This window comes from Xiphias gladius, chromosome 18 (assembly GCF_016859285.1).
Source record: "Xiphias gladius isolate SHS-SW01 ecotype Sanya breed wild chromosome 18, ASM1685928v1, whole genome shotgun sequence".
Classification (NCBI taxonomy): domain Eukaryota; kingdom Metazoa; phylum Chordata; class Actinopteri; order Istiophoriformes; family Xiphiidae; genus Xiphias; species Xiphias gladius.
Window position 1 is genome coordinate 3,707,016 of NC_053417.1, and position 117,832 is coordinate 3,824,847.

Here is a 117,832-nt window from a genome sequence, read left to right on the forward strand (position 1 = left end):
TTTTTATTTACTTGTATGTAATGCAGGGATACAACATTTTGCAGCCTATAATAAAACAAATCAAAACAAAAAAAATCCAGAGCTGAATGGTGAGCAGGAAAGTTAGTAAGGTAGAAGCTATACTGCATCTGCCTCCTTCATGTTTTCCTTCTCTAAGAGAGGGGCCAGTGGAGGGGCTCTGGCTCAGCTAATGACAAAACAAGTTGGGGAATGATCTAATGTTTTGGCAACAACTTGCTTTAATTAACTAATTCAGGATGACCTCAGCTCTAAGGAGAGTTGAGTGTTCCTCCCCCTCTTTCTCCACGTATGTGCAGAGGAGGTTGCAACACTTACTACACTTTTCCCATGAGGACAATCTTTGTTTTCTGCTTCTCAGAAACCCAAGTGTTATTCCCTTACATCTCCTTGTTTGAGTTAAAGAGGAGAGGGTAAATGTCTGGGTAAGTGTTGATAAGAGTAAAATTGATGCAATGAGTATACTTGCCACACATCAAAGAGCTTGGAACTGCGTGTGAGGCAATCATAGCACAATCATATTATAACTATTATCAAATTATAACTGCGGGTGTTTGGTGGTGGCTGTTTAGTTTCTATGGCTTTTACAGTAATGTGTTTATGTGAAAACAGGATTTTGTTCAGTTTCACTGTGAAATGAAAAAGAAAACTTGCAACCTGTGACCCGTAATCCTTTCCACATCTAACCATTTATCATCAGAAATCAAGAACATATAGGGCTGGAAAGAAATGTGGGAGGAGAGAGAGAAATACAATAACACTTGATAGGCAGTATCAGCAGTATATTATTGCTTTCCTTTCCCGGAGCCCAGTATACTTGTTAGGATGGAAAGAACAACAACAACAAGATCTGTTCAAAAATCTGGCGTACAAAAGGTGCTCTAGCCTATCAGCAAAGGATAAACACCTCTTAAATGATCCTTTTCTGAATCTCTCTTAGGAGGATAAGGCGGCTGAAAAGACATGGTTTAAAGTTCGAAGCACATGCCCTCCCACCACCTTCACTTTCCTGAATACCCAAACACACAGCGCATTGCCCAAACAGCTTGTTCCCCTCCAGCCCTTCAGTGTCAGGCCATGTTCAGACAGACAACAGATATACATGAAAAAACTTGGCCCCCTCATTTGTTTCAATGAGACCACTGAGCTGGCACAGCAAGGGTTCCAATGCAGCAGGCTCCACATAACACTGTCTGCCAAAAAAACGTTGAACCGGGCTCAATGCAATGCAGTGTCACTAAAAACCACTGTGCAGTATTTTGGTGGCCAAAAGGCCTTCATACTCTTGAATCTGTAACCAAAACCAGCTTTCCAGGTTTACTTTTAATTCAACTTTGACTTTAACGAATGTGCATGGTTGGCCAATACAAACACTTCTGCGTTCTGCGTTTGGAAATTAAGAAGTTATTATTTAGTGTGTGTCATCACCCTGCTTAGTACAATATTACTGTAACACACTACGAACCACATTGCTCTGTTCAATATTTATTTCTGACCCATGTTTGAACAGTGACATCATGTCCTTTTCCAAGCTTGAATGTGGGGTTGCTTGAAAGGCTGTGACTGTACTTATAGTCCAGGTGTCAGCCCCCCCACCCAAACTTTACCTCCCAGCCCCCTTATGCAGGTCTGAGGTAGTTGACCTTTTCCTTGCTGTCACCTAGCGCAGATGAAAATTTTAAATCAACCTGACACATGCAGGTTTTGAGGTTATGACACACAGACAATACTCTTCATATTACTCACAAATTACTTTTATAAGTACTGATGACATAAAAACAATACTTTTTTTTCTGCATAAAGCCGGCTGAGTTATTGGTAAAAGAAACTCTCAACACTAAAGTCTAGAGTTATTGGCAGATGTCTGGAAAAACTAAATCTGTATTTAATCCAAATTCCAGCCATAAAGAGAAGTGAAATAAAACATAAGCCGCTTTGGTGTTTTATAAGTATGAACATTATCTGTGGTGAAAAAAACTGAAGCCTCTGTAACAAAATCTTTCATCTTTCTGAAACAGCAACGGAAGAAGGAGTGTTGAGAGAAAGCTTGAAATCAGACATGGCAAAGGATTTTTTGACACTTAACTTGTCACAAAACAAAAGCTGTGGTGTTTGTGTGATTGTGCCTTTATTTAGTAAGTCAGGAGCAGGGGTGTGCACTTCCTTCTAACTTGGGCACTGTGATGGTTCGCAGGTCCTCATTTTTCTGGTTACATAACTGTCTTATCTCTTTTATCTGCTACCTGAGCCCTTGGGCATTAAAACACAGTCCAAACACTTCAAACTACCACACCTTAAAAACTGTTCAAGTTAAAGTTCAAGTATTCATAAACTGAACCAGCTCCAAGCACTTTGCTTATCAATCAATTTCAGTTTCTTGAGAATGTGCCATAAAGTTCGTAATTTCCAGCTCCACCTGCGGTGTTTGATTGTCTAGTCAGTGACTTCAATTTAAGGAGGAGGAAGCTCATAAGGGCTCAGAGTCTGACCCTTGGTTGAACCGCCGGACTTCAGAGAGGAGGAAATCATTCAGGGGCCCCTGGAAGACACAACATCATCAATTACTGTTATTGTTTTTGGTCACACAGGGTGTAACATACAGTAAAACAGGTGGTAGACCATATGAGAAAGTTCTTGCGGTATATGATACATCATTTAAACAGGTGAGTTGTCAGTTATACTTTACAGTGGCCTTAGCGTTTCCTTCAAGGAGGACTCTAGAGGTTCCTCAGTAATGATGTTTTTCTTCCAGTGGGATTCTATATCAATATAAAATCTGCATTAACTGAGTGATGGGCGACCTGGGGGCTGTAAACACAACACAAACGTATTGTCACTTTATTATGGTGAATTTGTTAGCTAATAGTTGCCAAACTACACATTTAGGAGATGCGGAGCAGCATTAGCATTCATTTGGAGTCTTGTTTCTTGCCACCTGATGAATGTAAGGTCAATAATCACTCTCCCTTTAGCTCTGCTTTTGGTCTCCACACTCTCCTGAGAAAAAAACCTGGTTCTTTAGCTGCTAGATGCTCCATTATGTTCACCAACTAGTCACCAACTGTGTCTCTCTGCTGTTTGGTGCTGGGTAAGAAGTGCACAGAGGGTTTTTAGAGCTTTTTCACTGAGGTATTTGAAATAGCTGATGTGAGATGTGAGACTGAACTAAAACAGTAAAGTTGTGGTCGGTAAAAACAACAAAGCAATAAATATATATAAATATGGGATAAACTAAGGAACTAAGAGTCTACAGCCATGCTAGCTGCTCTGTAGGTTGTACTGAGGCACTGATGTGCTTTGAGCTAAATGCAAACTTATACTAACATGCTGATTTTTACTGTACTCACCATCTTAGCTTAGACTAATAATTGATAATTAGCATGAAACACAAAGTACAGTGGAGGCTGATGGGAATGTCATTAGTTTTGCAAGTATTAGTCATAAATAACAGAATTGGACAAAGTGAAATTTAGACCTGATGTGCTTGATAAAAGGCAGGGGATCAAAGTTCATCCTGAGGGGGGCATGAATATCTAATCCAAATTTCAGCCATCTGTCCGATAGTTGTTCAAATATCAACTGACCCAGGCTATAGCCGTGGCACAAGCATAGCTAAAAACACTGAAAGTCTCCGGAGGGCTAAGAGGAACTCCAAAGTCAGGTGATAATTTTCTGTGGGTTCATTCCTACAAGTGACACCTTTTACATTATACATAGCCATTTTATCCATTGTTATTATGAAAATATAGATTAGAGCTACTTTAAAACTGCATTCTAAAAACACAGAAAAAAATATAAGAAGAGACAGAGAGAGGATTAAGTTATACACTAATCAACCATAACAATAAAACCAGTTAGCAGTTTTAATGTTTTGGCTAAATGGTGTATATGTACACATATAATAAATATTAAGGCTTCGAGTCTTCTTAGGTATGACGCAACAAGCTTTGCACAACCAGATTTTGGGATTTTTTGCCATTCTTCGCTGCAGATCCTCTCAAGATCTGTCAGGTTGGATAGGGACCATCAGTGGACAGTCATTTTCTCGTCCCACCAGAGATGCCCAATTACGTCAAAATCAGGACTCTGGCTTGGCAACTCAAGGAGATTCACCGAGTTGTCTGTCACACTTGGCTCTGTGCTTAGGGTCATTGTCCTGTTGTAACCTGAACCATCGGCCCAGTCTGAGGTTCTGAGTTCTCTGGAACAGGTTTTCATTAAGGATATCTCTGTAGTTTGCTCCATTCAGCTTTCCCTTGACCCTGACCAGTCTCCCTTTCCCTGCCGCTGAAAAACATCCCCACAGAATGATGCTGCTACCACCAGGCTTCACTGTTGGGATGGTATCTTATTTTTTCAGGTTTCTGAAAAATACACAGTTCAGGCCAGAAATCAATTTTTTATTTGCCAGTTATTGATATCCATTCTTGGATGTCATTCCATATTATGTTGACTTTTGTACAAAGCCAAAAGAAGTGCATAATGAAGTCATGAGAGTGACACTTCACACACAGATTAGATGAACCTGGATAAAATTTATTAATTTTATCTCTAGTGTAATATAATCTTTTTTTTTTTTAATTTGTACTATAATAACCGTAGATTTTAGTACTAAAGCTGTTTGTGAGTTACAAGAATTTCTTCCATTTTTCTTCCACTTTATTCCATTTATCATAGAACATGTGCAGAGAATAATGTTTGGAATGTTTGGATTTCTATGTAGAAAGAACGGTGAATAAAATAAGCATGGAGTACAACATCAAGTCAGCTTCTTCTCTGGCTACATATCATTTCCCTCTTGCCTTAACCATATATGTTGATATCTGTTGTTTTTATCAGCTCTCTCCATCAGGCATTAGACTATAGAGCTATTTATACAGCTGGTTTCCTGCTATTCAGGGTCCATGAGGGTTCTGTTGGAGTAAGCCCAGGCCTGGATACAGGTAGTCCATCACAGCTGACAGCCCCACCCTCTCAGGTCTTCCGCTTGATTCCTGCAACCAGTTGTCTCCCTCATCAACACTTTGCAGTTTCCTTCACAAAACTATTTATGGAACTTCTTAGGAAGTAGAAGTTCAGAAATAACACATCATTGCTTTTGTTGACTTCTTATTGGAATTCATGTAATCATTCTGTCAGCTTTTGTGTGAATGATTTTTCCTGGATACTGTGCTGTTGTTGAGCACAGACAAGAGTGATTGTCAAGATTTATTCCTATTGTGTCGGGAAGGCGGCTTTACTTCAAGCTAAATATTGATATAAGGCTTGATAAAATAGTGAGGTACTAATATGAACTTAATATTTACACTCAAAACTGAGAGATGAAGCAGCACTAACATGGTAAGGCAAAACCAAATCAAGCCAGAGAACCCAACTTGTGGACAAAATGATGAAACCATGTTGCACAACTGACAGCAAAAGGGGACAAACAGTTATAGAAACACTATCGGGTGAAGTCTCAAACAGCAGGCTAAGTCTGGTTTGCCTTGGCGCTCTGGTTAAAACGTGAGCTGTGGACAGAGCAGTTGCCCGGGCAGCAGAAGAGACTTCCAGTGAAAAGACCACAGCGTTTTTCTGGGTTTTATAATGGTAGTGTACAGCTCTGTTACCTCCACTCACTGGAATGTGAGAAAAATGGAAAAACTGACACATGCATATAAAAAGGCAGTTGCTATATAACTGCATTCAGCTCTTCCATAAGCTCATAATAAAGTCAAGAAATCTCTACTCACTTGTGGCAACAACTACTAAGACTTGGACATGCTCACGTGGTTCCTATTATTTACTAGGTATAAAAAACGTTTTATTTGAAGCTATCATTACAACTCAATATACTATAGGCAAATAGGCAAACTACAGACAGACACCCCACACATTTCTGTCCCTTTTGACTAACTTTTTTCCCCCAGACAAGCTCTTGTAAGGGTCAATTCACCCAAATCACTACAGAAACGGATCTCTCTTACTCCTTGTCCCATGTAGCCGTCCAGATAGTTCTTAAAAGCCTGCCTCCACGCCAGAACCATGGCGGCAAAGGGAATGTTGATTTTGCTGCTGAACACACTTAAAAATTACATTTGAAAAAACAAAATATGCCTTTCTAAAGGTTGTAATTTTAACTGGAGATGCCGGAACATTACAATCTCTCTAAACCGTGTCCTCTGATCGTGCATCTGCCAAAATCTAGATCATCTGAGCTACCTTCAATTATCATTGTACACTCTCCGCAATAAGCTTTTCTAGCAGCAGAAGTTTGTTTTTCACTTTTTGTTTTGCTGAACTTTGTCTATGAGGCAATACAAGCAGCCTTATCCTCTCAGCAGAAGTTGTCGGGACCATATGCAACCTGAGAGGAAGACCTGTAGGCAATATTCAGGGCTAAAATAACATCAATTTCCTCTGCGTGTATTCTGTATTTTCAGTTAATATTCTCTCCACAAGACAGTATTATTATAATCGAACGTCAATTGGTTATAATGCAGAAAAAGGACAGTGCTTTTTGTAGATGAAAACACAATAATATTTAGAAGTGTCAGGTCTCAATTACGGAAACCAAACATGATTATAGGGTTGGTGTATTAATAATGCATCATTTTACATAACATTTCTAATTCTTCTGTTATGCCAACATTATTATGGAAAGTACAATAACCAATGTTATTATTATTTGTTATCTTCTAGATTAAAATGAATATAAAAATGCAGGAAATAAAGTTTACTTGATATCATTTTCATTTATCTTCCTACCAGCACCTCTAAAGCCCAGATCTAAGCTACTTATTTTGTAACTATTCAATTCACATCCATGGCATCAGGATTGTGAAAAGAAATCACAGCGTTGGATATTTCGAAACTTCCGTAATATTGGATAGTTGTAAGACAGACATTTTTTTCTAGTTTCGCTGAACCAAACCTTTAAACTTACTGGAAAAGGGTAAAGTGTATGTGTGTCTTTGTCTATCTTGGTTTGTGAAAGCCAGTGAAATGTATATGGTACCGGGTACCAAACTGTTAAAAAGAAGCTCTGAAATTAAAAAACAGACCAAACCCATGTCCCAAAGAGAAAAGTGCTCAGTACAATTGGACGTTCAACTGATTATGCATACTATTAGGCTTCATGTATGGAATTATAGCATATGTTTATAATGTTATGTGTGTGTGTGTACTTGTATGGCTATACATTGTGAGGACCAGTTTGAGTTTTAAACCACTGAAGTGAGGACATTTCGGCTGGTCCTAACTTTCTGACACATCTTTAAAGTGCTGCTTGAGGGTTAAAGCTTGGTTTTAGGGTTAGCCTCATGTTTAGGCTAGGGTTAAGGTAAAGGTTTGGGGTTAGGTTAGGTAATTGGTTGTGATGGTTAAGGTTACGGTATGGGGCTAGGGAATGCAATATGTCAATGAGTGTCCTCACAAATACAGAAGTACAAACATTGTCTGCGTGTGTGTGTGTGTGTTTCTGTGCGTGTGTGTGTGTGTGTTTGTGTGTGTGTGTGTGTGTGTGTGCTTGTGTGTGTGTGTGTGTGTGTGTGTGTGTGGGCGGGCAGGGTAACAGGCCAGTGGGGCATGTGTGGGGGTTGAGGGGTAAAGGTCAAGGTTTTACAATTACAGGTCAGGTGATCACAGAGTTGAGACAGATGGTGATTTACCACCGTTTGGCAGCAGGTTCCCTTGGGGACATCTCAGACACCCTTGGGGTGCCAGTTGCAAGTCAATAGACCTAAAGACAAGAGGGGAAAAGAGCAAAATGGTGAAGATGAGGAAGCGATAGGAGCTGAAAAACTTAGTGGCAGATAAGAAAAATAGGAAGGTTTTTATTTTTTTTATTTTCCTCTTCCTTAAATGATTCATTTGAGTTGACAAGAATATTTGTAGGCCCAATCTTTATTATTGGATGCTTGTAATGACTCACCATTAAAGAAGTCACCATTAAAGAACTAGTTTGACATTTTGGGGAATAAGGCTATTTGCTTTCTTGCTGAGAGTTGATGAGAAGATCGGTACCACTCCCATATCTATAGTTTAAACAGGAAGCCAGAGCCAGGAGATGGTTAGCTTAGCATAGCATACACTGGAAGCAGGGGGAAACATCTCAGCCCTATCCAAAGGTACAAAAAATTTACCCACCAGCAAGATTTTCTAATCTATAGTTGGGTTGCTGTCAGCCAAATCAGTGGATGGTATTGGTAAAGTTCTTTCACACAGAAAAAAATTAAACTAAAACCACAATGCATCACTAAAAGCGAGATGAGAACGTTCACTCACTGGTTAGATGTGTCTGGGGCAAGACGAAGAAAGTACACACAGGAAGAAGATCCTCAAAAAGAACCTATCTGCCCTAATATCAGGAAAGCAATGTACTTCGCTGCTGGTCCAGGTCAGACCTCAAATCATTCCTCGGCTAGCTGCTAGCCACTGATGACTGCGCTCATCCGCACCTCAGTATGTAAAGCGCACCTGACTACTGGAGTAACGAAGCTTCAAACTCGTTTGTGACCAGGAAGAGATCACTTCCTCCAGCAGTCATTGCGTAGTTGTTTTGGTCCGCACCTGAGTATGACTGTTGTTTTCAGATTTTCCCAATCGAATTGTACAAAGGAGGTAAACAAACCATAGTCTGAGTTATGTACTGGAATGCTTTTTTTACCGGGCCAGTTATTTCCTGGAGTCTTGTAAAGAAATAGTTTGGCACATAACCCCCCATAAAACCAGATATTGGTGTTTCTACACTTTGGTGTTTGTACGGATTAAACAAACATGACACAACGTCTTAACTAGTAAAATTTAGAGGTGCTGGCGGGTGCCTTTTTTTTTTTCAACATTTGGATATGGCTAGCTAGCTGTTTCCCGTAACTTCCAGTCTGTGCACTAAACTAGCTGGTCGCTGGCTGTTATGTTAAACTATGTTAAACTATTCCTTTCAGTGAAAGAAAATAAAGACAAATCTAATGTTTCTTTCAAAGAACGCCAATTTTTACTTCGATATCAAAACACACACAAGCACTTCAGATGGGAGGTGCACAGCATGGTAATAAATCTATAACCAATTTGCCAAATCAACTGCTGAAGTCAAAGACAACAATGCAAATCTGTGCCAAAGGTTGAAGAAAACTCATAAATAAGATCAATCTTCCTATTTTCTATGCTTCCCTCCCTCTTCCACTCATCCATCCCTCTGCCACCTCCACTTCCCTTCTTTGCAGACAACCAGCTGCTGCTCCACACCTCCATCTGAGCGAGGGATGATCCCCAGAGAGGAAAAAAGCTGATGGAGATAGACAAGAGGAGGAGGAAGAGGGGCTGGCAGGATGGAGGTAGGGAGAGGATGGGTGCGACTAGACGTTCCAGGTCACAGGTCAGGGCTGCATGTGCCAGATCTTTTGTGTTGAATCCACCTCTGTCACCACTACCACTGTTGTTATAACACACACTCATCGCTTGGTGTGAACTCTGGGGTCCCACACACGCACATCTAGTGGTCTCTGGAGGTCTCTGTCTCACACACACACACACTCCTCTAACTGCCTTTGGGGGTCCCAGTCCAACGTACCCCCACCCACACACTCATTATGGGGTTTAACCATGGACGTGTGATACAAGGTTTGGGTTTAACAGCAGGATCAGGGTCAGAGCTCAGGGGAGAGAAAACCTCCTGACCCCAACCTCCACCCTCAACACACACATACACACACAGGCCCATGGGAAGATATAAGTCATAATCCAGCCATTCTTTCATCCTGTCTTCCTCCAACTGATCTCCAAGTGAAATATTTCCCCTCTCTCCCTTCTCCTTTATCATTTAAAAGTTTTTTTTTTATTTTAGAAAGCCTTTTCTAACTTTTTTGCCAACACATTTTAGGCAATTAAAGAAAAGCAGGTCACACAGCTACACTTTGTTTCTACTTAGCAGCCAGACAGGCAACTTCCATTAGCAAGCAGCAATAATGTCAAACGCTTGAAACACTTAACAGAAACTTCCACAACACTGCACATTCAACAATTCGAGGAAATGTCCTCAAAAACTTGTACTTTTAGTGGAAGGGTAACAGAGAAAAAATAGCTCTCTGTTTGGACTGAAAGATGATTTAGCAGTTTGATAAAAGTGGAGTACTGTGAATGCAACGTTGAGAAGAGAGCAGGGCAGGTGTTTCATGTCATATTCAGAGGAGCTTTGACAGGAGGATAAATAGCTGTTGATGGACAGATCTCAGGGATGACTTGGGACAGTAAAGGGCATCCATTAACTTGCCATTCATGCTACTTCTGTCACTCAGCCAATCCAATTGTAGTAAACATTTTATGAAATAAGTTCATTTGCTTTCTTGTGAGGCATTAGGTCAGGAGAATTATACTACTCGTGTCTGCATGCTAGAGCTGATGCTAAAGCCAGCAGACAGTTAGCTTAACTAAGCATGTAGTGTGGACTAGAGGTACGGGGGAACAGTTAGCCTGGCTCTGTCCGAAGTTAACAAAATCTCCCCACCAGCACCTCTAAAACTCACAAAATCACTATATTTTGGCTCTGTGTTCAAGCCCTAACCAGTCACGTCAGCCTCTGTCTTGTAATTCCAAACTGCAGATTCAGGAATTTCTGAAAGTTGACATCTGCCACTTGGCAAAAAGAACTACGGAAATGTCAGCAAAGCAGTGGCAACATGGCTGCAAAGCCTCAATCACTGGCAATTACATTTCAATAAAATCCAATATAAATAGTAATAGACACTAAAAAGTTCAGCTAATTTAAAGGCAGCTGCACATTGTTTTTTGTATTTTGTTTCACTTGATAACCAAACCATTACAAATATGTAACGGAACAATAAAAGCTAATTTAGCACATTTATCTGGTGCGACTACAAGGTTAGAAGTGGAGGGACCATCTTGGGATAATGAGTGAGCAAGACGGAATGACAAGAGGGTCTTTGCTGGGTAACTGGTAATGTCAAAGTGACGACAAATCACTGTTCCTAACCACAAAGTAGTCCCACACATAACCGCCAATAAAATCACAAGCTGCCATTTTCACACCCCAGTTTTGTAAAGATTAAACAAACAAGATAAAATGTGTTAATTCATGAGTTTTACAGGCGCTTTTGTTACCTTTTGATAGAGTTAAGCTAGATGTTTCCCTCTGTTTCTAGTCTTTATGCTAAGCTAACCGTCTCTTGGCAACAGCCTCAACAGCGGACAGGCTGGAAAGTGGCATTGTTCATGTCTCTCGCGAGGAAGTGATTAAGGATATTTCCCAAATATGTTGAATGTTTATTCCTGTTTCGTTTTTTTTTTTCATTTTTTAAGGATATCCTGTCTCCTTATGTATCACAGCTGATCCTTTCCCACCACTAAATCAGCACACTCATCGACCATTCCACACCCTGACCCCATCATTTCTCCGTTTCCTCCATGTTACCCCCCTTCACCCCACCCTGTCACCACCCCCACCCCCAGCTCCTCATCCCTGATAATCCGGGAAACGTGATGCAGAGTTTTGTGGCACCAGCCACACTGCGGCAGCATGGAACCCCCTGCGGACTCTCAGCTGTACGTACATAGAGGCACTTTACCAAAACATGAATTATGGATGCTATGAAAATGAATAATGAAAGGGAGATAATATATATAGCTGGTGCTGGAAGCTGTGCAGCTATGAATGAGAAACAAGAGTGGAATCATCCCAGAGAGGTAGTCATTAGATTTGACACAATGTTCGTGATGTCAACGTGTTTGCCAACAGACGCACTTATCACATTCAGTAAAGACATTATAATAATTTTAATCTCTGTTGCATGATCATCTTTACTATGTCTCACGTGTTTGAGAATCTGTCTTCTAAATCATACACTGATATTGAATCAAATGAAAAATGACCTCTTTAATCCTCAATATCAATTTAAAAAGTCACACAAGCTGATGCTATGCACAGAGCCAAAACTTCCTCTGCCTCTTGCCTTGTCATTACGAATACAATATAAACAGAGCAAACAATTCATCATTAGAACCACTGGGCGTGTGTAGTCAGAAAAAATTAAGTTGGAAACAGGAGAAAGTGGCATGGATAAAAAGTGAACAAAATACTCGCAAAACAGCCGAGAAGCACTCGAAAAAGTGAAGAGACATACAGGAAAACATATCCAGTTAAGAGTGAGACAACTGAACAGAACACTTCAATAACAAGGGACCCCAAAGTGTCAATATTAATATCAAATATCAAATACATAATGAATACATATGTATATGTGATATGAAATAATCACATGAACAAATTGTCTGAAACATATAAATGAACCAATTGTGAAATATTTTAAGACAATATTAAAACTCATATCATTATTATGAAATGATATCTCATCATTCTTATTTTCATAATAGGAGAGATTTTATTCATTTTTGTTGTATTATGGCGATATGTATTCTAATATGCCTTTTTTCAAAAGTCTGTTTTTATTTCATGATGGCATTTTCCCCAGTGATGCAATTATTTCATTTCACACTTTATTTCATGTCAGTTGTCATAATGTCACTTTTTATTTCACAATGTCACTTTGAATGACTGTGATGGTGTCACCAGTCACTGCCCTATTCAGCTTTCAGGCCAATCACATGCCCCCAGCCTCTTTTAAAGTGCCCTGTTGAGTTTTCTTGTAAACATACAAAAATTAAGTTTACATTCAATGGAAATTTGTGTGTATCCTCGAAGCATAACAAACCTGCTGGATCAATTTCCTTCCGCATAAAACCTTTGCAAAGTCGATTTTTAAAAATATTCTAAATCATGCATTGTTTTCATCCACTTTCGCTAGTTTGGAGTCCTCGTCGCTGCATTTGCAGGAACATTGCTACATTTTGTGGTGTATTACTGCCACCACGTATTGATTGGTGGAATACAGTGGAACTGGCAGCAGGAATGTATACCATGAAATGCATATGAGTACATGTGCATCACAGGGCGCATAGAAAATAAGTTCCTACGTGTGAAAAACAATCCTCCACAGCGATATTAGAGGTCAGAAACTCCACAGGGCATATTTAAGCAAGCATACTCAACAGCTGCTACCAAATGTAGTTAATTCCTGTTAATAAAACAACAATTTCAATGTAATTCTGAATCAACCAACTAGAGGCTTTACTTATCAAATAGTGGGGCTCCATACTTTCAAACACCGAAATCACGCAAACAATCAATTAAAGCGGAATAATTTTCACATTTTAATTTTCCCATTCAACAATGCCACTTTACTTAGTTTTTATTCATCTTTTGTTTGCTGAACAAGTTGTAAGTTGATTATTAACAAATAAAACAGTAATACACACAGATATGTGGTAGCTGCACCCCATAGGTAACACATGTATGTAGATTAGTATCTTGTGTCACTGATGGCATCCATGCTCCTCCAGTAAAATTTACTTCCACCAGGGAGGTTATGTGATCACCTCTGTTTGTTCGTTTGTTTGCTTGTTTGTTTATTTAACAGCAGGATTACACTAACAGTACTGAAACGATTTGCACCGAACTTGGTGGAGGGATGGGACATGGGCCAGGGAGAAACCATTCAATTCTGGGGCATTTCTGGATCATTTACTATAAATATTGTTGTTGTTTTTTTCCCTCCAAAGTCTGGTGTATGTTGTTTGACACTGGCCTTGGCGCAGGTCTGCATTATATTGGGCACGTTTTCTAGTTTAGTATGAAGTGTTTCATCATTTGGAGACTTGATATGAAGCGAGAAGACTGCAACATGTTGGAGGAGGTGGACTCCAGGAGGTGGACTCCAACTGCTCTCACAGAGCTCAAACAACCTCAGGCCCTCTATCCCTCACTTTTGGCTCTCTCCAGGTCACCTGGTTGGAAACCAGGATATGAAAGCATTCCTTTAGAGAATTTTTGGTTCTTTTCCCAGGGTGGGATTTGAATTTGTATGCCTGTGCGTTTGTGTGTATAGATGCTGAGTGCCAACACGTGTCTGGCCGTGTTGATAACTGTGGATTAGGATTTTTATTTAACTCAGTGATGCTGCATGCACTGCCATCTAAACGTGACTTTACACTGAAATGTAAACATGTATAACATCAAAGTTTTTGCGTGCAGAGTTGTTGCAATGTGCAACTGTATTGGTTAACTCAACGTGTACATATTCATGGAATGTTCTAAGATATGTCAACGAAAAGCCGGTTTAGTGGGATTTAATCGCAGGTTGACATGCCCTGGGGTCCTGCCCTTTCTTTCAACAGATAAAACTGTACAATAACCGTAAATATCCTTCTCTGTCTCCACAGGGCTGTGTTAGTGAATTAGTCAACGTTATTGTCCCAGCTGTTACCTGTTGCCTGATTCCTATCATCGAGCACCTGTGTTTACCTTTACCTTTAATTTCAGGTAAACATGTTGTAATGGAGACATATCGGTTTTAACTGACTGAAAGCACTTTTAACTGATTTTGAAAAACGGAGAATACACAAATAAGATGCTGATTAGGCACAACATCCCCTTCAAATACTATATAGCTTCAATAAATTCAGTCTTTGGCTGTTCACATTGTGTTGCCATGGCGCACCTCCTCTACCTCTTCAACTCTGGATTGTTCAAAGACACACAGAAACATCCGTAGCCTGGGTCCAGCCATGAGCTAGACTGAAACAGCTAATGACAAACCAACATTCCTCTGTTTGCCTGTTATCTGTACAAGAAAAATCATTAGCACCAATTATGTAGACTATGAGCTGATTCATTCCTGTCTCATTTGTCCAAGGCCCTGGGCGACTTTGCCCCTTTTACAAAAGAGACCAAGGTGGCAGAGCAAAGCAGTCTTGTAGATTAATTGATATTAAGTTAATTAGGGTAAAGCTGGGAACCCCATTGGGTTGGGACCCTGGTATTGTGTCCACAGGTGATCCATCATGAGAACTGGACCCTTGCTGACACACAGAGGAAGGCTCACAGCTTTAAGGGCATAGACAGAGCCGACCATTCGCTGCCATGGTAGCCAACCAAGACAACGGAGCGAGAAACAACCCCACAAGAATACTAACAGAACAAGGACAAACGGTGAAAATCAACTAGTTTGGAGGTGACAGTTATTTCACAGTTATTACCCTTTTCACTAATGTTCAAGCTTTCTTATATTGCCTCAAAACTGCTTCCTTTCAATATCATTTTCTTGCCATGCAATGTATTTGACTATGGCTGAAGTTAAGGATGGTACTTACATAAGAAAGAAATTATACAGTATACTTGGCACTCTAACCTCGTTTCCCTTGGTGTGGTTATACTAACCGTATCACAATCAGAGTTCTTCATTAAATTAATGATTGGCATTTAGCGACAAGATTTTCCTGATTTTCCTCATCGTGGGAATAAGACACCTGGTTTCCTTAATTGGGTTCAGGGTTTAAGAGCGACTCGGTTTATAAGGTTAGATTTCTGCAAGACAAACCTTCAGACAAGTGGTGAATTAAAAGAAAACTCATAAATCAGTGGAGAAACTAATGAATACAGATGCTTCTGTACATTGCGTGCAAGGTTTATCGAATGGTCTGATGTGTATGAAAACACCAAATGAGGTGTTTTTCAGACACTTCAAAAAGAACAAACCATTCTTCTTTTTGAAGAATGGTGTTCATCCCTGCAAAATAGTTCAGAAAATCAATGCCAAGGAGCATTAAAGCTGTTCTGCAACTGAGAAACTTTATATATATTAAGTTTCTAAGTTCATTCATGACTTTGGAAACAGCTATTGACAAAACAATCTCACCTTAATGTCCATTTAGTAGCTGTCCTGGAGCTTTCAGTCTGGTGGATATACGATCAACAATAAATGTTAGCCTGGTTCCAGACCCACATCTTCTTCGTCTGTTCAGCAATTTAAATACGTTTGGTGTCGTGTTCATTGACATATAAAGAAACAGTCAGCCTTCCAGAGATTTGTAGTTGGGTTTAAGACCGTAGACATCATCTGTCAGCATAGTTAGCAGGCTACCTTGCTACATCCATGAAAAATAACAAAAGACAAATAACCAAAAAAGGAATGGACAACATTGATGCAGCTGTTCAGGTTATTGTAACTCTACTGACAGAAATAAAAAATCTTAAACTCTAAAATTTCTTTGATCATCATGAAAAACATTAGGTTAACTGCGACTAATAAACACAACCACTGTTTCAGTGTTGACTAAAACTGACGTTGGCAGGATGGATATGTCACATGCATTACTAGCTGGTTTAGGGCAAAAGAAAAGAAAACAAAACACATTCCCGACACATTAACACTGTAAGGAAAACTGTGTGCTTTTTCATGGTCTTCTTATTTCCCTCTCTTCAAGTTGCGGCATCATATATCACTAATACACTTATAATACTGGTGAAAGAATATAGCAGACGGTAGAGGAGAAATCTGATTATGGAACAGCGCCATTTAAACACATTTTACAGTAACTGGTTATTCAGTGCATGTCAGTGCAGTCTCAGATTTCCTCCCTTAACCTGATTTCTCCCAATAATCTGATTGTCCTGTGTGCATATAAACACAGTGATTGAAGAACAGTGATTTTTTTTGTGTTCTTCTTCATACCAAGGACACAACAATTAACCCTGCTTTCCTGGATAAGAGGAAATTCTAAAACTGCAAACTGAGGGTGAGACATCTTGCCCGGTGGAAACGTGACAGTGCCAAGCCTACAATAACAGACAATGTTATCACACCTCACCAGACGTCTACTTTGAAAACGCACTATCAGAAGTGGAACTGGAGGAGTGAGAGGGAAAGAGAAAGTATGAAGGAGACAAAAAGAGGAAAAAAAAGAAGAGAAGCTTCGGTGCTGATTAGGCCCCGAAAAACAAAGAGTGGAAGTCTTTCGTCGAGTGACCAGACATATGGAAGATGACTTGATCATGATGTGTGCCACAGCATGTTATTGAACAAGCTACTGATAAACCTGATCTAGAATCTGGAATTCCAATGTGGAAAGTTATACAGTATGGCAAAGTTTTTTCAGAAGAAAATTCCAGAGAATCCTTTTCAATCCAAAATACCAAATGTTCACTGAACGACTACAATGCAAAAGAACACAGAAATAATTCACGTCATGCTATGTTACTCTCCCCTGAGAAAGCTTACACCAGGGTGCTGGAAAGGAGACTGCAGCCTATTGACGCAACTCAGTTTCAGGAGGAGCAATGTGGATTCTGTCCTGTTCATGGAACAGTGTACCAGTCAGTCTGTATGTGTTATACGGTAGGGACTGGTGGGGGTGTTACTATGAGCCGTTTGGTCATCGTGTAACTGGGGTGAGAGCTGTGTCCGCATTCTCAGGAGGAATTTAACAGCTGTCATGGTGAAGAGGGAGCTGAGGCTGAAGGCAAAACTTTGGAGTGACCGGTCAATGTATCTTCTAACCCTCGCCTATAGACAAGGGCTCTGGGTAACCAAAAGAGTGAGATCACACATACAAGCAGCCAGAATGAGTTTCCTTGCAGGATGGCCGGGCTCATCCTTAATGTATGTTTCGACAGAACACAAAGCAAATCTTCAAAGTTAATGGAAAGTGACGATTAGACTCAAATGCGCCCGGGGTGGTGCACATTGATGCAAAGACCCATCTGCAAACTTTGATAATGTTTCAATTTGGGCAAAAAAAATTGTGCGTATCTAGGGGCTTCATGGATCTACTTCATAAATGTAGAGAGGAAAGGAGAGAGAGAGAGTGGAGGGAAATAACAGAAATTACTGGAGTTCCCGATGAGTTCCCACAGATAAAGCCAGTGTGTCCATTGCTAGCTCAAAGCTAATGTCTGCACAGTTGGTACAGTGGCTGTTTGGGGCGATTAAGCACAAATGGACCCCTGGTCCAATTTGCACGAATGACGCAAGGCAAAAACCTTTCTTTCCACACAGAGATAGGGTGAGACACTCAGAAGGGAGCTCGGAGTAGAACTGCTGCTCCCTTGTATAGAAGGGGATCAGTTAAGGTGATTTGGACATCTCGCTTGGATTGCTCCTGGATGCCTTCCTGTGATGGTATTTTGGGCATGCCCAACATCCAGAACACACTGGATGGATTACATATCCTATACGGCCCAGGAGCATGTGGCTGGGGAGAAGGACGCATGGGCTACTTTGCTTAGCCTACCATCACTGCAAACCCAACCCAATTAAACAGCAGAAAGTAGAGGGTTGGATGATTGATATATAGAATCAAGCATGCTGACGTGACGAGTACTCTGCATGCGCGGCAGTAAATGATCAAATAATGAAATGTAGGCTGTATGATTGGCTGATGTCATGGATTATGCATTCAGAGCGAGCACTTGATCATGGCCACTTCCCAGTCCCTTTCATCCTTAGTCATGCATCGCTGTTCTCTTTGAAGGGATGCCAATAAGGGGAGGAGGGCAGAGGGCTAACCAATACAACACAAAGCAGCTGAGCAGAATATGGCAGAAGCGATTGGGAAGAGGAATAATGAGGAAGAGAGTAGAAGAGGAGGAGGAGCAACATCATTAGCATGGGTGTGATGGCAGTATGACCCAGTTACGCACAATGCCTCCAGGGTGGAGGTGGAGGGGGACAGACAATCATGTAAACTCAGGTTCCGATACACACACACACACACACACACACACACACACACACACACACACACACACACACACACACACACACATGATCATATTCTGCCGAGGTCGAGACAAGTTCTGCAGGAAGGACAAGGCCAAATACAACAAGCCTGGACACGCTGAGGTTAGGCAGGGACAGACAGAGCTAGGCACGGGGCTAAGGATTTCACACACAGAGAGCGTGAGACCAAGCAGTGACAGTAAGATGTGAGGACACACACCATCACACTGGGTTTTTGCTTTCTGTGACCTACATTCACCATGTTAGAGGAATTAAGGGGTTTCTTTCAGACACATTCTTGTGACTGACAAGCAGACACTCAGTCTTCGCTCCTTCTGTCTATCTGCCCTGCGGTTTCCCCCTCAGCTGACTAAGCTGTAGCACTGTTGTGTATGCTGTATATGGTGAGATGAAAGAGAAAACTGAGAGAAAAAACTTGCAAAGCGCAGCGGAATCACAAGAAGCAAGTCGCCCTAAGAATCACTTTCCTGCGGGGTAAACTGAATTGAATTTGTTAAAATGATGTGACGAAGCGTTCATCTCGACAAATGGAGATGATAAAGGATGACAAAGCCCTCTTGGTGACACCTCTCTCTCAGCTGCCATCAAAACCAAGAACCATCAGCGTCACTGTCAGCGAGCGGTGGGCCGAATCTGTCCTTTGTCAGGCTGTCAGATGGGAAACATGTGCGATGGGCTACTGAGAGATCTTCTGCTGGGACCATTTTAAGGAAGCGTATCACTGTGTGTGTGTGTGTGTGTGTGTGTGTGTGTGTGTGTGTGTGTGTGTGTGTGTGTGTGTGTGTGTGTGTGTGTGTTGTTTGGTTAATGCGCCAGATTGACTCCAAACTGATGGCCCCCCTTCAATACTCAATTTCTGCTGCTTTATTGTGTTGAAAACGGACGATGGGTGAACGCTAAACAAAGGGGAGAGGAGAGATGACGGATGGCAAACGTTTCCTCAAGAGAGATGGAGAAACATCTCCAATTCTAATGGGACAGCAGAGGGTGGCTGGGGGTCAAAGTGGGGTGAAACCCTGCTGTGGATAAAGGACAAAGTGTGTTTGTGGAGGAGAAGGGGAGAGGGGGTTGATTTGGGGTTATTTGCACCGTCACGGTCCTCACCTAATTTCCATAAATGAAAATGGAAGAATCACTAAAATCACGGACGCGTGTCCTACTGTGTTTGTGCTGTACTGGCAGCTGCTGTCTTGTCTTCACAGAGGCAATGTCTTCGCTAAATGTCAGCGAGGGAGTGGCTTCATCACATTTATTTCTGTCTGGAGATAAATGCGCTTCATCAAGCTTGACTTTTGATAGCTTAATCATCTGTGAGGTTTCTTTGAATGTTTTTCAGGAAAACCTGCTGTACACCAATAATTTTTACGTTTCTTTGCTTCAGATGCTATTCCAGAAATGAAAACTGAAACCCAGCTGGCCGGGTAGCATGTGGATAGTTGATGATATAGACAGATGACGGCTCTCACAAGAAGTTGGAGTGCTCAGTGACCCATCTGAGTTAACCATTAAATCCATGAAAAAAAACCAAAAAAAAAACGGATAGGCAAGATGCTTTGAGGAAATATTTCACAATATTTCTGAGTATCATTAGTTCATGAATTTTCAAACAGTAACAATTGAAGTCTCAACTATCCAATAAAAAGTGATTTACTTTAAGGATAATTGAAGCAATTTTGCTCTTAATCGTTGTGCAAACAGTACCAGATATACAGTAGGACTATAAGACCCAGATTGTTTTTAATAAATAATTATTATTCAAAATGAAGACACTTTCCTGTTTCTAATTCTGCTGTAGTTTAGCCCTGTTGAAACAAACAACCTCAATCCTGGTAATTTCTCTCCTGGCTTTGGGGCAAGTGTTAGAGTGAAATATGACCTGAACCAGTTCCAGCAAGATAAACACTTTCCTTTTGTCAGTTTTAACTGACAAATATCAGACTTGTTTTTTTGAAATGCTTTCATTTTGAGTTGTGTTGCGTCCAAGGAGATTTTCGGTCTGCTGCTGCCTCAAAAATGTGTGAAATGCTGCTATCTAGTGGACATTTATGGGATTTCGAACTAAAACAACGCACTCATCATAAAGGGTCAGTCCACCCAAATATCACAGTTCTCTCACTTGCCCATAGTAGTACCTAGCCATGCAGATAGCCATGCAGGAAATGTCTGCCTTCAGCCGTCTTCAGTAGAAGTGAATGGAAATGGTGTCACTGAAACAGTACATTTGAAAATGAAAAATGTCGCTCCGGCCATAGTGTCATTGTAACTCTTGATAATTCACAGAAAAAACTGTCAACTTTAAGTAGCAAAACCACTCTGTAAAAACAGTCTAGTCTCAAAGTTTGTCTTAAAGCGCCTCCAGTTAATATTTTTACAATACCAATGCATCAAATGACTGTGTGTAATATCAAAAGTGTCGCCTGTAGTGACAAACCCACAGAGACTAACCACGTGAACCTGCAGTTCCCCTCAGCTTTACTGAGCGTTTTAGCATATTTCAGTTTCATTGATTTGATTTTGTGCTCCACAACTTTTGTTTTGGTTCACTCTTTCAGCCCCCATCGGTGTCGCTTCCAGACAAAGACAGCTGTTTGTGGTGAAAAAAACGCTCTGATAAACTTGCCCAGCATCAAACAGCAGACAAGGTTAGCAACTAGCTGCTGAACGTAGTGGAGCACTTAGCAGCTAAAGTGCCAGATACTTCCGCCAGGCGTTAATTGAACTCCAAAACAGAGCTAAAAGGGGAGTGATTCTAGGACTTACTTGGACTCCAAATGAATGATAATGTTGCTTCATGTCTGCTGGATGTGTAAATAGGCAACTGTTTGCTAATGCATTTGGCATATCAACTTTATAAGCTGATAAAATGTCAAACTTGTGGCAACAAAAATCAATAAATGCAAAATCTGTTTATTTATCGGTATAAATACTCATTACGGAGGCAGAATGGTCCCTAGCATTTTTCTATTACATTTTCTATTATGCTATAGGATGGTTAATATTGGCTACTGATGCATTCATGAGTAAGCAGCATTTTAAGGTTGTAGGTGGTCGAAGTGGATATAATTGTAACTGCTTTATACACAGTTAGGTAGGTTGTTCGGTGGGTTCACTGATAAAAATGCATATTTTCTGAGCTGGACATACACTCAGTTGCCAGATTATTAGTTACAAGTAGCTATAACTTATTCAGTAATGCTGCACTTCAATAAATCCTACCTTGATTTTTTTTGGTTGAAACTGTTTTGCACAACAATGTAGTTTGTTGTGCTTTTGAATTGTATTGCATTGTACTGACAGCTGTTTCTAATATTTCTATATTTTCTACCCAGTGTATATTATTTATTATATCAGTGAGGATGGAGTTACGTTTACCTCCAACAGAAATTGAACATAACCTTCATGAATGCAGAGTTTATTGCAGGACTGTTGTGTTTGCTTTAAGCCAGGTGTACCTAATGGTAGTAGCGTCCGACTAATTGTATGTTTCTGTAGGTAAAATTTGGATTCTGCAGAGTAACCAATAACTAGTTGTCTGTTAAATAGAGAGGACTAAAAAGTAGAATACCTGCCTATGCACTGTAGTGGAGTTCAAGTGTAAAGTAGCGTGAAATGGAAATGAGCTCTTCAAACTGTACTTAAATAGTACAGTACTTGAGTAAATGCTCTTAGTTATTCTGCCCCTCTGTAGCTTAAAAAACACTACAGCACAACTGTAATACAAGCACCTTCTGCTTAGATAAAGCCTAAAGAATTACAAACGGGATAATAATTTATGAGCACTGGCTCGTCCCTGCCAAATGTCTTTTTTCATTCCAAATGTACTTTGGCCTGTATTTGTGGAAAAGCAGGTGAATATGCAGACTGTGAAACCCAGGGAGGGTTACTGGGCTGTAGCATGTATTATTAGGGTTTTATGATGCAGCATTAGTGATGAACAATGATACAAGGGGTTGGGAGCACCTGACCGACTGCCTCCCACCACACCAAAGCCGTGGTCTGCTACATTCCCCTCTCCCTATCAAATAAAACAAACTGAATACTGAAAAAACAAAAAAAACAAAACTAATTTCAAGCGGAAAATCTCATCGCAAATATACCATGTGCCCGTAACCAGTAAACCAGTTACCAAAACCGGTAACTGGTTTTACTGTTGTGGCTGGTTGGTGTATGTTGACTGTATGACAGAAGAAAGTTCTATTAATAACTATTAAACTCAAAAAACAGCGTAATAAAGAGAGATTTGTTTGAGTTTGAGTCATGCTAGAGTTACTGAATTAAGTTTAAACATGTCATCAAGATTTCGAGCCAAAAAAGTACTATTAATAGGGGGTTTTCCTTTCTATATAATTAATGTAACAGGAATAGTTGCACATTTCAATACTACCTAAGTTGTATTTTGAGTTAGAGTGCTTTGGGTGGCTCACACGGCCAAGCAGTGTGGGGTTACCATAAACACGTCCTTATCTGACCCCTGGGACTCTCCTCCCCTTCTTCCCCAGACTCTGCTGTGCCGCTGGTGACTGATGGCTGACCGCCAAACAACAGCCTGCCCCTGTTTAGACGTTAGTTAGAGTAAAGTGCGGAGCGTTATCAATGTTTGTCTTTCTTTACTCTTTTAGGTCCGCAAACCATTTCCTGCCTACTGTAAAATACAGTCTTGTCTGTGTCCTAATGTAACCTCATTTAAAGCAGCCCCATCGTTGTGTCTGAATAAGAGCTATGAGGAAAGCAGAGTGTCTTTGTTATCTTTATGCTAAACTCAACCCACTCCCTCTTTCTGCCCCTGCTAGTCCTATCATATGCTTTAGTAGATTGTTTACTTGCACTGGTTTGGTCTCCCTCCTTTCGAAGCTCCCTCCCTCTCATGCTCTCTCTCTCTTCTTCCCATCCAGCCCCTCTCACCCGCCCACCAGTTGGTTCCTGCTTAGTGTTATGTGGCGATAAGAGCAGAGACGAAACAGGCAAGAAGGCCTAAACAGCCCTTTTCTCTCAAGACTTTGTCTTTTGCTGTTGCATCTTCTGGTCGCGCAGTATTACTCCCTAACAACTACCGTGAGTATATGTCTTTGCCGAATGAAATAAACAGACTACAATAGAGTTTGGCAAGGAGTACTTGAGGGGTTGACAGAGGGACAGATCCCCCCCTCTTCCCTAACCCCGCACAGCTAGGGAGAGCGGCGGACGTGCAGAAAAGAAAGTAAACCATGACACCGATCGAGCTGATAGATTTCTAGAAGTGCATAATTGTGCAGCAGCTGTGATATGGGATGCTAAAAAAGGCTCTACAGAAAGAATGAAGTGTGTCAAACCTGATGGTGGTTTATTTATAATAGAACAAATGCATGACATAGCGGTTAAAAAGACTTCTCCATAAAATTCTGTGCAATTTTTGTGTCTCTGTTGGAATAAAACACTTGTATGAAAAAGTAAACACAAAGGCTGAAGGATATTCATTATTTGACGCAAACAGTGCTCCCTCCAGCACCTTTTCTTATGAGATGAAAAAGGGTTCAGAGCAAAGGCTGTATGGAACAAAATAAGACACTTGTTTTTCTCCAAATTTGTCTTAGTAAAGAGTTAAAATCTTTCTCCCTACTTCTGCCCTGATCCGAAGGTCAGCTTGGACTTACATTGACCAACTGCCAATTTCCGCCATTTTCACTCGCTGTTGGCTGGCCTTTATGTGCGTGTGTGGGTGTGTGTGTAATAAGCCACAGAACGACGGCGAAAGGACAAAAGCAATGTGAGAGAAACTAAATCTTCAAATTGGATTGAAACATTATTCCTGTATAATTAGAAACTTAAATCTCAGAGTGTGACAAGGAACAATTCTCCAAATTCAGTGAAAGGTCAATGCACTTTTGTACACCATGACATAAACTGCTGCATATTACTGAAGCTCAAATTCATCTGGCACTGAAATCAAGGACACAATTTTGCTTTTGCAGTATTGTTTTTAATTTGAATGCAATGTTAATATCATCCGACAGAGAATCTGCCTGCATCCCTGCAGAAATCACCTGGAGCTGCATCAGCTTATTCTTCTTCAGTGTTTTGGAAGAAACTGGTTTATTTTCACAGCTCATCTCTCAAATATAAAAGATCACAAATTTCTTATTTTAGTGGCTGCGATTTCTTTTTATGTTACACCGTCATGTGTTCAACAGGAAAAGATAAGGAGGTGGGTCAGACTGGCAAAGAAGGGATTTAGCATTCATCCAGGCCACCTTTATAAAGAACAAACACATAGAGTTGTGGATATTTAGAGAATGTGTGCATATTTGTGTCTGTACAATGGTTCAAAAACAGCCTGGTAGTCATCTTCTTTGCCTAAATGAACTGTAAACTGTAGTTACAGCTGCCTTTCAACTATCTTCCATGGGTCAGAAAATACAACTTGCTGTGCATTCAGGTCCTTTTTTCCTGCTTGATGATACAATTTACTTTGTGACAAAATCATTTTGCATGTGGGCATTTACTCTCCAAAGTTAGTTGCTGTACATGCGCACAAAATTATTATATTAAAAAAAAAATAAAACTATAAAAAACTTTATGTCAAAGGGAAATTGAAAAAAAAGTGACAGTACAGACTATATATGATCAAATTCAGCACTTATTTTTTATTTTACTTCTTTCATTGGCACTTTGGGGAAATTTGCCTTTAACACAGGGCCCCTAATTTGCACAAATTACTAAACAATTTCCAAAGCGAGTTTCCAGGGCCACCTACTGTTCAATATATATTGGACTTTAACTTCATTTTTGTTTCAGTGCCTAAAGTGCCATGGGAGCGTGTATGAGCCACAATATTTCGTTTCCGGCAGCACGAGTGTCAGGACGTGGTTATTCGGGGGGCACGTTTGACGTGACCTGCCCTAACTCATAAAAGAGATGATTGAAAACGTCAAAGCCCCAGCCGCTCACCCACTTGTCTGACTCCCAAGTAGGCTCTCCAAGCCTCTGACCGTATGCAGCCCCAGTTCCTTCCTCGCATCCACCCCAGGTGATTCAAAGGCGTCAATTTCAGGCGTTTGCTTATCAAAGTAATATGATAACTGGTGACAGTTAGCCATAGCGGTTTGTGGGAAGCTGAGGGGGCAGCGTATTGAGCAGCGGGACGCCCGCGTTGAACCTGTGCCTCTGTGTCGCTGTCTGCCTGTTTTCAGATGCTCCACCTGACTGCAGGGCGCGCGGGAAGACTCCTGGCCCGGCGCGCGGCAGCCTCCCTCACCGCCGGCAGCGCGAGGATGGCGAGCCACGGTACGAGCTGCGGTTTTGTAACTTGCCCCCCTGTGACGCCGGCCGGTATTCGGGGACGTGCGGTTTCTGGATGAGCCGTGACAGAATGAGAACCTGGTCAAGTTGGACTGCAGACTGGCTGCTGTCCAGGTCTAGGCCCGCACGGGTTTCAGCTATTATGCCATTGCTAAAGCGTTTTTATCCAACTTTTTATCCAACTCCCATGTCGTATATCACGACCTTGCACCTCTTGAGTGGAGAAGAACGATTCACAGCATGTCGATGCTCCTTTGGAGTTTTCTTTATTTGTAAAAATCAGGTGCACATAGTTTGCAGGGAGAGAATCATTGAGGTCAAATTAAAAAGCCTGCACGGGTCCAGTCCACTCCGATTCTCTAATTCTGATTCTCCAATTCTGATTCTCCCAACAATATCAGGGTGTTGTCCCAAATATATAGGTTTATGCAAATGAATCCTTTAATATTCAGGATATCCCACTCCCAACTTTGGTTCGTTACCAATTAGGGTCAGTTTCAGTGTTCTCACTCCCCAATTGCTCATCCCACATATATCACTTTATCTCTGTTCTGACATTAGGGCTGACACCTAGCCTGAAGTCCTGTCCGGTCACAGGGGGTTTTTACCCTGGTAAAACCAGCAGTACCACTGTTCTGCGTTCAGACCCTCACTCAAGCAAAAACCCTCCAAATGGTGGCATCAAAACGTACCTGCAACACTAGATGTAAAGGCACTCTTTATGCAGAACGGACCATTTCAGAAAAATCATATCCTTGGATGATTGTTATTGATCCATTAATACACATATCACTTGAATGTTGCAGATGGTAAAGGTGGAGCTAATCAGAATACTTAATGCTGTGGGGGCTGACCCCCCCCCCCCCCGCAGATCAATAAAGTCTTATTTTATTTAACCTCTAATAATGCACCATAATTTATTTGTTGATCATTTTGCATTAATAATCTGAATCTGCAAAGTACAAAGGTCACCGATTTGGGTAACACGGAGATCACAGCTATCAAAATGCGGGACCCCAGCTAAACAGTATGGAAGCACCATTATTGGTAACAGCTGCTATCAAGTGTGTGAAAAGTATTTTCAAAAAAAGTATAATAAAACTGTGATTAGGTCACAGGATCGGACGGGTCAAAGATTTTGGTGTAACAGCTGTAGATGTTTTTCAAAAAGATTGGTACAGGCCTGGAGAGCACATCAAAGCTTGAGGGCTAAATCAACCAGTCTAATTTAAAGAAAAGTTCTTGGTGTGTCAGTTCAGCGTAGGAAGACCCACGATGTGCAAGAACAGGAGGCCTCTGTCTGTCAAACCAGCAGATGGCGCTGCTGTACCATCCTACTTGACAACCTATATACGGTATACAGATGGTCCTTGGGGCTATTGTGTGTCGTCAGGTAAAATTTTTGACGCCAGGGTTTAAACTGTTTCTCTTGACTGTACCTCGTCGCTGCATTTGATCCAAAAGTGACTCTTCTTCCCTCTGCCCCCCCCCCCAGATGTGGCAGAGACCGTGGACATGTCTCAGCCGCTGTACTGGGACCGTGTGGACATTCCTCTGCCTGACAGACCCTACAAGGATGTCCTGACCGCTGCTGACGAGAGCCTGAAACAGAAGGAGAAAGGACCCTGGAGCCAGCTGTCCAAAGAAGAGCAGATTGCCTGTGGGCCCTTTTATACAATACATCCAAACAGATCAAATACACACCTGAAATCAGTGTAGTGTTGTACACAAAGTACAGTTACTCAAGTACTGTATTGAAGTACAGTTTTGAGGCACCTGTACTTTGTTGTAGTTATACGCGCCTACATTTCAGAGGGAAATACCGTAATACTTTTTAATCCACGGTATTTACCCGACAGCTATAGTTACTGGTTACTCTCCGAGTAAAATTTTAGCCCCAAAAACACGTGATAAGCTTCTAAAATACAACACATTGTTAAAGAGTTAAGATTAAACCAGTGGTTTCCGACCTTTTTGGCTTGTGATCCCTTAAAAAAAAAAGGTCCGCGTCTAGCTGTGGCCCTTTTGTCACGTTTCCTCTCTGACAGAAAGATTTCCCCTCTAAACTTCTCATATGGTCTCATTTAAATAATGGTTGCCCATAATATAGCAAAGATTTAAAAAGTACAAAATATGAATAAATACTTGTGTGGCAGAACTTTTGTTTTTCTTTTTTTCCAGCCCCCGTTTATCATCTCACGACCCCCCAAATCAAAGTTATTTTGTGACTCTTTACTCTTTATTAATAGGTGTTGTTATCATTGCTGCCACTATTATTAATAACATTATTACACCAGTCTGACAGTGTTTGAATACAATCAGAATACCTCTTCCTCTACTGAGTAATATTATGGTTGACATTTTGTAAGTTCTGCAAAATGTGAGAAAAACTGGCACAGAGGAAGCAGTAGCTCCCCTTTTTTTTTTTCTTCATTTTGCTTTCATTTGGTTGCAACAGTAAAGATTCAGACAGGAAACATGTGGCAAGACAGAGGCCTGTTACATACCCCTGGTTTCACTCGCTGTGTTCAGTGACAAAGAGGTCAAGGAATCATACAACACAGTCACAACACAGACCAAGAGAGAGGGGAGGGATTTGCCGATTGTATATATGACACTCTACATTTCCCCAATGTCTCCCCCTGACCTCTGTCTCAGCCTTCACCTCCTCTCTCACCCCCCCCTGCAGTGTACCGGCTGATGTTCTGCCAGACCTTCCCAGAGATGAAGCAGCCGACAGCCGAGTGGAAGACTGTCCTGGGGGGCATCTTCATCTTTCTGGGCCTCACCGGCCTGGTGGTCTGGTGGCAGAAAGTCTACGGTAAGTCTGCCTTCACGCTCCGAAAGGACAAAAGCCATCGGTTTTAAATCTGACAAGGACAATGCAGGTGGCTATCACAGGACACCTTTTTTTTTTTTTTAACCTCAACGTCACACACCTGTTGCCGCTGTGTTTTACGTGGAACAGGCCTTTTTCCACATTTTGACTTGTCATTGTAGAAAAAGCACAGCTGTAACTAATAACATTAATGAAGGCTCTGTTCCTTTTAAGTATCCCAGTAAGCCATGACAGTTAGTCAGCGTGCAGAGTACCAGGGCCCTGGAACTGGCTCAGCTAAAGGGACAGCAGGACTATTTAGCGTCATGAGTAGCAGCTTTAAGTGGAGCATCGTGTTCACGTACAGACATGCTGTTATGTTCATTACAGAGCTACTTGATGTGCTATGTATCTCTCTACTCCTTGGTTTCTCCAGTCTACCCTCCGCGCCCCAGGACCTTTGATGACGAGTGGCAGGCCAAGCAGGTAAAGAGGATGTTGGACATGAGGGTCAACCCCGTCGAGGGCTTCGCTGCCAAGTGGGACTATGAGAAGGGCCAGTGGAAGTAAAAAGAGACGGTTGGACTGTGGCTGAGGTGGCAGAGGGTTTGGACCTGTCACTCCAGAGCACGGCTTTGTTCCACTCAGTGAATTTGAATGTTGCGTTACAGATGTTAAAACCACTAGAAAAATTGAGCGTATCCACTGTTGGCATCTCTGGGGTCATTTTACTCCGCGCCACGTCCGGCTCTCAGTCCGTTACCTCTTCTCCAACCACTGCGGATTTTCTGTCACGGTGACGTCTGTGTGTGCCCAGGTGTAGCCATATAATAATAAAGTTTTGCTCATGGCTCTGTCCCAGTCTTTTATTATGTGGTGTAAGCTCGGCTCAGCTGCCAATCTGCCTGCTTCTTGTGTGGCAGGGTCATCTCCGTTTAAATGCAAAGAATGGCACAGAAAAAGCCATTAAGACAAGGAATCTGACCAGTCAAGAGGGTCCCGACAAATCCTAACATTTCAGCGGTGGTCTGATGTAACTAAGTACATTTACTCAGGTACTCTACTTGACTAGGATTCTGAGTTACTGACAGTTACAGAACATTTGCATTTTATGCTGTTCTACATTTCCTGTGAAAATTTTGTACTTTTTACTCTATTACATTTACTTGGAAGCTTAAGTTACTAGTTACTTTGAAGGTTATTTTTCATACAAAAGAAACGACAAGCTTCTAAAATGAGATGTTCAGTGAAAACCTCTCCTTTAAGTGAGTTTATTCTCAGCTAGGAATATTTCAACCAGTAATATATGTAAGTATTTTATAAAGTGATGGTTCAGTTTTCTTTACACCATTGCAGTGATCTCCCTTATTGTTTCACGTGCTACATACAAATCAATGCATCAGTACTAAGGATCCTATAAGACATATAACAGTAAAAGGATACATTGTGTATAATGAGTAAAACTGCTGCTTTTATTTCAGTAACAATACACGACAAATGGTCACAAAACACATACAAAACAACTAAATCATGACATTAATTCATAATTATAAAAGTAAATTTTGGTTTACTGTTACTACCATTACTCTTAGGTTTTCACTTTAACTGGTTTTAAAGTAAGAAAGAAGGGTGGTTACTGGTTGAATGTGTGAGAGAACATTATCCCAATCAAAATGGCTGCTTCGCCTGTTTATGTAGAAACTGAGTGAACAGAGAGGCCGAGCAGATCAGTGTCTTAACAGACACATCCGTGCAAACTGTTTCAAATAAACAGCGTCTTTAAAATGAATGCATTAAAAATGAATATGAACCAATGAAATTGTCTCCTGGCATCTAAAGACTGTAGAGTCCATTTACAGCCTGATACACATCACAGTGGTGGGTACGAAAATGAATATGGTTTAACTACTGTAAATAACATTTAAAGGGAACATAAGTGATTTAGTAAAATTATGATCAGTCAGTCCACCACCTTGGTCCAGACTAAACAATCTCAGCAACCATTTGATGGATTGACGGTCAGAGTCCTAATGCCTCCAGCATTCTCCTGACTTTTAGTCTAGATCCACCATGAGGCTCTCATTTGTGGTTTTGAGTTAAATGGTCTCAACGGCTGTTGTTTGAATTGTCATGAAAATTGGTACAGAAATTAATTTCTCCTCAGGAGGAATCGTAATAACCTTACTGATCCTCCGACCCACTATTCAAGACTTTGGACAAGAAGAGACAGACTCGGTACATCTTTCAACATGGGCTTTATTAGGTTCGATGTAATTTAAAATTTTACAATGCCATTCTAAGACATACAAACAGACTATTGGACATGGTTGCTATCTTTGATTCTGTACTCTTATGACCAACAGAAATGCACCAGAGACCAAACTTTTTGAAAATATCCTCTTGCTTTGTTTGCATTTTCTTGTCTAGTAGCAGTCCAATAATCCTAAAGAATAAAAAACACAAGGAATGACAATGCACATCAATGCAAAATGGAGGTTAAGGCCATTTGAAGGGGCAATTATGCTTTTTACACCAAATATAAATAATGTTTAAAAGCCATCAGTTCTTTTTTTCTTAAATATGTTACTAAGCTAACATACTATTCTAATCAGTTTAAATAACTAGCATATATATATATATAGGGTCATGCCAGTGCTGTCACACTTTCTTCATTTGTGCCTCCTTCAGGAACATTTTGCCAAACAGAAATTCACACGCATATGCATGCACGCACACGCACACACACACGCACACACGCACACCCGCACGCACACACACAAACACACACTCACATAATGTGTAGGAAGGGAACTTGTTTAAGTGAGGGCCTGGACAGCAGAGAAAAGCCTACGAGCAGCTTCTTGGTGGGGCACACACTAGAAAAATAGATATATATATACTGTACTGGAATGTATGAGAGCAAACCTTGGCTAACAGGATGCTCCGAACACAAGCATTTAGAGGGGAATACTCATCAATAGTCAATGCAGGTTTTTGTTTTCTTATTTTGGTTGACATATTTCTTCGTAAATGTACATGATTCTGTAAACTGGGGAGATGGAGAAGAGCAAAAGTCAACATTGATGGAGAGAGGTGAGTCCTGCTTTGAAGATAGAGGCACAGCTGCACTGACAATGTAGTGATGGATGTTTCCCCTGTAAATCCAAATTCTTTTATACTCCCTTGCTTTAATGTTTACACTCTGCGGCTCCACATGGTTGAATCTAGTGCTGAACCCTTGCTTGATGAGCTGCGGATGGCACCTGTCAGTCCTGCACCCAAGCCATCTTGTGCTTTACTGTTCTGCTGTGGCACACCAGAACATATTGTTGTTAGCTGGAGACAGTATTTGGAGTACGATCAAATTTGAAGCAGTTGGAGGATACTGGGAATGGGGAGGAGTACCCCCCCCACCCTTCCCTCCCTTCCCAGTAAATTAATCGAGCTGCCAGTTGTCAGTGCGTGAAACGCCAGGCGACAAACGCTCCTCCGACTTCAGCTTTAAATTAAAGATGGAAAAATGTTAAGGAACAAAGACAAGGTCTCCTTCTCCCAGTCTCTTGTGGACAACGTTTGACTGGCAGGTTTGTATGTAACAAGCGTGTGTGTGTGTGTGTGTGTGTGTGCCGAGGTGTGTTTGTGTGAAGCAGCAGGTGGGCCAGCTGTGACTGACACACGTGACTAGGTGCACTGACAGCTGGGGGACCGCAGAGGAAGAGGTGGAGCTGGATGCGGAGGGAAAGAGGAGGAGAGACGGATGGAGATTTGACAGATTTGAGGTGTCTGGGGAGGACAAGGCGGAGCAGTGGAGGGTTTGGACTGTGAAAGTAATGCGTGGATAACTTGGAGTGAGTGTGCATGAGATGAGATATGAAGGTTTGGGGGCCTTGTTTTACGCTCCTCCGGCCACCGACAGTTGCTGATTTGCGTAGGATGGTGAACGGACACAATATGACACATTTCCTATCAAATTTAACTCAAAGAACGTCTGATGCTTCATCAGGTTGCTACATAAATCTTCAAAAGACTGCCATATTCACTCTGGTGCTAAGATGAAGCAGAGCTATGATTGTAAGATCTGATTAATGGTTAAAAAATAAGAAGTGACCATTGGATTAGCACATAGTGGTAAAAACAGCAAAAATAGTTTTCTGTTTTAACATTGCAGCACATAATTAGGAATTTATTGCAAAATTATCAGTGGAAAAGACTCTTACTTTTTTTTATTTTAACCCCCCCCCTCGTGTATGGAGTGCATGTAAACGACTGTGGCTGCAACTAATAGTTATTTCCTTGAGTACTCAATTAATTGTTTAGTCTATAAAATGTCAGAAAATATTGAAAAATGTCTGTCACAACAGTCCAAAACCCAAAGATACTTCAAGAAGCTTCAACCGGTGGATTTGTGTCATTTTTGCTTGATAATTAAGTTATTCTACTCTATAGTGTAGTTCCAATCAGACGAAGACATTTGAAGTGTTTTTTTTCAACAATTAGAACTCCTGTGAAGCTTCTGGCGTATGAACAGATAATGAACGATTGATGATATAATATTCAGTGTAACAGTTGCTATTAGAACTAGACCAATATGTTGGCCGATATGAGCTTACTGCAGATGTATCGTAAAGGAGATTTAAATTTAGTTACTGAAATCTTATTAAAAACTGTTACAGCTGGGTATATGTAAGCTTATTGCAGGTCTATCTGTATCTGTGTGTGTGTCAGCCAATAAGTAACAAGAAGGAGCAGAAATGTCAAACTAGGTTTGAGCTAATTTAGAGACAGTGTCACCAGATAAGATAAGACAGATAAGATCATTTTTACACTGTCAGATTTCCAACTCAGTACATATCTTAGTCACATTCAGGTTTTAAAAAAAATAAATAAATAAATTATATATATGATTACTACCAGCCAATATATCATTATCTGATTTTCTAAACCCCCAAGTATCGATACCACTAAGGGCCTAAAGAAATCCAGAAACGCACGGATTATAGTTATAGTTCGTATAAACATGAAGAATTTATCAATTATTACACTTACAGTATTATTGAAGATTTTTATTTATTTATAAATACTCCCTCTTGACTCTCAATGACAACTGAACAAATTTGGCCTGCTGATTAAGGCCACGGGATGCAGCTGAGAGCTAGTAAGTGGACCTTGAATGAAGAATTTACTATTTTCTCAGGTCAACTATGAACCTTTAAGCTCAGTATGACTTCTCCTGTGAATGATATGTAAAATTTCTAATAACAGACAGTAAGAAATTGTTCACGTGTGTGATCATTTATTATTAAAGACGACTGAAGCTGCGTTATATTGTCAGTCACTCATTAACTGTTTATACACCAGTTACGGTTGCTCCAAAGAAGCCATAGTTCTCGACAAATACACTACTAAAGACTTTTACAATATCCTTGTATCTGCTTACAATTACATTACAGTGTGTTATAAACCATGTATTAAATGTTTTTATATTGTTGATAAAAACTGAATGGAGGGGTGGGGGTTAAAGTAAAGCGTAACCAAAATGACAGCTTTACATCCAAATATCCAACGCTTAAGACTGTCGAGATTAAGGAGTCTTTCATGCTGTTGAAAGATCTTTCAGACTAGTCCAAGTGCCACTCTATCTATTGTGTGTGTTGCTACAGTATTTGCTGCATTATTTAGCTACTGTGTAGTAAACGTGGAGGGTCTGAGCCTTGGTGCCCTGCTTGTATGAACTGCAGTTGCACCGATCCGGAGAACTTGCCACACACACAGTGGTCTGGCAGCCAGCAGGCTGACTAAACACATACAGGATCAAATCAAGCCCAAGTATAACCATAAAGCACAGATCAGCGGGAGCAGTGGGGTTTTAATGGTTCACAAATCCAAAACCAAATGCACCAAAACACACAAACAAGCAGAGGATTTAGTTTCCCATTAGGTTTTTAGTTTAAGATTCCCATGTTCTGTTTACTAAAATCTGTTTGACACCTTTCATTTACCGTTCAAAACCTATACGCATGAAGGACAGGGCAAGACAAAACAATCAGTGTATGGAGTCATGGATTATGATGTTATACTGTATGTGTTGGTGATCAGGATGGCTGGCAGGAAATGGGAACTACAGACGCTGTTCAGGGGCACGTGCTACATCCTTCCCTGCTTTCATCCTTATGGCACATACAAAGCTATTGTAGAGCTGTCTGTGGGGGACATGCAACAAAACAAGCTTCAAGACGAGATATGCAGAGCAGCCCAGGTGGCACAACACACTGACTCTTTATATCAGACAGGCTTGGGTTAACTGTGAAGACTGGAATCAGTTTAAGCCTCTATTGAGGGTGAAAATGGGAAACAAAAATTTGTTAAAACTAATACATATATACAAAGAGAAAAATGATACAGGAACCAGCGGAGAAAAAGGAACAGAAGGAACAATCGGTTCAGTGAATGAAAGAATAATATGCCTGTCTCTGCAGAACCACGCATTTTTCATCAGGGTCAGAACATGAATACTAGTAACTCTTCCTCTTCTCTGTTTTTTCCTCATGAGTCCAACAACATGTGAGGATTATCAGTCCACTGTGGGATGTGTGAGGGGGAGCAAAAAAAAAAAGTAAACATCAGCAGTTCTGACGAGGACCTTCATTTGAACTTCTATGGTGTGTACACATTGAGGGTAGTGAAGGAGGCAGGTGGTGAGGGTCACGAGAGAAGAGTGTTAGGAGGGTTGTCGTCTAGCTCCTCTCACAGGCGCTTTTGGGCAATCAGTGAGCCCACCACGACCCCGGTCACCAGGGTCATCCCCGCCAGCAGCCACTTCTTGAAACTCTCCTGAGACCTCCTGCTCTCTGCCGCTGCGTCCTGCCCGAAGATTTCAGCAAAGTGCTCCTGGAAGATATGGAAGAAAAGAGAGGGAGTGAAAAGAAAGGGTTAACACAAGGGTATTTGCTGCTTACTGTGTGAGATGTATTGAAATATGAAAAAACCCACACACATAAACACTTCCCAAAACTCCTCATTCAAAAATAAGAACAGAAAAGCCACAGGTAGGTTTAGAAAGTCAGGTAGATTCCCTTTTGTAAAGGTCTCTAGGCCTCAAACAAGCAGACGGCCGCTGAGACACCCACAGCTGAGTATCTGTATGACTGTCAAAATCCACATGTTCATGTGTGGAAATTTCCATCCACCACAGAAGTCATACAGGTAAAGCACCATCAGCAGCAAAAAAGCCCAGAAAGCCACCTGCATTGAGGCTGTTCACACTAACAACAAGATCTCATTGATTAAAAGAGAAAATCCAGATCATTATACCCAGAATTAGGACCCGGTCACGGCAGCTCTCGCTTTAAAAATTTTCCACCAGACCTCCCCTCCCTTTCCAGGCATCCCATCAGTTCCGCAGCAGATCCCTGCAGAACCGTTGTTGTTGCTGACATTCTTTCCCACCGTTGTCCTCACACTGCCAAGCCTACATTGCCGCCCACTGAAATCATTTCCTGGAAATGAGCCGCAGAGCATGCAGTTCTGATCTCTGGCCACAAGGAGGCGCCAGTCAGGCTCAAATCTCATACAAACACAACAGCAGGTCAGCTGAGGTGGACACGCTCTACTGAGTCACTACTGATGATGTTGATGTTGTCCATACTATTCAGGTGTCAGTGCTTCACTTCAGTAAATAGAATTTGTGAGATTACAACTCCTTTTTAAGAGCAACTCATGAGAATCTAATCTGGATAAATGTCAGATGACCAATTCAGATGTCTGACTCTTAGTCAGAGAAGGACTCAACGGGGGACAGAAGGTCTTTTGAAGAATGCAGCAGGGGGCTGTTACAGGAAACTCAGAAGTAAATGGACTAGGAAGGAATGACTGAAACTCAGAAAGACCGCACTGCAGAGTGTGTGTGTGTGTGGGGGGGGGTTAACCATGTGCCTAGTGAGTTAAAACAGCTATTATCAACTAAGCTCCAACTACACAACTCAACAAGACAACGGGAGAAAGATGTTGCTAGAAAGATCAATTTGTGTGTAAGCATGAAATGGATTTTTAATAAAAACACAGCAGCGGCGAAAGCGTTAAAGTGGTGAAAAGAGTCAATTCATTAACACTATTAAGTTTTATTCTGCCTTGTCCATCCTTTACCAGACTTGGAAAGACATATGTGTAATTTACTTATAGACCTATGCCTGAAACCACCTCACCCAGGAGGAATGATTTAGGCAATTTGCAGTTGAAAAGATGTCTAGGTTAAAACTCAGGTTAAATGGGGTTTTTTTAGGTCTATTTACCATATTAATCTTGTCTCGACAACATTTAATGACTATATTTTATCATGTGTTAGATTCAGGGCTTAAATGATTTGTTGATTAAATGATTGGCAAAAGACAATCGGCAACTATTTTGATAATCAATTAATCATTTCAGCTATTTTTCTATCATCACAGCTGCTCAAATGTAAAGATTTGCTGCTTGTTTGTCATTTATGATAGTAAACTGAATCCCTTCCTGCTTGGATGAATGGTCAGACAAAACAAGGAATCTGAATGATTCTTGGGCTCTGGGAAATTGTAATAGGTATCCCTCTGATAACAACATTATCTGACATTTCATTGGCAGAATGATTAATTGATTAATCGTGAAAATAACTGTTATTCTGTTAAGAAGAGTTACTGAACTGTTGGGAAAAACTGTCACAACTAGGACTGACCCGAATGCCTCGAGGCTTCGGCCGTTACCATGGTAATCCATGTCCAAATCAATATCAGTATTAGTCTTAGTGATTAAATTTCCTTTTCCTGATAATTTGGCCTAATCCAGTATATTGGATGGTATTAGCTTATTGTCTTGGCTGATGAATAACAAATAAATGATTTTTACAGTTGGCTCAATGTGTACAGAGTCACAGTGTTGAATGTGAGGGAGGAGGTCACTGTTCAAAAAAATGTCTGATTGGACATAAAAGTGGCAACATCAGTAAAGATATTCCTCAGAGAATGATCTAATATCCAACCGGGATTTTGATCTCCCTCTCCCAAAGGGAATCTCTGCGTCCATATCGACTGGATCAATAAGGAAATGAAACAGTGTGTCCGACAGCTCCTTAAGGCCCTTATACTGGGCTGTAGGGGAGGGGAAACCCAGAAACTCAAGGTTTGTTGAAGGAAAGCTGCCGTATTGAAACAATATGAAAAGTAAGGTGGAAGTCACAAATCAGTGGTTTACAGAAAGATAAGGCTTGAGGGAAGCAGAGGAGCCAGAAGGCATAGGGCTGTCATTCCTGAGTCATTCCAGGAGTTTTGGGTCATAGTGACATTCGTATGATTAAAGAAGTGTGGAATCTAGTTTCTTTTTCGCCACAGTGTCTCTAACTGCCTGATGTTTGACATCATCAGTGCAAGTGGACCACTCCAAATACAGACCTAAACAATGAAACTGACTGGTCCCTGAGTTCTCAGGAAACACGCCAACAATGACAGTACATAGTTACAGGATGATTTGTAAACAATATAGGCATGAAATCGGTCTGGGTGCATTTGTTTTACAAGCTGTCATGCTTGTAGCAAAATAATGCGGCGCAGGGGTTCTGCGGAAATTAATCTTGGCTGTGCGGTGAATAATTCTGAGAATATGCAGGGTGTGAATATGCTGGTGGAAGATAAGGGAGGAGATGGTGGGGTGATGACCTCACTCCTGAGATGTGCGCTCCGAACTTATCCAGAAACCGACTTGCAGTTAAATGCCTGTGTCATCACAAGAATAACATACCATATGATAATGGTGCTGATCTTTTTACAGCAATGATATGCCTGAGTTATATCAGGTTTATTTTCAAACTTTTTTTCCGGAGCTCTTTGTCACAAGCATGTCTTTAAAAGTAGGTCTGGTGATATTCATTTTTTCCATCAAAAGACAAAAACCAATAATGAATTGATCCTATTAACAAGTACTGTTTGTTTGTCCAAGCCTGACACATTGTATTCATTGTAGTAAAAACCTCTTAAAAGCACATCATTGAGCCACACTGTTGCACTTGCTGACACGTTGCCTCATTATGATGAACCGTCCGTATACTGTCCTGGTTTGTTTCAAAATTCAAAAGGTGTGAAAACTAGGTTTTCCATTTGACATAAATTACAGCCATAAATGCAACCAAACCTTGAAGAGACAGAAGACTCTAACAGTATTTGTTTACTGCAAAACTTTTGTTGAGATCACTGCCTACAGCGGTCGCTGCTCTTTGGATCTGAAGGACAGTTTGTGGGCTCTAGGAGCCTAGCTGGTCTCACAGTAGCTCCTTTCATTCATGGTTTCCCTCTAAATAAACACATGAACACTTCTACTGTAAAACACTTGCCAAACTCTACTTGTGTGTTGAGTCAATGAGTAGCATCTAAGGAATTTGCAAATATGTAACTCAGTGCAACACAGAAGCAGGTTTTAAAGCTTCACTGGAGGCCTGGCTGCCTTTCATACCAGGTTCACTCAAGGCAAGAATTGCGACTCAATGGAACAGTTTGACCTTACATACTGACCCTCTCTACCACGGCCTTGTTAATGATTGTGAGGAATCAAAGAGACTCTCTTTACTGTCTGCACATGAGGAAGCTGCCAAGGAAGGTTAAATATTTGTCTTCAGCTTCACTTTGACTTTCTACTGGCCTGATACAGCACATGATCATTTTTTGAAAAGACTATTGATGTAACTCATGACACAGATGACAACATGGACAGATACACGAGTCAATTTGAGACAAAACAGGGCACAGAGTGTGTATAGCGTGTAAGAGGCTGGCTTGAAAGCTGTACTGGGGGAAAGTTGCCTTTAAGCGTTATGATCACTTTGATCATCAGTTGGATTTACCCATAAGAGATTAACAAATGGTGCTAAAGTAAATAATGACGTAGTGGGATTACACGGCACTGTACATCCTGTAATATGAGTTAGTGTTTTAGTGCGGCCCTCAAGTGTTTCATAATCGATGGCCGTCTGACCACTGACTATCCCTTCCTGTGGAATCTTATCTAACAATGTGAAGAATCTGGGTGTAGAGAACAAAACTACAGCGTGATATGACTGACACTTGTAAAACAGACATGTCAAGATATGTTACTGTGTAGTGGGTAAGAAATATGTCATGAAGCAGTGTGTATTGATTGTATGGTAGTGACAAGGGAGGTAAAGGAACGCTCCTTCAAATGCTGTCCAAATATCAACATTACCCGTCCAGGTTTCTGTATACATTCATAATCTCACTAATGTCTCATTAGGTGTGATACAGTAGATATAGCAGACTGACAGAGATCCTCCAGTGTTCATAGCTCTCTTTAGACTGTTACTATTCTACTTATTAAATGAGAATTTGGATAGCAGCTTCAGTGACCATTTATCAAAAGAAGTCTCAATAAGAGAGAATGTCTAGGTTTGCTAAATTAGACCTAGCTCAACAGTTCGTGTCTACACTTAATGACCAAGACCATGACTCTTAGGAATATTCAAACATAGACATACTACTGAAGAAATGTGGTTAGAACAACCTCTACCAGAATCCCCACAAATGTGTCTATTAGGGTATAAATCTCTCATACCACCAGGGCTTATTAAAGCTGAGTTTGGGCTGGCAGCTACAGGTTATACTGCAGCTGCCACACTCATTTTATGTGATTGGAAGAGCCCACGTAGACCAAAGGAGACAGAATGGCTTGAAAGATAAGGCTGGTGGCATTCTATAGCCGTGTCTCTATTCAGGGGCTGTATCCTTCGAAGGACATGGTCTGATACCTTACTGCAGGTCTTACAGGGACACAGGCCCACTCTCACAAAAAGACACACACACACATCACATCTGTCCCATTCTGTTCTGCTCTTTCTTCAAACAGGACTCTCTAATCTGTTATTGCAGCAGAAGAACTGTAAGTAAAACCTGCAGTAAGGTATCTTTACCGGGCGGTAACATTTTTGTGGTACCTGTAATAACTCCTGGAAACTTGCCAAAACGTGTCTCTATCACACACACTGATAGAATGAACCAACAGTTACTGATTGGACGCTGGACATTAGACGCTGGACATTGGAGTCTATCCACTGCAAACAGTGACCTAACATCCTAAAAGACAATCTGAGAGGCTTCTTAACTATTTGTTGTTCATTTGACATATTTTAATGGACACATCACAAAATGCTACAAACTAGCCTTTCCTTTGTTGGTACTGGTGTTATCAGTGGTACCAGGATACTGTGGTCACATGTCATGCCATTGTCTAAATTTAAATATTAATTATCTGTCACTTTATTGACAGTGCCCTTAGCTATCTACTATTGTTCCTGCTCTTGACCTTTGCATTTGTACACACAATTCAAAATGTGATTTAAAAAAAAAAAAAAAAATTACTTTTCTGTCTGATATTTCATTACCTCTGCCTACAAAATCAATTTCTTAACTTGAGAATCAGGAAATCAGAAAATGTACAGTAAAAGACCTTCATCATAAGACTCAGTGAGGGTCGCCTGGTTTATTTCTTTACCAGCATTACCAGCCAGCTCACTATGCATATGTTAAGGCAGCACTGTTACTTTGATTTGCTCAATCTCCCCCAGTCCCACCTGGCAGGTAGACCTTGTCTTTATCTGCTCTCTCCCTTTCCCTTTCACACGGTCACGCCTTTATTTCTTTATCCCTGTTCCACTCCCAGAGGAAATCAGGTGCTAGGCAGCAGCCTGCAGAGTGCTTTCAGGTCTTGTCTCTGTTTCTTTTCTGCTTTTCTATGTCTTTAACTTTCTCTTTCTTTGTTAGCCAGGGGGAAAAAAAAGGATGAGAGAAGGATTAGCTCATGAAAGCAAGAGGTTGGATATAAGACAGAGAGAGGGAGAGAAATAGTAAAGGGGCACAGGGAAAGAGATTCTGCAATTGTTGCCACGGCTACCACAAAGCAGCTGATTAGCGTGTGTGATGTGTGTGAGTGTGTTTGGGCCTGTAGGTCCATCTCTGTGGCTGATAAATGGCCCAATACTACATGTGGAGAAAGGAGCATTTTAACGATCATTAGCAGTAGCTTCCCATTTATCAGCTCTGACTTGTCGGTTGCTCCAGTGTTGCACCATAACAAGCTGCAACACTCAAATCCCCTGATGTTGAAACCCCCTGAACACGACACGCACACATGCAAGAACACACCAGACATCGATTAACAATCCACATCTTCTGCCTTTTAGCCAAAATGGGGCTGAAAATGGATTGAAATTCAATAACTTGGGGACACTTTGAAAAACTACACTGTGTTAATATTAGCAATCATATGTGTAATCATTATCTCAAGCTGAGTGCCGATAGTATCAGGCTGTGTGATGGCAGACACAGAAAAATCTGTTTATCTCCTTGATTATTCCAGAAAATTAAAAATGACCAAAAGCTGACAAAAAAGTAGTCCGCTTGTAGTTATCATTGTGGGTCTTTTCATACATGACAACATATGGAAAAAGAATTTAAAAAACTGTTGTAACCTCATATGCTCAGGCTCTCTTCTAACATATTTGAGGTTTTTGGACTGCCACAGTGTGTAACCACCTTTCCTGCCTGCCTTCCCAACGCATGTTTGCTGGGTGTGAGTGTGTACGTGCGTTTGCTTTCATCACCCGTGCGCCATGTGATATCTTCCTCTACTCACACTGCCGTGGCTCAGTGAGTTGTACTGGCCTTCCGTTCCTGCTCTGCTAGCATTTTGGGATTTTTACAGTGTATAGATATGTCAATTACATGGTAATCTGCATGAGAAATAAAGAAAAAGAAAACAAAATCAGTTATAATAATCATCCGCTTATATTGATCAATTTGAGCCAGACAGACATGATCACAAAAAGCGGTTTCTCCACTGCATTTATAAATGTTAAAATAATTAGTCGCTTAATCGATTGACCAATTAGTAAACAACAATTTAATACTTTATCAAGATCTAGATTCCAAAATGTAAGGATTTTTCTGTCACTGTACACACTTTTGGGTTTTGGACTGTTAACTGAACAGATGAAACAATCCTAAATCTAGAGCCAGAACTGTAAATTGGCAATACCAATATATAGGGCAGTATTAGCTTATCTCAATGTAACGTATAAGCTGATAGCTAACGGGAAACTGCGGAACAGAAATGTCAAAAAATTGGGGCCAAAGAGATACAACACCTCACAATTTTTATCAAACCTGATCCCAGTAGATCAATGTTTTGTATTAAGTGACAGCTGGAGCTTAAACGCATTGCTTTTGGAGTTGTTCTAAAATAGATAATTTCTGGCTGGCCATGTGTAGCCGAAGGGATTAGTACAATTTTGAAGTGCAATAGTTGTAAAGATCCAGAGCAGGTTTTGTGGGCTGCTCCCTATGGAGGGAACCTTGGATGACATAGATCTTAATGTGATTGATATTGTGATATTTGTGTTTAGCATTGTTAAGTCGAGTGTAGTGCCAGTTAAAAATTTGCCTGTCAGTAGGGTCTTGTAAGGCTTGGCAACCTTTGGTAAAGTGTCAGCATACACATTTACCCGTTATGGAAACATATCGAATATACAGAAGAACCCCCTGATGCCAGCGGGGGTCAAAAAAAGATCCATGTGTTATGAGTGGGCTCTGGGTTTAGAAAATCTGTACACACTTTATAAGCCATGCTTTCGGATTCACAGACCTTGCCCTCAAATTTTAAAATTGTGTCCTTGGATCCATGCGCCCAAACGACTTGCTATTCGAGTGAAAATCACAAGAAAGATACGTTACACAATGAAAGGGGTGAAACGTCCAATTCACAACAAAATATAGCATGCAGTTGACTTCCATCTTTCTTAAAACCCTGGCATATGTGCGCTGTAAATTGTCCAGGTGCTGCACTGACATAGCGTAGTTCCTCCTTTTTCCTCACGTGAAGTAAAATGTAGAAAAGCAATGCTTGAAGCTTTCTCGAGAACTGCTCATCAAAAAACCTCACGGTCGACACTGCACTTCCTTGGGTCCTCGGGAATACATCCGGATAGTTTGAAGTCGATCGGATGAGCGGTTGTCGAGAAAATCAAATGACCGAAATACAGAGATTCGCCCGTTTATAGTTAGATGCAATAAAAATCTAATTATAAAAACAAAGCTCTGGTATCAGTGGGTTCTGACTGAAGATGTCTCTGTGATATTATATGCACCAAATGATTGATTGTTTAATCAAAAAATAATCACCATCTTTATTGCCCACAAAAATGATTCATTCATGTGATTGATTGTTTTTGAATTTTGAAGTTCAGCTGTATATTTAAGTACAATTCTCAATACAACATATGAACAAATTTCTTAAAAAAGGTGAAAGTCTCTTTGTGACCGTGTGAACCATCTGATCTAGACAGCTCGCTTTGAACAGACAAGGACCGCTTTCCAGCAACCTGCAGAGCTTGTGACATTCAGGCCACACTTGCCACAAGCGGTGGTTGGAAACTGGTTGAAAGACGTAGAGATGGTGGCTGTGATGAAAGGGTGCTGAAACTGGAAAGGATGCTGACGGCACCAACTAGAAAGTTCTGTACTCTGATAGAAAGCTGACAAAGACTCTTCCCCCTGGAAACACTCATGTGCTTTCACACATAAGGGCCTCTTTGAGTGTGTGTGTATGCGTGCAACAGTCAATACAATACAATAGCAATGACTTGACAAAAACAATCTGGATCAACCAGCTTTGTCCCGTCCAATGAAAGGCGATAAATGAGCACAGAAGGTAAAGTGTAAAGTTACAGGAACTGTAGGAGGTCATGTTCTGCAGGGAGCGGGGCATCGTGGGAATAAATGAATCGATAACAGCAGTATTTTTTTATGATGAGACATAGAAATGTGGGTAGGGTTTGGTGTTTTTAACTTTTTAAAAACATCTTATTCTGCTTATTGAGTCTAGCTCTTTAATTTGCACTGATAAGCAGAGCCAAAAATCTGGCAGGTTATGTCAAAAGAATCACGAGTTCTGATATACAGTGTGAGGGTTTCAATTCAAAACCTGTTCTCTATGCCAAACCTTAACCATGTGAAAGTGCTTCAGTGATCTGATATTCAAACACAACTCCAAACTACCATAAGCATGTTTTGAATTCCATATGCATGCGTTATGAAAGGTATATCTGTAAATATGGTGTGTGTGAGAGTGAATGAATGAGCAGATTGTATGGAGTCATAATAAAGGCCACACCCTCACAGTCAGTCAATGAACAGACACAAGAATGTACAAGATACAAGAATGTAAGGTAAGGGAGTGTTTTTGTTTCTTGTCTGTTTGTTTCTCTTCTAGACTAAATCTAAGGAAGTTATTCCAACTAGCAGCCACTGACAACTTTTTTATTCTGTTTTGTAGACAATGGATTAAGTCTATTTCCACTTCTTTGAGAGGGCTGTCTAGATTGAAGACAGTATTATAGAAGAGTGGTTCTAAAAAATCCTTTATCTTTGTTCAACCCCTTGGGAGTGATGGCTTGATTACACCGATTCACAAAAATACAATAGGGGAATCCATAAACGAAATGGATTAGAAACTCAAAGGTGAGAAGGCAAAGGATCTAAATACATGGGGTGAGGCAAGAAAAAGGAAAGCGAGTTCACAAGAAGCCAGTGATCCAAAGCCTGATGGTCCCTGAGAGTTACAAGGAAAAAGAGCTGGCTCATTTAAAAATGTCATCAGTCCTGGCAGTAGCTCAGCAACACTTCCTGTAAGTTGCAACACTTGGGATGTTTACACATTAACACTGCAAGGCCCGATGCGCATTCACACACATACACTGCGGTGTCCCTGAACCCAGAGTACAGCATAGAACACAACACTTGTGTATTTTTGTGAACTTAATAAACTCACTGTTGAATCGATGTGACTAATTAAATATTGTTTACACGCACGGAGGTGACATGATGTTTTAGTTAGTGAACAAGATGAAACAAGATGATGTCAAGATGATGTCAAATTTTATATGCACATTGAAAGTGCATATAAAATTCAAAGTACAGTGAGTGAATGTGTTTTTAGTGCTATGACCTCTGCCTTACATCGTGACAAACAGTCCGTGATCAGATCATAGGATCACAGTGTGTGACTCAGCAAGATTAAAAAAAAACAAAAAAAAAAACAGCCAAATAACTTCTAAGATTGAAATAAAATGCCTGAGGAAATACAAACTGCCACACTGTGACAACTTAAATATCATGCAGAATGACACTGAGATGATTAATCCAATCAAACATAAACACTAACAATGACCTGCATAGAGAATAAATATTGTTATAATATATATGTTATTTAGATAAGTATTCAGACTCCTCGCTCTAGTATTTCAAATTGAGCTCAGACGCATCCTATTTGCTTTTATTATTCCAATGAGACCACTGAAATATTTTTAGAACTTGATGGGAGACCATCTGTGGCAAGTTGACCGGACCTGATTCAGAAAAACACACACCTGTGTATACAAGTTCCCACAATTCACAGTGCTTGTCAGAATCAAAACCTTAGTAAAATTTCTGCAATCAAATTGTGTCATGGTATATACTGTATCTGCCTTGAATGTTTGCAGGAGCAAACATTCCTTCCTCCTCGAAGGAAACACTGTCAATCAGGCCTTTATATGTAGAGTGACTATGGAGGCCATTCATTCAATTTTATTTATAGAGCGCCAAATCATAACAGAGGTTATCTCAGGGAACTTTACATGTAGAACAGGTGCAGACCATACTCTTTATAGGTATATTTACAGAGACCCAACATTCCCCCATGACCAAGCACTTGGTGACAGCGGCAAGGAAAAACTCCCTTTTAACAGTTAGAAACCTTGAACAGAACCCGGCTCAGGGTGGGCAGCCAACTATCTCGACCGGCTGGATTGAAAGAGAAAGAGAGACGAGAGAAAGGACAAAAGGGGACTGGAAAGCAAATGACTGTTCACTTGGAGTTTGCCAATTTATTAAGTAAACTTAAATAAAACTGATGCAGTATAATACAACAGGCTTGTAATAAATCCTCCCTTCAAGAGGATTATAATGTTCAGTTTCTATTGAAAGAGGTGTTGATTATTTTAATGGACATTTTGGAGGCTTTCATTTTTGGTAGTCTTGAACTGTACTAGGTTATACTGAGAGGTGTTTTCCTAATATTTTGTCCATCCCATTTATATGAATTGAGGTTGAAAAAATATTAGGAACACAGTTTTATCTAGGTGTACCTAAAAAACTGGCAAGTGAATGTAGATTAATTAAATCCTAGTGTGTCACAGTAACTTTTTCCCTGAACTGGAGAATCAGCATTTATACTGAAGAACTTGACTTAAAACTTAAAATGGGTATGACATGGATTTATTTCATCACTGGAATAATATGCAGTTAAGAAAAGCACTGCAAAATGCAAATGTATTTTTGCATCAGCAAGGAAAATATTTGAAACAATTTACACACTGTAAAAATAGTCCGTAACGTTAGTTGAATACAGTGGCAGAATAAAAATGTTGAATGCATGGTGTAACGTAACCATAACAGCAGCAGTACATACATTTTGTTCCTTCAGTCAATAATCCTAATATATTATACCTGGGTGTGGATAAAAAGTAAATAAAACTGTGCTGTCTTGCTGTCGCTGCATCTTAAACAAAGAACTCTGGGATGCTTTTGCTTCATGTGACTACACATAGAAGTTGTAGTGCTGTGATAAGCCATTTCTAATTTGTGGAGCTTGGGTCTGTGTAAAATAGTCCTGCACTTTAGATGATCCTGTGCGAGGTTTTGTAGCTGCAGCTTGTTTTCCATGGAATCCATGATGTGATGGCGCGCAGCCATCTGTGCAGCGCGCCGTGGTCTAATTGATCAAGTCGCTTACGTGGATTAGTCACCCCAGCAGAGCAACAGACTGTCGTTTAATATTTCTCTTTTTTTTGTTTCTCGAGAACCGCTCACAGTTGCCACTGCACTTCCTTGGGTCCTCAACAAAACACATGTTAAGTTTGAAGTCGATCGGATGAGTGGTTGACGAGAAAATCGAAGGACAGGCAGACACACAGACAGACAGATTTCTCCTTTTATTAGTAGGAAGTAGGAAACTCATGGTTAACAGATTCTACTTAAGCAAGTGACAAGAGCAGATGCTGGAAACTGCGAAGAAGGGCAAAGTCCAAGCAAAATGCAAGGAAAATGGGGATCAGGTCCAATCCAAAAAGACTGCTCAAGCTTACAGTCAAACAGAGTAAATGCACACACTGTGAGATGAAAATATGAAAAATACATATCGCATTTGCTGATCCCTGAAGAAGAGAACATCCTTTTGAATCGTGATGCTTAACATGCGCATGTTTCATAGAGCTGGAATAACTCTTCTGTTGCTCATGTAGTAGTTTTAAATTTTACGTCTCTGAATAAATGGGGGGTTTTTTTGCACTGGTTGCGGTTCCTCTCTACTTATTTTACTGATACACTACTAGGAATAACAAAAAACATGGCATATTAAATGACAAGTTGACAGGCAGCAGCTCTACACACAAAAGAACCAAACTGTCACAGCTTTGAAACAAGTTTAGGGTCAAGAAGGAGAGTTTGAGAGAAAGTGGCATGATAAAACTTGTCAGCCTTTCTTGATTCTTCTTCTGCATGACCCTCATGGAAAACTGGACTTCAGCCAGAATGCAGGACATTCAAAAACTAGTCTAATTACTCCCAGGAACAAGGATGAGCAGCTTCACAGCACAAAAGTAACCTGCATGTTAGCTTATCGTCCATCAGTCAATAAGCTATTTCGCATACTTGGCTTGATTACTGCCACCCAAAGCATGAGATCAATGCTGGCGTTGAGGGGGGTTGGTGCAAGGGGACAACAGGTTTGAAGCGTGATGGATCATTTCCAAGCAGTAGGAAGGAGCTAGAAAATTAGGAAACTGAATCATTAAACCTCCCCTCAGTGGTGACACTTGACGGTGTTTGTGCCAGTATCAGCGTGTCTTTAAAGTACTCTTTCTTCTCTTTTTGGACCTTGGAGCAGGCTCTTTGTGAGTGCGTATCTATGTGTGTGTGTGTGTGTGTGTGTGTGGGTGCGTGCGTGCGTGCACGTGTTCAGCCGGCGGTGAGTCCATGAATTAAAGAGGAGATTAATGAGTCAGGACGTGGAGGCTCAGACTCCAATCTGTTCCCTGCCCCACTCTGGGGGGTGTTTCTCTCCACAAAACCCCATTCTGTCAGCAACACACACGTACGCATACATATGTATATACCACTGAGACACAGCAAGAAGGCCAAGGACTCAGGACTGTGTTTGTACATATGACAGAGGGAGCACATGTTTAGGAAAGTGTGAAGACAGACGAGAGCAGATCATGGTAGCTAAAGCAACGAAGACAGGGATTCTCTTTGACTGGATGTCTTCAGCAGTATAACCCTCCACCCTGTAGGCCATCACCCCACCCAGACACCTCACCACAACCCTGAGAACTGCCATCTGTCTGGAAGAGAGAGAAACAGATAGACTGGGACAGAACGAAAGATAGAAAGACAGGCAGGGAGTAGGACAGAATAAGAAAGAATAACGTTAGGAAACTAGAACAAAAGAACAAGGGAGAAACAAGCTGCAGAGGGAAAAAAAAGTTCCTGAAAATGACTGGAAACTGTAAAGGGGGAAACCCATGAGGAGAAAAATATGCAGAAAGAAGAGCAAGTGGCAGCAGAGAGGCTCGCAGACATATTTACTTAAAACTACATATCTTGTCACTTACTGTACATTTTCACAAAGTTTGCGCTCACTTCAGCAGCAGATGAATATCTATAGGTTGTGCACCAGTATGTTTTTGTTCTCTCTTTCTATTATCCCCTCTCTCTTATTGCAGGGCCACTGAAGATATCTTTTGTCATTATTGCTTTACCCCCTTGGCCATTCAAACAAGCCCATGATGAATATAACGATGATGGCCTTGATGCTCTTTATCATCATTTAAATTCGTATGCTATATGAGATTGGGTGCTGCATTACCATGAAATACTCATCAAGCCTCTTTATCCATCCCTCAGCTCTCCTACTTTAATACATACCATGAGACTCACTAATCCCATGATTCGCCTCATAATCTGATCACAGATATGAGCATAGAGAGAGAAACAGAAAGGAGAGAGCGGGGGAGAGACAAACAGAAAGAAGGATGTAGAGGAATGAAACACAATCAGAGAGGAGAGGGATGCAGACAGATGCTTAGGCTTTGCACTCAGCTACATGAAGACTGAAGGCGGAAAAAATAAAAAAATAATGTGTCACAGGAGGGAGCATAGGGATGTGGGCTGGAATAGAGAGGTAAGAAAATTAGGGGACAAGCAGACAGAAGGAGAGGGAAGAATGGAGAGGAAGATGGAAGGAGGGGGGAAAAGACTTGCTCGTGACCTGATTTTACCACTAAGCCTTGGAGGAGTGGAGCAGTACATAGACAACAAAACGTAGAGTCTTCACTTTGCTCCACAAACATACAGCTGCTCTGTTCATGCAACATGTAGGCTGCACATAAAGAAATGCATACCACACCAAACATGCACTGTAACCTACTGGCCCGCATACTGCATCCACAACTAGCTGAGTCACCAGCCTTGTCTTCTTCTCTTTCTGCCTTCTCGCCATCTGCAACTGCCTCTCCACCCTTGTCTTCTTCCTTCTCAGCTTCCATGCACTCCCAGACACTTCCGGGGGGAGGTGGCACATAATGGTGCACTACAGTGGAAGCCTGATGCCTACAAGTCTAGCAACGCCGCTCTAATAGATCCAAGCTCGGCAGTGTGCTGGCAATACAGACACACACACATGCACACATACACACACACAGACACACTCATCTATTACACAGCTGGATATCTGTGCTGTATACATAAATAGTGTTTGGATATGGAACATACGGACGTCTCGCTACTGTGACACCAATATGTGTGTTTCTACATAAGAGAAAGAAGACACAGATCAAGAGATTCAGATGCAGTCTAAATGCTACAAGTGTAGTCATTCTGTATTGATGTCTCAGTGCTGTGAGTGTTTCCCTGTGTGTGTGTGTGTGTGTGTGTGTGTGTGTGTGTGTGTGTGTGTGCGTGTGTGTATAATGCTCCAGGGCTACAGGTCTTGTCTTTCACATGACCAACTGATATACTGACAAAATCTGTAAACACAAACACACAGAGGGGAGTTGTTGTCTACAGGGCCTGTTCGTCAAGCTATTACATATATAGAACTGAGGTGAGCAGTTATGTGTGTCAGCTCTCCTTCCCCAGTTACATGATGGGTAGGTAAACAGTGCCATGCCTAGCTTGTTTCATGAGCTGAAATAAATATGCATCAATATACACACAAGAGCTATCATTATAAATTGCCTTCAAATTTCCACTGCTCTAGTGTCACATAATTCTCTCAAATCTCTCAACAACTGCATTTTGGTTATGTTCTCAAGCCCTTTGCCTTGGCATGTAGCTGCCACCTGCTACCACACAAGAATGGTTTGACCACGTCCCTCTCCTTAAAGGCAGTTAAGGAGTGTTTATACCAGCAAGTAGGACACTTGCCCTCATACTCACGTAAACAAAACCAACACACACCTAAAAACACACAACACATCCCTGATGTTCTTGTCATGGAGCTGGAGTCAAGTGAATATAACAATCTGTTTACTGCCATATTCAAGCTGCAACACACACCATTAAAATACACACACAGACGCGCATGCAAGCACGCACGCAGGCAGACACACACACACACACACACACACACACACACACACACACACACACACACAAGTGCACATACATACACGTGTCTGATGTCACAGATCTTGAAAAACTAATGCTTGAACTTAAACACATGCATACAAAAACAACAGAGACACATCCATGTTGAGCAGCTACATTCATCCGAAAACATTCAGAGATCAGTCTGCATAGAGCCACCCACCACACACAGGCGTTTATTGACAGCGCTCGAACAAAAGTACACGCCATTGATCCAATGAAAAAAAGGGTTTGCGGGAGCATTGTCTATGTGCGTGGATTTTATGTATGACACAAATCAAGGACTGAGACAATGACAAAGTGGTTTTGAGATCAGCGTGTCCTTTTCAGCGATGGCTTTGCCTGCAAAGTGACGACACACCTATAGGAACAACTAAAAAGCCAGTAAAGCCAATTCCTGTTCTTGTGTATGTGGTCACAGGTCCTTTGTCTGAGGTAGTCACATGACCAGTCTGACTTCCCGCTGTACCCTTCCCACTGCACTGGACGACTATACAATAAAACGCTCAAATGTATGAGACAACAACACCCTGTGCCATATTACAAACAAACACAAAATCATGTTTATGGAAACTTTACTTGATGTGCAAAAACACTGTTCTTAAGACAAAACCTAGAAGACTACGACAAAAAAAACATCCTTTCTAATCAGCCACACGTGAGCCATTAGCGATAAAGGGAAGAGGAGGAAGACGGGAAGGTGAAAGATGAGAGGGGAGTAAAAGAGGGACGAAGGCAAAGATGAAGGGATGGTGGCAGCTGCGCGGATGGGTGTGCGGGGGGTAGTGAGCGGGGATCAAGTCAGAGGGAATCGATAGCGCTGATGACTGTGTTACAGGCGATGTGTGTACTTGTGTTTTTGATAAATAAACTGACAAACATGGCGAAAAGCACTGGACATGGGTACACAGGGTTAACAGCGAGATTGACGAGGTATGTAGCATGTCTGACCTGTAATACTTTTAGCCACTATAATCTGTGTAGTAGTGAAGACTAGGGCTAGATCGATGTAGAGATGGGGCGAAAGGGATGAAAAGAGGGAAGGAAAGCAGAGGAAGGTCAGGCAAGGTGGGAAATAAAGGAGATCAAAAATGATAAATAGGAGGAGGGAGGAGGGAGGAGGAAGGTAGGTACAGATAGAAAAATAAGGGACAAAAATTGATTGGTGGCAGGGGGAGGTATGCACATAGAGGAGATGGAAGGACACTGGAGAGAAACTGAGGGAGAGAGACATATAGAAGACGAGGGGGGGGGGGGGGGGTCGTGAGAGGAAGAAAGAGATCGAGGCGGGCTGGATAGGTCCCAAGGGTGAGATTTCCTACTCTTCTTCGATAGGGCAGTCTGACAGACGACTCTGTGTATCTAACTGCCTATCCTATGTGCATGTTAATTACAGAGAGAGAAAGAGAGAGAGAAAGGAGGAGGGAGAAAGGGAGAGAGAGAGAGAGACAAAGAGGGCAAGAGAGAAAGAGTAAGAGAGTCTGCCAAGGGAAATGGCACAAAGGAAGGTCAGGTGTTTCCCTTGTCAAAACAAGTCAATGGACTTACCCTCCATAGGCCTTTATTTACAGCTTCAGTGTCTATCCCATGTCACAAAACAGCCAGATTGCATGTATTCATAATCACACAGAAATAAATATACTGCTCATTTTACAATATTTTATATTTTTGTTATTCCTAACTACGCTCACGAAAAAGGCCAAAACAAAAAATATGTTAGTCCGTCTCTCAGTGTACTCTAACTTTCCTACACTGTCTGTGGCTCTCTGCCCAAAGCCCTTTTGGTTACAATGGAGGACGTTAATCTATTGGTCGGGAATATATATTTTTATTTGTTGAAAAAGGCTCAGTAATTTCGTAAAACAGCTGGGCAATGTAGTTTCTAGTAAACATCACTTATTCAGAATAGTGTCTGCGCTCCAGTGAATATATCCAGCAGCAGGACGGCGTATGAAGCATTGAGTCAATAAAAACTACAGTATGTTCATGGTAAAGAAGGAACATGACAACCAGTGAAACAGTGTGGCTTAATGATGTGTTTTACATCATTTTTGGGCAACAATGGAGCTCTATGGCACAGAAAAATAAGATATAGTAATTGTTAGTAGGACATTAGTGTTGGTCTTTTCATGGGATTTACTAACAATAAGAAACAATACAGATTATCACCAGATTTATCATTTAAGTGCTACAGCTGAATGTGGCATAACAACATGTACTGCATACAGCCATAAGAAGCAGAGGTGACTAAAAAAATAAGCCAAGAAAACTAGGCAATGTAGACAGACCTTCACTGCTCAAAAGACATTTTTCTTGCAGTTAACTTTTCCTTGACCTTAGCAAGACCATCAACACTACAAAGCAGAACAACATGGCTAATGGAACCCCCTTCCTCTGTTTCTATACTGGAACCCCCCCCCCCGCATCCAGCTCCAGCCAAGCTTCCCCAGACCGTGGCAGCGTGGTTTTCCTAATGAGTTTAGCCTTTATTGGTCTGTCAGAGGAAAAAAAACAAAACATTGTTTCCCCAACTAGCAGGTCGAGATATTATTCATCTATAATTGGTAATAACCCCGTACCCCCACCCGGAGGCAGCTCAATCTCCACTGAGTAATCACTGCCATCGCCTGCTCTGTTTGAAACAGCATTATTAGGTCGATGGCAGTGTTTCTAGCTCTGCTGTCTGCCAAGGAGGTTTATTGTCTGACAATATATGGCTTCATTCCTGTGCTTCTTTTAAAACCGCAGGCTGTGTAGGAAGAATCGGGCTGAGCATATTTCTCTCACGTCCCAAGCTACGATCAACTATCTCAGCATCCTAGACAGTGGAGCCTCCACAATAAGCTCCAGTGGGATCATTTGGGCTAAGGCTTTATCAGTTTATTCGACAGCAAGATTTATTGTGCTGCGCAAAACACCTTTCACTTTTCAATATTCAGCTGTCACCTTAACTCTTTCACCAGCTCAAAAGACTGTCTCACTGGGTGTGTTTGTGTGTAAGAGTGTTCAGATGGACATAGTATTCTTTGAGTGGTTAAAGAGAACAAAGCTTTTCATTAGCATGACCTCCTCTCAAAACTTGTGTTTATATATTTACTCAATGGCCATGTTATTTTTACTCAGATAAAGATGAGATCCAGTCAGGGGCATTTTTTTGATAGTAGATAAAAAACGGACTTAATTGGTATTTTGTTCGAAATATTGTGACCTATGAGACTGAATTCTCGGCGTGAAGGTGTTAAAGTGTGTGGTAAATGTTTCTATGTTTCTAATTCTATTTTTCTTGGTATTAATGAATTGAAACCAATATTGACCAACATGAAAATGCGGCTGCAAGTGCAAACTGATTAAAAGTCTGAAATAATAACGCTTACAAATAACAATTATTTTCAGTATCGATTACTCAAGAAAATAATCAGCAGATTATCGCTCAAATATTTTTTCTATACAATGTCAGAAAATAGTGAAAAATGTCTACATCATATTTCATATCACAGAGCCCGATGTGACATATTCAATTGCATGTTTCATGAAAAAATTAATTTGATTATCAAAAAAGTTGCCAGTTAATATTTTGTCAATTTTCTCACCAATTAGTCAACTAATTGCCTAAGCTCTATACAGAATGGTGCATTCATGTACAGTAATATTGGGAAAACTACTGCTTTCCTGATAAGGTGTTAGATTGTGAACATAATGCTGTTTTGGGGCTTATTCTTTACTGTCACATTGAAGAGTTCAGACAAATACTGTAAATTCCCTAATTTTGAGAAAAAACCTTGAGCTCAACTAATTATGCAACACTCGTCACTTTACATCAAGATTAGCTTCAAAATGTTGGTTTACACCATCCGTTTACATCATATTTTCTCCATTCTACTTTCTCTATCACAATCATTCCAAACAAAAAAACAAAACTGAATATTACAAAATTTGAGAAGAAAAAAATAAGATCATGAGACAGAGTGATCGCTGAGAGAAAGTGAGAGAAAGTGACCTTGCTGCTGCTGGGAGCAGACTAGTATTTCATCAGCTAGCACTAAGGGCACACCTGCCTCACAGCTATACTCAGGTTCCAACATCTGCCAACGGCTCTGTGCTTCATCCCTGTGAGGAGGTGTCAGGGGAGGAAAGGAAGGAAGAAAGGGAAATAAAAGACAGAAAGAATGAAAAACAACAAAGCCTCTTGTGGGTTTACTGAGAGACTCTGGTATGTTGCAGGGAAAGTCTAGGTTGGCTTTGAACATACAAAACACAAAAAAGAGAAACTAAAGATGTTGTGACGAAGAGGGGAAAGAGTGATGGGACTGATAGAAATGATACGACTCTAACAGTAAACCACCTACTGAACTATATATTCTATAGTCTACACTGCAGCTCGCTGGGACTGCCCCTGTGGCAAGTGTGTCAACTTGTGTCTGGCAGAGGACACACATCAAGCCAGTGCTCTCTCCCCAGCACAAGGTGACTGAATCAACAAAAGAACAAAAGTGAATTATACAAAGTTTAGTAGGGAAGGAAGTGGCATCATGCGCTGAAAAAAATGTTATTCATTGGAAGGAGAAGTGAAAGACATACCAGAGGATACTTATACAGGCTGATTCATTCAACATTTCTGATGAACTCATTCACTTCTCCAAGTCTAGGTTACAATGACATGCAAGTAACTAACCACAAGCAGCTACATCATGTTAAATGATGTTGTTATCCCACCTTGTTGCTAAGCAAACTGTCTTGTACAAGTGTGAAAACGTGTTTGAGGGAGTGTGCATGGGTGCCTCAACACATGACAGATGCGTTGTTTACCTTGTGTTGACAACAGTGACGATACAAATATTTATTAGTAGTCAGGACAAATTAGATTAACCTTTTAGATGAACCTCTTCACGGTTGATCTACTTTCACCCTGAATGATTTTTACAATTTTACTTATTGCTGTTAAGATGTCAGGCAAAAATCATAACAACAATGTAATAATAATCAAATTAAATTATTACCATTTTACCATAAACTCTTTATTTTTTTTAGCCATCCAGGGGGTCTCATGGGAACCTTTGAACTTAAATAGAACCACCAAGTCTAAGAGCTCACAACCATGCTAGCCGCGCTGTGAAGCTGTACTTAGACACAGTGGTTCTTTGAGCTAAATGCTGACGTCAACATACTAACTTGCTCACTATGACAAAGCAAAGATGCCAATGTTTAGCAGATAATGTTCACAAAGATCACCACTTTCCCATTCACTTGAATGGACCGACAGACCGTCAGCACAACACAGCCATCCCAAGAGTCATGCCACTAGCAAGGCTAAAAACATCAGCACCAGAAATGGCAGCGTATTTATGAGACCAGACCTCTGGGAGCTGGTAAGGAGGATGCCACAAAATCCCTTCAACAAAGTAACAACTAACATCAGTATGTCATCCTGTCACCTTTTTCCATAACCGTATCCTCCCTAGCCCCCTGTCCTCTGTGTTATCTCCAGGTTTCCTTCCAACACTTAAATACATACACTTATTTGAAGTCTGCAGTACAAACAACAGCAAAGCCATGTTCTGCCCAATAGGATTTTCTTCTAGGTACGCTGTTCAGCCAATGGTATGTCAGTTTCTATAGGATCAACCTTCAAACCTGGCGTTTTAAAGTGCTGGAGTGAATATAAACAGCCCCTCCCCTCGCTCCCGCTCTCTTTCATACCATCATATGGTTGGCAGAAAGGAAAAGAGCTGACCTTAACTGTCCTGGAAGACTTCAGGAGCGCACATACACACACACACACAAACACACCGGGATTGTCAGTACCAGGACGGCCCACTTTCGAGCTGACCTCAAAAAAAAAAAAAAAAAAAAAATAGCTTTCATCTGCATGCAGCTGTCTTGGTAAAGAACAAAACATAAGATCAGACAGGGCAGAGGAGGAAAAAATGGACAGATAGTGGAATGAAAAAACAGCAAAGCATTGAGCCAATCAACTGACCAGGGTAAAACAAAGGGCTATCTGTAAAAGCCCTGGACTTCATCCCACACTGTGATGAGAGAACTTCGATCCCCAGGCAGGCTGCAGAGAGCTACAAAGCCATGATGTAGCCTGTTAAGCTGCCACTTCGATTCAGCTCATTGAGCTCCATGCTGCTGATCAATTAGAGAACAGCTGAACCAGCTGCCGACCACACAAACAAACATTATTTTTTTACTGTTTTTAAGCACAGATGTTTTTTTTTAATACAGCGTGTACTGCCTCTTTCAGCTCTTAGTAGTAGTATTATATCTAAACTGAAGTTTTTTCTCCTCTGCTGGTTGAAGAGCCGACCCCACCCCTGTGCCATGTGACATGGAGGCTGATACAATTTAAATGGAGGCATACTGACTTATCGGGGCCCATATGCATAAGCCAAGTCACAACATTTATGATGGAATAAAAACTATGCTGTAGATTTTCTTTCCCTTGTGAGATATAATTCCCAACCATTGATACAGTAGCCTCTTTAAAATGGAGATCCCGCTATATTACCTCATTATGCCGCATTTGCTTGTTTATACTGAACCAAACAAAGTTGGCATTATGCCGCCTATTATGCTGCGTGATTTTAGGTAGCATGCTGGTGTTCCAGAATCAGAGGTCGGACGTGTAATGCAACATCGTCGGAATCCGTCCAGCCAGGCCGTCTCTCCATTTTACACAGCCGTCGATTGTGACTACCTCTGCTGCCGGGTCATTGCTGGAACAAAAATGCCCAACCCATTCCGTGTTCCTACCTTCTACACAGAACGGCGAAGTGGAATAAAGACACAACTTTACCGCCTTGAACGAGCTGTATAAAAGGGGGTAGTGTTAGCAGTAACAGTGATATAGAACTACACGTGAAAGGGCACATACAACCCAAAACGCTATCATGTCAACAATGTGTATGGAACTAGTAAAAAAAATAAAGACAGGATCTATCCTCATATTCTACCGGACCGCTGTTTCCTCAGCGTACTTTACCCATATAATTGAAAAACGTAATGTTGGAAGGGTCCTGCTGTTAAAGAGGCTATACAAGCAAACAGCATCATACTGCAGACACTTAAACACACTTCACTCTGTGTGTGTGTGTGTGTGTGTGTGTGTGTGTGTGTGTGTGTGTGTGTGTGTGTGTGTGTGTGTGTGTGTGCGCGCATGACACTCACCCATCCTCCTTGACTCTGGATCCAGGGCTGAATGTGGTTGTCCAGATAGACTGTCATCCACTCTACGATTCTGTCCACCAGCGGACTCATCTCCTTCTCCACACACTCGACACACAGCGCCCCGCCGAATGCAAAAAGCCCTATGATGCGACCCCAGTTGACGCCGTCCCGGAACACTTCATCCATCACATTCTCAAAGCTTTGGTAAGCTGTTGCTGGCGTGATATGCAGCTGGTTGTGCAGATCACTGAAGGCGCGGGCGTATCGCAGCTCAAACTCGTTGGCCGAGTCCCGGAGGGCTTCTTTCACCGCGTCCAGGCTCGTCGTTGAAGGCAACCGTTGCTGCCTCAGCGGGGATGCTGGGGGGGTCCCACTACTCATGCTGTTAAAAGTTCCGTTGGCGTGTGTCGCTGTCCGCTGTTCCTCACCCAACCCAGCCCCCCCCCCATCAGTCCTGTTCAGAGGCTCACTGAGTCCCATGTGGTTGAGAGGATAGTTTCTCTGGGAGAGTTTATACTTTATGTAGAAAACCACCAGTTCTCTGTTTTGAGACATTTTGTGTTTAAATTTTGCTTTTTCTTTTCTCTTTTCCCGTCTCAGCTCCTCTTTTCGTCGTGCCTTGCTGTGTTAGAGTGAAAACACTGTGCCAGGCTTTTCCCTGTGTTTCCTGTGTTCAGACCACCATTGTCAGCTTATGTCCAGAGGACACTTGGGGGGTGAAAACCAAACCTACACAAGGCTGACAAATCAGCTCAGACCCTGTAGGGAGACAACAATAAAAGGTCAAAGTCTGGATAACCTATAAGCATACTGGTATTAGATGTGTGTGTGAGGAAGGGAAAGTGTGCAGAGATGGCTGTAGATTTTCAAATTAAATTTGGACAGGTTGGGTCAAAGTGCATCTCTCTAATTGGGCTATTACATATGGAGCAGATGGCAATGATATTAATGAGACAATAGTAGAATGAATCTGTATGTGTGTGTGCGCGTGTGTGTTAGAGAAAGAGGACGAGAGACAATCAGAGACACAAAGGGAGGGGTGGTGTGAGGAGGGTGAGGTTTAGGTGAGGAGAGATCAGAGGGACAGTCTGTCTTGAGGGTCCATGCAGACAGTCACCATCTCCTAATCAGTGACCTCTGACCTCCAGTCTGAGCTTTTAGGCACCTTGTTTATCTCAGCTCCAGGCTGTCTCTGTTACACACACACACACACACACACACACACACACACACACACACACACACAGATCTGCATGTTGTCAAACTTAAGCGGGCCCTTAAGTCTCCATATAAAACTGACTTTTCTCTGTCACTTCCAGGATCCCACAAGCTATCATCATTATCTTTGCTGGAGGTTGGTCTGAATGCATTCATATGAATTATCCTTATGGCCTCACATCACTGCTACCATTCAGGGTCGAATACACAGGATTCTAAAATACAAAATACATCATTATGATAAGATTATTCTAACCATATATTGGCTGCCAATGCTTGCCCATTCAACAGTAAGCTTTGTCTTCATTTACCTTACTGTAGAATGAGTTGTTTTGATGATGAATAAAGAAATCCAATAGTTAAACCACTTTGCTCACAATGTAGTTTAAGTTCTTGTGTACATAATGCAGTGACCCCTCAATGAACTCGTCATCAACTCTATTAACAAGCGTATTTTACAATGTCTTGTGTAACTCTGTAGTTTAGCATTGATGTATGAAACTGCTATTGCAGGATTGCGTTAAGAGTGCAACATAGGGATTAACCCTTGAAAGCACTCTGGTATGAAAGGTTCATATGCAGGTTGATTATATTATTAATAATGTATACATAATAAATGTAAAATTACGATGTTCAAAAATAAAAGCATAACAAAGTTTTTAGAAGCCAAAAAACTGAAGAGTTATGTTGGTAAGAATAATGATATGTTGAAAAAGCAGCCCTGAAACCAGAAAGAGATATTGATTAGATCATTAGTAGTTATATGAAATTTGTGTCCATCAACACCTGCCGACACAATCTAAAATATTGTAGTGTTGAGCCCAATGGCACACCGATCAACCAAAACATTAAAACCAGTAACTTGTTTTAATGTTGTGGTTGATTGGTGTCTAATGAATAATTGGTGCACTAATGTTACCTTTGGTTAAGAATCATTATAAAAGAAAACAACTGGAGCTGAAATGATTAATCAACTAAAAATAGATAAACAATTTTAATAAACAGTTAATGGTTTAAGTCATTTTTGAACAAAAATCCCAAACATTACCTTGTTCCATCTTATCCTTTGGCAGCATTTGCTGCCTATCACTTTTCTTATTGATAATAAATTGAACATGTTATATGTTGACGAAATGTGGGTTGGGCAAAACAGGGCTTTGGAGGACATCGCTTTGGGCTTTAGGAAATTGTGGTGGGCAATTTTAACTATTTTCTGTCATTTTACAGAGCAAGTGATTTAGTTAGAAAATAATCCTAAACTTAATTGCTATAAAATCATCATAAATTGCCTATATTGCCTATTTTTCCTATAAAAACACATGTTCTCAACTCTGACATCAGTTTGACATAATTACTAAGACCATTTGAACCATTCCCTCATCCTCTGCTGCCTGTCACTATTGCTAAATGGTGTCCGCAGGCACACAAAAAGGCGTGGGAGGAACATGACCTGCTGATGATCCTAAACTGCCTGCTGGTTATCATGTAGGAACCTGACCTTTCCTATAATACTGACATTTAAGCCGATAAGTGGTTGGACCTAATATTTAGTGTGTGAGGCAGATTGAAGGGAGCTATATGCAAATAGTGCTGATGACATTACATAATGCATAACTACTCTCCCTAACAGCACAATGGAAGCGTGATTCGGTCTCTACTGGCTCCTGTGCAAACAAGCAAACTGCTGTAGTTTCATCAAGCCCAAAAACTTCAACGTCTTACGAGCCTCGGTTCAGCAGACCATTTGAGCTATAATTCGAAGCGACGGAAAACGAAAACGGCCTCTTACAGCAGATAAAAGACCCACAAAGCAGCAGTGTTTACAATGGCCACATGGTCCCAAGCTCCCAACACGTGGCTCGGGTTTTAATAGCCCAGCATTAATGTAAACACCACACAGCTCCTACGGGAATACCAGCGAGTCGCGACGAAATGGAGCGCCTGCACGCAACATTTGTAACGACAACCGCTCAAATACTAACTCGAATAAAGCAAACTGGAGGCTGGGTTCATGTTATTATGGTGGAACCTGGACTGTGACTTACAGATAAACCAGCCAGGGGTACGTTAGCGATACTGTACCATCTCCGACCGCACCGCCTCCGTCGGCTGCATGCGCTAGTTGTGTCAGCCCCGTCTGCGTATTAATGTAAATCTCCTCACTAAACACCAACTCGCATTTCCATGTTATTCGTCGTTTCTGATATGAGGACTAAATAAGGTATGAAGACGAACATGAGCGTCTTACCAGCTGTACGGGACAAAAATCACATGCAGTTATCCTCGGGTCTGTTCAGCGTTTCCCGCTGTCAAAACGTCCCTAATCTGGTCGCCTGTCTGTCGCTCTGTCTGTACAAAAGCTGTCAAAATCCAGGAATGTGAGATAGCCACTTTGTCTGAAGGAGTGTGTTTGCACGTATCCTCCCACGTCCCGTCCCCCCTCCCCACACACACACACACACACACACACACACACACACACACACACACACACACACACACACACACACACTATTTGCTTGCCCAGGCCCTCCTCTATTACGTAACAGGACGCCTTCAGAGATGTCTTAATATCTGGTCCACGATCACGTCGAGAATCCTCGTTTGTACTGGCTGTTAAACCCAGGCCTACGTCGAGTACAAGAGAAAACTCCATCTGGTAATATCACCCGAGACAAAATGATAGTGTTTTCTGTCCTACACCCTAAACTGTAGGCAGAGAGCGTTAAGAACAGTTAGTGAAACCGATGTAAATAATAATATTTAATTTTTCGATTCTGTGTGTATAACATCCGTCGATACTTTCACTCTTTTGTCCACATTTTATCTGTCACAGAGCTTATTTCGTTTAGTGCATGAATTTAAATATACACCACACGACTGAGGCACCTCTCTTTTCTAGCCTGACCCTGTTTTCTAACTGTGGTGCCTTACTGCTTTATTCCACAAACGCTTTTGGTATTTCCAATTTTTAAAAAAAAGCACATTTCTCAAATTGAATTTACCTACGGATGAACGGGCTTAGTAGGAGCCCCTGAATGCAGCACAAGCAAAGGCCATCCCATTCTCCTGTCATATACACTGAACACCTTTAATCATATCGCACCAAAATTCCACTGTGCGACAGCAGGCTCTGTCCCAGCTTGAAAACAGACTTCACCACGCTAGGAATCAGCATTACAAACCTCATCTCAAAGCAAAGCATTACAGACACACACACACACACACACACACACACACACACACACAGCTCCGTCTACTCTAACGCTGCTGTAGGTGGCTGCTGAAGATGGCTGTCACTGTCAAATAAGCCACAGTCTTCCTGTAGTAGCACATTTATGGACTGTGAACCTAGAAAGGTGTATTTACTGTGGCAGAATCCTTTGGTGCAGTCTACAAGTAGACTTTGCATCAAACAGACTGACATTTGACGGAAAAGGCTGGCAGGAAACAAAATTCTGGTTAGGCATTCTTCCAAATCTGTCGACCTCCTTCCTCTAGCTGGATTCTGAGAGGAAAATCCACCCTCTCTACCATTACCTCTCACATACTTTAACCAATGATACAAACACAATCAGAAATGCATTCGAAAACTGACCAGAGGCTCTTACTTGTATGGTGGTCTCCATAAAATCATGTCTGGTGGCTCAGAATCCCGACCCCGGCAGGAATAATCCTATCCGTCATTGCTAGCCTGCCTGGTTAGCTACTGCTACCGCAGATCCGCCCACAGCTACGCTCCCTACGTAACTTCACCATGTCAGTCGACTGCTAAAAGTCCAGCCAAAGAGATGGCAGCTTCGCCCAGCGCGAAGGCTGCTGCATTTGCGTCAGGGAGCACAATGTTGTCTTGTCACCGGAGAGTGGTACTTGCGAGTCGCTCTCCGACTTGGCCTCAGAGCTAGCCGGCTAGCAGGAGAGACGGTGCCGGCGAGCGTTAGCGCTAATTGGCTAAAAGTGAGCAAGTTTATGTTGTCCGAGCCTCGCGTCTGACCCCTACATTATTTATTTAACCCGCTAGTTGAGTGCAACACATTCCTCATTGTTTGTCTGTCTACTCACTGGTTTATGGATTACTAACATGTTACTTTCTTAACAGGATTCCATGGAGCAGCTGTCAGGCATCATTCCACTTTAGTTGCCCAAACAAAGGATGTGAGAGGTCTCCATGGTAACCTTTGTTACCCCCCAAATCTAGCGCGCTTCGGGGCCGGCTACCAGTTTGAGCACAGTGCCATCCTCTGGGCATCTTTATACAGAAACACTGGAAATCCATCCTCCAAACTCCCAGCTCTCACAGCCAAAGTAGCCAACAACTGAATGATTTAGTTTAAATACAAATACGAGAGTCTGTGAGGCCGATTTATGGTTAAAGAGGCTGCAACGCCTGAACGCAGATTAAACCATGGCATCAGCGAACCGGGCAGGGCCAAGACGGGCTTCGGCGCCCCTGAGGAACTCACATTCTGACTTGAGGAAAAGTTCAGGTGTAACCTGTAATATCAAAGACTGTCCCATTCTGCTGATTTGCCCCAGAAAGCTTTACCAGCCAGCATGCACATTACCACCGCCCTGGAACTGGAAAAACCTGGATTGCAGCGGTTTTTAATGTTATTTCTACTACCCGTGCTGGACAAGTCAAAGTGTCCATTGTGTGAAAGTTCCGAACCATTTTAAAGCTGAATCAGTAGTCATCGGAGTGGATCAGGTTTATTGATTACTTCACCAAATGCTTGGAAGATTACATCACAATATCATGTATACAACCGTATAGCACTTTCATATCTATGTATCTTACATTGAAAACTTTACAGTCTGCATTTTTTCATTTACTGTATATATATATTTATATATTCCCTAGCTTTAGGGAAGAAAAGTACACATCCATAGTTGCGAGGAAAGGAATGCTTCTCAAAAAATATTTAAATGCACTTTAAATAATTACATACATCCTTCTTTAAAAAGGCATGGGATAAACTACAAAGGATCCAGGATGCTGAGATTCCAGTATCTCTGTAGATGCGAGCTTTGGTTTTGCTCCGTTCCAAAATCCTTCTGTGCCTGAACTCCACTGCTGAATATGACAACACTGATGGGCCTTCCAACCATCCAGAGCAGGTTGGTCCACTGGTGGGTGTTAATACATGAGCAACAGATATGCGTCTGCAACAGATATGCAAAGTGTGTGGGATACAGACAACCACTGTGTCACCTTATAGGGCCAACTGATGGAATAGTTGAGAGTTTTATGAGCCAGCTGTGATTCTAAAGCCAAGAGGAGTTGACTCCATGGTAAGTCCTTCAGGGTAAGGCTTACTGGATCAACACATGAAGGAATGCATGACAGAGGGAAGTAGTCAGGCTTTCAACCAACCTTTCATTGTAAACCAGCAATTATCCTGAAAAAAACAATCATAAAACAACTTGAAGAAAATGAGCAAAATAAATAAGTAAAATTTCATTGACAGGCAAGAATGATGAAGACGACAGGACGGTTGTGTCACAGAGAGCAAAGACGTCCCAAACAAAGCTGCATTCGATCTTTGATAGTGTTGTAAGAGATGCAGATTGTTTATCAAATGCGGCAGAGAGTTTCAATCTCTCTAACAATGGCAATAGCCCGCCACCAAATTACACACAAATAAGAGGGAACATAAACATTAAAGTGACAAACAATGCTTTGGGATGGGTATTGATACATGAGGTTTCAGATATTAGAACATATTTTGATTAAATCACCAAACTCACAATAAGGGCAACACTGATGATGTTGTAATTTTCTAACAGGCACATGTGGCCAAAAGACTTTTTCGCAAAGGGCAAATATAAGATTAATCAAATTCAATGGTATGGTTCATTTGCTTTCAGCATGTCGATATACTTTTTTTTGTTAAGTATTTTTAAAAAATCAGGTACAGGGTTTGCAACACTATCAATAAATTATTTGTTAAAGTTCTTTTCTAGTCATTACAGTTTGAGATGAGTCAGGGGGATGATGAATGACAACAGTCAGCAGAGAGTGCTGGTCACAGTGCTGTTCATCCCCGAGAGAAAGAAGGACAGGGTAAAGACTTTTCAACAAGCTGAGTGCAGTAGAAAAGCTGAACACTTTAATGCAGAGTCCTGAACTGAGACAGAAACGCTACAGTCTTTGTAATCTTCCTCCTGACGTTGTAGCCCCTCTGAAATCCGTTCTAGTCCAAGAGAGGGGAGAAAGTCTCTTATGTGTTACATCCACCAATGATCTACTTGTCATTGTCTGCCATCATCTCCATTTCTCTATCCACCCCCTCCGCCTGTTTCGGCACCCACCCAATCTAGGACGCGGGAGTCCGGACAGGCACCCCCTCGGGAGCAGCGATGTGGAAGACGGAACCGATGCGCAGGAAGAAACGCCTGAGGACGGCCCGCAGTTCGGGGATCAGGTCAAACTGCATCATTTCACACAGTTGGGGGTAGTAGCAGGAAGCATGGGGCTTGAACTGGAGAAGGAGAAAGTGAGAAAATGTAAATTAGCAGCAAAGTCACACATGTATGTGCTTTAACCCCATGCTAACTATTTGTCGCAAGATGTAACCAGTGTATCTGAAAATACGGAAAATGTACACAACAGAAAAGGAAGGGCAGTCGCTCTGGGATGTGTGGGCGCTGTTGGGAGGACACAGAGTTCACAGCAGGGAGTTAAATTAATGCGCCCAGAGGCCATTTTTTTCTTCACTGATGTATGTTTTTGCTGTATTTTTCAGTTTTTAAGGGCAATTTCATTGAATTGGCAAATTACATTCAAGCAAATAAACACAGCACTAAGATTTGTTTGAACAACTTTCCCAAAATTCACAGCAGGCCTTGCACAATAGAATAGTCCACTGGAACTGGACAGTCCACTTTAACAATATTGTTACACTTTTTGTTGATGCAGTGGTTTGTGTGGTGTTGGTATTTTCTTCTAAAGCTGGCTGCCCGGCGCCAACATTTCCTACTACTTCAAGCTGCATGCCCGGTTGTTTTTTAACTGAAAACTGCTATAGTTTTGGCCTAAAATGCCCTGGAAAGAAACCCTGAGTCATGGGTGGCCATGAATCATCCATGATTCACTGTGAGTGCATGATTCATAGGTGACAGCTCACACAAGTGTTTATAATCACGAAAATATGAAATAGAAAAAGGAAACATAAAGGGCTGACCAAATCAACACATACAGTTTGGATCCCCAACTTTTATCAACTTGCAGGGTATGTTCGCCTCAAGCCTCTCTTTAATTTCTGATCCTGGTTCAGATTCAATCACAGATGTACACAGTTATGACCCAGAGCTCCATAATGTTTGCAAATACAGGTTTGAATCCTGAAGCATCCCTGTCCTGCTGTTTTCAAACTCTTGTCCTTGACATACCCATCCACAGTATACTTCTGACTAACGTGTGTGTGTTTATATGCATGTGTGTGGTTCCTGCCTTGTCATCGGGCAGCCGTAGCGTCCTGGTGAGCAGCAGCATGAGCAGGCTGTTCCAAGCCTCTCTGTGGCTCTCTGAGGTCAGACTGATGAAGTAGGCCAGAGCTTCACTACACACCCTGGGAGAGAGGACACAACGCACAAAGGATTATGACCAGCCCAGCACTGACGTACTGTATCCCCAACACTGAATAGGCAGAAGTGGTTGGTCTCCATCACCACGGCTTCAGTATTATTATGATTATTATTATTATTATTGAAGAGCAGGCCAAGGCTACACAGGCTGAACTAAGGCACCAACACCTTAATGATTAACACCACAGGGACGTATTCTTGATGTAATAGATGAGTCAACGGCTCCAGTGCAGCTGCTCAGCGACAAACAGAGCAAGTTCATTTGTACCAAGCTCTAGCATGCCAATATTTTCTAAGAGATGCACACACAGTGTACAGTTCATAAATATATAATGAGGTATGAGCCATGTGTCAAAACACAGCTCACTTAACACGGAACACACACCAGTGCTGTCCTTCCTGCAAATGACACAGTTGGTGCTTATTTATCTACGGTTAAGGTTTAATTTTTAACCAGGCAATAACATGCAGGCAATATTTTGAGCTAGTGGAGATGAGCAACTGTGATTACACGACCAGCAGCTATGTTTTTTACAATGCACTCTGTTTATTAAACTCATAAGCAGTAGCATTTGTACAGGATCAGTCTGGCAGTGTTCTATATTTTTCTTAGCATCAAATAATTCTATAAAAACTCTAAAACCAACAATGAATAGATCATATTAAGTATGATACATACTAAGGATTGTGTAGCCAAAGCCTGATATGTCTAATTCCTTTGTTGCCCAAGAACTATTGAAAACACATCAGTGATCCTTCATTACAATGAACATGGGCACTCACATACACCGTCCTGCTGCTGTAAATACTCACTAGTGCACCAAATGTGTATGAATCCGTGATTGATAATAAAAATGTAAAAAAAAATTTGTAGCTTTTTAAAAAAAAAAAACATTTTTCTTAAAGAAGTATTCATTTGTAACCTATTTTTAGAGGTCAGAGGGCATTGAAAGGCAGGTTAATCTGTTGTTGGTTTTGGTATTTTTATGGGGATTGAAAAAATATAAAGAGAAATATCAATACGATATCGCCAGCCTTATCTTTTAATGAAACGCTGGTCAAGTCGTATGTTGTACTCACAGCAGCAGGCGGGTCTGGATGTCAGGCCATGAGTCCTGCAGCTGACGGTCAGAATACATCCTGAATAAGATCCTCAGGCTGCAGGCAAGACTGCTGGTTTCCTGCTTCAACAAGTTGGGCTTGGATTTCCCTTTAAACCCTGATGGCAAAGAGAGAGACGATCATTGTGAGGGAAAAAAAACAAAACAAAAAAAACAACCCCAACAACAGAGGGCTGTGCATGGCCTGATGGTTAAGACACATACATGTAACTGCAGCATCCATGGTCTTATTCTGTCCAGGTCCTTTGTTACACATCATAACCCTCTCTCTCTGACCTGGACACGTTTCTAAACCCTTCTATGTTGCATATACAGAACAACTGCACAAGTTAGGAATAGAATTTCCATTTCTATTTACCTGCCCTCCAGAGTATCGTCCTTTGTTCGTTGTTGGAGTTGAAGTCCTTGGCGAAGGTGTGTGACTCCAGGAGACAGTCCAGCAGCTTGAAGAGGTGTGCAGAGGTCATGTGTCTGTACATACCCTGATCTGGACGCAGCCCTCCTCCCTCAGTCTCTGACTCTTCCAGAGCATCTCGCTGATGGGGGAAAGGTTTTAGACATTTTGAGCTAGGAATAATTGACGATTTCATATGAACAGGGCTGATTATCTTAGTGTCCCTAGACCTGATCTGACATTTGATCACAGCACAATCTTTCCATATCATTCAGATTAGACAGCAGCATTTCAGAGAAGGCAAAAAGAGTTTATTAGTCCCCCCACCCTTTTCACCGTTTCAACTGTAACATATTTTCCTCAAATATAAATGAAAAAGATGATCATAAACATATTAAGGACGATCTTGAAATAAAACCTGCCAGTAGCGGTTGTGAACTACCTGTGCAGCAGCCATGTTCTCAGCATCCTCCTTCTTGCTGGTTGCTGGGTAGAAGACAATGTTGTCTATGGTCTGGATTAGTTCAAGCTGTACGACACATTTAATCAGCAGCCCGGCAAACAGCTTCTGGTCTGAAACTCCTGTAGCACAAAAACAATACACGAGGTGTCGAGACATGAGCACTTGTCCGATTTGACAGTGACGTCAAGAAGTCTGTGACATAACTCAAATCTGAGTTTAAATCCCCCTTTTTTTTTTTTTTTACTATAACTGTTTTTCAGATTTGCAGGTTGAATTTGACTTTACACTGAATGCACACATATGAATGTGTGTATGCTTGTGCATGCTGTGTACTCACTAGCATTGGACTTGCCCTTCCAGGTGTCGTCGCTGGACATCTGGCTGTGTCCTCTCTCAGATAGAGCTCTGTCGTAGCTGCTCTGCGACTGACTGTCAAAATCCACATCCTGAAGATGTACAGTAACAAAAACCTCATCAACATTCACAGTGTCATACTTCTGATATGACGGAAAGACTGATAGGAATTGGTTTATCATGTTCCAGAACTAGTATGAAGCATCTGTGGAGCTGCTGTTGTTGTGTACAATTGTTGTTTACTCTGTAAGTAAATTTTATTTATTTTCTTACAAAATGCTTGCCATCAGCAGTTTCCTCATCCTGTCCAGCCGGTCGCCAGGTCAACAAACTGATGTGAAAAGCAAACAGAATGGCAGATTGGGAATCAGGTGTTGTAATCTACATCCTGTCACAGCAATAAAGTACACAGCACTGCATTACTACTGTGTGTTCTGCCATAAAAACAGTTACATGTACCTACGATGAATCAAATAACTGACTGAATTTCGTGCTATCATTAAGATTTTTGAGGCAGCTTTAATTGAAATTGAATTGCCCTGATCTCTTGTACAGTGCTTGAGGACTTACACATGAGGGCTGGTGTTTTGGAAGATCTCCAGCATACAGGAGCAGGTGATGTTCCAGACCTCGGGGCTGAACTTCTCCCCGTTCAGAATCACCAGGTTCTCCAGACAGTTAGTGCCTGACCTCGCCAGCTGCTCGTTGTCTGTAGAGGAAAGGTAATGACTTCACAGCTGTTTCATACAAACACTGAACTTCACTGAGGTTTATGAGGTGCATGTCAGGGACTGAAATCTATTGTAAAATGATTTCTGTTACAGTTGCTGGATGTTTGGATTGAGATACTGTGATGCATGTGGACTGCTTTTTACAATATTTTATTTTTCGTGACATCATGCATCTTTGAAATGCATTGATAAAGCTATTACTGGGGCATCCTGGTGGCCAAAGTCTGTGGTTTGAGTGCAGCTGGGGACCTTGGTTGTAAAGTAGAGTACAAAGTAAAGTACAAAAAAAAAAAAAGCCTGTACTTAGGGACTATATGGAAATATTTTATTTTTTTTTTTGTTGGGGGGGGGGTAGTTTGAATATTTGGGCAGTGGGGGAGTCTCTTACATTTTTCCTCATCCCAAGTAAAGATTTTTCATTTATTCTCATACATATCAGGCTACATCATCTGTTCTAATGTCTAACAATCTGGGGTAGCCCATGTAACTCTTTCAGTCAGGTTCAAAAAATATAGTTGGTCAAAAAGACAAACCTTTTTATCAGTAACTGAGTATAGTTAATTTAACTTCTACTGAAAGTGACTGTTCCTTTACCATATGAATGATTAAATAGGCGTACACCATATTAAATTATGTATGCACTTTTAGTTGCTAATGGCGAAAAAAATTGCAGCAACGCAAAAAACTTTCATTATTTTGAGATACTGACGGTAGGATTATGGATGTTTTTTTAAGTCAAAAAGATGGTCCAAAGAAAAGATGAATAATGCTGAGGAGGGCTTTGCTTTTTTTTAAAAGTGAAACTTATGTTTCATTCCCCTCCCCACCCCAATAATTTTCATGTAGTCCCTTACTCAGATCCCTACAAACAAGCTAGCTGATCATCAAAATATCTAGTTTGTAAAATCTGATGTATTATAATAGTTGTTACCTCTCTGCTTCAGTAGCATTATTTGCTTTATGTGGACAGGTGAGTATTATGAGAGTTCTGCTTTACCAATCCACGTGAATTTGAACACCCACCTTGCCGGACACACCACTGTAGCTGTGTGAAAATGTCAACCAGCAGGATTTCACTGAGAGGCTCATAAAACTGGGTGAATACGTCACAGATGGCATACAGCGCATGGTTACATGTTGTCGTCATCCACTCGGTTTTCTGGAAGCAAACAGCAAGCAAACACGAGCAGATGAAAGTAAGGGGTTTAAAAATCCTCCCCTTTTTCCTTCTGTATGCGTACATAAATTAAGAGTTTTTAAGGTCCCCTGCCTCTCCAAATCACCGAAGACGATATCCTTCAAATACTTAAGTGGCTTGTCAAAGCATAAACAAACAGTGACCTCTTACCTCTGTCTGCTGCTCAGGGAGCTTCATGTTGTCAAAAATGCGGAAGACAATTCTGAAGAGGTCGTGCCACCAGTGCTTCTCGAAGGTGTGGCCGTAACTCTTCATGATCTCAAACATGACTGTGAGGCCTCTGCCAGAAGCAAAGACAAACAGTTCAGGCATCAGACTTGGTGCATTATAGCTCAGCCACCAGCAAGAAGAAAAAAAGCACGATATGAGATCACTAGCACGACAGTTTGAGTCAGATGCTTTAAACCTGCTTCTTTCCTTACAGAGGTCTTTTTTTTTTTTTGTGATATCATGCTACATTATATAGTCTTAATTTTACTGGACTTCATGTTTGGTTAAACATTATAGGATATTTAGCCCTATTATGAGAGGGTTAAATATTTAGCGTCAGGTCATTCGTATAAAAGCCTATATAAACATAGTATAGGTTTAACATTCGACGTAGTTAAAATTCATGGACGTGGTTCTTTTGGATTTAAATGCTTTCAATGTGTAGAGAACAAAATTTTTGTTACAGGAAATGGAACTTGGAAAAATGGGTGAATGTACGTAAGATTTATATTAAGGTGGCAACTGATGTTTATAGGTTGCCTGATTGTTAACTAATGATCAACTATTGATTAATCTGTCACTTATTTTTTCAAATAACTCATTAACTTGTTTAGCCTATGAAAAGTCCACTAAATTGAGAACAATACCCAACACATGTTTTGAGAGCCAAAGGTAACCAGCTCAAAGGTCTTTTTTTTTTTTTGGTCTTACCAACAGTCCAAAACTCACTTGAAAATGATATAAAATAAAGAAAAGCAGCAAATCCTCACATTTAACAAGTATTTCCTTTTTGCATAATTAATTGATGTCTACGATGCTAATGAATGAATTAATCGCCTAATCATTTCAGATTTCATTTGTATAATAGGTAATACCTAAAGTAATCAAATCTGCATGTTAACTTCCACCTAAGGCCATGTCTACACAGAAAACATTTCAGCTGTGTTTCCCACTCACCCATCTTTGGTGCATTTAACGAAACAGATACTCTTCTACTGACTAAAACACACCTGGACGCCCGTAAATGGGACCTGAAGCCCAACTACAGTGACTGTGTAGTGGGCATGGAGCGCTTCCCAAATGCAGGTGACCTACAACTCAATACTGTGCAGAAGCACCCACGGCCACCGGCGGTGTTGCCGCCGCTGCCCTGCTAACATGCTGCTTGCGCTACGCCGTCACAGTGTAAGTCTCGTAAGTAGCAGAGGCTGGGCTGTCTCTCTCGTTATGACTTGGGACTCCCTGAATCACCATGGAAATAAGCTGTGTTAAATTTCGTTGTTTAATCCAGTCATGCTACAGCTCTATATGTAGAACATCTTATTTGTGTTACATCCTATCTAGTTAGTTTTATTTATTTTTATTTTGTTTATTTATTTCTATTTATTTTTTTGTCTCTGCAATAAATTGGGGCAGGCAGGGAGCCCTAAAGCCCTAGGGAATACGTCCCTGCAGCTCAAAAGGTGTAGCTACTGTAACGGTGTGCTCAAAACTGAAACTAGTCACTGCAGTGAAATGACAGTTTGAGAGAGACTCCACGCTGAGCTGTTTGTCTACCTGGTCCGGACATCCAGCTTGCAGCGGTTGATGATACAAGAAAGCTCAAACAGAATGGGAAACCAGCCACGAACCCACACCCGATCACCTGGGGCAACATTCATGTCATCACTGGTGTATTCCCTCAGGGCCTGGACACAGACACAACAGGACAGAAAGCCATAAAGTGGAACATTTATGTCATTATTTTTGAAGAAACCAAATAGTGCAATTTGAGAAACAATAAATAAATGGCATTATTTTGTCAATCATTTGCCTTTTTATTGAACGAGTATTGTCACAGGGCAGCAGTTCCTACCTGTGGCCTTTCTGAGACGTATTTGGCACAGTGCCGTATGAGTCTGATAGCCTCCATGCTGGTGTCAGGAAACGCTGCGTTGCACACAAACTCTGACAAGCACTTCACTGCATCTTGGAATGAATCTATAGCAGCTGCAAAGTGCTTCTGGAAAGTTTTCACTGAAGGGGGAGTTATGAAGAGAAAGACAGAAAGTAAGAAAACAAGAATAAACTAGTTGCTTTTTTGATTTGTTGTTGGATTGGTTCAGGGGTTCTTAAATCTCTCCTATTATTAATTCTCTGAGCCACAATCCCTGCCACCAGGAGACAGCTGCAGTCATACTCACTGACAATGTGGCCAGTGGTCTGGAAGGCAAGCTCCACTATGGTCTCATCATGATCAGAGGCTGCCTGGTGAAACACTGAGAAGATGTTCTTCCAACCTGAACGGATGTTGGCTGCTTGAGAGTTTACCATCTGAGCCACACACCTGATCACCATGTCTCTGATAGTGGGAGACCTGTTAACATGGTGTATAACATCAAATAAACATCCCACTTAAATGTACACAGCATTTTACTGAAAAAACTCCATTCTGTTCCATATATCTAGTGTATATAACCCGTTTGTTCCCCACTACTTCTACCCATTCTTTCTCCTATGACCCTGTAACTTTGTTTCTATAAGAATCCACGGGCCACTTTTGTACTGAGAAAGAACAATCTCTCATGTTAGCCAGATAATGCAATATTATCTACCTGTTCTTCTTCATGATGTGCTCAAATGGCCTGAGGAAGTCCTTCTGGAAGCGGAAATTGGCCAGCTCTCCTTTCTCCAAGAACTTCATGGAGAGCTGTCTCAGTGAGTCCACGGCAAAAATGGCTACATCCTCATTGGGGTTACAGCCCACCTATAAGAGATACAATAGTCATCAGTGGAGCTCAGTTTGGTCAGTTTGTGTACTGCATACTCATGTTTAAACCTGCATTCATTGATTTTTTTGGCCACCTAGGGGCACTACAAGAAGTTGTAAACATAACAATAACTAATAGTTGATATGGCTAATGTGTTAGATAACAGTCACTAATTTAAACATCCAGAAGTTAGAGAGCAACATTAGGATTCAGCTTGAGGTTTCTTTCTGGCCCCCTGGTGAAGATATTTCTAATATTTACTTTCCTTTTAGCTCTGTTTTTGTCTAGTCAAGCTCCTGAGGAAAATATCTGGCTCTTTAGCCACTAAATGCTCTGATATGTTCACTAGCTAGTAGCTAAATTTGTCTGTCTGCTGTTTGGTGCTGGGAAGGTAGTGGACAGTGGCTTTATCAGAACTCTTTCGCTGAAAACAGCTGCCTGCTGCTGCTGCTGAAAACAACATTGATCAAAGCAGTGAGACTGAACCAGAACAGCAAAGTTGCAGGCGATGAAACCAATGCAAAAAGCTAAAAGACGCTAAAATGCTACACAGATTACAACATAAACATACAACTTCAGGCCCAAAACCTGTCCTACTTTAAGTACATTAAAATAAATGAGCGTGCCACACCTGGATCGTGCAACTAACCCTAGTAGGCATAATTAAAGAGCCTTCTAAAGCCCTTCTAGCGGTAAAAACCCTGAGTCCTCAAGGGGGCGCTACAGGACAACACTAAGTGCACAGAGTGGCAGGGAGCACCACCAAAAGAACACCTTGTAATACCACTTCTGTCTGCCACACCACTCCTCACTAAAACACATGAGGCTGTAGCTCACACTCCTGCCTGATAAAGAATATTTTAGGTGGTACATTTTCAAAACACAAACTTTGGTCCACTGACCTTGTTGAAGTGGTCTCCTATGACCTGCCAAATTCGAGACCACTGCAGCCTGATGCGGTTCATGTTGTAGTACGAAATTTCCACAATCTTTTGCAAGCTGAACATCCTGGGCTGGTGTGCTGAGGCCAGCTCATCCATAGACACCGCACACAACCACCGCACAAAGTCCACTGGAAACGATTAAACCGTGAACACTTCTCTTACTTTTTAAGATGCACAGAGATACTGTACGGAAGAGCGAAGAACGACACACTCACCAATTGCATTTCCATCTAGTCTGGTGGAACCAGTGAAGATCCTGAAAATATAAAAAGCAGGTTTAGCATTTGTAGGGAACATAAAGATTCATTGATCATCAAGGACACATACTGGACAGATCACGCATTTATTATGCTATTGATGTTCTGTGTCTGGGCACCCTCATGAGTATTTTGTCTCACCTGTCCACAGCTACCACCACGCTCTGAGAGCTGGTCTCTCCCACTGACTCCTGGATATGAGCCATCTGTCTCTTGTCCTGACTTCCCACCAGGTTACCTGCAACACCAAACATATTTACCACAAACTAATGTATACAGTATCAGACACACACCACAAATTTATCTGACTTTTAATAGCACACTGAACAAGGCTTTAATGCAGAATGAGCGTTATATGTAATTAATTATTTTCAGAATGACACCCATTGTATTTGCATTAAACAATGGCTTCTTTGGAGTTAATATTGGACATCCTGTGTTCGGGGTTAAATTGAGAGTACAAGTTATGTTGCGTGTGTATGTGTCTCCTACCCAGCCCCAGGGGCATGAACTCCTCAGTGCCAGAGGGTAAGCCCTTGATGCCAGCCTCCTTGTCCCGGACCACCCCTGAGATGTAGCGTGTCTTTACCCCGGTGCCGATCAACTGGGCAAGCTCCAGCTGACTGATACACCTCAGGATCTACCACAGACAGACATAAACCACAAATAACCTCAAGAGGTTGAATGTTTTATTAATTATAGAACTGCTGTGATGAAATGAGAACAGGTTGGATCAAGTTTCTATGAAAAATATCCTCTCGACGCTGATCATAAATTTGCATTTATATTATTGAACTCTACAGGTTGTGGCATTTTCCCTGTGTAGCAAAAACATAATACCTGGGCCTACATTTATCAAGCATCTCAGATTTGCAATGAAAGTTAACCTAAGATTAAAAGCATTCCTACTTCAGAGAAGTCATTTATGAGGCTTCCTATACTGAGAAGAACTACTCCTACAAGAGATAGTGACGTCAGCAGCACAGTAGAAATTATGATGCCGTATTGCAGTTCTCTGACAGGTGCAGTTTGAAATATTTAACAGCGGTAAGATTCAACGTGTGGAAAGCAGCACAATTTTGTATGTTTTTGTGTGTTAATTTGAATTAATAAAATTAAAATAAGTGACTAAGCTATCTAGGTTATATATGCTAAAATAAATGAACAGCTCATATGTCACAATGATATCTACTAATAATTAATTTGCAGTGGGCTATAAGTAAACACTGGTAATTTCTGTTGCGTGGCTTAAAAATAAACATATGTACGAATTTAAATAGTAGATAATTTGTTGTGTGACAGATACTAGTCAGCCTATCCAATCCCCTTTTCTAATTTTAAATAAATACATAAATAAATAACTAAATAAATAATGAACAAATGAATGAACAAACCCACAATTTGAGTGAGCTTGTTTCTCTGGAGCTCTCCAAAATATCAGCACAAATAACAGTCATTTTCTAACTTGGTCGTAAAGTAGGACCAAAAACAATGCATCACTTTGATAATTTTTTTGGCCAGTTAGGAGTGAATTCCTTCTAGGAGACATTTGATAAATAACTGCTTGAAATAGTCTTTTGACAGCTTAAAAATACAACACAACAATAACTCAGACATTAATGGATTCACTTCTCACCTTCTCCCATTTTAAGATACTTACAATTATATGTGCAAGTTATCTGCATTCCATCACTCATTTACAAATGAAGTTTTTTTTAGATTCAATAATACTTTCTTTTCTTACCTCATGCCAGGAGTTGCCCAGGTAGTTTCCATCCGTGTGAGCCACAGTGATCAGGGTCTTGATGGTGTCGATGTTCTTCTGCTTCATCTCTGTGATGCTGGAACTGGCCGTCAGCAGGGTGAATCTGGCCAAGGCCTGGACATACGCATCTCGCTCCAACTACCGACAGACACGCCAGTTACTACATAGTCTGGTTTGGTCACTAGGAACACTGAGTCGGTTTAAAAATGAAACACAGCTGATGTATCGTGTGACTAGCTGAGAGCGAACATGAACATAAGGTATGTCTTAATGGACACTAGCAAGAATCAAAGAGAAACCAAGTGCAGCAGCTGTTTAGAGTTACAAAACTTTGGCGTATTTAGTGTGTAAAACTTCACCAGACCTGCATGTTGAAGATGCAGGCGATCCTGATGGCACATCGAATGCCCTCCAGACACAGTGAGGCCACCTCTGGGTCATCACAGTCCTGCAGTCCCACACTGAACGCTGCCAGCAAGGGCGTCCATGCCAACTAGAACACAAAGAAATTGGAACCATTGTCCTTAATTCGGCTTCAGGTCTTCTCAACTCCAACTCTTAACTTAGAAAATGAAGACTTAAGGTTTCTCTGACACCGTACCTTGAACATAGGCCTGACATGTTCCAGGTGTGTAGCACTGAAGAAGGGCGCCTGAGCGTGGCTGACGGCCTCCATCAGAGCTTTCGCAGTCTTCGCCATCTGCTCCATCTCCAAGTTGTACAGCAGACGACGCTGCTTCTCGCTGGCCACACCTGGAGGGAGGACATAAATGTGTTTTTCAGCAGACAGTGAAACGTGTCAGGGCGACGCTGAGCCTAGAGAACACTAAAGTGATACATCAATAGTGTACTGCTGCTTTCTTTTTTTTTTTTTTTTTTTTCAAACCAGCCGGTGTGTGACATACAGTTCTAACAACAAACTTCAGTGAAAAAGGTTTTATTTGAGAGAGTGATCCTTACAAAATGTGTATGAAATGACAAGTACTCACTCTGCTTGGTGGACTTTGGGGTGATTGAAAACTCTTTGCTCTCCTTCATGGCAATCTTCTTGCCTGCGATCTCATCGTATATGGAAGAGAGATATTCTTCAGGCAGATCCTTACTGTCATTAATACCGCGGTTCATCTTGATGTACTGCTCCTTTGTCATCTTGTTCTTCACCTACGTACATGAAGAAAAATTGAGAAAGACAGTGATTCATAAAAAGGGAGGAATTGGGAGTTGAATGGGACACAATAGGGGACACAAGAGAAAACATTTCCTGTCAAGTTATTCACGCATTGCATATGTGTGAATTAACAAACACACATAAGATGACTAATATTGCCTAGCATTATTGGATATTCTACTGGACTGGACATGTTGAGCCATTGAAAGACAAGAAAAAATATAATTAAGCAGAAAGCCACTGATGGGAACCGGAAGAGTATTTACTGCAATATGCCTTTCTTCTGTCACCATAGTGTTTCATTGTCTGATGCCATATTCCCATCTTTCTCTTTGTTGCTCTCTCTCACTTCTCCCTGGCCACAGTCTGTGTGTCACAGAGTCAAATATTTCACACCTGCTTTTCCCATATTTTAAATTTCAAACGCAATTTTCTCTGTCACAGTCATCTGACAGCAGTGATAAATCAGGTGCAGCAGCTATTTGTCAAGGGGCTGCGTTGAATCAGATACAGGCCTGAGCATTCCCCTCATCCATTAGAATGGAGCCGCTGCATTGAGGCAGTGGGGCGACTAACACATTTGATAACTTTCTTGAGTTGTAAAATCCTGTCACCAAGTGTTAAAAACCGCTGTGCAGTGTTTTTGAAGTGTGCGGTGGGTTTTTTTTTTAGCTTTTTCAAGCTCATGGATTTCTTATTCAAACTGGACTTCCTAGATCATATTTCATCAGTACCGGAAACAACACACCCCAACTAATGCCGCCCCTAGCATTTTTTTTTCTTAATGCAGGGCTGTTTTTGGTCTGAATGCCTTAAAATACATTTTGCATGAGCCAAAACACACAACTTTTCAGCGATGCTGCTTTTCTTCCATTTCAGCTGCATAAAACCTTGTGACCCTGTGATTTTTTAGTAAATAACAAAAACTGCAATGTGATTCTCAGGTGCCTAAAGAAGGGTTGCAGAAACAAAACAATCCAGAGTTCTCACCTGAGGACTGTGCAGGTCTGTGGTGAGCATAATGATGGAGTATGCCAGCACGTAGGCAGTGTCTGCACTGGCAAACAGAGTCTGTCTGCAAAAGAAGATGCATATCAGGGCAACAGTTAGCAGCTGCACTGGTCTTATCTTTTGTTTGCTTTTAATCAAACCAAAAATTTTGTAATTAAAGATAATAAAACGCAACTCTGGTGCAATTTCACAAGCATTAATAAATCTCTGCGAGCCGCTATATTTTAATAGGAGATATATATTACCAGTAAAGGTGAAGCCTTACCCCTGGTTACACTCCAGGTATCGAGCAGCAAACTTCTCCATCAGCCTGTCAATCTTCTGAGCCTCACCAGGCAGCCTGAAGCCTTCCAGGAACGCTCTGAGCGCTGAGACAAAGTCCCGCCCACAGAAGTCCAGCTGGTCCACGTAGCAGTACATCACTTCTTTGTTGAACTTAATGTTCTCGCCCAGGAACTCTCCCACCTGGGTCTGTGGATGCAGAAGAAATTACTAACCTGAATATACTTGCTTGTTGCTTGAGAATACATTGTTGTGTAATTTAACGCTGGTAATCCCTCACTGTGTCCAGCCTGTCCTCTTGGTGTAGGAACTGGGCGATGTCCTCAGCTGTGGAACCCAACATGCCCTGGTCCTGCAGGTACTGGATACCTCGCTTCGGCTTCTTGTTGAAGCTAGGGAAAGAACGGAGAAACAAATCTATGCTCATCTTCTCTAAACAAGAACTAACAATATAAAAGTGCAAATCTTCCACACTCAGTGACTTTTCCATCAATAAAGTCTGATCCTAACTAATCCTGATGTAAATCCTAACCAGTCTGAGAAAAAAGGCTCACAGTTCGATGCCATGCTCGATGATGTCCTTCTGCTGTTTGATGACCTCGTACTGCTCCGGGTGGTCCGCCTGGGAAACTGGGACGCTGGAGGAGACGGTAGAGTCCAGCGAGCTGATGCTATCCCGACGTCCAACCAGCTGCTCTGGGAGCTTCAACTCTCCTCCCTCAGTATCAGACGGATGCTCCTGGCCTGCAAACACATCACACGCGCACAATGATTATACGTTTAGACCTTCACATCTCCTGTGCATTGTTCACATATTGACTGTCCTCTACACACTTACCCAGGTTAGCTTGCAGGTTTGGATTGACATACATGTCTTTGCTCCACTCCACCATACATTTGAGGATGGAAACCAGACACTCCAAACCCTTTTTACGTAGACTCAGCTCCTGTGGATATTATAGAGCCATCCAAGTTAATTTACACACACTTAGACATGGAAGGGTTGTTACAAACAAAACATGACTTTAGAAACTATGGCCAGACGGGACCTGCCTCACCCCTGACCACATTACAAGTAGGTGCTTATAATTTAATTATGTATTTAGGGAACAGCTTATAACTAGGATCCAAAATATAAACTGAAACACTGAGGAGTTCTTGTCTGTCCCTCACCAGAAAGAGAACCTATTTCATCCAAACTTGTGATGCTGTGGTGTTGATCCTTACAATATGGATCATAATGAGACTGAATCCCTGAGTGTGTACCTGCAGAGGAGTCATCCCAAGCTCCTGACCACTCCTGCCCTGAGCAATCTTAGACAGGTCGTTGACAAGGCGCTCAAAGATGTTTGCGGCATTCAGGTCACAATCGTAGTTCACATAGATGTCAACCACACACTGGGCATCTGTAGGAAAGGAATGTGTTACAAAACTGCATATCCTTCCAAAAGCAGGACATTTTTAAACGATACTGAGTAAGTAAATTCCTTTAGATACAACAGGGTGATAATACACTGTTGGCTGTAGTGATCAGCATTTAAAATTAATGACTTGACTTGCAGCATTTTCCAAATCCATGCTCAGGGTTTTCCTGATAAGAATTTAAAGGCAACTGCTCAAAGTCTGGGCCACCTTTACCAAAACCTGACCACGCAACAATAACACTTATTTCAAGACTTTTGAGTTCAATGTATCACTGCCGACTGAAATAACAACAGCAGAATCGCTCCAAGTGGCACTAGGTGAAAAGATAACCTGGCAGGATGACGCACGAGCAGCTGGACGTCTCTATCGACCAACACCTACCAAAAGCCTTTTTTGAATCTTCTGAGACATCTATTTATTGGCTACTTTTTCTGTCACAAATTGTTACGGCCCGCTGCAGACAAGTTTCTTATGTAACCACCGTGCTCATGGTGTGCATGTGACTGATGCTACTAAAGCAAAAGAACATCCATGATTTGATCATTGTCAGTAGTTACAACTACAGCATAGTCATGGGAAGATATGACACGCAGCTACAACTGGAAGAATTAAGTCTCAAAGTCATGCACCTAATTTTGTAAATGTGATGTCAATTTTACGTGTCAGTCACAATTTTACGTGTCAGAAACTTACTAAGTCGGACCTAGTAAGATTCCTTGAACACTTCCAACACAGAAGTCTGAATCTAATGGAGTCAGATTAACGGAAAGGATTCAGAAGCAAAAGTTTACACAGGGGGATTAAATACATCTTGTTTTGTCTTATTAAGATCACCGGAATAAAATTCTGACACAAGTATTATCTCCTTTGCTCAAAGAAAAAAAAATCTGTTTAATAAAATATGAGTCACTGTGAATTAGATGATTTTAAGTTGTTGAGGATATCTGGTATCAGACGAGTCTGTAAAAGTGATTTTTTTTTTTACCCCAGCGGTGCAGAAAAGAAAAATCATCAGACCAACTATCCTCTCCCTCATATTTACAAATTTCATTTCTGCCATCTGCATGGATGAATTAATGAATATCAAGCAAAATGCTTTAAATACAGCATGTGAGCAAACGAGAGTCCCAATGTCTCGTTACTCTATATTTGTGCACTGTCAGTTTTAGCTCTTGTTGAAAACTTGTATCGGTGGATTTGTACCTGCACAGATACGTGTTAGTGTCTGGATAACCATCCACTTGTGCTCAAAGGAGCTGGTTGACGTCTCCAGGATGGTCAGAAAAATCTCCCGAAAAAACACCTGAGGCAAGGTGGACAAAAGGAGATAAATGTCAGCAGATAACTGACATTTAAAGCAAACACGCCATACCAGTCTAAAATGTCACAACTACGGGTACACATTTCCCTATCCGGTCTCAGATTTGCCAGACCAGCTGACTCAACTCAGATGACACTGGCCTGTACTGGCTGCTTTCTGTACCTCAATCTGCATCTTCAGGTGGACCTTGAAGTGGGAGAGCAGGGTAAGGAAGATGGCCAGGGAGAGCTCAAAGACCTCAGGCACAGAGGAGACACCATTTTTGGAAAGCGCCACGCACAAATACTGTTTGATGGCGTTGACGAACATCTCGTGAGTGCGAAACACTGGTCCGGCGCCCTGCAGCACAGAGAGCAGCAGCTGCAGGGAGACAATTTTCGACCGCAACTCGTGGGACCTGCAGAGGAGAGGAATTGTGTGGCCTTCAGTAATGCTGTCCCCAGTTTAAATATAAAGCAATACACAAAGACATTTAAGAGGCAGGTATAGCAGCATGCTCAGTAGAAATCCCTGTGCCTTAATGTCCTATAAATAGGGTTCCACAGTTTAGTCTGAGTTGAGGAGAACAAACAATACTTGGGTATAATGGCGTTTCAGCATGGTATCTAATGTAGGCTAGACTGACTTCTCTGCGAGCTTCTTCCGTGTCTCAGTTTACTCTGACCCATTCATACTGGCTGGCCCAGGGTCTAATGTTACAGGAACTAGAGATGACAAGGCCAAACCCGGTCGGAAAAGGGAAAGCTGAGCTGTGGAGACTGAGATGAAGCACCGTGCGTGAGCTGAAGGCAAGTGTGTTTATTCTGGCAAACCATAGCATGCAGGAGTGCTGATGATTTACGATTCATGTTCTGTGTTACCACAGAGGTAATCATCAGATGAAATGATTTTAGATTAGGATGTTAAGACGTTACAGAAAATATCTTCAGGGTATGATGTAAGAAGAGGTGTGACTAACTGACACGACATGGTTAACCGGTTATGCAAGATATTGTGCAGTCTGAGGTAGGGATTAACACATAAAGAGAAGAAGAAAAAAGGTCACTTTGGGTCTGGAGGTCCATCAGCGAGGGGCTTCATGGAGAGTTTGCACAGCGAGCGGAACACCAGAAAGGCATCTTTCTGCAGGATGTGAGAGAATCGGGCAGCACTGTGGGGTCCCTGCAGGGCCTCAGCATCCTGAGACGGATGAAGAAAGTCAATCCCATTCTAATATGACACATCTGCATTAAAAAACGAAGCGAGACCTCTGAATTGCAAAGCCCAAAACTGTTTCTGTGTCACAGGACACTTCAGTATTGATGGAAGCTTGTGGCAGAGCTCCAGACGTGTCCTTTGGACCGGAGGTTGGAATCAAGAGTTATCTCACTGTCTGTGTAGCTCAACAATCTTACCAACAGGGCAAACAGGCTCCCTATAAATGTTTCTCATTTTACTTTACTCAGCACAGTCTGCATATCATTACTTTCTACTTTTCCACCATATTTACATAAGAGGACCTGGCACACTCTCTAACCATTACAAATCTTCAACTTGCCTTGGCTCTTCCACTCAGTGTGACTGATGGCAGGAACTAAACGGTGTTGATGTTCAGTTTTGCTTGATAAAAATCAAAGAAGTAGAATAGTTCTACACAAGGAAGTATTTTTTCAGGCCACGTCTGACATGTGCAAAACCTATCTTCAGTGGCGCTGCCTGCATACGAACGCATGTATGACGGCATTCGAGCACACAACATGCAAGTGTCTACAGCATGGAAGAGTAAAACACTCCCCAATTCTTGAAACAAATTCCCTAAACTTTAATCTGAAGCTAGTTTAGTGGAGATCAGTTCAGCAGTTGAGGATAAAGAATGTGATCAGCATGATTCAGGTGACTGTTAAACCTGCGAAGAGTCTCAGCTTTTGACTTGACTTTTGACTCTAATGTCAGATGCCCATCCTGTTTAATATGACTGCCCCATCGAATCAGCATCCATCAGTGCTTTCTATGAGCAGAGTTGTTTTTATCTCCTCCTCTAATCACATGTAGATAGTTAGTTGGTTTCTGCTCTGTGGTCACAAGAACACAGATTTGTTTTCAACAAAATAACCAAACCCAGGATTTATGGGTGAAAAGGTGGCACAAAGCAGAGAGACCAGTGTAAATATTGCATAAATTCTCCTGTGGAGGGGCAGAAGGTCCTTTTATCAATACATTTTTGTTGTTTGAGAACTTCAAACGTGAAGAAAATTGCTATTCTTCTCTACATCATTGCTTTGCTATGGCCAGTTATTTTTTGCTCCTGTTTGGCAGCTCCCGACACTTTAAGCTGATGTGAAGGCATGAGTCACGTCAGGACACTGAAGAAGGACTGCCATTCACATGTTTAACCATCCAATTCACAATTGATTTCATACTTAAACCACGACAGATTTATGCAACTACAAGCATGTTTCGATAGAATGTTAAATACTTTTTATCAGCATGTTACTGATTAAAAACCAACGTTCTTAACAGGGCTCACCAGCATATCTGTGGAGGAAACAGAGGAGCGGTCCTCAATAATGCCGTTCATCTGCTGGCCCTCTGCTCTGACTCTGGGGGGGGCCACCTCTGTCTGCTCAGTGACAGGGTGGGCTGGTTGCTCACCTCCTGGAGGAGAGGCCACAATGGGCATTTCAGAGGTCACAACCAGGAAAAGTAAAAAACACTGTTGTCGGCAAGTGTATTGACATTTAGCAGAATGAGAGATGGTAAGTAAAACAAGTCAGTTCTGACCTGTTCCACTGTGTATCTCTGTTGGTTGTTGCTCTGCCTCCTCCCCTTCAGTCGTCACTGACTCGGCTGGATTTGGACTGCTCTCTGGTTTGTCCCCCTCCTCAGCTGGCTGTGTTGCTGTGGGAGGCGTCTCCGCACCTTCATCTTCAAACACTGAATATGAAGAGTGAGGGAGATTAAAGAAGCTAAAACATGAAAGCTGCAAAATCCAGAGTTACACCTTCAGACTCTCTTGACAGATTTAGAGGAAAAACGAATAGAAAGACTTTCAAGTCAGGGTTGAATTGGGATTTAAATTTTAACTGTAAACTGTGAGCCCAATTTGATACATACCTCTTGATGGTGTGACCTGTTCCTTTCCTCCATTCGTCGGAGCAGTGCCGCCCTCAGGTTCTCCATTGATTGATGGTGTGTCTGGCAGTTGGTCCTGGTCCAGGTCAGGGGCTGGCGGTGGGGGTGTGGAGCTGGTGGTGTTGGTGGTAGTGAGGTCTGGAGTACTGGCTGCCGGGGATGGGGAGCTCTGGGGCTCCGGGGTGGGCGTCCGGTCAGACCAGGGGGAGCCAGACCTCTGATTACCTGGGACCGGAGATGGGTTCTGCTGGGGCGGTCGCAGCCGGTCCTTCTCCTGCTCCTGAGCCTCCAGAGCCTGTTCGGGCAGGAGAAGGAGAAGAGGAGCCATGTAGAGGGATTGTTTTATACAAGGAAACGCAACTGTTTGGGTCTGCCTGGCACAAATCCGGCAGAACTTAAATAAAAACGGCAGGAAAATAAACAGTTTATCATAATACACAGACTATTCATATCCCAAATTCAGACTCTCTGATGGTTATGGGGTTGTATGTAGGTTGAGCACTGAAACGTAATTTAGATGAATTCATAGCAATTGGTGTATATCAGGTAAGACTTTTGGAAAACTTCAGCAGACATGTCAAGCTAGTGGTTAATGTATTTAATTTTTATAGTTAGCTAACTAGAGAGTAATTTTTTTATTTTTTTACTGGTTAAAGTTAGCTAGGTTAGTTGCTTTGCCACTGTAGGGTGTAAATGTAGTGGCGTTAGTGATAAATGTTGTGCTGGGGTAGTGGCTGAAAATATATCATGGTCACAGAAGGCTCTTGGCTGCAAGTCTGTATCTTTGCAACTAATGTTAAAGAATTAACATTGGCTATTTGCCGTGCCTGGTGCTGCCACGGCTGTGACGGAGACATGCTGTGGCTGTAGCTGTGAAAAGGTGGACATGGCATGGCTACATGGGTATTGCTGACACAAGGCCGTCGCTGCGGCTGGGGCTGTCATGATTCGGAAGGGTACGTTTTTAACGAGAGGTTGCGCAAGTGCAGCAAACTGACATGGCTGAGCATCGTGGAGAAGCTAATTCTGAACCCCAGTGACGTATACACATGGTGCAAATCCTGGAAGTGCCTGGCTTTACGGCATTTTCCTGGCAACTGTCGGTGACGTTCACATCCACAGCATAAAGCATATAGTCATTGTCAAAGCTTGGCCTTCTTCCTCATGTTGCTGCTTTTGTGCAGTCAAAAAAAAAAAAAAAAAAACTCATGAGGCTTGTTTTTTTTTTTGATCAGTTGTATCACACGTTCAAATGTACTCAAGCCCTTTTTTGGGCCTTTCATGGAAATTGGAGGTCACATTAATTTTCCTATGTTTTGCCAAACAACGACAACAACAACAACATCAGTTGTTTGGATAGGTGTGGCACAGCAGTGAATAATAAGCTAAACTAACAGCCTGGTTTTCCATGCGTGTGAAGATAACGTTGAGCATCTGTGTGAGCGTGGCCTTAGCGGTGGTCTGGTTGATGAGGTTGCGGCTGGCCAGGTAGATGTTGTAGCAGGTCCTGACAGTGAGGAGCACCGTGCCCTCGTGAATCTCGATGTGCGGGGAGGTCACTGCAGTCAGCAGGGCCTGGACAGAGATAAAAGGAAGTCAAGCGTTATCACACAGGATGTCTTGTTACGAAGATGCGGCAGCTGCACCTGCTGAATCACCACTTGACTTCCCTACTTCTGGGGCACGATAGAGCTACAGATACGTATAGTTCTCATAATTCAACTCGCTTTCAATTTTGCTGTTAGTAAAAAAGATGATTACATTTTCAAAATGAAAGAAATTAAATTTTTCAACAATATATTCAAGGCAGATTCATTTTATTATTATTTAGTGTCCAAGCCAATTTGCATTAGTCAGTGTACACTGACTGCACTGACATTCTTGTGCCCTTCAGTAGTGAATGTAAGCCAAACTAATGTTGATAATCCGTCCTATAAATCTTTTGTCAACAGTGATAATACTGTGTGCTTCGCACAGGCGAGACTTTGCCCTTTCCAACCAACCAGGATGTGTATTTCATTAACTATGAGGAATACGCAGCAGCTGTGAATCATACCTGCTACATACACAAAGCAGACTATCAAGCCACTTTTTAATTCTGCTATAGCTCTTCTGAAACCTGAAAAAAAGAGGTGTGAAATTTATCTTTGAAGCTTTCGTACGTTCATAAAAACGCAATAAGTGAAGGATGTTAGTCTAAACCCTTCAAGTCCATTTTTTTACAAAAATAGTACTACCAAAAATTCATGGTTGGATGAGCCTGGCCACAATCACAGAAGTGGTGGATAGGATGCAAAGGTGGCTTTGTAACAGAATGTGCCTTTATTTAAAGCCAGAAAATTTTGTGTGATCGTAGGACTCAAATATTAAATGACAGGTTGAAGTGGCTGACAATGTGATTAAGACACACAAAAAGATATGGCAAGGCAAAGATGTGCGTAATTTTATTTAAATGTCCAATATTATATAACTTTAATAGACTTCTCACTAAGAACAAATATAACATCAAGAAACTAATTTTCTCCACCACTGTGAATCATGACTGAAACCTAATGAAACCTAAGAGGTTTCAGTCATAGTTGAAACCAACCACGACTGAATGGTCATGGTTTCAACCATGATCAAGTCTCAGTCCTGCCTCTTTGACCTAATTGGGTCTAAAATAAGTGATGCCACTGACAGCTGGAGGATCTGGAGGCTGCCAGATGTACGGAGAAGCGCTGATGATCGTACCTTGATGATCTGTAGCTGGACTCCCTCGTCAGTCTGCGGGCCCTGGAAGCAGTTGCAGATGGTTTCCACCAGCCGGTCGATCAGCCTTTTGCCTGGGGTTTTGCTGTCTGGGGCATTGCCCGTGATGTGGCCGTACGCAATCAGCTTCTACCGTAGAGAGACAGTGCACAGGTTAGAGCAGCAGAAGCAGGCTTCACCGTTCGCGTTTGATTCTGCGTTTGTTTTGAGGTGTATGAGTGAGAGTTCAGGGTTTATTTGAGCAGCATCTTTGTTTAATTGTGAAAAACGTGCGAGTGTGAGAAAAAGAGAAATTCGTGGCTCTTTTTTTGTCTGTCTATAGGTACTGTTTAGGTTTCATTTGAACAAAACTGACGTGTTTAAAAGGGCACTCCAAAAATTTTGTATCGCACTTCTTTACCATAGAGGGCGAACTGAGGCTGATTTAAAAAAAAAAGAGTTGTCAAAAATCAAAAGACAGACAGAGAAATATCCTTGCTTTTAGTCTCAAGTGTAGATGAAGCCCCCAAAACACAGGATCCTAATATTCCCATAATGCAACTCGAAGTACTCCTCATTCAACCCTCCCTCCCTGGTACTGTAAATGTCCAGGTCTTTCAAACTCTTGCCAAACTCAGACTTTCTAATACAAATGTATAGTCTCCAAGCCAAAAATGAAATAAACATAACAGGTAAATAAGATGCAACAAAAAAATAATTCTCCCCAAAGATTCAATACAATATTTAGTTTTATTAGTATTATTCACCCTAATATTATAATTATTAATCTCATTATTGTTACACATCTTTATGTTATACATCTAGTGTGCTATGCCCCCCCCCCTTTTCTCCCTCTCTCTTTCTCTCCCTCTCTCTCTCTCTCAACCCAGCCAGTCGGGGCAGACGCCCCCCACCATAAGCTGTTCGAGGTTTCTACCTGTTTAAAAAGGAGTTTTTCCTTGCTGCTGTCACCAAGTGCTTGCTCATGGTGGAATGTTGGGTTTCTGTAAATATAAATATAGAGAGTACGGTCTAGACCTGTTCTACATGATAAGTGCACTGAGATAACCTCTTATGATTTGGCGCTCTATGAGTAAACCTGAATTGAACAAGTGTAGTTACTACAAAAATCTACTAAGAGATTAAAGGATGGAGTGTGTCTGTGTGTGTGTGTGTGTGCAGGCACTTGTGTGTGTGTTGAATGTAGAGCCATTGTTCTAAGTGCACGTCTGACGTGTGAAGCAGGTGTAGCAAGATTTCACCCCCCTCACCTCCAGGCGAGTGTGAATGTGTAAGTGAATATTAACCTGCAGACAGTCCAAAGAGGTGCTAACTATCCGGGGGGACTTTGACTGACAGGCCAGCTCAAAGGGCAGCACATATTTGTCAGCCTCGATGTAGTTGGCTCTGGGTGGCACAACTGTTCCATCCCTGCAGAAACAAGAGACCACCAAACAGCTAAGTGAACTGGAAAAGCTAAAAACACTGAGGATAACATTGAAACTTAATGGTAACTCTAATGAAGGATGTTCATAAATCAGGTGCTGTGTAAAACATTTTACTATACATTTTTATTTTCATAGTACAGAATTTTACAGAGCACTGAAGTTATACTTTTTAACCTTAGAAAAGCATATGGGCATATTGTTAAAATAATGGCTTGTCTATAGCAGCAGAGTTATTACCTGAAGGCTGTTTGAAATAATGCTAATATACTCCAAAGTAGCAGCCATAAAAGCAACAAATCACCCTAGACACAAATCACAGTGAGCAGGCAGAGTTTAGTGTAGACTGCTACAGGGCAAACCTCACCTCGGCTTCTTGTCGCACGTTACAGGAAAAGGAAAAAAAGCTTGAATCTACTGCTCTGCATTCATTCATTCAGGGAAATAAAAGGTATGCGCATAGCGATACTTACTTTTGTTTTTCAAGCTCTGCCTTGATTTCATCTATGAAGACAGAAACAAGAGATGAAATGTTAGTGAAGTCTGAACTTCGACCCCAAAGCAGTGTGACATGATTTGACTCTAAAACTTCGGGGTCACTGGGCCAATCACAAATCTGACTACCGTAAGACATGTTTTTTGTTCCCCTGCATTTTAGTTGTTACACAGGTGTTTTTTCAGGTCAAACTATACTATTGTATATTGATCAGGCTTTAACCTGAGGTCACCCCTATGTTTTATTGTTTAACACATCTGGTTCAACTGAACAGCTTCCTTCAGATCTTCAGTCTCTCTCTTATTCCCTGCATCAGCCTTCCCATTTGTTACGCTCTGTAAACTATTCTCCTGAATCAATTTTTTTCGTCTTCAAATTTTTTTTTTTTTTTTTAAACCACGCATTGATGTGTCGAAAGCTATGCACAGACTTCCTGGCTACCCGGTGTAGCAGCCTTGGCTGCATGGTGAGTAATGGTGTGCATTCAGCCGGATGTGACCAACCAAATTGATTAGATTCCCACACGGTGTGGTAATGATAACTGATAAACTCAACTTACATAAACTCCCCATATCATAGGGCTACAAAGATAAAATGAGCTTGTACAATATTCACAGAAAAATGTCACAATCACTGTTATAGTGATGATTTATTTTAAGTAACATAATGTAATAAAAAGGTGAACCCAGTTCTTTTATACACCCAGTTCCATGGTGTATAAATTAGCAATGGACTTAAATATAGGAAGGTATTAATAACACTTGTGCTCTATTTATTTAGTCACCTGGCTAAGCTCTGGTGTTTCACTGATAAACAGCAATTAACAACTAATCTCTCTTTCTGCTACATGTCTAATTATTCACGGAGGCAACAGACGAAAAGGCCTGCAATCCACAGCAGTGGGAAAAAGAGATATTCTTGAAGCTCGCATAGAGTTTACCAAAGTACCACACAGACAGTCAGTATGACACAAGCACAATGTAGCCTAGACTAGTAGCCAGGGGAGTCGAAATGGAGTGTTGTGTTCTACTGATTCCATGAATAATGAGAGGTTGTCCCTGGCAGACTGGGGGCAGAGAGCTGGCAAACCAGATCAAACACACCGACCTGTTTGCCCACCTCTCGGTGACATTTATTTCCTTGCAGTCAATCCTGTGGTCAAACAGCCTAACTCTTCCTTACTAATGAAGCCCAATCTCTTGTTTGCCAATTTGCCAATCACCTGCATTAAGAGTCAGAGAGAGGCGCCGTGCAAAAACAACACCCTGAAATAACATGTATTAATTGTACCTGAACAGGTATTTGGTCATTATAAGAGAGGTGTTTAAAGCCTCTAGGAAAGCAACAATACAGGCTACGAGCACCCGATTTGCAGCCGTCACAGATATAACCCACCAAAGCCGGCCACATTCACAACGGTAATATGACAAGGAGGCAGGTGAACGCAATGGGCAGGGCAGTTGGAGCTGGCATACAAACAACAATACCACCATGAAGTGGAGAGCCTGGTGTGTGTGTAAGACTATCCGTGACTGTGTTGAATGGAAAAGCAAGGACGTCAGAATATACCGGAGTAAGATATCCTGTGTGACTGGGTGCAGAACAGGACCGGGCGGTCTAGCTGGGTGCCAGTGCTACGTACAACACAGGGATTGGTCTGTTTAGCTAGCTAACCTAGCCCTAACCAAGTAGCTAACGACAGCTAACCTATAAACAAGCTTGTTTAGCTGCCGACGTTGACAGTGATGATGGTGGTGCGGAGGCTGGATGTACGAGTTTCGTAATGAACATTAAGATGTGAGAGTGATACCAAAACATATTTAGCTATCGCTAACTGTCAACGTCAACGGACAGCTGAACAGACGATGAAGGCCATTTAGAGGCTAAAGCTAACGCTAGCTAACTGGGTAGCTCTCCCCTGTATCTCAAACAAGCCAGACACGAACGAGGTATTTCATCGAAGCGCTACATAAAACACGGGGCTCCGCAAAGCGGTATCCAAACCAAACCCACTTACCAAGCGCCACCTGACAGGCTTTGCGCAGCTGGCTGTGCTGGCTCCTCTTCACCTCCTTATCCGAAAGGATTTTCTCCAGCGCCCTGGACAGAAACATGCTCTTGGTTTTACTGTTTTCTGCCTTCGACTGCGAGTAGTAGTACTGCTGCTGCTGCTGCTGCTGCGGCCGGTGTTGTTGGTGCTGCATCTCTCGGTTCGGTTAACACTTCTTTCTCAGGCCGTCATCTTCGGCCTGGCCCTGCGAATGGGCAGGTGACAAGGAAAGCTAACGAGAGCCAGGCTATCGGTGTCAGTCCAGTAGAGTTGCTATCTCAGCTCAGCGCCGCCATGCTGGTTACACGTCATGTCACGTGATTCTCAGCTGTCTGGGTTTTGACCACAGCACCCCGAGGAGCAAGGTAACCTCCGAAATGGGGTCAAATAGATACTTAGTTACTTCGCAGAAAGCTGCGCATCGTCTGAAGCCCAAAATTGTAAAACTTGTCCGGTTAAACATGCCAGAGAGGAGCTTTGGAAGTTTCAAAGTTTGCCAGCGTTACACGAGTTTGGGCGACAGTTCGCCGTTTTTACTGCTGTGGCGAATCCAGTGCTCCCAGGGAACAGAAACACGGTTCCTAAAGTGTCCTGCAGGTGGCACTAAAACACCACAACGGATCTCAGTAAATGAATGTTCAGTTTATCTACTATGTAGCCTTCATGTGCTCTCTAACGACAGGTACACTAATATCCCAACTGTCTCCACACACGGACAGACACTAAACAGTCAAGATTGCTACATATTAGTTTATTTTATCCAGCTCCCTCAATCAAAAATTACAGGTGTACATCTATTTATTCATACATCTCCAGTTGAATCTTAAAACATTTTCATTAAATGTGATAAAAATGTACATCATATATAGCATCAATATGAAAATACTGACAATCTTTACAAATCTATACCATAGGATTTATCTGGCAAGCAAAAATCATTGCTCAATCACTTAAAAAAAAAAAAAAGCTGGACTCAAAGCAAAACCTGTAGCCTGTTTCGAGGTTGTGCTAATACAATTGTTTTTCTCCCACAAAATAATCATAATTCACAGTATGGAAAAAATTAATAATATTGTCATGTTTTACACAGATTCTCCTGTTGCTTTAGCCAGAGCAGTGAATCATCTACTGAAATCATCTCCTAATGGGCAATAACATCCACTGTACCATGAGATTTATGACCAAGAGAACAATCATGAATAAACAAAAACATATCAGTTATAAAAATAAAGTCATAAACTGTGTACAAAGAAAGACAATATGCAGACATATGATTAGAGAATAAATAAAAATGTCGCCATGGTTACAATCCCAGTGTCCTGTGGTAAAGTTAGAAATAAAGAAAATAAATTAACATTGTTTTCTAAAAATCTTCCAGTCAGAGTACCATTCATCACTGTGTTAAATGTTGGAAAAGAAGACAGAATCCCACAATCACCTACTGTAATATTAAAGGCCAAAAAAACAGTACCTTATACATATAGCTTGAAATACAAAAGTGGACACACATAGACAACCTGTGTGTTGGTTTCCAGTCATAGATATTCACTGTCTGATGGGCTCACCAGATATTCAAAAAGTAAGCAGAGCTGAAATGATGAGAAGTTGTGTGATGGTGATCTGTATGAATATACTGTGTATCATTACGAGTGCACATTGGCTCAGATGAAACCAATAAAAATTACTGAAAGTGACTTTGTGTGTGTGTGTGTGTGTGTGTGTGTGTGTGTGTGTGTGTGTGTGTGTGTGTGTGTGTGTGTGTGTGTGTGTGTGAGAACAATCTTTTAGTGAGCGAGAAAAAAATCCAGGCTAAAGTTAATCTTGTCACTTTAAACCGGGAAGCAAATGCTAAAAATCAATAAGAGAAATAATAGACCATCTGCTGTCACTTCAGGTATGCAATTGACAGCAGTATGTAACAGAGATGGATATTTACTTCCAAGAAGGGCCAAGGATCTGCTTCACAAGCAGGAACTAAAACTCAGCCAAAATGACTTCTTCCTGTGGAAAACATGGATGTGATCAGGAACACAAATTCTGAATGATATCATCAGCAAATTAATTGGGGTTAAGTGACAAAACATCCCGAACGTAGAATTTAAAGGCGCACTATGAAAATTTGTGGATTTCATTTGCTTTGTACTGTATTTATACAGCCCAAAATCAAAAAAATGCCTCAAAGGGCGTAGGTATTTTAAAACATGGTGTTCAAAAGTGTTTTTTACTGCAGAAGAAAAAACAACAATGCCAAATGCAGATCAGGACCAAGACATGCAGATCTGCCTCATGCAGGTGCACTACAATCAGTTAGTGCCCAGTGCACCTGCATGTCTGTTTGTTTCAATCTGACCTAATCTGACCGGGGTTTATGTTGAGATACAGGCAGTTTATCTATTGTTACTGTATGCACCACTCAATTCAACTCATTTCTGTGGTTGTACTTGCTAAAAGTGTTACAGTCCTGCTATTGATGTGCCATTTTATGCCCAAAGTCAATATTAAGAATATATTCTGAATACAATTGTTGTTTTACATTTCCTCATAGTGTGTAGTTAGATGAATCCAATGAGAAAGACAATACAAAAAAGAAATGGAGCACTGTAAAAATGGTGCAGAAATACTGGAGAGAACGCTTTTCATATGTGAATGTCTCAGGACACATCCAAGTGAACTCAGGGCCTGTTTTAAAAAACGACAGAGATGATTATACTGTACAGCACTGAGGTTAGATATATTGAGCCAGGGTCCAGAAAGAATGGAGAGGGAGAGAACAAACAAACAAAAAATTAAATCACATTCACACTTTCTCATTTGTACTCATGCAGCAGGGGAAATAGCCCTTGTCATGGAAAGGAGAGGGAGTGCAATATAAAGGAAATTAATTCTAAGATTTCCCATTGCCAGGTAGGAGCAATTTTATGGAGTGACTTGTAACTTCCAGTTGGTCAGATGGAATATGGGCACGCAGTCACATGTGTGATACAAGTATTGTATATAAAATTAAAGAAACAGAAAAAAAAAATTCAACTATTATAAAACACAGGCCTAATCGTAAAGGGATTTTCAAAATACAAGTAGCTCCAAAGAATTTTTAAAATCATCAACGTTTCAGTCAGTCATTAACACAGCAGGTAAAGAGAGGAAAAACAGCTAAAAACAGTGGTTAAAAACATCTGAGCCAACACAAAGAGCCCTGACTTGTTTTTTTTAGGTGGTTTGTCCTCAAATAATAACTACAGTTTTATTGCTGATACCAGCATTCGGTCGATTGTTGCGGTACTGCATTCTGTGGAAAGCACCGCAACTGTTTACCAATCGCATGCTGTGGTCAGCTGGGGGAAGGAAGCATGGAAGGCTGGTGGTCGTGGTGTGGTGCAGAGGTGGGGGTGTAGGGTGACAAGGCAAAAAACCAGCAGAGATTGTCAACAAATGCTTGCGCTAACATCCTGCTTCAGTGCATGTCTCTTATGGGGCACAGAAGTAACTTTCTCACTGGACCTCTACCTTCATCTATTTATGGGACTGATGAGAATAAATGGGGGAGGATGGAGTGTCTCTGCCCCCTAGTGGAAACTCAGCATAAAAACAGTTTTTGGGTTAAAAACAAGGGCTTCCAGTGGTTAAAAAATAGAGTGGAGGGTAGGGAAGTACCAAACTACACTTCTTTCTCTGACAATTTTGTGCCTGCAGAAGGCGGGGGGGGGGGGTCACCTCTATGGCACACATGCATGGTAATTGGCATGTAGAGGAGCAAGGTATAGGGTGCGGGTGTTTGACGTGTAAATGTTAGGATGTACAAACATTTAGGTGTCAGTGTCATGTTAAGACTTAATATGTATACACATCATCGTGCTTCTCAGGTACAGTCACTGTACGATGGAACAGGATGTACCTGTATTTGATTTGCCAGTGCATGACTCCCCCAAGTGTGTGTGGAAGTATTGTATTGTATATGTGTTTGTTTCTCTCTGGTTTCCAGTGTTAAGAGTGTGAATGCCCAGGCTAAAGAGTTATAACAGTGCCATCTTCCTCCAGACTCCGCCTCTCCATTGCTCGGTCTGGCAATGGCGTCGTCGGAGTGGCATTGGCGTAGCTTAGTGAGCCACTGCTGTCGCTGGCTGGCAGGGTCCCATTTGCGTTGATGGAATGGGTGGAGGCGGAGGTGGTGACGGTGCGGAGGTTGAGATGTGGCTCGTATCGAGGCAGCGAGGGCATGCTATAGTTGGAAGGGGTACGTCTGATTGGCTCGGCCTCGCCTCCTGCCTCAATCACCAGGTCCTCGTCGTCCTCATCGCTCTCCAGCTCCCCGACAGGGAAGTTCTGGATGATGTGCGATGGCGTGGAGGCCGCAGCACCGACTCCACCATGTGACGAGTAGCCATAGTAGCTGGCACCACTGTCCGACGAGCGTCCTGAGCTACCAGACGCCGCACCTCCTCCTCCTCCACTGCGAACAACATTGTTCCGCTGGTTGGCAGGCTTGACGGTGATAATGAGGTTGTGGCTGTTAGCGATCATCATGTCCGTCACCTGGTCCAGGGACTTCCCAGCCACCTCAATACCATTTACCTCCAGCACCTCATCGTTGACAGCTAGCAGTCCGGTGCTCTCCGCTAGCCCGCCAGGCACCATGCGAGAGATGAATATCCCTGGGACCTTCTCCAGACCCTGTGGAGTGACCCGCACACTGGAGCCATCGCGAATGTAGAAGCCCAATGGTTTTTCCTGGCCGTGCTTGTATAGGCGAACACGTCGGTGCGTCTCAGGGAGGATGTCCACATCGATGATGGAGGAAACAGGGCGAAAGTCCTTAGGAAGGCTGATGATTACCGGTGGTTTTTTCCTGTTGGTGTCAGGCCGCAGAAGAACCGTGGAAAGCACTGTATTTTTCTTCCTGGTCAGCGAGTCGGTGCCAAATGTTGTGTAATCAGCTTCCTCTGCAAAATAAAAAGTTAGAGGAAGTAGAGAAAGAGAAGAGGAAGACAAAAAGGGGAAAGGATGGCAGAAACAAGAAGAGAGATACAAAGAGGACGTTAACAAAAGCTGGTTAATTTTCCATTTACATCATTCTGGGCTCATTACACATCAAGTCATTATTCAGGCTGACATTCTCTTGCATCATGTGGTTTCAGGAGAATTAATAGAGCTTTGCAAGAGAGCAGCTCACAGCCTGAGGTATCCCTGCAGGGTGTCTGTGCTGAACACACACAAGAAGCTGATCCCAAGAACTCCCCTCAAGTCGTACTCGTGCAAAATGCCACACCACCCAAACGTACGCTCAGTCCAACTCGCAGTCCTTCATCAGCACTCTTTGACACGCTGCCACCCACAAATTAGCCTACATATGCTGCATACAGGTGCATAGGGTGCACATGGACGCTGTATTATAGATTTAATGAGCATATGGTTGGTGTCACAAAATTTCCATGTGAATCCTACTTGCAGCCTGGGATACTTTTTTTTTTTTTTGGATCCAATTATGATGTTAATGTGAAATAAAGGATAAAACAAAGCAAGTCCTGCTCCTGACCAACAACTTTCAAGGAAATAGTTTGACAGTTGGGGAAATATGCTCATTTGCTCTCTTGTGAGGGAGTTAGATGATGATCATATCTGTCCATTAAATATCAAGCTACAACCAAGAGCCTTTTAGCTACGCCTAGCGATAAGACTGGAAGCAGAGGGAAACAGCCAGCCTGGCTCTATTCAAAAGTAATTTAATCTGCATAGCAGCACCTCCAAAGTTCCAAATTATCACACGATATCTCATTTTGTCTCAATTCATACAAAAAAGGGTTTGAAAAGGATCATTTAATGTTTTACAGGGTGTCATGCTGAACTACTTTGTGGTGCACTGGCTTGCTGGAGTGTTGTTGTCACCTCCACAAACTTTTATGTTGTTTTTACACTTTGGTACAGATTAAAAAAATTAGATATAACATGCAAATCAATGAGCTGTGAGAGTCGCTGGTAGGCAGATTATGTTACCTTTGGATGGAGCCAGGCTAGCTTTTTCTCCCTGTTTCCAGTCTTTATGCTAAACTAAGTCTACGGGCTGTAGCTTCATATTTAACTCCGATATGAGAGTGGTATTAATAATCTTCCCATTTAACTCAAAGCAAGAAAGCAAATTAAGGTATTTTCCTAAATGTCCTAAAGATTTTTTGGCATCTCCATTTCTGATATGAGACAGAGTAGCTTTGACATGCCAAAAAGGTCACATTAGATCCCAGAATACTATGGTCACATTTCAGCTGCATGAGTCACCAGGATGCCAAGAAACTCTGCCCTTTGTTTTGTACATTTTGAGGTGGAAGCGTGTACACTGTCTGGATACTGGATAGACTTTAACCCAACATGGCTCATGTTGACACTGGACCAAGGGCTGGCCAGGTAAGGGAGGGAAAAACTGGACCTTGGCTTTCTAATAGTTAACCAGCACAATATAAGCAGCTAAACATTAACATGGCTTTCAATTTCTTTTCTTTTTTTTTTTTTTGCAGGTTCCAGCCTGATAAACTCATTTTTTTTAATCTATTTCTGGTGTTATTTTTTAACATCTTTCTTTTGAAAATGTCCTTAAGTTTTTCACCACTCTTTTGTTTCTATTTTCGTGATACTTCATAATCTGTTTTTAGATGAAAGTGCTCTATAAATAAAAGCTCTGGCAGACCTACACTGTCTCTCCCTCTGTGTCTGCATGTGTGTGCGTGTGTGTGTGTGTGCGTGTGTGTGTGAGTGAGTGAGTAATCTGGGAAAATATACACTCTGGTGGCTGATAAAAGATTCCAGCTCTCAGGTTCTGACAGGTACGCACCCCACCACTCCCCTCTCCACCCCTAAAGCCAAAACAAAGGATCGATTGTCTCGAGAAAGAGCGACAGTGTCGCATTTCAGTTCCCACGAGGCACGGGTCTAGTGTATACAAAGTTACTATACCTTTGCCAGTCCTGACCTTAGAGCCAACTGCACATGAGAGAAATATAGCTTCATAAGAGTCGGTGAGGTCAAAATGCTAAAACATACAGTCCTGGTTGAAATTTGTGGCACCCGTGAATTTTAAGAACAGAATATCTTCAGAAATAAATGAAAATTAATTTTGTATAATCAAAATATTTTAATTACTGAACAAAACAAAATAAAAGATAAAACTTGCATAATAGTGAAAAACAAAAACACAAAATGCACCCCAGACACAATTATTGGCACCCTTCACTAATATTTGGTTGCAGAATCTTTGGAAACAATAACAGCCTCTAAACATTTCTCATAGCCATCTAGAAGCTTCTTGCATCTGTCTGCTGTTAGTTGCTGCTACTCTTCCATTGCTATGCGTTCAAGCTCTCTTAAGTTTGCAGGAGTCTTTTTTGCAATGGCAGATTTCAATGGCTCTCTCCAAAGGTTTTCAATGGGATTTAGGTCAGGACTCATTGCTGGCCAATTTACAACAGTCCAGTTTTTCCTTTTCCACCATTCTTTTGTCCTGCTGGATTTCTGCATTGGGTTGTTGTCCTGCTAAATGACCCAAGGTCTTCGCCTTAAACCTAGTTTTCTGACACTGGCTAACACATTTCACTCTAAAATGCCTTTATTTCATCACCTATAAACAAACTGCAACTGAATGCATTGCACTCCCAAAGAGCTCTACTTGTGTTTCATCTGTCCATAGAACATTATCCCAGAAAGACTGTGGCTTATCGATGAAAGTTTTTGCAAACATCAGTCTTGTCTTGACTTTTTGTGCCGGTCTTTAAACAGTGGTGTCCTCATTGACCTTCACCCATGGAGCCCTACTTGGTTTAGTGTGCAGCATATGTAACAGGCTGAAACCACCACTCCAGATTGCTCCAGGTCAGCCTGAAGCTCTTTAGATGTCCTGCATGGTGTTTGTTCCACATTCTGCATCAACCTTCACAGACTTCTCTCATTGAGTTTCTTCTTGGCGCCACGTCCTGGAAGCGTCTTAAGAGTTTTATGACTGTGAAACTACTTGATAACATTACAAACTGCTGAAACATGGATTTTGGCAATGGCCTTGTAGCCTTTGGTACTGTTATGTTTTTTGATTATATGCATTTCTGATGCTCTCAGTGAGCTCTTTTGTCTTCGCCATGGTGAAAAAGAAAGTGGAAACAATCAGCCCCTTTTTATGTAGTAAAACCATCATTCATTGGTTAATTCAGGTCATGTGAGCACTGAAAATTAAGCAGGGGCAAATCTTATTTGTTTTTTTATTTTGTTTGAGGAACTAATTTAAATTAATCAAAACAGTGACAGCAACTGTATCAAGTGTATATTTTATGTCTGTATTTGTTATTTCACTATATAAAAGCAATTTTTTGGTGTTGTTCAGTAACCTTGGACATTTTATTAAAATATTTTGACTGTAAAAAATTGGTTAATTTGCATTGTTTTCTGAAGATGTTCTAAATTCTGGACTTAAAATTTAGAGGTGCCAATAATTTCAACCAAGACTGTAAGTTTGACGATCCAAGCTCCGTTCCTATTCAAACTGTTCTTTCCTCATGCCTTACCATGCACATAAACATGGCCAGAAAAAGGAGCAGAAAGGGTGTACAAGTAGACGTTTCAAAGCAATTGCACACACACACACCCACCGTCTCCCTCCATCACTGATACAAGGGTTGTTCTTGCAATGCATTCATGCATAGGATGAGGCAACCCTCCACATCTCATTTCACTCTTTCTAGACATCTTTTCATCTATACCATCTCTCCATCACCAGCATATGAAAGGCCAGACCTCACAATAGAGTTATAGTTGAGGAAAAACAATGTAATGGTCCCTCGGGGCCACTCACAGGCACACACATACACACAGCAAAGAGATGCTGTTCTGGTGTCAAATGGTATAAGCGTGCAGCTTCTTGACTCCACACACACATGGAAAAAACATATGCAAGCATCTGTGAGCAAACATGAGCAGGCTTTCATTTAAACACACACGCGCGCGCGCACGCACACACACACACACACACACACACACACACACACACACACACACACACACACACACACACACACACACACACACACACACACACACACACACACACACACACACACACACACACACACACACACACAGTATCTATATGGTTCATCTGTGGTTAGTGAGGATGCTTGAGCCCTAATGAACTGCAGTACAGAGAAACCCAATACCCTGAAAACCATAGCTACATTATAGCTCATTAGAGTACAAAAGCAAAGCTCTCAGTCTAATTGGCTATAAAGGCCTATAGGCAAATCCCAATATAAACACACACACACACACACACACGCGCGCGCGCACACACACACACACGCTGTTCCTCATTTGTTAAAGTACAAATTACCTTCTTTTCTTTTCCATTTTTAAAATTTAAACACAGGACTCGAAAATAACATCACCCCACTGTCCCAGTGATGCTGACATTGAAAAAATGACATGTTTGCACAATACTCTTGTGTGCTTTAGCTGAGTGCATATTGTATGAAAAATAGGCAACTAAATGACCTGTAAATGGCTGTTACTGTACATTAGAACACCAGAGACCTTATTATTAGACCAGTGATCTAAAAAGGTAATTTCATATTTTCAAAATGTTGGGACAAAATGTTCTGGGATGGTCCTGGGACTGATCTCACAGAAGGTAATGTGGAGGCCTATTAAACAGGAAGTGAAAACAGATGAAACAGTAACATAAGGACACGCGCAAAACAGAAAATTAACTTAATTGGCTAGCAAACGTTAAACTGGCACATTCCATATGAAGCTGTCAAACCACAAAATGTTGAAAAACCTGTACAAAAATCAATGTTATATCACGAAAAGCCCCCCCCAAAACAACCAACAGTATGTTTATGATTCATGCACTGTATTTTCCACTTCATCCATCCTCTCAACCACTTAATCCTGTTAAGGCTGTGGCCAAGTAGTTGCATCATTTAATTTTGAATAATTCTAAAAGTGGTCTGGGTTTTTAATCACACTGTCTGTTATCAATTTATTTTGTTCAGTTAGGGCCAATTAGTACCCAATTGTGATATACAGATGCTTACAGCATTTGTAATAGGACATGAGGATATGATCAGGGGACATCAGAGCAGTGTCAGTGGTCTACCATTTAAACAGTGCAATAATAACAACTGGCTAGAACAAAATGGGATTCATTACAGCAAATGGCCAACAACCCGCTGACAGGCTTTGGAACAATGTGGAACAATCTGACCTCAGTGTGATTTTTGTTTTGTTTTTGTCTTTGCCGTTGTGTGGTTTTGAATATGTAGTGCATATACCAAACCACTTATTCCCTCAGAGCTCAGTAAACACATGAAGCATGACGGAGGTATGCTGCGGCCAAAGAGTGTACAGGTATGCAGCTGGTTTGGCTAATGATTAATTAAAACAATCAGGGGTCAACTATGAGGGAAGAAGATCGAAAAGTTGTAAAATGCCCATATTTAAGAGGGTATTTATCAAAAGGCTGCTGTTTAAACTGTAGTAACATTTATGGACCAATTTGCAACAAATCAATGCAGACATGAAGAACTTGTGTCAGTGCACTCGGTGTCCTTATGTACGCTCGATGGCTAAAAGACTAAGGCTAAAGCTGCCCCAGGCAAAAGGTCAGCATGGGTTGGGTTACTACTAATGGCAGTGTCCTGGTTAGCAAGACATGCTAATGTTTTGCAGCTTACATGACAGCAGCCAATCACTATCTTTAATCCAACAAGTCCTCCAACCTAAACAATTATACAGGTGATGAATTTTTTTGCATTTTTCTTCATGAGGACAGCTAAATTTAATCCGTTCCTTACACTTTTGCTCTTCTGTTTTTTAGTTTGGGGGAAGAAAAAAAAAATACAGCCTAACAGACACTCTACCTACAGCTTTAGAGACCTGCAATTACTGGACATTTTGGACAATTGCTCGGGGATAGTAGAGGTTTTGCAAACTGTCAATTAATTAGACATAGTAATAGACACAGTACTACAAAGCCTGTGAATAAGAGCGGGCTCTGGAGGAGTTTTGTCAAGTCTAAGAAAATAACCCCTGATTATGTCATAATGATTTCATCAGGGTACTCTCTGTTTGGGCATGTGAATACAAATTTTTCCATAAAGCCTACGCTACAAATATGCTATTGAGAGGTGTCAGCGTTTACCAAGTTGGGAGGGTTGAACGAAAAGACACTATTGGTTCCATTAGGGGAAATGTGGGATCCAGCGTTTTTGGAGTTTGAAATTGAGACTCAAAGTTAGGATATCGTTACCTCTGCTGAAGTGCAACCATAAATTAAGTCTGTATGAGCAATCCATGTTCAATATTTCTGAAAGTAGCTCTGTTGGTTACTCTCGTTGAAGCTGCTCTTCTCCTCAGATAATTACCATGAAAGAAGATACTCCTGCTGTTATCAGAATCAGTGTTGATACTTAAGGCATTATTCACAAACCCTGAATAGAAAACATACAGTAATCTTCAACCTTACACTTGACATGGATCTGCACAGGTTAGGAATTCCAGCGTTGCAATGGCTGCTTTGATATCCCACACTTTGAATGGAGTTAGTGAGGAGCAAAGGAAGCGAAGCAATGGAGGAGAAAATGACAACCCAGCAACACATCGTCACAAGTGAGGACACATGAAGCGTTGCTTAGTCATTTTTCTCTGTACTATGTAAGTAACACACACACGCACGCACACGCACGCACACGCACGCACACGCAAGCACACGCAAGCACACGCAAGCACACGCACGCACACGCACGCACACGCACGCACACGCACGCACACAAGCACACACGGGGCAAACAACTAATGCATCTCCATCTCCATCCTGACATTGAAGAGACTAAGACAACTCTGCCTAAGGAGAGGAAAATCACTTGTGTGATCTGGCATGGATTGGTTGAACACATCATCTCCATCAATGCTCTATTCTTTACACACTCTGGATGCATCATGCTCAAACTCTGGACACTGGTTTTAGAAGAGCCAATGTTAATGGCTCAGAATAAGTGCAGTGTGCACGCATTCAGAACTGGCACAGCTACTGACACCATTATCTCTGCCCAGGACACTAATTTCTTATCATGACCCCTCAAAAAGTTATGGAAAATGTTTTGTTTTTTTTTTAAAATCCAGAAAATAATTTTTGTATGCTCTAATAATTGAAAATAAATAAATAAATACAAAAATGTATTATACGAGTGTTGTTACAGATAGCATATTACTGTCACCTTTTTCAGTTGACAGTAATATGCTATCTGTAGTACCATTCATGTTTGCACCTGCTGTCATCACACCCACTTGTTCGGTAACCACTACACCCCTCTGGTTACGCAGTATTACAATTACGATGATACAAGATGACGGGTCTCTTTTTTTTTTCCTTGTATTGTAATGACCCCCTAACAACCACGATGACACCAACAATCCATGACTTCCTGGTACTTGTCACAAGGGCTTTGTGAGGGAAACTTGATACTGTTTCCAGGTGACACAACACAATCAGGAATGAGCTGTGGGACAGTCATAGTACTACCATTATCACTACGACTGCTACTATTGTAAGTTATACTACTACCTCTGCATTTTAATTTCAGGTATTTAGGGAGCTGAGCTAATAGTGATAGGATGAATGTAAAAGTAGAATCTTTAATTGTATTGTACAATAAATCACCACTGCTGTAGCTACTACTATGCCTGTATAATTACAGATACAGCGAAAACAGTGACAGATGAAGTATTATGAAAAAGGTCACCGAACACGTTAATTAATCTATCTGCAAAAATGCACAAGTGGTGCCACGGTTAAAAGCAAAAGGCCACCTTTAATTTCTTTATCATGAATAACGATTGCTGTCAATGAAACCAGTCTACATTATTGTAACATAAGTCATGTCTCAAGAATCAAAGTAAGAGCAACATGAAGACAAAGACAAGCAGTTGAAGGTCGTGGTGTTCTGGAAACAGTCAGGTTTGTTGATGACAAGCCTGTTCGTTGACCACACAGCCAGTGCCATGGTGTTCCTGACACAGAACGATACAAGAGGGGGAGGAGGGGGACTGAATGTGTGTGTGTGTGTGTGTGTGTGTGTGTGTGTGTGTGTGTGAGAGTGAGTGAGTGAGAACTTGTGCAGATGAGAAAAACCAGGGGTGGAGTAAAACAAAAGATGTGAAACAGGCAGGAGAGACAGAAATACAGCAAATGCACACAGAGGAGAGAGAGACAGAAGAAAGGAAAAGAGAGGAGGAGGTGATAAAAAACTTTCAAAGGAGTAAATTCCCGGAGGGTTACTATTCCTGGTGTGGTGAGCATACCTCCCTGGCACAGCCCAGATAAAAGTGCCTTAATAATGCTGATAAGAGAGGGAGAAAGAAATGGAAGGAGTGAGGTCAAAGGCAGGGTGCTGAATAGAAAGGTAGGAATAGGGACAGGAAGAAAACAGACACCCAGTCTACACAGCGTGCCAATATGAGTGAGTTGTCTGGGAAAGGGAGATGCTGTAGAGACCTGCAGAGGCAAGCTAAAGCAAAGACAAAGCCTTGCTATGTAATTGAGCTGACAATGAGGAATTACTTATTAAATCCATAATTAAAAAGACTCCGGTCATGAACATTAGCCTGCTTCTAGGCCTCCTCATATTATCTCATTCATGAATTCTCCATTACACTCATCAGTCCTGCTTTATTACTCTGTCTTGACATGAGCCATTTATCAAAAAATACAGAAACTAAAATCTACTCTTCAGGGGAACCCAGATTTAATGTAGCAGTATGTAATGTACAATTAACACAGCTTACTACGGGGCTTCATGCAAAATTAACACGTTTTATTTGCCAGTCTACCCTCTATGTATACAGCACTTTTCTGTGTACATGTTTTGCATCTTGTCACTGTGGTGTGAAGCAATTTCATCACTTTCTTTTGTGCTGACATAGACACCTCTCTCCTTCCCGCAATACCTCCTCTCCTCCTCTGCTCCTCGCGCCCCAGTTTTTCTCCCCTGTGCCTTCTACTCAATCTGTCATTCAGTCATCCTGGTCCATCTCTCAGCAGGAGCCTTTTTTGCATCTCCACTTTTGTCTGTCCCTCTTAGTTTTCAGATTCTCCTTGCTCTGCCTCCATTATCCTTTTCTTGCACTGTCCTCTCTGTGTGTCCTCTCAGTGCTGTGACTTTTACAGCTGCTACCACACGTAAATTAAGCACAGGACTCAATTGTTCTTTGAGGCATCTGGTATAGAAACAAGGGTTTAACTTAGTAACTCAATGACCAGGACTGGGACTGGTAAGACAAGTATGGGTCTGATGAGGGACCAAAACATGCTGCTAGGAGTTAGCATGGGGCCTGGACTGGTAATGGAGGGACTATAGCTGGTATTTTGTCTCAGGGTAGCTAGGGGCAGGGATGTGCCTGGGGCTGAGGCTGGATTTCAGTTTGGGACAGAGTAAGGTAGGGGCCAGGGGTAGGTCATTAGGGAATGTAGATTTCAGTTCCGGGTTACATGAAGGAGACTGAATCTGGGGTGTGGTAGATAAATCTGGGTCTGATAAACCGAGCCTTCTACGCAGCCCTGCTATATGTAGCCTCCAGGAGGAGAAGGGAGAGGAGGGACCAGACGTTGGGGAGGAGGGAGGAGAGGAAGGGAGGGAGGAACAGCCACGTGGGCAAGGGGAACCCAAGTCCAGCCTCACAAGCCTGTCACTCATGCGTCTGAATAGGGACTTTACTTGCGGGGAACAAGCAGGGGGACCCTGTACTTCTAGCTCTGTCCTGCCTTCAGCATCTCGCTCTGAAAGACAACACAGCCACCTGTAGTTAGATCGGGCCAATGAGGCAAGTATCTCGTTGCCAAGGAGAACTTTCAGCTGACTGCACAGTAACAAAAGCAATGAAAGACTTAATAGCATTACAGATTTGAGAAGATACACTGCTTTTTTCCAGATGAATATATAGGACAGATTTATTTCATCAGATTTGGGCCCTGAACAGGCCTTTTTCACAGGAGACGTTTCAACGTGTCAGTAGAAAAGCACAAGTGTAAGTTATTATGGCTGAACTCCATGTAGCAGTTTCAGTTTCGGAGTCCTGGTGTTGTGCATGGTGGGTCACTGTCACACTGTCATGGCTTACTGGGGCGCTTTAAAACAAGGGAGCCATCATTAATGTTATTAGTATGGCCCGTGCTTTACCTAATCTGAAAAGCTAAAACCCCTGCTGTGAGAAAAAGAGCAGGGCAGTATCATAAGGTTATGTCTGATTGTCAACATATCCTGAACTTAAATTTTCCTTTTAAATCTTGTATTGCTGAGTCATTTAAAGACTCGGAATCATAACTTAGAATTTGTCCCTGGTAATTACTCACTTGGTAGACACTTCCATTGGAGTCATTACGGAGGGATCTCATTTCAGCCAGTATGGACAGGAAACAATTTCAGCGACCAATAAACCTTTCAATGTACATATGGGCATGTGAGTGTTGTTTTAACTCTGAGTGTGGAAAGTATAAGGAGTGAATGAAGTAAACACAGTGGCAGTAGTCGAGTAGCAATGTTTGGGAGCAGCATGTCACAGCCTGCTGACTGGTGCGTGGCTAGCCCGGGTAAATATGCTGGAATGGTGTGCTGAAAGAAATTCACAGATAAGCATATCGGTTATCATGCTTCATATCAGTATCGCTGTAGCACAAAGCCCAAGGGACAGAAAGAATTCTTTTTAATTAAAAATTAGCAAGAAATACTGTTTGCAAGCCAAAATAAAAAGATACTACACATTATTAATGTATTCTAATGTATCATAAGGGAAGAATATTGGTTCTTCTCTATTACTGCCATTAATAATCTTTGATATTTTTTGGGTGGAAACCAACTCCAGTCTTTGGTGATTATCATTTGTTTGAACACCTTTCAGTTTACATCCACGATTTTCATTTTTTTAATACAAACAAATGACTACACACCCATCTCTTTGCTCTTTTGCACTAAAATGGCCAAAAGCAAGGGTCCTTGTTTCAACTCTTGAGACAGTCTGAGGTTTTCTCCAACAACAGCAATATATCAGCTAGCATTTATGCAATGTATTTGAGTCCCAAGCTGGCAAAGTTAATTTCCAAATGCCATTTCCTTCCCTCCCTCTATCCATTCATCTTCCCTAATCAAGTCCAGGCTGAGAAATTCTGACACACTCTATAACAGAGAGGATGGACTACCACTGTCTGCCCCCATTCTTCTTCCATCTAAGCCACCCTCCCTCCATCTTGTCGCAGCCTGCGTAAAGTCTTATCCAGCCAGGTTTCAAAGGGTAGAGAGTAAGGTTTTTGTTTGCCAGACTGGAAACTCTCTTCTCTTAAATTTTCTTTGGCTCTCCACTTTCTTTCACTCTTTCACCTTCACTTCCTCAACTGTTCGACCTCTCTTTCTGGGTCCATCTATACGCCATTGTTGATTGAGCCCAGCTCTGTAGCTGAGGGTCTAGTCTGGCCTGCTGTCCTGTCTAATCTAGCCAGAAGATGTGATCAGAGGCTGGCCACATTCCACCCAAAATGCTCCCTCCCTCCATCTAACCCTGCCTTCTTCCATCTCTCACCCTCTTTTTATTTCTTACTCTCTCTCTCTCTCTCTCACCCTCCCCGCCTTGGGCCTCACTCTGCATTCCTCCCTCACTAATACTATTCTCACTATCCTCCTCTCTCTCTCCCTCTCACTGCATTCCTATCACACTTACACTACTCCCTCTCCTCTCTCTACATCTCTAATTACATGCATTGCCTAAACAATGCCTTATACATTACTCCCTCTTTAATACTGTTTACACTCGCTCCCTTTCATCCTTCCCTCTCTCCTATTAGGCCTAGATATGTTCCTCCTCCACACATTCCTCCCCCAGTGCTATGAATCCATCGTCCCCTCACTCATTACATACAGCATCCTTAAGAATAATTTTTGCTCTGTGAAAACTTCAGATCCAAAGCAGGTGTGGCTGTGGCTGGGAAAATGGCATCCATTGCACCTGCCAGCACTTTGTCTCTCTCACTTTAATCCTTTCATCTCAAGCCCGCTGTATAAATCTCTCCTTCCTTACATGTTGTGGCATCCTTGCTCTTTCTGACTTTTTATTCTTTGGCTCTTTCATCCAAATCTTTTTCACCACCACACTGTCTTCCTTGTTTCCTCTGGCTCTCTGTGACTGTCACATTCTCATCCCATCTCTCCCTTTCATTACTTAACAGACTCAGTACATCGCTTATCACACTCAGAGCTGCTGCTGTTATCCTGCTCCGCTGCTTGCTTTGCAGGGTGGGTAGACTTTGTCTGTCTTGTACTTTCACACTCTACATTTCCTTTTCTATGGCCGAATGATTTATGTGTTGGTGACGAATTACATAGGCAGTCCCTGCTGGAATATGCATATGTAAGCATTCCCTCTCCATACCTTTCAAATCTACGAATAAGGTAGAGGGGAAAGAGTTATGAGCCATTCAGGACTAAAAACCAAACAAAACCACACCCTGAGAAAGATTGCTTGAAAACTTGCTACCAACACATGGATGACAACCTGGAAACCTGTATGTTGTGCCTGTGCAAACACAAAGAATGTTCTGGATGACTGATACAGGCAAACATGGCGTCACTTGAACCCAGGAAAGTCTCCTGTGACAACCGTGTGTACAGCCAATCAAACCTAAACTGGGCATGTCTCACAGTTTTGCTTATATCAGAAACTTTACCTGAAACGCAACATTAAACATTTCTTTTGAATGGAAGTCCACAGACTTACACGACCATCTAAAATATCACATTATTTTCACAAGCAACAAAGCAAATTCTAAAGATTAGCCACAACATTAAAACCATTAACCGGTTTTAATGGTAAATGCTAATGCTAAATGGTGTATGTACAAATATACAAGAATATGTAAAACACATGGATCACACATTGCAATAATGATCACATTAATCTTCGAATATTTGGGGCGGTTATAACATGCCAGCTAGAGCTAGAGCGATAAATCAGCCACTATATCAACCAATATTACATTATTGGAGTGTCATTTAGTCCAAAACAGAGGTGCTAGACTAACTCTACACTATACATAATCACATCAGTATTGAAATAATGCATTCTATGCTATCCTGGCTGCTTGTCAAAACCACACTTCACCTAAGAATCCTATTGTTTATCAGGAAAGGCATTTTGTCTGGTAAACCTAAATTCTTTCGGGCCCAGCTTAAATATACTAACCAAAAACATGAACATTACACCAGGAATGTTGAGAAGGATGAATTATGCCTTCTGACAACTTATTTGAAAGATACTGCCTACCAACCTACATTAAAAAAAATCTCTAATCTGAAAAGTTAAGACAAAGGTCAACTGACAGACTGACTGGGGGTAGCAAAAGGCCAGATGTGAAACAGCCGTCTCTCCAACCAGCTGGCAAAAGCTGCTCTTTGTCATCATTTAAAACAGCAGTCACTGACATAAAAACAATGAAAAAAAATATTATTATACAGAGAAACTAACATCAGCACTACTCAACGGACAGTTTCGTCTTCGATAGCTGACTAATGACCACCATGTTCTCCATTTACACCGAGTTTAGCAAAAACAGTATGAACCAGGAAATAGCTCTTAACAGCTCTCAGCTATCAGTGTATCATAATGTGCTGCCTGTACTGTGTATGATTTAGACTTTATTGATTCTCATTCTGTTTATGGACAAAAATAGTGTGTCTGACAAATAACAGTAGCTACAGCTGCATGGCAATATCAAACACACTGAAACGACAAATTTAGATGTAGAAAAGACAGTTTAGACAGACTAGACAATTTGTGTTTTCAAATCTGAATGCTAGTGGTACTGCTCCCAGCATGCTTTGCAGCTCTTATCAGCCTTAAAGAGACTCTAGCACTGTTAATCCACCTATGAACGGGCCTCTTCATTGCTGCCATGACAACCAGTAAACAGTGAACACCTCACTGCCAGCTCAATAGTCATCAACACATTGTTCACGGATGGAGAGCGGGGCGTAGTGGATACCCGGTGCTGCTGAGTTGTATTGGTGTGTGTTGAAGCAATTTTAAAAATGACTGCCAAAGCCAGAGTCCGGTAGTCAACACAGGCACAAACACTTACCCCATTTTTCAGCAGTGAACAATACGACATTAATGGCTGGTCAGTGCTGTACAAGGATGCAGAAACAACAACAATGTGGGCATTATTCAAGAACCAGACTACAACAATACCACAACAGACATTCACAGCCTAACATCCATCCCTCTATCCATCCATCAAACCAGCTGCACACCAATGAATGAACAAAACCCACAGAGCACCTATCCTAGAATATACAGTACATATCCTGGATTTAGTCTTCCAGACAAATAACCTTGCATGATACGCATGGACTAAACTGTCATCATGTCAACTGAAACTGTCTGTTGGAAACTTGTTTATAATCACTGAGACTGGAGAGTGAGCCTTGTATTTATTAGCTCCAAACACAATTCCTATATATCTGTGTAATAAGACTTCACTGCACTGTTCAATGAAGGCCAAGTTGGAACAAACTTGGACCCAGTCTGCTGCCTTGTCTGAAGTCCTGTTCTTATGCAATAATGACCATCTCATCACATCTGACTATATCCCATCGAAGACATTTACATAATTGATCATTTAGTGTCTCAAAGGACAAAGCAGTAATCTAATGGCATTATAAGACAGCTTGTGACTGAACTCTGGACTGATACAGTGTGCTGCACTAAACACAACCTGGTTTAGTAGAATTACTCAGCAGCCAAGAGCTGAAAACTGTGGTAGGGTGGCACAGGTGTGACTAACTGTTATCCTCCCATGATGACCCCATGTCCCTCCACTAAGACCTTTCCCCTATGCTGCTGATAACATGAACGAGTTTTGAGTTGTCTTGCCTGATTAAACACCATCTCATTTTATGTAGGGTCATTTGTGCAGGTACCATTATAACAACAAAAATGGTCATGGAGAACTAATTATCACAAGAACAATTTCTCCAAAACAAAATCCTTTGTCATTCTGTCAATCTGACATCATGTTCCCCAGAGAGCAGAATTTAAAGATCTGAAATACTTTCCACATAAACAGTGCTTAATGTTTTGTGCAAAAAATGTTCTGAGTAGGCCCTTGGCCTGACATACCTCACTTGGTCCCAACATTGAGGAGCCATTAACTCACCATGGAGCCATCACTAGAGATAATAACTGGTGTCTGCAGATATGTAATAAATGACCTATAAGCTGCCAATTTGCTGCATCTGCACAATGCAGAGCTGTTTAAGATGGGACCAACTGGTGCTTAGCAGTAAGATGGAGGCAGCATAAATCGGGAGGGAAACCAGGGTCTGAGGGCAATGGGGTCTGTAGGGGGTTGCGGCTGCATTAGGGTTTGTGTGTGTGTCCTGGCTTTGTTCTGTCTTTTCTAAAAGGAAGTGTGTGTGTGAGTGCATGACTGATGTGTGATGCCTGCTTGCCTGCATGCTTGTGTTTTCGTGTTTTGTGTATGTGTGTGTGTCTGTCAGCAGCAGTGAGCCCAGCATGGGGCTAGTGTCTGGGGCATGTAATTGAAACACGGTCCCATGCAGCGCTACACAGTGACCCCACTAATCTCCTCCTGACAAAGTGGCTTAGCTTCTATAGGGTCATATGGCACAGCGAGACAGCTTAAACACAACAGAGTACGTGGCCTGACCTGCCACGGCCAGCAGACCCTGGGGTCTCTGCATTCAACAGGTCACATTCGGAAACTCATTAGTTAGGATGCGCTTTACAAAAAAAAAATATATAAAAAAAAATAAAAAAAGAAGTTAAAATTTTATATTTGAAGTCTGACTAAAAAAGGTTTATGCAATCCCTGAGCATGTGCATACAATGACTAGCACATAACTAGAGTTATGAACAGAAATTACAGCAACCAAAACTTCTCCTAGCCCCTGATATGATATCATGTACTATAAATACAGGATGTTCAGTATAGTAATGATTGGTAATAAGGTAGTGAGGAAGTAAGAAACAGTAAGAGTATTGTATGCAGAAAGTGTATGTGTTGAACTTGAATCCCTCATTTCCTAAAACTGGCTGTCAACAGTCACACAGAACAAAAAAAATACACCTCCCATCTGACTGCCATGCTAAAATACAGTACATCTTATTTGGATGAATACCCCCTTAGCAGTTTAATAAATGGTGATCAAACAGAATTTTAAAAAAGAAAAAAAAAAAAAAACAAAAAAAAAAACACAGCAAGTATTCATTTACTTTTTATTGCTCGTTCATTTTTTTGTTTCGTCAAGCCCCTGCAGGGAAAATTTCTTTGTAAGTAAACACTGCTTCTCAGCAAGGTCAGTGACCTTATAGCTATATGGGTCAGAAGCAGGACACCAAAGGGGTTTAGTCATTTGTTTGCAATGACAGCTCAATGTGAACAAAATACATAGGCAACATGCAGCCTAAAAATCACAGGATACTGTGGCACATCATAATTTTATCTTTTTTTTTTTTCATCTAGAAAAAAATACACCAAAGGAATTACAGATTTTCCTGTTCAACAGCATAACCCATCTTTCTAAACTGTACTGTTCAAAGTTAACACAAGCCCTTAGTTTGTATTTTCGTAGGAAAGCAGATCTGACCCAACAAACAAGTGGAAACTAGGACTCTTTGTTCAAACACCTCCTCTCTGCTTACCTTTCCTCTGCAGGAACAGCCTGAGTAGAGGGCTGGCAGTGGAGATGGCCTTGTGGTAGTTGTCGTCATTGTTGATGGGCAGCAGGTCGCCGTGCACGTCAGCGTAGCCCACCAACAACTCCACATTGGGGATGCGATGGACGTGCTGCAGGAGGCCATAGAACTCATCGAATCGGCCTGGTTTAGACCGATCCAGAGAGAACCGACGAAATTCTGCACCAAACTGGGATGGGACAGACAGGTATACACGTGAGCACAACTGTGCACGAAATATACACACGTGGGTATGAGGGAGAATGAGAAAAAGTCTAATTTAAGAGCAAAAGAAAAACAGTGTGAGATGTAGTAAATAGCCTATGCATATAATGCAAGCATACAATGTTAAGGACCAGCTCTTAAAAACAGTCTGAGATTTGAGGCCGTGACTGATAAGCATACACTAAGCTGCACTGGTAGCCTACATACAGTAATTTCAAAACCACCTTAGGCTGTATGTGAGAGTCTGTCATCCATGTGGACAAGCTCTAAAACACCACATGTGATGAATTATTAATGTAGACTATGTGATGTGTGTCTCTCTATCTTTCTGTGTTTGTGGATGGAGCAAGTTCAGGACTGAACAGTGCTGTCTAATCAAGGTGCCTGACAGAATGTTTGGTATGCAGTTGTTCTAAGAAAGACTATGTGTTTTCAGGATACACGCATTACCACAAAACCCGTCACTGGCTTCCGAGTAACATCGTAACCAATGTGGTCTGACTGGATCAATGACTGCCGAAGCCTGATCTCTGGCACAATGTCCCTTTGGTGGTGGTTGATAAGTACCAAGTGTTGTGGTTACTGTTGCCCGGCTCTGACAAAAGATGATCTACAATTCACGGGCCAACCTGGACGCTGCTCACCTTATACATTAATGCAAAGCAGAATATTATTAATTATAGGTCAGGAAACAGAACAGATCCCAGGCCTGTTTCTGGTAACTTCCTGCATTACAGCATGGGAAGACAAAACATTTTAAATGACCCTGGACTGCTCAGTTTGGGATGGAGCTGAACAAAGGAAAATAACAAGTATATGGTTCCTTTGTGTGAAGTGGCTGGGGGGGGGCTTCAATTGTAACTGTGAACTTACGAGGTAATGCCACAAACAAATAGGCCAACCTATATAACTAGTTCTAAATACTAGTTTTGAGCAGCAAACAGCGCCCTGAGGGCCCATTCCTCAGCGTGCGTGCGTGCGTGTGTGTGTGCGCGTGTGTATGTAAAATCATGCCACAGGCAGGAGGCAGGCAGCCCGCGGCGGTAGGAGCCCTGAGCCTGTCGCAGGCCGTATGACACCTGTACGCACAGGAATATGACAAGCAGCTTTTCACACATCATACCAGACTAATTTGACATAAACGCGGTGTAAGTTACATAGACTTTGGACTGGATTATACCGAAACGGAAATTTCATTCAAACTTCGAGTCAGTATTTGCTAAAGGAGCAGGGAGAGCGGCGGAGGAGGCTGTGACAGGTGACACTGACTCACCGTGGCGTCAGCTGACGTTAACCTCCACCTTCAAACTTACTAGCTAGCTATCAAACTTATCAGATCAACTGAAAATCAAACTACGCCACGGCTAACATCAAAGTTTTAAATATGGCGAGCTACCAGCCAGCTGGCCAGAGTAACAGAACCTGTGCCGTCTAGTTAAGCTTTAGCTTGCAACCAAATAATTTGTACGACATCATAACTTGCTACCAAGCCACTTAGCTGGCTAATCGAGCCAGAATAATAATCACACGGGGAGTTAAGACTTCAAATACAGCATGTAAACTGACAAAGAAGTCCCCATATGCACCTTGCTCTTCACCTCCACGGCACTCAGAGAACGGTTGCTCGGCACTCGGTGGTTTTTGTTCATGTTTCGCTAGCAGCGGGACCGCCGCCAAAGCGCTCACACACTCGCCCTGTTCCTGCTGCCGCCGCTGCCGTGTATCCAAACACCGTACGTGTAAACCGGTTATTTCTTCGGCTCCGCAGATTGCCCCACGACTTCTCGTCGTCCGGCGGTCCGCGTTGTCTCTCCAAGAATGCGACAACGGCTGCCAACCAGCCCAGCTCAGCCTGTAAACTTATCTCTTCTCATACTTGCCGATGCCAGTACAGCTACAGCACAACTACTATGTTTGCCCCTCTCTCTCTCTCTCTCTCTCTCTCTCTCTCTCTCTCTCTCTCTCCCTCTCCCTCTCCCCTTCTCTGTGTGCCTGGAGAGTTGGCGACACCGGCCTTCAAAGTAAAAGACTCAACCCCTGGCTTTCTCGCACCATTGACTTCAAAATAAGAGCCCTCTAACTTCCAGCCCCGTCAGACAGACCGTGCCCTGACAGCGGCTCCTACCCTTGCTCCATACAGCTAGATCAACACTATACCAGGGAACCCTCATTTAAGACTTTTCGATTTCAGTTATCCAGAAATCCACGCTGGACTATTGCCATGATTTGGTTAATGACTGTACTATGATTAGTGATAAAAGTCCAGATGTTCACACATAATCTCACCGGATGTGAAATCTTATGACATGAAGAAAATGATCTAATTCACTGATTTATTTTCTTGCACAAATATATAGTATTTGTTTGTAAAAAAAAAAAAAAACTATAAAAATATATGATATGTGGAGAAAGACACCCACATACTGTATATACAAACACACATAGGAAGCTAAAAGCTTATACAAAGGCCTCTCCTACAAACTCAAGGCAAAACAAGCAAAATAATATACATACAGTATGTAATGGATAGCAATTCCTTCTCACTCTAAATGTCCACCAGTCAACACTGTAATTGGGAAGTTACCAATGTTTGTTTAAGATGTTTCCTAAAAGTACAGAAAGATGGTCGAATGATGACCAATATCTAAGTTTCAATTCCACAAAACATTAAACAATCCAAATTTTGCTGGAGACCCTAACCCTGCCCTTTCAAGGTCCCCTTCAGGAACTCTTCCCTGAACCATTGAAATTATTACCTTCTTGCCATTAAATAACAAATATTAGTGAAAATATATATGTCTACATTAGTTATATACTACCCCCACTTTAATGATCTCACCCAGAAAGTGGTTTGGGCTACACAGGTCCTCCCACTAGAATCAAGTAAACCATAGCAGTCTTATTAGGATCTAAAACTGTAACAGGAAATAGATTCGTCATTATATTATACAAGGTGTGGTATCATTTGCATATTTTGTGGTGTTAGCATGTGTAGTATATATACCATGTATATTAGAGGAATCATTACAATCTCATATATAGCTCTAGATAAAAAATTTATGTGGATAATAAATGTAAAATATAGATGACTGCACCTTGTTTCTTACTGTATAGTGACATCTTCTGGCCAAA

The 117,832-nt window shown here is 41.6% G+C and overlaps 4 protein-coding genes across 9 annotated transcripts; 1 reads left to right on the plus strand and 3 right to left on the minus strand.

The window, feature by feature from the left end:
* The first annotated feature begins 23,549 nt into the window (after positions 1-23,549).
* LOC120804223 lies at positions 23,550-29,596 on the plus strand. The gene is made up of 5 exons (XM_040153534.1): positions 23,550-23,699; positions 25,814-25,907; positions 27,418-27,582; positions 28,612-28,743; positions 29,177-29,596. Exons 2-5 carry the CDS (start codon positions 25,814-25,816, stop codon positions 29,308-29,310), a joined length of 525 nt encoding a protein of 174 aa, XP_040009468.1. The 5' UTR covers positions 23,550-23,699; the 3' UTR covers positions 29,311-29,596.
* Positions 29,597-34,588: 4,992 nt separating this feature from the next.
* Positions 34,589-64,061, minus strand: bcl2l1 (BCL2 like 1). Of its 6 annotated transcripts, none has more exons than XM_040152717.1 (3): positions 63,982-64,061; positions 58,683-59,441; positions 34,589-35,628 (listed from the first exon to the last, which is right to left on the minus strand). In XM_040152717.1, exons 2-3 carry the CDS (start codon positions 59,235-59,237, stop codon positions 35,485-35,487), a joined length of 699 nt encoding a protein of 232 aa, XP_040008651.1. In that variant the 5' UTR covers positions 59,238-59,441; positions 63,982-64,061; the 3' UTR covers positions 34,589-35,484. The 6 variants fall into 6 exon arrangements, with proteins under 6 accessions (XP_040008651.1, XP_040008647.1, XP_040008646.1 ...); XM_040152713.1 differs by having other exon boundaries at positions 63,963-64,058; XM_040152712.1 differs by lacking the exon at positions 63,982-64,061 and adding an exon at positions 63,512-63,942.
* A 1,202-nt stretch (positions 64,062-65,263) lies between these two features.
* arfgef2 (ADP-ribosylation factor guanine nucleotide-exchange factor 2 (brefeldin A-inhibited)) lies at positions 65,264-93,282 on the minus strand. Its single transcript, XM_040152710.1, has 39 exons — positions 92,681-93,282; positions 90,641-90,671; positions 90,030-90,153; positions 88,726-88,872; positions 87,388-87,567; positions 85,975-86,287; positions 85,642-85,794; positions 85,388-85,515; positions 83,927-84,060; positions 83,044-83,278; positions 82,764-82,863; positions 81,402-81,541; positions 80,974-81,082; positions 80,690-80,879; positions 80,416-80,527; positions 80,119-80,324; positions 79,833-79,917; positions 78,664-78,835; positions 78,276-78,427; positions 78,039-78,167; positions 77,654-77,812; positions 76,402-76,549; positions 76,051-76,147; positions 75,868-75,908; positions 75,611-75,780; positions 74,553-74,704; positions 74,142-74,314; positions 73,814-73,974; positions 73,516-73,646; positions 71,899-72,028; positions 71,574-71,709; positions 70,390-70,528; positions 70,093-70,150; positions 69,803-69,911; positions 69,445-69,584; positions 68,967-69,144; positions 68,568-68,706; positions 67,354-67,471; positions 65,264-66,382 (listed from the first exon to the last, which is right to left on the minus strand). The coding sequence occupies exons 1-39, from the start codon at positions 92,865-92,867 to the stop codon at positions 66,218-66,220; spliced, it is 5,571 nt and encodes a 1,856-aa protein (XP_040008644.1). The 5' UTR covers positions 92,868-93,282; the 3' UTR covers positions 65,264-66,217.
* Positions 93,283-93,467: 185 nt separating this feature from the next.
* On the minus strand, positions 93,468-116,611 carry pard6b (par-6 partitioning defective 6 homolog beta (C. elegans)). Its single transcript, XM_040153119.1, has 3 exons — positions 116,287-116,611; positions 114,443-114,665; positions 93,468-97,650 (listed from the first exon to the last, which is right to left on the minus strand). Exons 1-3 carry the CDS (start codon positions 116,347-116,349, stop codon positions 96,716-96,718), a joined length of 1,221 nt encoding a protein of 406 aa, XP_040009053.1. The 5' UTR covers positions 116,350-116,611; the 3' UTR covers positions 93,468-96,715.
* Positions 116,612-117,832: the final 1,221 nt, after the last annotated feature.

What these genes read in the sequence shown, in the direction of transcription:
- LOC120804223 (XM_040153534.1), top strand. Translation starts at nt 25,814, where the DNA reads ATGCTCCACCTGACTGCAGGGCGCGCGGGAAGACTCCTGGCCCGGCGC. An exon ending in CGCGAGGATGGCGAGCCACG is followed by an intron (nt 25,908 to 27,417) that starts GTACGAGCTGCG and finishes CCCCCCCCCCAG; the next exon opens with ATGTGGCAGAGACCGTGGAC. An exon ending in CAAAGAAGAGCAGATTGCCT is followed by an intron (nt 27,583 to 28,611) that starts GTGGGCCCTTTT and finishes CCCCCCCTGCAG; the next exon opens with TGTACCGGCTGATGTTCTGC.
- bcl2l1 (XM_040152717.1), bottom strand. Translation starts at nt 59,237, where the DNA reads ATGTCTCAAAACAGAGAACTGGTGGTTTTCTACATAAAGTATAAACTC. An exon ending in TCCAGAGTCAAGGAGGATGG is followed by an intron (nt 35,629 to 58,682) that starts GTGAGTGTCATG and finishes CATATCTTCCAG; the next exon opens with GAGCACTTTGCTGAAATCTT.
- arfgef2 (XM_040152710.1), bottom strand. Translation starts at nt 92,867, where the DNA reads ATGCAGCACCAACAACACCGGCCGCAGCAGCAGCAGCAGCAGCAGTAC. An exon ending in ACTAACACGTATCTGTGCAG is followed by an intron (nt 81,542 to 82,763) that starts GTACAAATCCAC and finishes CCTTTCCTACAG; the next exon opens with ATGCCCAGTGTGTGGTTGAC. An exon ending in TAGGAGACCACTTCAACAAG is followed by an intron (nt 74,705 to 75,610) that starts GTCAGTGGACCA and finishes TATCTCTTATAG; the next exon opens with GTGGGCTGTAACCCCAATGA.
- pard6b (XM_040153119.1), bottom strand. Translation starts at nt 116,349, where the DNA reads ATGAACAAAAACCACCGAGTGCCGAGCAACCGTTCTCTGAGTGCCGTG. An exon ending in CCGTGGAGGTGAAGAGCAAG is followed by an intron (nt 114,666 to 116,286) that starts GTGCATATGGGG and finishes GTCCCATCCCAG; the next exon opens with TTTGGTGCAGAATTTCGTCG. An exon ending in GCTGTTCCTGCAGAGGAAAG is followed by an intron (nt 97,651 to 114,442) that starts GTAAGCAGAGAG and finishes TTTATTTTGCAG; the next exon opens with AGGAAGCTGATTACACAACA.